Source organism: Gavia stellata, chromosome Z (assembly GCF_030936135.1).
Source record: "Gavia stellata isolate bGavSte3 chromosome Z, bGavSte3.hap2, whole genome shotgun sequence".
NCBI lineage: Eukaryota > Metazoa > Chordata > Aves > Gaviiformes > Gaviidae > Gavia > Gavia stellata.
In genome coordinates, this window is record NC_082637.1 from 78,402,545 (window position 1) to 78,544,043 (window position 141,499).

General features: G+C 44.3%; 4 protein-coding genes across 9 annotated transcripts in view; 1 reads left to right on the forward strand and 3 right to left on the reverse strand.

Annotated features, from left to right (window-relative positions):
• Positions 1 to 35,966: 35,966 nt before the first annotated feature.
• INIP (INTS3 and NABP interacting protein) lies at positions 35,967 to 48,483 on the reverse strand. 2 transcript variants are annotated; one of them, XM_059833982.1, is made up of 5 exons: positions 48,398 to 48,483; positions 47,818 to 47,904; positions 40,830 to 40,932; positions 38,144 to 38,234; positions 35,967 to 36,359 (listed from the first exon to the last, which is right to left on the reverse strand). In XM_059833982.1, exons 2-5 carry the CDS (start codon positions 47,840 to 47,842, stop codon positions 36,264 to 36,266), a joined length of 315 nt encoding a protein of 104 aa, XP_059689965.1. In that variant the 5' UTR covers positions 47,843 to 47,904; positions 48,398 to 48,483; the 3' UTR covers positions 35,967 to 36,263. The 2 variants fall into 2 exon arrangements, with proteins under 2 accessions (XP_059689965.1, XP_059689966.1); XM_059833983.1 differs by lacking the exon at positions 48,398 to 48,483 and adding an exon at positions 48,341 to 48,390.
• Positions 48,484 to 58,948: 10,465 nt separating this feature from the next.
• Positions 58,949 to 105,356, forward strand: SNX30 (sorting nexin family member 30). The gene is made up of 9 exons (XM_059833687.1): positions 58,949 to 59,110; positions 79,618 to 79,806; positions 86,049 to 86,159; positions 89,838 to 89,996; positions 92,331 to 92,526; positions 93,165 to 93,364; positions 98,145 to 98,231; positions 103,152 to 103,304; positions 105,143 to 105,356. The coding sequence occupies exons 1-9, from the start codon at positions 58,949 to 58,951 to the stop codon at positions 105,200 to 105,202; spliced, it is 1,317 nt and encodes a 438-aa protein (XP_059689670.1). The 3' UTR covers positions 105,203 to 105,356.
• Positions 105,357 to 111,879: 6,523 nt separating this feature from the next.
• Positions 111,880 to 117,277, reverse strand: SLC46A2 (solute carrier family 46 member 2). Its single transcript, XM_009821908.2, has 4 exons — positions 116,200 to 117,277; positions 114,493 to 114,576; positions 112,711 to 112,867; positions 111,880 to 111,937 (listed from the first exon to the last, which is right to left on the reverse strand). The coding sequence occupies exons 1-4, from the start codon at positions 117,260 to 117,262 to the stop codon at positions 111,880 to 111,882; spliced, it is 1,362 nt and encodes a 453-aa protein (XP_009820210.2). The 5' UTR covers positions 117,263 to 117,277.
• A 14,158-nt stretch (positions 117,278 to 131,435) lies between these two features.
• Positions 131,436 to 141,499, reverse strand: part of PALM2AKAP2 (PALM2 and AKAP2 fusion) — a 274,755-nt gene continuing 264,691 nt past the window's right edge. For all 5 annotated transcript variants that reach the window (XM_059834278.1, XM_059834276.1, XM_059834275.1 and 2 more), the window contains one exon: positions 131,436 to 135,117. In XM_059834278.1, the coding sequence (XP_059690261.1) occupies positions 135,025 to 135,117 (93 nt within the window). In that variant the 3' untranslated portion in view covers positions 131,436 to 135,024. The remainder of the gene's footprint in view (positions 135,118 to 141,499) is intronic.

Sequence of the window (141,499 nt, forward strand, 5' to 3'; positions counted from 1 at the left end):
GGGATACAGATGCGAGCACTCTGGAGGCTCGCGTCTCTCGTGCTGGAAGCACTCTCCCTCCTTCTTCTCTTCTGCTTTTTGTGAGAGAGCTTTCAAATAATGAAATGAGATGAAATTCACTCCTGTGTAGAGGACCAGGCGCACATCTGTGCACTGTTTGGCCTTCTACTGACATCCTTAAAATAGGACTGAGACGACTGGTCCAGCAGTACGTAACTCTTGGCCTCACTCCATCATGGAAATCAGTTCATCTCCCATGGTGCGGGCAACAGGGCATCACGACTCCTCTGACTCCCTGAACAACCAGAGGCAGTGCAAACGTGTGGGAAGGAGGAGAGCTTACAGGACACACAAATGTGGTTTGATTTGCCTGAAATGAGCCAATTCATGCCTCTGGGTTAGGGTAGAGAAGAACTCAGCTGTTCACTATGAAACGTGGTGGGAAGTGCGTCAGCACTTGTTAATGAGGGTTCTTTGCTAAATGTCAGTGTGAAGAGATGGCCGCTTTGCCTAAGGTGAGTTCCTGTTTGTGTTCTTCAGAGAGAGGATACATTTTCTTTTCTTTCTGTGCTTTCATGTGTATGCTGAATCTGCACTCTCAGTGCTGAGGAGGAGTGTGGAGAGAAGGCAGTCCAGCATGAAGTATGGCTATATTCCTAGCTGAAAACTTGAACTATACTTTGTGGTGATGGTCCCAATGTGCTGAGCGTGCCTTGGTGGTTGGGGACAGTACTGCATCAGCTGGTGTCTCCTGGCACATCTGTTGGCTCTGTGCAGAGCCAGCATGGGTGTCGCTGCACCGCTCTCCAAAAACTGAGAGCCCAGGGGCAGCTTGTCAAGGACGCCCTTATCAGCCAGGTGTCTGCAAGCCAAGAATGTGGAAGGCCCTAAGCACAATTAAATGATGGTGCTTTCCCCATGGACAGCGTATGATGGACGCGTGAGGCTGCGCCATATCTCCTCAAGGGTTTTGGAAAGCTAAGGGCCACCAGGGACACCACTGCTCCACCTCTTTCACAGCAGCGTAACTTCAGCCGGCGATGGAGTTGCCCTTCTAAGGACAAGTCGGGTTTCTCTGAGCCCGTGGCGAGTTGCATGGTTGCACTGCTACCAGCTCCACTCATGCCAGCCTGGTGCCAGCCCGTTCCTCCCCACTGCGCTGTCTCTGGCTGAGACCCTACAAAGCTCTGCTGAAGTTGTCCTCCAGCACCTCGACCCTTCCCAAAAACAGCAGAGAGGCATTTACAGCGGTGAAATGCTGGAAGGCTAAAAAGCCCCACAGCTTAGAGACACCTGTGAGCTTGTTGAAAAGTTTGACACTAGCCATTCACTGGAACATGTTCAAAGCAGCGGTGATATCTAAAGCTTTAATTCCTAATCTGATGGGGGAAAAAATTGTTTTGGCACACCATTTGCTCGTTACATGAACTAATGGGTTTTAACGTAGTCTCTAGAGTCTCTGTCTCAAGTGAGGAATTTACTTCCTCTGTTTTCTCACTGAATTGGTTAACTTTAGTTGGTAATGCACACAAAATTCTTTTTGTTTTATTACACAAATGCCATTAAATGAGCTGTCTGTGCATTGGAAATGGACTCACTGTTGCAAAGGGATTAGGATGCTTTTGCCTAATCTTTTATTCTTGTGCTCAGCATTCATTACACAGCAGTCACTAGTATCTGAAAAAAATAGTACCTTTTCAGATTTCAATTTGATATTTTGTAATTAATAGAAGATTCGTTCACAGTGTTTAAGAGACTGGTGAGGTAGGTGCTATCATTGAGATTCAGTGGGATAGACTTTCAGTGGGAATGAGAAGAGGTGTTTAGCTCTTTCACAGTGCTTCAGGAATTCGCCTTTGTGGTTTTTAGCTACTACTGTTTTATACAGACTGTAAGTGTCAAGAAAATAACAAAACAGCCAAGTGAGAGGAAAAGAATCATGAAAATGCAAAATGTTTTTACCAAAAATATTGTATTAATCTTACACTAGAAAACTAAACTCTTAAAATTAATTTTACAGATACTATCTTTGCCACTTCAGCTGTTATTTTTGTGAACAAAGACAACTTTCTAACAGTCCGCATGCCTAGAATTTGATCTGCTTTCTGAAGGCTGTAATCTTGCCAAGACCGTCCTCCTTACAATTATAGCGTATTCTCAGCTGGCCTAAATCACGTGTAGCCTTAAGTAGTCCCTGGTCTGCCCCACATTGCTCCTTCCCTCTGCTGTCACACATTTAATACACTCACTATATGTCAAATTTCCAGCCTGAAAACAAGCCAGTGCAGGAGACACACTTCAGCCTCTGCATCTTCAGCAGTGGATGCAAAGTATAGATGCAGAAGGCAAGGCAATAGTAAGTGACTTCGAACTGATTTTGGTAACTTTTGTGTAGGTATACAAATCTTCTAGTGACTCTGAGGCTGAAGGTGCACTGAACAATGACTGCAGTGTAAATTGCTTTGTGGAGGCCTTTGTTTTCTGCATGGTGCTTATGGTTCAGATGCTGCAAGCTTTGCCTTCTGCGGGAGCTTTCTCTGTGAGCAGCTTGCAAGACTGAGTTTGTCTGCACAAGGCTGCATGCACAGATGTGAAATGCAGGTGCAGAAGAATCCAGAGCATTCAGAGATGTGCTGACAAAACGTGACGTGAAACGTGTTAATGGAGACTGAAAGCTGTCAGGGGAAGAAATGGTGAAAACCTGATTTTCCTCCTATTTATGGCAGTGCCTGCGAGCCAGGTGGTGCTGCTGCTGGAGAGAATTTGATGCCAGTTCTGCAGAGAACTGTGAGAAATGCATGCCCGTGCTGCCTGCTTCCACCCAGCTCGGGCTGTTAACTGCACTTAGCCATAAGCACATGACTAGCCCCACTGGAACAAATGGGTCTGGTATGCAGGAAACAACATCACTTGGCCTTAGTTGCGTTGTCAGTGGTTTTTTTTGTCCACAGGGTCATCTTGAGACCTGTCAGGGTAGACCACATTATTCAAGATGGGAAGAAAAAGACACGGCAGAGTATCTAAGTGTTACGAAGATAGTGTAAAGGCAGTGGGAAAGCCTGGCAAACACAATGGAAGTTTTTGTCTTTTTTTCTAAAGAAGGCAAGCATAATCCTTATCCTTTAATATCCTACTTTGTTTTACACTGGAATTATAAAATCTTTTCCATTTGTTTTAATTATCTGCTGGCTTTAACTCTGCCTTTGAAAAGCATTTTTGCTATGACAACCCTTGGTCTCATGGTGAGCAGTGCTAGGGAGAAACAGCTAAAGCAAAGCTTTTATCTTTCCCTGCATGCAATGTTTAATCTTTCTAATCTTTTAATGTGAATGTGTTTTCTCCTATTTTGTAAATTGACAAGATTAGCACTGTTTCTCCAAAACAGCAGTTGAAAAACATATTTTGCTTAAACACAACCAAATTTCCACCTAACAATATGAATTCCCCTAAGTGACCAATTCATTCTCAGAATTAAACCTCTCTCTAAGGCTAACTTCCGTTCACTGACTCTAATGACAACTCAGCTTTTTTAAGAACAGTTTGTAAAAAAGTAGATTTTGTTAATTTTTTGGTTTTGTTTTGTAAGAAAAAGATTCACTGTCTTGCCAAATAATAATATTTCTATGCATTGTGTGATTCAGTGATGTTGCTGTTCAAGTTTTGCATGTTTTCTAGGTGTTCTGACATTTATACGTTTATGTGGTACTTGTAAAAATGCTAACCATTGCTGCTATAATCACCACTGTTGTAGGTAACTGAAAACTGTACTATGAAGCTGTGCCAGTTAGCAGGGTTTTTTTGTGTGTCATGGTAAAATTCCACATTCTGCTGTTAATTTCCTGTTTTAAGCCAGTATTTAGTGCCTTCTGTAGAAGGAATCAATATGTTGTGATAGATGGAAGGTGCCAAACTTCTAATAACTTGTTCTGCACAGATGATCACTTACCAGCTTGAAACTTAAAAAAAAATGTAAAAAGAAAAAAAAAAAATCTTGAACTCTCCGTCTTTCTTTGAAGTGTCTTCTCATTAATTTTCATTTGGAAAAAACCCCCTTTAATAGGGCTGAAAAGAAGCCATCTTCCCCAGCTAGACCTCGTGCAGCAGCAGTCTGCCAACTGTGAATGTGAGGGGTACGAGGGAATGCGTAGTACCCAAATGTTCCTGTTGGTAACTGATCCAGTGATTACCCAAGCCTGTTCAAGTCATTGTGGAGCATGCTAAAATGCCGTTTAATGAATGCAATCCTCTGATTACCATAAGAAGCTGTTAGCTCTCATAACAGTTGTGAGCCTGCTCTTGTAAACAAGTGTCAGCCTGGTCAAGTGGTGGATTCCAGTCCCTGTTCTGCCTCCGCTGAAGCCACACATTGCTGCCAAATGAGACTTGGATGAAATTCAAGCCCAAGATTTTTGGTCTCGTTCTTTCCAACTGCTTTCATGGCAGACAAGCCCTGTTTATCAAAATTCTGACACTGCATTTTCAGTTCCTTTTCCACCCTCTACTTAGAATCTGGCAGTATAGCAAATACACACACGCATATGCATTCATTTTGATTTTGATACGATTTTGACAGGCTGAAATTGTACCGTACTATAATCATACAAGAGAAACAGGCAGGAGGGAAATGCGAGGTGTTCACCTGTCTAGTACATTTCCCAGCCACCAGGCATGGTCAACTGTACCTAGGCTGGTCTTTAAAATAGTACTTTGTATGGAAAAAAATAAAGGACTACCCATCGGCTTTCCGTCTCTACTGAGAGATGAAAACCTGTTACACGTTTTGAAAAGACTTTTCAAACCAGAATACCAAGTGGCCAGAAAAACTGTGTGATTGGGAAAATAAGAGTGCATTCTATTCATCCTTACAGGTACTGATCTAAAGCCATCTCTGTTCCCCAGCAAGACAATTTACAGCCCTTGTGATGTAAAACACTTCCAAAAAAGAAGTTTATGCCGAAATTTTCAATGTAGCTGGCCCTTTTTGTGATACCCAGGACATTTACAAAAAGCAGTATTAAAGGATGCAGCCCAGAATACACTGAAAATCTTCCCATGTAGTAGGTCACAAGCCAGTCCCTCACAAATTGATGAATTTGAAAACCCCAGCTGAAGGTCTGAATCTTCCACAAGTGATTAGGATGCTTTGAAACCTTTTGCAGCACCTCAGTCCCCATCTCTTGGAGGGAATAGGGCTCTCTTCAGAGATGTTTGGCCCTTTTATTGTCCTTTAAAAACTGGTAGCTTCTTCAGGCTCCTTCTGCCAGATCAGAAGCCAGCTGAGACCAGTTGCAATGTGTTTCTCCATTGTTTTGCTTGTCTAGTTGCCATTTACACATGAACACATGCTTCCACTGGTATGAGTGAAGAGTTTTGACTCCTCAGAACTCCTGCCTATGTGGCCCTAATATTAAATATTAGGCAGTGATACATGGTCTTATATCCTGCATTTCTTCTATTTATAGCTAGATCTGAGTCTCCATGGTCCCATCAACTGCACTAATTGTCTTACCAGTTGGCCTTCCTAGATTCTTCTGGGTGTTGGCCCAACTTGCAAAAAAATGCATCAGATTTCTGCAGCACAGCAGCTGGTTTTCCCCCATCCTCTTCCATTGTGGAGGTAGATCTATCTGCATTATCTTTAGCTTAGATTTAAATCAGGAAAGCCATCAATATCTTTTATTTAGCACTTTGCACGCTGGAAATGCAGTAATGATTCTACAGGTGCAGACCTGGCACGAGGATTTAGCCTGCTGCCTGTGGCATGTCAGAGCCTCTAGTGGCATTTGTTTGCTTTTCACCATGGTTCACTGGTTTCAAGACGCAAACTGGCTGATACTAGTGGTGTGCTGGTTTAGATACCACCTTCCAATCAGTGTGATGCATTCAGTGTACATGTTGTCAGTCCTGTAATTGCTCTTGTAATTGCATTTTGTCTGAAGTGCATTACATTGCAGGACAAGCTTTTTTTTTTTTTTTAGAAAAAATCTATAGCTTAGGCTGTGCTGCTGAAAGGAGCCAGAAGAGAATTATCCATCCAAACCCCAGTGAAATTTGGGGACTTTGCTTTTTTTAGACCTCTTTGCAAGCCCCAGCTGTAATCAGCTATTTAAGGCAGAGATCTTAGTGTGAGCAGTGCTACGTATCTTCCACTCAAAATGCAGTTTTCTATACATGGAGAACCTTCTTACACAGATCTCTTGCCCATGCGTTTGGGAGATTATATATACAATGGTTTATTAGGGAGAAGTAATATTTTGATGCATTTTAATGCATTAAGCTCTGCAAATCTAGAATATCTGAGGGGAAGGGAGAGATTACTGGATAGTTTTCTGAAAATGAGAGCGAAATTGTCAACTACAGTCCCTTTTCAGATCTACCTGTTCGACCCCATTGTCCTCTAATTACTTTCTTTTCTGGAGTTGCATAGCGACCTGAGAAAAACGAGCAAAAAGGCTTCGCTGCTGTAAATGAGGAAAGATTTCATAAGCTACTTTGAGCCCCAGATCCCCAGCTGGGTTTCCAAGGCTGGTAATCTTGTTACTCATCAGCTAAGTTTTGACCTATGTGGATGCCATATTGCTATTTCTGCAGGATATTTTTAAGAAGCACACTTCATACAGGGTAAGGTCCTTCACAGGTGCAGACCAATACGGTCAACAAAGTTGTCTGCCACTTGTGTCAGTTGAGAACTGTTTTTTGTTGTGGTTTTTTTTTTCTACTGCAAGACACCCCACTCTTCTTTAATTGGGATGGAGTAAAAAACATACATTGTACTCTGTCTGCCACGCTTCAGTCAAATGTCTCCTTGAAAAATGCTTATAGCGTTTGAGTACAAAAGTGCCCTCAATAAGAAGAAAGTAAAACCAAGAAGTCTTTTTTTTTTTTTTTAATGGTGTCTGAGTTTCATCCGTTGCTCAGTTGTCAGTTAATTAGGCTTTTGAAAAGAATGGATTAAGTTGTGTGCTAATTGGAGTATGACATTCACTTTTACTGATCGGCAAATTCCAGAGAGATTCTCATCTTTATTGCACTTCAGCTCCATTTTTATTCCCTTATGATAATCTTTAAGAAGTCTGGTTCTGCTGCATTAGAGATTGATTTCACTGTCTGTACAATGTTTGCTACTATTGTAGTGTGACTTTTTTTTTTTTTTTTTTTTTTTTTTTTTTTTTTTTTTTTAAATTTGTATTGGTACAGCCTTAAACGGACAGAATTAAAGACCATTTCAAAAATAATCAAGATGATTGATAGTCATTGATGTGCGTGGTAAGTGCATGCTTTATTCACAGTATTTTGCCTGTAATTAGGTGTAGCAACCAAGTCTCATGTATGTAATAAACTGTTTTCTGCAAAGTTGACTGCTTTCTTTAATCAAGTGAAAATAATTTACTTGGCATTCTGAAGCACGTTGTATAGAAAAAGCACAGCTCTCTTTCATGCTTTTCAAGTATGAGTATGAGCATAGCTGGGAAGTTCCCATGGACCTGTGATGCATTTTGATTAGCAGAGTGCAAATGGGCTCACCAAGAAGTAGTTGCTGTCATACCCTCTTTAACTTCTGGGTTGTGTTTCAGGAAAACATTTAAACAATTGCTTAAGTCCTCCACTGCTCAGGAATGTACTTACTTACAAGTAAGCTTGACTTGAACCATGTGCTCATTTAATGGCACTTCGGTAGGACTGAAAGCCTACGTCCTGAGAGTCTTTTTGCATTAAAGACATCTTCCTGAACCTGATCTGGATACATCAATTCCAAGGCAGAGTTTGGCTTGAAATTATTTATTGTGCACTTACTTAGAATTGCAGCAGTAAGGTCTGCTCTCCGCATAGTTTTGTTTTAATGTTCATCTAGAATGAAATTAAATGTGCGTCCAAGGCTATGCATCTTTTAAGACAGTTGCTTGTCAGGTCTAAATTCTCTCTGTTCAAGAAGTTTTAAAATTAAAAGATGGGAAAACTAATGCTAACAAAGCCCCTGTAGTGTGAAAGACAAACATCCCAAGTGGAAAAATCCCTTAAGAAATCCAACAAAATTTCACCGAGTTGCTGTTCATGGGATGACAACTGTGCTGGAGAAGGTCAGAGTGTCTCACGTTCTGCCAAAGGAACATGAGAAAAAGGAAAAAGCCAAACCCCTCAGGGGACTGCCATCTAGGGAACAGCAACATCTTGGTGTTGGTGTTAGGACATCAGTGCGGGACAGTTACAGCTAGGTGACTCTGGGTGAGAGCTAGAGAAACATGATTTTCACCAGGTATTCTGGGACTGCATTTCCATCACCTGGCAAATTCTGCTAAATAAATCCCCTTCTTGCTGCTTGGTGCTAGTGGTGGGACTGTGTTTTGTTGCTCAGCACAACAGCATGTAAAAGGCATCATGTCAAAGGTCCTGCTGTGGTCCCAGTGACAAGTGGAAAGAAAAACCAGAGGCCTTCGTATGAAGAGACAGAGAAATGAGGTATGGACAGGTGATGGCCAGGGGCTACCAGGTGCTTTTGCTGTCTGCTGCAAATGCATAGTAAACCTGTTGGATTAAACTCTATAGCTTTAATTAAGCTGTCTTCATGGAGGCTGAAGTTAATGTGCTTTCCTTTGGTCTAAAAGTGAGTATGCAGGTGGTGGTTAATGGTTAACGTGGTTAACGCAGGTTCAGCTACGCAAATTGGCACAGAGTTTGGTAACACAGCTGCTTTCACTTTTCCCTTTTTACACTGATTTAACTCAGATTGCCACTTGAAGAACTGCCATGCTTCCACAGCCCGTGGGATGGCTGCGTGTCCTCTCCCCCTCCTCTGATACCCAAAGATAACCAGGACCAGCATGCACACCTTGTGTGCAGTCTTGCAGGGATCAGGCCTTCTGGGTAGCTATGAAACAGCACTGAGGAGCTTGGCTTGGGCAATCTGGAGTGCCCAGGGTGATTGCCCGGGATGATCTCACAAACAAGATGAAGTCTCCTGGTTGCAGCTGAATATATCTGAACACTGTGCTTGAGACATTGCTTAAGAATATCATGACTGCAACTGATGCAGAAGTTGCTCAGGGACATTATGGCATGTTGCCTTTTCAGATAGGCTTTGGAGATGTCGAAGTGGGGTCTGAACTCGCTGGTGGTTTATTTTGTAATATACACCAAAGACAAACGGAAATTGGCAGCTATCCCTGGAAAGAGCCACAAGATTTCTTTTTAGAGTAGCCTGATGGCTTACTATGTTACAACCTTCACTATTGAATGCATTGCTTAGTTCTCAAAGAGAATAGTAAGAAAGAAAAAAAAAAGATGGCTATGTATAAGAAAATACAGCTGTTTGTGTATGGACACTTTGTTCTAAGGGACAAATTCCTACAGGTACGTGGGAGAGAACGCACATGCAAGACTGGCAGCACATGAGACATGCTTATTGCTTCTCCTCTGAAAACTGTGGGAAAACAATACCTGGAAGAGCTTGAAGACGAAGTCCTGCGTGTAGCATGATTATTCACCTCAGAGCACCTCATGTACTTGCAATTACATTTTTAGTTATTCTTGTCCCCACAAAAAATGGCAAACAGAACAGGATTGGAGAAAAACCTGCTTTGAATGTATACCCAGGGAAAGGCAGGCAGAAGCATTGACTGTTGAGGAGATAGGATGCTGCTTGCCATGGAGCCATTAACCCTGTAATACAAGATGATGCCATTCATCTGCATTTGGAAGGAGGTTTCTGTGTGTCTGGACCTTGGTGAGGGACGCTCAGAGATGTTCTTGGAGGCTCAGGGTGGCCAGATATTCTTGTGTGCAGAGGGTTGCCTGAGGAAACTGTTGAGCAAACAAGCATTGCCCATCCTACAAAACCAGACAGCTAAGCTGTATCCTCTGCAATGCCATCTGCTATGGGGCTTGCCTTTCCACATTGTCTATGTCCTTCAGCCTCCTGGGTCTGGAGCCCCTTCTGGAAGAGGAACTGGTTACACGGTGGTAAAATGTGGTTGTCAAACTGCTCTGCAGACCAGAAATTGGTCAGGCCATGTCAGTGCTGTACCAGATGCCTGCTGCCTACAAGCCACAGGAGTGTCTCCGTACTCACCTTGTGAGAGCCGGGTGGCCACTAAACAGCATCTAAAATCCCTGCTCTTTCTGGACAACAGTGGTATCTGCCAGGAGCCTGTAATACATGTCAGCATCTTCACAGCATGGGCTAGCACAAAAATGGGTAAAGGCCAGTTAAAGATGAGTAGAATCTAGGGATTTTAGGAGCATCCAGATGTGGCAGAGATCTTTATCTTCTTTATTTAGGGTAGATTGGTGGGGGATTATTGTGTTTGCTTCCATAGAGGGAGGATGAATACAGCCCCATGGCTTTTCTGATGTAGTGTCACTGAGACAATGACTGCTAATTTGCAGTGTGAACAGCAACAGGTGCTGTGTGAGGAACTGCCTTTGCTTTAGGGGAAGAATGCAGGAATGTAAAGAGAAATCAGATCTGAGACCACACCAGTTTTGATGGCATCTTACTAGGTTGTCTGGCAACCCTCCTCCTCTTCCCTCACCAAATACACACAGAGTACAACTCCTGGCCTCAGCATGGAGCAGAGCATTAGGTGTCTAGACATTTACCATGTTCATTTCAACATAAAAGGTCTGGCATGGAGCACCTACAAACCATCAGATAATAGCACGGTTGTCTGCGTAGCTATAGGGCGTGTACATGTTTTGGCAGGCAATGACAAATATAACTGGTTTTTTCCTGTATGATGTATTATCTCAGTGACAGAAGTTTGGCAAGAGGACTTGTGCCGGTGCCGATGGCCTTTTTGTGTGGTTTTGGAGGGTTTCTGACACAAGTGTGGCATCAGGTGAACCAAACACAAAGATGACTTTTTCAAAAGAGCCATTATTACTGAGGTGTTCAAGTGCTGCATATTCACATACCTAGACCGCATCCCCTGAAATGTTGTTTGAAAATAAGCGCTCGGGTAACCTACAGAAAGGGGCAGCAAAAGGCATACTAGGGGTGAAGGAGCAGGACTCTGTGCTTGTTAGTTACTCCTGCTGTACCTACAGCAGTACTGAGTCAGGACTTGCTTTCACAGGCAGCCTGTGAGTTACACACATAAAAATGCAGCATCGTGGGACTTGATCCAGCACCTGCAAGTGTTGATGTGATGATAAGCCAGAGCACCAGTGTTTGCAAGGCCTTTCAGGAAATGGGATGTGTGTTCCTGGCCGCTTAAGGCTTTACCAAATTCTGTCTGACAGGTCACAGTGAGAACTGCAGATGACACCGAGTTGGGCGGGAGTGTTGATCTGCTCGAAGGTCGGAAGGCTCTGCAGAGGGATCTGGACAGACTGGATCGATGGGCCCAGGCCAATTGTATGAGGTTCCACAAGGCCAAGTGCCGGGTCCTGCACTTGGGTCACAACAACCCCATGCAACACTACAGGCTTGGGGACGAGTGGCTGGAAAGCTGCCCCACAGAAAAGGACCTGGGGGTGTTGGTCGACAGCCGGCTGAAGATGAGCCAGCAGTGTGCCCAGGTGGCCAAGAAGGCCAACGGCATCCTGGCTTGTATCAGAAAGAGTGTGGCCATCAGGAGTAGGGAGGTGATCGTGCCCCTGTACTCGGCGCTGGTGAGGCCGCACCTCGAATGCTGTGTTCAGTTTTGGGCCCCTCACTCCAAGAAGGACATTGAGGTGCTGGAGCGTGTCCAGAGAAGGGCGATGAAGCTGGTGAGGGGTCTGGAGCACAGGTCTGATGAGGAGCGGCTGAGGGAACTGGGGTTGTTCAGTCTGGAGAAGAGGAGGCTGAGGGGAGACCTCGTCGCTCTCTACAATTACCTGAAAGGGGGTTGCAGAGAGGTGGGTGTTGTCCTCTTTTCCCAAGTGACTAGTGACAGGACAAGAGGAAGTGGCCTCAGGTTGCGCCAGGGGAGGTTCAGGCTGGATATTAGGAAAAGTTTCTTTACTGAGAGAGTGGTGAAGTATTGGAACAGGCTGCCCAGGGAGGTGGTGGAGTCACCATCCCTGGAGGTGTTCAAAAAAATATAGATGTGGCACTGCAGGACATGGTTTAATGGGCATGGTGGTGTTGGGTTGATGGTTGGACTTGATGATCTTACAGGTCTTTTCCAACCTTAATGATTCTGTGATTCTGTGAACTACTGTCCACGCTTGGTAAGGGTGTAGGTTTTCTTATTGTCTCTTGGCAGTGTCCCAACACCTCTATCAAGTACTCCACGAGGTGTTCAGACACCATTTAAAAATCTTAGAGCATCATCTGGCTGCTGACAGGAGATGTCAGGCAAAGACCTTTGTGGTTTACTTTGCAGCTGCTGAAGTCAGCAGTGAAGGCAGGATGGGAATACCCTAATCTTTAAACAGAGCCTGTGCACTGGTGCGCTTTTGAACAAAAGTCCCAGCCTTTTCCAGGGCTCCTCCACACTGTCCAAGAATGAAAGGGATAAACTGTTTTCTCCTGGACAAAAGAAAGCTCATGCTGATAAAAAAAAGAGAAGCAAGGATGATATATTTCCTGCAGGAGTGGAAAATCATGTAATTCTTGTTCCAGCCTTCTGATGATATAACACCCTTACAGATGGTAGCTGATACATGCCTGCCATCACAACGCCATCATTTTACTTCATTTTTATTTTGTTATGTAAGACTCCTTTGCTGCAAGTAGTAGAGCTGCATGCTGCTCACAGTAGCCACCACTTTCTGCTCTGGCTGCATTTTCAAGCCCTAGAGCAACTCATGCCAATTTTTGTAGTTTATGATTTTATGAGGAGAAGGTGTCTAGTGGAAAGAAAAACAAAAAGTGATATAGACTTCAATGCATAAGGTATGAAACATCCCTGAATGGCGATCTGTGTATCCTATTCTGGTGCAGCACTTGACTCACTGTCCCAGTTCAGGAATGAAGTAGCACTAATACCAAGTTGTTACTGTTGGCGCTATGAAGTGTCAGAGCTCATCTCAAACCAGATGCCCCAGTTTTAAAAATCTGAAATTTGGAGAAACCAGGAACTATGGCTTAGTTCCCTAGCACATGATAAACCCTGCCTTTGGAAGCCAGAAGCAATCTACATCTCTGTCTTCTGTTATGGTTCCATAAATTGCCTGAGTGATACTGTGATTCAGGAAATGGCCACCATAATTTTCAAACTGAGGCCTGTCAGGAGTTAATTAATCCCTGTGGGATTAATTGCAGTATGAGAACTTCGGTGAGGCTGGTGCTGTTACATCTTCCAGAGCAACTGGCATTGTATGGTTAGGCTCTTGTTAGTAGGCTTTTTCCCAAAGTGCGCTTGGTGCTCTCAGAAGTAGTCCTTGGGTGAGCCAGCAGTGTGAGCTGGTGGCAGCTCATGGGATGGCAATTTCAGAAGCAGAGTAGCAAGCAACTTGTGGGGAAATGTGGTGTGGGGGTGAATGTTACCATGGGCCAGGCAAACAAACATCCTGGGAGGTGCGAAGCTTTATGGAAAACTGACCTTAGATCTGCGTATTGGTAGGGAGCAAACAGTGCCTGACCAGTCATTGCAAGAGGGTTGTAGCAAGTCCTGAGGACACAAGAAGGCAAATCCTTGTCAAGGGGACTGCTGGCAACTGAATATCTTGTCATTTCCATGAGCATCCCGGCCTTTCTTTAGCAGAGCTGTCTGCCTAATAAGTCACCGCGCAGAGCTCATGAAGCCACTGACCAGAGGAACTTCCACCCAAGTTCATGCCGCCTGAATTTGTCACAAGACCCCTGTTCTGCAGCACTGTCCTGGGCTTACAGGAGAGCAAGGCGGCTGTCAGGCACGATAGGCAGTGGTCATCAGCACAGACAGAGGGGGATCATTTGCCATGAGCAAGGTTTGTAAACACAGCTTAGTTTAGAACAAATACTTGCAGCCTACCTTTCAGATGGAAAGAAGTCCTATTTTTGTCCACTGACTAGTTGCAGTGTACAGAAGAAAGAGAGGGTCCCTTCAGTTTGTGAGACCTCTGCGCCTAGACAGGCTTGCGTGGCAATGAGTTTTTTTCAGATGTGCCCTCTGCGAAGCATGCTTTTTTCCAGCAATCTTTCTTGGCGTCTTCAGGAGAAGACCCTGCACAGTCAGGGGTCCGCAGACTATAAACTGAGGACGCCTGTTATAGAAGTGTCCAGAGCTCAAAGGGTCAGACAACATGCTTACATCATTAGCCTGTGCATGGTGCATTTATTCAGCTTTCCAGCTTGTTTTGCATGCAGTGGGTTCTTCAGTTGGGTTTATACAGTTCCTTTACCTTTTATATACTATATTAACAGCAAAAGCTGCAACAATAGAAACCTCTTTTTAAAATCACGTCTTCCTAGTGTGCAGTTACACCTCTGGAGCTGCAGTAATGGTCAGCTGTGGCTGCAGAATTGAAGGTTAGAAGGAGAAATCCGGTATCTCCCTCCTCTTGAGTGTACCACATCTTCCCTTTTGCTGCCGTGCTGAGATGGTCACCGTGGGGATCACTAGCTCAGTGCATGGCTGTTCAGAGCAACCTTTCACAGCTAACATGCATTGGGCTGCAAAATCCCTTAGCTTCAGCCCTGTAAAAAGTAGACTTAAAGTATAGTGGATATAATAAAATTATAGTGGTACTATAAAAATGTATTACTCTTTCATAAAGGATATTAAGTGCCTGAACATCTACTAAAAGGTTCTCCATCAATCCTCTACTTTCAGTTCCTTCCTGTGGGGCCAAGGCTGTCCTTTTAAGAAACGCACGCTGCATATCTTCACTTCACTTATGGTGTTCATCAAGATGCATCTGCCTTTGGTCCATTGAAGCAACAGGGCCTGATTCTGTTGTGCCTGATAGAGAGTAGAAAGTGGGTGTGAGTGGAAAATTTTACTTGGTTAGCATTGCCTGTCCAGCTTGCACAGACACCCATGGTGGTGTGACACACCAGCAGCACAGAGTCAGGCTGTATAGGAATAGGATGAGTTTTTCCCCTGCTCCTGAGTCGACTAACGAAGGGAAAACCTTTGCCTTGGTCATCCTCCCACTGTTTCTGCAGCAAGGTAAAAGATGCTGTGTTACTCCCTCTCTATTACTGGCTCTGCATGGCAGTACATTTTTTAGCTTTGCAGCAACCTTAGGGTGACTTCATGCTGGTGCCCCTCCTGCCACATCTGAGTTTTCAGTGCACAAACTCGTGGGAAATCATCAGAGAAGTGCTGTGTTTCATCTTTGTTTAATTCCTCACATTTTATGAAAAACACCAAGTTGCTCTTAGCCAGAAATGGTGGCAGCATGTCAATAAACAAGCTGTTTTTATCCCCTTTCTTTATTTGTTTTCTAGCATATTCAACTAAGCTCAACAAGTTTCCTGTCTTTAATTTTGATGACGACCTCAAGTACCTGTGTATCAGCGCTGTAAGCCCCAACACCACCAAGGCCACCCTCTACGTTCTCAACATGTGGAGATACTGGTGCATAACCAAAGGACTCAGAGATTACATGGACATCACTAAGGTCAGAAAACTTAACAAAATACTGTTTTTTCAGTGGTGGGAGCCAGCCCCCCTGGTCAAATGAAGTTATCATAAAGTTTGAAAAGAGATGGGATTTCAGCCTTCGTTACATGCTTGTGGTCTTGGGGACCTTCCAGGTTTCTCTTAATAAAGCTGTAACCTTTTCTAATTCACACCCTGTTGCCTTTATGGTTGAGCCAGTAGCTGGGAAACCCAGGGCGATACTAAAGATTTCCATGTACATAACACTTGTACACAACCTTGGCCTCATGCTGCCACGTGACAAGACTTCCTACTGTTACCCTAAGGACATACTGTTTGCATGATTTCCGTTCCCAGAGCTAGCTAATGAAATTCAGAGCATTTGAGGACTTTTCTCCAAAAATGAACTCCCAGCAAAATCAGTGTACACACCAAAAATAAGGACTGTGGCGAAGGGCCAAAGTACAAAAAGCCCCACTTAAATTTTTATAACTAAGTTTCTCTCTTAGGTTGATTGAAGACATTCTGAGGCTAACGCAGCCTGACTGCAATACTGACATCTCATGGCCAAAAGAAGAAGCTGCTCCTGCTTCTCCTTTTTCTCCTCCTCCTTCTCCTTCGCCTGAAAAGTTTCCATATGTACCACATTACTGCAAAAGTACAGAGTATTACACCCAAGTGGTAGGTCTCACATTTGCATGCAGTCACACCTCAGTGTGACTGAAACCTTCATTCACTTCAAAAAAGCCAGGAATTTGGCTCCTTTCTTCTGAACCTGTGTTTCTACAGCTAGTGTGAAGGTGGTGCCAGCCAGTGAAATGGATCTGGTCTGTCTGAGCATCCTTACACCATAGGGTTTCATTGCATCTCTTTTGCTTAGATAAACATGTACGCTTTTCCCAAGGCTCTAAGGCTGCTCAGAAACAAACCTCTGTGGAAGTGTGGAAACTGCTGCAGGTTTCTTCAGACAGAGCATGGAGAAGCACTAAGTGTGTCTTCCCCACCTGTGATGCTTTTCCTTCCCATAAGTACCCTGACACATCTTTCCCCTTCCTCTTGTTCCAGATCCTGGCAGTGAAGCTCAATGAACTCCTGGAGGACCTTTACATCACTTTGAAGAAAACAGATGGGTCTGACTTTCTAGCCACGTCCCTCCACTCTATCCGACGAGGCCTGGACCGGATCCTCAATATTGCTGGTTTCTCCATCACCAGCAGCACCTTCAGCTCTTCCACCAGAAAGCTCAAGGAGAAACTTAAGGTGCTGAGCAAGGCTGGGATGTCTGGTGCCCACTCTCACAACATTGTCTACTTCTCCCTTTCTGATGAGGAAGAAATGTGGAGGATGGGATGCCCGGGAGATGACATCCCCGTAGCCCTGCTGTCCATGGTGGTAAAATACAACAGCCAATACCCGAACACGCGAACCTTACAGGAACACGTGGACTTAATGTTTGGTGACATTGAATTGCTCAAAGACTCCCAGAACAGGCTGTTTTTTGCCAGAATGGCTAGCAGGGTGAGAAAACAGAAAACAGGGTGAAATAAACAGAGTGTATTACAGCCAGATCTACCATCAGCACTCAAAACGGCACAAGCTCTGCCCATACTGCCTCCTCTACAAGTACCTGTACGTACACCGGCCCCCCACGCAGATGGAGGCCAAGTCTCCCTTCTACCTGACAGCCTGGAAGGAGGTCAGTGGCGTGGGGAACATCTGGTATGAGAAGCAGAAGATGGGGCTCTTGCTCCCTCAGGGGTGTCGCCCCCAAGCTGGCAAAGAAAGTGAAGCTGGAGCACTGTCAAAATTTTATTTTTGTCTCCTTCACTCAGGCTTCCAGGAAGTTTGTACCTCTTAGCTCCTACCAGTAACTCTGTCCTCTGTCTGCTCTCACCAGCCAGCATCCCAAGAAAGTGCTTTGCCCAGTAGCTTTAGTGTGATGTGAAGAGGGTGAGCTGTTTTCAAAAGAGCAAGAGGTGGAAAGACAGAACATTAAATTCTTCCTGAGGCGGACTGCAGATGGTGCGGTCCCATTTTGGAGATGAACACAGCCTTGTTCTGAAAAGCAGGGGGACAGTGGTCTCCTTCACCACTGCCAGGTCTTCTGAGCAAAGAGTTAGTGGAGAGCTTTTTCCTCATCGGAGGCAACAATGTGTGTATCGTGTATTTTCCTCCTTAGCAAGCATCACTAGGAGGAAGGAGGCTGAGTTTTGGGGGCCGAGAACTCTTGAAGCAGAAGTGCCTATGTTTTCTTTCAGAGCTACTGTACAGAAGTTACTGTCTTGTGAACCATATTTTTTGATGGTTCACAGTTTTCTCCACTTGTTTGGTGTATTGTAAATATAGGTATTTTTCAATACCTGGTCATTTACACTGGATATGTAGGTACTGCTAGAAACTACTATTGGCTTTACCAAATAACAAACAAACAGATGAAATTAATTACAGCATCCCCAAAGGACAGCATTTTCAGTCAGTCATTTATAAATGTTGAGCATTTAACTAAAAAATCTGCAGTTTGGGGCTGGCCACGTTTTGAGACATCTTAAAGGGGGCTTACATCAGAAGTCAAATGCTCAGCATCTTTTGAAAATGAAAGCACTCTAAGGTGTCTCAAGTCTGGCATCCAAATGGTATAATTTTCAAAAATCAGTTATCGGTTATAAAAATAATTGCCTTGAACTTCTACAGCTATGGCTTTGTCCACTTTCTGTTGAAAGGAAAACTTCATTTCAGCTGGAGTTGTGGCAAGCCTTTAAGTCACAAAAAAGAAAACCTGGAGGACCTAAAACAGAGTTGGGGACATGCAATTTGGCGATGTGCAATCTTCTATTCTAATGGAAAGATATGGCTTGTTTTTTTCCAGCAGGTTGCAGGGCTGCGAGGGGATTGATGAGGTTTTACTGAGCCCAGTGAAGTACAGTCATTGATTTTCTACTATGATATAACACCTTGAAATCACAGCTTCAGTCCAATAGGTACATGATTGCAAAGATAAAATAATGACATTTAGTTGCACTTTTTTTGAAAGACATCTTCTCCCTCCCCCAAATTGTTTGAACTCTGTTTTTTTAAAATATTATTTTGATTTGTAGGATCTGTATGTTGTAAAATATAGTATTGCTCCTGTCTTTTAAATGCTTTTGCACAGCATTATTTTAATTTTAAGAAAGTAATTTGCTGGATATTGAAACACAGAGTAGCATCAACTTTAGCAGGGGAAACATCTGCTAGGAAAAGTTGCTACCTACAACCCTCACAGGCTGTGGACATTATTTCCCACTGTCAGGGTGTTTTTTTAAGAGTCTGATCCTGGAAAGCCTTGGCAGCCTTTGCTGAAGGAGACAGAGGATGTTCAGGATTTTCAGACAAGCTGATGTGATGGAAATAGGAGCTTCTGCCTGAAGAGGGTTTCACGTGTGCATTGTGGGCATTGCTCCCAGAGGAAAAATGCTATTTGTCATCATTTTCTTTTGTTTCATGGGCATTCCCTGTTAAAAAATACCATTCTGAGTCCTGCAGAACAAATCACCAGTAAAGACTGAGGAAAGCAGAAGCTGGGCTGGGATAGGGTTTATTTGTCTTTGAAAGGAGCACAAGAAGCTGTTCTAACACAAACCACTTTGAAACCTGAGTGCACCCAGAAAACCAGACTCTGTTCAGTAACTGATCGAGGCACCTGTTCTTCAGAGGTGCTGACCCGCTGCAGCTCCTCCACAGTCACTGGTACCAAACAGTGGCTGTTCCTCTAATCTCTAGAAGTTTTTTGCCCTTAATTTCTTTGCTCAGTTGATATGGCTGTATTTGGTGGGTCAGGAATGCTCTGTGGTAGGATCCAGGGTCCTGGCCCTGTGGCAGTACAGGTTGGAGAGTTTCCTAGAGAAGACCTCAGCTCCCTTCTCTGCCCATGTGTCCAGGGCAAACCTGGCCTTGCAGAAGTGGGCACTTGCCTGCGTTCAGACCTCTGCAAACCAAACAACTTGTTCCATGTATTGGCGGAGGGAACATATAGAGCAATACGACTGATTGCTTTAAGTCATGGTGATAGGGACTGCTGTGGTTTCTTTCAATGATTGCAAGCTTCTCCCTGTTCCCCCCAACAGTGTCAAGGCACTAGGAGCAGTGGCTGTAACTAAACAGCGCTCCTCTGCCCATGCACATGTTGTTTTTAAGAGTCAGTAAATAACCAAGGAAAGCATTTAGCTTATGTCCAATATCCCAAGCAGGAGAACAGTTCCTTTTCCGTGTTTTGCAAGGGACTGAGTATTCTATATATAAAAACTGAGTAAATCCCCAGGGTTGGTAGGTATCATACAATTCAGACTGACTTTGAGTTATCCTGTTTGTTGTCTTGTTCTTATTCTCCTGCAGTGGCATCTAATACCGTAGAGAAAATGCTCACAGTGCATCAGAGTACTATGAGGGGTTTTTTTAAATAGTGACATAAAGTGAGTGAAAAAGAGAGAAAAAAATACGTTACTGAGTGCTTTTGTGAAGAAGAGTTGGTCTTGATTTTTCTCACAGTATGTCTTATTCCTTTGTCTGATGTCCTTGATTTTGACAATTTGATGTCTCTTTTCTCACTTAAAAGCAGCATTTGTTCTGAAATAAAAGCGGTATCACCTTTATAAAGTGTGAAACCATTATGAACTGAACTGTTACAGAAATTACTTGGATATGGGGAAGAACATGCGGTGTTTAACTGTCAATTTTTGTCACAAATATTTGCCTATTAGCCAAACGTCTTCTTCAGTACTGATGGTCCTTTTTTTCTCGCAGCTCCTCAAACCCATGATCCCAAAACCTATGCTTTATCTAACATTATTTAACTCATTTGACTTCTTTGGCTCAGCATAAAATGATCTGTATTTCCTTAGTCGTTAATGTGCTCTAATGAGACCAGCATCATATTAGTATGTTAGTTTTATCTGAAGGAGACATTTTCCTTCATGAAGCAATTCCTACCAAAAGGCAAAAAGACAAGACCAACAGAGGTGTGATACGACTTGCCAAAGGCCACAACACAGGTCAGTAGCAGGGTATGGCTATTGTCTCAGCCACATCCTCTTGTGGCACCTCTCATCTGCAAGGTCATTATGGATAAATGCAACTCCTCTAGGCGTCCTGTAAGAGCCGGTACTCAAGAATCACCTAGTCAAAAAGAAAATCAGGATACATCAAGAGCGGCACTTACCCTTTTGCACTCTTAACAAATAATCAGATGCTGCAAAAGACAAAGAAACACCCCCTTTTCATCTCTGGCACGGCCCCATTTCCAGCCAAAGCAGGTATCGTCTCTTCTGTGCCCAGACACCCAAATTCCAGGTAGATGGGGTTTATAGCAGCCTTGGGCTTCTGTGGTGCACTGGAGAGCTAGTCCATGAGTTTTATGTTTCCAGCTGTGTCTCATACGCTGGGCTGGTCCCTGTTCTTGTTGAGAAGCTAGCTCTTACAGACTTCTAGCCAGGCATGCATTATTCAGCAGGTGTTTCTTGCACTCAAACCTTCCTTTAAAATACTTCTTATATTGCAAAATCAGAGCACTTAGCAAATCCTGATTTATTAGTTTTTGTGGGCGATGGAGATTATGCTGGCATAGCATTATTCCTTATTCTGGGTTCTAAGGTAGCTAGGATTATGGTTCATTCCGAATTTTCTTTTAATTGCAGGGATTTTATTTCGCATTCCCTTCCCACTCACCCCAGACCAAACACATCTATGATGTGAGGCATACGCTTACCCTGACAGACTACAGAATTATGCCCGAGATGATCAAAAAACTGCCTAGGTGAGTGACTAGTATGATAAGACTTCAGGGCTTATGATTTTGAGACCTTTGAGGCTTTTCTGAGTGTGTCAGTTTGAGCATCCATAATTTCTAGTTACTTTGGAAGACCTCGGCACAGCTAAGAAGGACCACCATTGGCATGGGTGAAAGGGGACACGCATACATCTCTTCTTATCAGGGCGAGGCTGTGCACTTAAGCACATTATAGCCGATAGACCTGATGTTTTAGTTTTAACATTCTTTGTCATCAGGATGGATGATGTCCTCCTACAATCTTCTGTGCTGGGGAGGGAGGCAGATGTTCCTGTTACACAGAACAGAGAGCTAAGTAGAGTCACAGTGTGTTTGTATCTTCACTTCGAAATGTGTCCTCCTGACAGTTGAACTTAGAAGGGCATGGAGCCAGCACAGCATCTGGCATGATGCATTTGGTCTACTTGGTTTCAGCTGAAATTAAGTGATGTTTCAGTTTTGCTCCAAGAAAATGTTTTCCTCAAGCCAATGTAACAAATACATTTAATTCAATTAAGTAAGACGTTCCATTCTTTGGCAGACTTTCAGTTACTCAGAATATTGATTTCAGACGTTATCTGCTCAGTACTATTTAGTAAGTCACTAGGCTTTCCTGAAAAACAAAACAAAACCAAAAATGCCACATACCGCAGTCCTGAGCCAGGCCATGCAGAATTGTACTTGCACGTAGGCAGAGTCCAAAGAACCTTGCATTTGTATCCCACTCACATGTTTCCTATGGACTCAAAGATAAATGAGAAGGGAAAATACTAACAGTTTAAGATGTATAATTTACTTTAAAAAAAAATAATCTTATGCACTGTGCTTTTTTCCACTCCATTTGTTGTCTTTTTGCCAATCTGATGACTTGGGGGGGGCAATGTAAAGGAGTTGAATGCTTTGGGTGGCAAGGCTATAGTCCATTTTGCTGAACTGGAAGTCTCTAGCTGCCATGGTGGCCCAAGGGTCATTGCCGTTTTCACTGTAGACAGGCTATTCGGTACACAGAGACTAAGAAGGAATCAATCCTGTTGAAGACAGACACTATAGCTTCCACAGGGCAGTCTGGCTCATCCCGTGACCTAGGTTGAGCACCCTTATGCAAGGGAAAGACAAAACATGAACTAACCAGAACTGCAGATCACCAGGTCAAAATTTTGGAAGCAAAAGGAGACAGAGAGCTGCAAATCCTACACTCACATCTCCGCGAAGGAGTCTGAGGCACAGGGAAATGTTACCTAGAAAAAACTTTGCTTGGAAGAACACTCAGGCCAGGAAACAGGGAAATACCTCCCAGCCTCAACCAGCAGCCCCAAGTCCAGATGTGGGATGGTCTGCAGAGCCACAATCAAATATGATATGCTAATTATTGAATATTTTTCTGCTCTGAGGGAAAACCTTGCCTTGGACTCTACACCTCCTTGAATAATTTGTTCCCTGATAGAACAAGAGCTCTTATTATTGGTGCTAATGCTAGGGTGAGAAAAGCAACTGGGCAACTGTGGAAGAAGAGGCAGGTGAACAGACAATTAATCAAGAAGTGCAGAGAGAGAACAGATGGCATTAAGAAAGAGATGTGGATGCAGGAAGCAGAGCAGAGACTCACAGACCATTCCCAGTGGTCCCATTCCCAGAGGTTCCAGGAGTAAATGGAGGGCGGTCAGAGCAGCCCTTCCGAGAGACACCAAGTGAACAGGGGATGGAGAAAGTCCTACAGCTGCAGAGAACGTCCCTGCCTGGTGGCTGAGGGCCTTTAGTCATCCTCAGGACTGCTGCAGCGTGGCCAGTCCCTGGGCAAGCCACGCATTCCTTAGGGTCCTGCCAAGACAGTACAGGACCTAGCTGAAGGGGCCTGATGTGACTTCTCTAGGTATGTATGGTGGATGAGGTTGTGTTTGCTGAGCTCGCTGGTGAGGTTTGTGGGAAAATGGAGCCTGTCTGGAGAAAAGCAGTGAGCGGAGATGTGGTCAAATAATGTTGTGCTGCAGTGAGAGAAGTGAGGCTGAGCAACAGTAGTTATTCTCAAAATAGAGCTTCTCATACCTAGTTAAAACATAATCCCAAAGGAAACCGTATCAGTCATTGATCTCTCAGGAGCTTGGAGGAATCTATCCCAGATCTGCCAGCCAAGGTCGCAGGTGTGCTGGTAGTTGGAGGACAAGCTGTTGTGCATGATCTTACTTGGAGAAGTCACACAGACAATTCTGGAGTATATTCTGTGCTTTTGGGTTCTTTTTGCCTTCTGCTGCTGCTGGTGTGGAAGGAGAGTCTAGCTGGAAACAGTCCTGCACAATGCGACTGGAGCTTTTTAATCTGAGGCTTTTGAATAGAGCTGTTGCTTTTCAAAACTTACTCCCAGTTTGTCGGTGTGTGTTGGGAGCAGCTCTGGGTGGCCTCAAGTTGCGGCAGGGGAGGTTCAGGCTGGATATTAGGAAAAATTTATTTACTGAGAGAGTGGTGAAACACTGGAATGAGCTGCCCAGGGAAGCAGTGGAGTCACCATCACTGGAGGTGTTCAGGGAACGTGTGGACGAGGCATTGTGGGACATGGTTTAATGGGCATGGTGGGGTTGGTTGATGGTTGGACTTGATGATCTTACAGGTCTTTTCCAACCATAGTGATTCTGTGATTCTGTGGGTGAGGCCCAGCTGGTTGGGTATGAGTCCATGGGGTGGATTTCTGCTCTGCTTGAAAGATTAATCCTTAACCCTGCCTTGTGAGGGTCTCTCACTTTGCTAGCAAAAACTCACCTAAGACCTCTAGCATCTTGCCGAGATCCTCCTTTCTCTGTGTAGGGAGGACAGGACCTCACCTGATTTCCTGCAGTCTGGTGTGCTGCTGCAAAGCGGTCTCTTTCCCAAAGGCGAGATAGTCACTGAGTTGGCTTGAAGCCTGCTGAGCACCCTCCTTAATAACAGCAGGGTCTCTCACTCTGCTCCAGTGCCTTCTGGTTTTTAGGGTTACCATCTGCATTGGTAGGGTGCAGCTACACCCACGAACAGGGAGAGCAGCTGTGGGGTGGGGACGAGATTTCTGGGGACGATGGTGGAGGAAGATGCTAACAGAGACTGGTGGGAACAGCATGACGTTTGAATGGCTCCACTGGTATTATACGTTGGCTATTTAAAATGTGTGCAAACGGAGGGGCCAGCTCGTGACTGCTTTTCAAAGCAGTGGCATTTTCTGGGGGGCACTTGCATGTGCTTTATGTAGTTGAAGGAGCACACCTCTGTTTTAAACACTCGCAGGTATTATAAAACAAAGCCGTGATGCCTGGGATAGTAGGATCGCTATTTATGTGAGCAGGGGGTTCATTGTGAAGTTGACCGATGCCATGTTGATTACTCTGCTGTTCAAATACAGCAGAGTGGGTGGGAGAGTGTTGCCACAGGGACAATCTATTGTTGTTTCTGGCATCATTCTGACACAACATGCAAGCTGAGTTGCGCTGGGGTCAGAATTTGGAGGAACATGCCACTCCTCCTTTTTCCTTTCCTACTTGCTCACCTCGTTTTTTTCATGAAGGATACACCTAAAGTCAGTTTCTGAGAAGTCTCACATTTGACCTATGCTCTGGAAGGTGGTGTCTTCACCTACAGCCTATTTCAGCCCTGATGGGGGCTTTAGCTGCTGTGCTTTTTTCTGAGCCTTTTTGAGCACTGGAACAATGTGGTATTTCATGATCGCTCACTGACTGAGACACTTGCAGGAGATCTGAACGTGCTCCATCCAGCTCCAAGAGCTGTATGTAAGCAGCCTATGGTCCATACGGAGAGCTTTGACATCAAAGACATTGTCCCCCAAAGCCATAGGAGCAGAGGTCTGGTCTTAGCCACCTCCTGTGATATGTGTGCCTGGTGGTATCTGCAGGGCAACAGTGAGTTAAAGACTCGGGCATTCCGGCAGGACTGGGACTTCTGCTTGTTGTCTGCTAAGGACCACACCAAAACCACAAACCTAGGGCCACACTAGGTAATAATCAAGTAAACAAATGCAAATGCAGTCCTCCTTCCCTCCACTGCTCTAGATTGGGACAACTAGTGACAGCAAAGAATACCCCACACCACGCGCTGTGCTGATGCTCCACAGCAAATCCTGAGCACTGTGTATGCAATGAAGAGAGAGAAGACCTGTACAGCTTTAAGTTTGTAAGGGTCTCGGAGGAAGCCCATTTAGATCATATGGGTACGGGATGAGGAGCAAGGAAAGCCCTGCACTTGGAGGGAAAAATGTACATTTTTGCTTTAAGCCATTTTGAATTTCAGCTGCATTGTGTGTACTTGCCTTCATGCTAACTGCCAACACTCAGAAGTGGGGTTCCTGGCCTGTTTTTGGCATGATTCAGAGCTCTGTAGGCAGGTCTGAAGAAACTACCATACATCATTACGGGACTCATCTTTCCCTGGGATAGGTCCCAATGCTTTGAATGGAAATATGCCCTACAACTCACACTGGGGATTTCATTCCCCAGTGCTGCACGAAGCAGCAATGTGGGATTGTCTCCAGGAGATGCAGCACACAGTGTCGTTGCTGCCTGTCAGTGCTGTTTGGCTCAGGGCAATTTTTCAACAGGATGTCAAAGACCAGAAGGGTAGCAGGGATAAATGCCATGAGCAGCTGAAGTGCCTCCTGCCTTGACACCCAGGCTTTGAATGATTTGACTTTGTCTTGAGGAATGGTCTGGGACCGCTCTTGGGCAAGTGAGGTTATCGCTAAGCTTGTTTGGAAACTAGTATCTCAAGTCAGGTATGAGGTGTCCAAAAGCATCGTTACTCAGAACCAAAACCACTTCAAAACAGTTTCTTGAGATATGAAAAAATATGCCATCTTTGGAGGCGTTTGCACTCTTGCTCTTCTAGCATTGTGTCCCCTACAGAAATGCGCTCAGCTGTCTTCCAGTGAAATTCCTCTGTCTACCTTTTCATCTAAGCTGTTTTTAAGTGTAGACAATTGATCCTCAGAAAGGGATATTAGAAAATATCAGGGGAAAAAAAGAAATAAATAAAAAAAAGAATAACTATAAGCTGTTTGAGGTGGTTGACCCTGCTGTTCAAATGTGCTCCAGGGCAGATTGTGATGAGAGAGCAGTGGGGAGAGAAGCTTAAAGGTCTGCAAGGAACAGCAGAGCTGTGTGTGTTAAGTGAATATATCACTACTGCCGTGACGTAAATGTGTATGTTTGTAAAGCACTGTAAGTGTTTTGCTTTACAATTAGTCTAGAAAGCATGGCTAAAGCTCATCCTGACACAGGCATTAGAGAACCTATCAACTGTAAAAACACGCATGTGTTTCTATAGTGCAAGATGGGGGGAACGTGCAGTAATGAGGATATTGGCTGGGGGGGTGTTCTTTCTTTTTGAGGTACCTTCCCACTGAGATCTGTTAGGCCCAGAGAATGGGTACAATGCTATGAGACACTGGGCATCCTCAGCCCATACAGAAAGGAAGGGGAAGGGGAAGGGGAAGGGGAAGGGGAAGGGGAAGGGGAAGGGGAAGGGGAAGGGGAAGGGGAAGGGGAAGGGGAAGGGGAAGGGGAAGGGGAAGGGGAAGGGGAAGGGGAAGGGGAAGGGAAGGCAGTTGATGGGCCATTGGTACATGGAGGTTCACGTTCTCACCTGTACTCTGCCAACGCATAACTTGATGTCCTCAGCAAGACACTTCCCCTTTCTGTGATTCAGTTTATGTTTGTGTTCAGTGAGGAAAACAACTACTGCTTCGTAATGTTCTTCACACACCTGGGGACAGAACGATGTCAAAGACCTGCTCTGCACTTGGAAAAAACACTCTCATTGCAAGGAGTGCTCTACTGCGAGATCAGACGTTCCCACCTTTCCCCTGCCATGTCAGAATAAAGCGGAGCACCATGGCATAATTGTCAATCTTCATCTGACTACTAATGAGAGCAAAATCTTTCAACTGATTTACCTGCAACTGGAATCCCTAAGTCACTAAAGGATGATTCCTCCCTCATCTGAGTTTTGAATTCTTTTCACTTCCAAATCCAGACACTGAACGCGAAAGAATTAAAGACACAATTCCCACCTGCTATGTGAAATATCAACATTCTGAGATGTGGGAAAGCTAACATTTGCTTGTAAATAATGCATTATAAGTCAGACTGGTAAAGAACCACAGCAGTGATTCAGTGTTTTGCTTTGTTCCTCATGAAAATGGTCTCAGTTTTTAAAAGCTGTCATATTTATGGGGGATTGCAAGGTGCATTTTGTAACTCACTGTAAATACTATTTACAGGGATATTTCTGAAATCAATTTAGCTGTCAGATAGAAAGCTCTGTAATTTACACTATACTGTATGTGTTAGGAAATCCCATAGGTATATTTCCTTCCGCCACTTGAAACCAATACTGCAGGAAATAGCTTATAGGAAAGAACAACAGATAGAGTCGGGGAAGGCGAAGGAGGCCAGGCATTGGCTTTCATTGCTCTAAGTATCAAAAGCAAGAAAGAGATCTATAATGACATATCTACATGGAATGCACAATGCATACTGAACACATATCGTAGAATTGCAGTGAATTGTTGTCTGATGGAGATTTGTGTCCTGAGGGCAAGGCAAAAGCCCTGTATTAATTCCATTTGGGTGTGAACTACTGAGAGGAGATGTAGCCTCCTCATCTTTTTTCAGTTTGGTATTATGCTCTTCCTGACCATGCATAAAAATACTCACTAGCATGAGATAGGCATTTTCCTGACCCACTTTTCTCAACCTCCCTCTTTAGAACTCATCCTATTTAGATAGACAATGAATATTCACTGGCTTGGAGCAAAACTGGCCTTGTTACCTTGTGGGTCAGGCTCTCACCTGGCCTGTGGAAAACCCTGGGTCAGGTCCTTGTTCCAATGATTATTACACCATTTATCCAGAGGGAAGGAGGTCCATCAGAGCAGACCAAGAGCACACTGCTTTTGCAAGTGTGAATCTGGGCACTCTCCTGGGGTATGGGGTCAGGTTCATACTGCAGGCCTGGATGGAGCAGCACGGAGACTGCTCCTGCGTGGTGAACTTTTACATCTGGGGTTTCTTGTTGCCTTCTCAGATGATCTGAGAAGGACCAGCACAGAATAAGAATATTTTTAAGTCCCAAGAGCTTTCTTGGAAAGGGAGAAGTATTCCTTGCTCAGCTCTAATCATTGTTTTGCATTTAAGGTGACATTTGCCCTTCCTGGCAGAAAGCCCGAGTTTGAAGCTGCCTCTGGGGAGCAAGCAGGGACTGAGATCTCTCCAGGGCTAAAAGGATGGAGGTGCTCCCACATGTACAATGCAAACCTGTGTTGGAAAACAGCACTGGCATCTCACCTTGCAGCCCCTAGGCCCACAGGAGAAACCTTTATCCAATCACCACTCACCCGCTTGGCCCCCTTTTTCTGACCCTTACCATCCAGAGGCAAAAAAATGTTTCTGTGAGCGTTGTGCCAATTGCCTTCCACTGGGTCAGAGCCTGGGGATGAGGCAGGCTGCCCAGACGAGGGCTGCACATGCTCTCTGTGGGTAGGGAGGCTTGCATCCCCCCGCCTTAACCTGTCCCCCAGAGAGCTCTGGACTAAGATGGCTTGATGTGAGCTTTATCAGGTGGTGTTGGTGCTTACCTAATCTGAAGTTCACCAGAATCAGGTAGCATCCCTCACTCAGGGCAGGCTTGGGCTCAGGCTGGAATCAGCCAGCATTTCTTTTGACTTGGCTTGCCAAGCTCTAGGCAATCAAATGTCACTCTCCAATAATAACAGAACTGTTTAAGTGCTGCAAAAGACAACTTCCTCATCAATGAATCTGAGTACATTAGGCTGATGCTGAGCTACTTTGCCAATAGTGTCATGAACCCTTCTGCAGCTAAACGCACTCTCAGAATTCCTGAAAGTAACTTTCTGATCCCAGTCTTGCTTGCATCTGTCAAGAAACGTAATTACATCCTGTTTAGTATTGAAATAGAACTTCTTTAAAGCACATTTGCTATGGTAAAACAAGGTAGCTGAAGTGAGGGATATTGCAAGGAAAGGAGGCTGTTGGGAAGGAAGAAGTGGAGTTGGAGGAGCAACACAACATAACTGAGAGAGATGAATGTGTGTGGCACAGGAAGAAATGGTACCACTGACGGGTGTTACCCTAGAAAGTCTTAAGAAAATGCCGAAAAGACTTCCAAAGGGCTTAAAGGGTATAATAAACAGGTCAGCTAGAATCACAGACCACATTAGCATGGAGAGGCTGAAAAGTCATAATCACAGGAACAAGACCCACCATGTTTCCCACCTGCTTTAGGGCTCAGTTGCTGTACTGAGGTGCCTTCAGCCATGTGTTGAGGCGAGCAGTTTGTGACTAAGACCTGGAGAATATCACTGAGCTGGGGTTTTGGATAAGCAATCATTTATTAGATTTGAGACTTCGCACTCTTAGATGGCTGAATATCACCTGCTACCCTTAACATATGTGAACAGACTGCATCGTCAGAGAGCTCTGCTGAGCGGTGCTGGCATCGTGCTCTCTTCTGATCTACTGCAGCACCACTGCTAAAAGCCCCATGTGGGGATCAGGACATCATACTGTCAGGTCTCTCTGAAACTCTGAGTTTATCATTGGAGTAAGATACATGGGAATATTTCCATAAATGGGAATAATTTTTTTGTGATTGCCCTAGGAATGCTCAGCTGAAAGGAAGACCAGTAACAGAGGCTGAACCAGCAGTATTTGCCACTAGAAATGACTTCCTGTGCTTAGCAACCTGTCTTATGTCAGGACTCCACTGTGCCAGGTGATGAACAAACACATCGATGAAATGTCTATCCAAAACAACACGATGATCAGGCTTGTTTGCTGACAGAGCAAACTGACTGGTTCAAGATAGTAAATGTGAAAGTGATTAGGCCTGAATCTGCCAAAAACATTCTCTGCGCATGTGTGTGTATGAGACTGGGACATATATCCAGGCTCAGCTCAGAGGGTAACTTAGCCTTTGAAAACCTCAAAGTCCAGGGAAGCAGGCTATACTCAGAATGGAGTAGCTTCAAGACAAGCCAGCACAACAGACCTTCATTTGGATGGGATAGAAACCACCTGGTTCTCAGAGGGGCTGCCAGCCTTGCTGGCACTGCAGCATACACATTAGCCAGTTATACACAGGTCAATGCATGGCCGTTTTGCTTTCCTTGGACTAACAAGCCATCTGCTAGGGCATCTGCTAGGGCAGAGTTTGAAAACGTATTACTCTTGGTGTGTCTCTTCTTGACAGGCTGTAATGATCCATGGCTGCAAACATGCAGTCCCCCTGACCCCTGCCCAGCTGTCAGCCAGCTGCACATAGCTCTTGCTGGCAGAGAAACATGGAGACTGCAGCTTTGGCTTGGGCCCACATCTGGCCATTCCCACTTCCACAAGTGGCCACACACTGACCGATGGAGAAAGTCTACAGTCATCCAGGCAGACGGAGGCTCTAATGTACTTCTACTTAGGGCATAAAATAATGGCTAAACCCCTGCATAATGGGCAAGTTTATCTGGTCGGTGTCGTGAAGAAGGAATTACACTTGCCCTTGCTTCCAAACACCAAGTATAATACTGCTGTCTTTTTATCACCATCCTCCCTACCCAAAATTTCAAACATAAAAGGCCCAAACTCTGCCTTACTTCATTGTCTTCACCATCTGAAAAAAAGAACCAAACAAACCCAAGCACTGAGCTATCCATGAAAGCAAAGACAAACCAGAAACCAAAGAGCTCAGCATCTTCTAGGAAGGGGAGATGAGACAACTGCTGGTGCGGGATGCAGAGCCATAGTCTCCAGATGATGCCTCACACCAGCTTACTAATCAGGAGGTAATCCTGACAACTCCACAGGCTTTCTGTGTACCTGCAGGCATTGCAACCCCTTTGCATTTTTCTCCATCTGCAAAACTGAAGATAACAGTAACTTAGTTTGCCTCATGTGAGGATTCAGGTAATGCACTGAAAAAGCCTCTGCAGATGTAAAAATGCTCATAAATCTACATATATTTTTTTACAATGAGACATCTTTCCCTAATGAAAGAAACTCCCGCTCTACCAACCAGTAATACACATACACTAATGGACTGTGCAACACATGTGCATAGTGAAGGTGGCACGCAAGCTTGTGATTTGCACTTTTAAATGAACCAGTACAACTCTTAGGACAAAAATAAGGTAGATTTTGAGTAACTATCAGACACAATCTACAAAACCTGCATGCCAAAAGTAGCATCCGCTGACACTGAAGTATCCAGATTAGAGGCCTTAATGAGAGCAAGTTGAGAACTGTGCCAGCACCTTTCATAATTCAATGCCTGAACGAACCTGGCAGAGCGGAGTAACTGAGAAGAGCCATTTCCTCACCAGTAGTTAAGTATCATTTTTCATCATGTCCCACTGCACTAATCAAATTTTCTCCACTTAGTGTGTTTAACCTCCTTTCTTCCTCTCTGAAACACCTGTATTCAAGGAAGGACTATAAAAATCATTTCCCCAGAGAGGTATGTCGCTCGATTCCTTCTACCAAGAGCAATGCATTGGATTTGCGAGGCAAGGTTTTGGTAGCAAGGGGGATGTACAGGTGTGGCTTCTGTGAGAAGCTGCTAGAAGCTTCCCTTATGCCTGACAGAGCCAATGCCAGTCAGCTCCAAGACGGACCTGCGGCTGGCCAAAGCTGAGCCCATCAGCGACAGTGGTAGCACCTCTGCGATAACATATTTAAGAAAGGGGAAAAAACTGCTGCTCAACAGCAGCTGAAGAGAGGAGTGAGAATATGTGAGAGAAGCAACTCTGCAGACCCCAAGGTCAGTGAAGAAGGAGGGGAGGAGGTCCTCCAGGCGCCGGAGCAGATATTCCCCTGCAGCCCCTGGTGCAGACCATGGTGAGGCAGGCTGTGCCCCTGCAGCCCAGGGAGGTCCACGGTGGAGCGGATATCCACCTGCAGACCATGGAGGACCCCACACCAGAGCAGGTGGATGCCCAAAGGAGGCTGTAACCCCACAGAGAGCCCGCACTGGAGCAGGGTCCTGGCAGGACCTGTGGACCCATGGAGAGAGGAGCCCACGCTGCACAGGTTTGCTGGCAGGACTTGTGACCCCACGGGGGACCCACGCTGGAGCAGTTCATGAAGAACTGCAGCCCGTGGGAAGGAGTCAGTTGGAGAAACGCAAGAACTGTCCCCTGTGGGAGAGACCCCACGCTGGAGCAGGGGAAGAGTGTGAGGAGGAAGGAGTGGCAGAAAGGACGTGTGATGAACTGACCGCAACCCCCATTCCCTGTCCCCCTGTGCCACTCGGGGGGAGGAGGTAGAGAAAATTTGGAGTGAAGTTGAGCCCCAGAAGAAGGAAGGGGTGGGGGGAAGGTGTTTTAAGGTTTGGTGTTATTTCTCATTACCATACTCCAATTTGATTGGCAATAAATTAATTTCCCCAAGTCGAGTCTGTCTTGCCTGTGATGTTAATTGCTGAGTGATCTCACTGTCCTTATACCAACCCATGATCCTTTTGTTGTATTTTCTCTCCCCTGTCCAGCTGAGGAGGGGAGTGATAGAGCGGCTTTGGTGGGCACCTGGTATCCAGCCAGCGTCAACCCACCACAAGCAAAAACCAGGAAACAAGGAGAAGGTGTTGTCTTTCTTGCAAAAAGTCTGGGGCAAGCTCTGTCATTCCAAAAAATGCAGGGTCGGAGCACTGATCTCTCTGCTGTGTAGCAAGGCAATAAATGACCTCCAGGGGGTCTAATAAAAGACTAGAGCCATCCAAAGTGTCTACCTCAGACAGAACTCCTCAGCATGGAGTGGTACTCAGCTGCATTCATAGGACTTGCAAATTACAGCTGGCTTGTCCTGTGCTGACTGCAATTGCAGGCAGAAGTAACATTTAGCTATTTTAACTGATTGAACACATTAACGCAACCGGGAAGTTCCTAGCAAGTGACATCAGGTGGTACAATTTCTTTCCAATAATGAGTTTCATGGGGTATGCTGTGTTCAGACGTAAAGTGCAAATATGTCAGGTACTATTGATTAGTTCAATACCAGTGCTTCTAAGAGATCAGTAGAGTGAAAATACTAAGAAAAAATGGAGAGTAAAACCCTGTAGTGGTAGGAAACCATGTGTGGTTCTACAGGTCAGGCTTCTTGTGCTAGAACTGAGCATTTTCCAGAGCTTATAATGGTGGGGAGATGGTGAGTGACTTTAGAAAATAAGGGTGTGGAGAGAAAACTTGTCTCGCGGAAGAAAAAGAGCACAGAGCTAAGAAGAAAGAAGCTGTGGTTCAGTTCTTTCAGTGCTTCTGTTCAAGATCTTTGACTTCTTTACCTCATTTGTTCTTAACAGATTATGACTCTGCCATCACTTAGAAAGTCTGACCTCACTGTGTGTTAGCCCACCTCTCATCTATCTGATCTGTTTAGTGTAAGACCTACCCAATACTGTGACCTGCTCTCACCCCACCATCCAGCTCTGATATGGACTTTACACCAACCACCTGTGTTGAGTGGAAAGGCCAATTACTACTGTAGCAACTGAAATAAAATGACTCCTGTGTGATTATGTGTGTTAAGATACTTGTAGGTACACAGGTCAGCACTAGATTACAAGCCTGCTTTTATGTGATCAAGTCAACGGTTACTGCCAGAAGCAAGACATACCAGACACTTCCTGGTTTGGGTATATTCTAACTAGTAATGGTTTGAATTTGAACATGCAATTCCAACAGGAGAAAAGATCTTGCTGAAATTACTGTACAGGGATAGATTAATGGTTTTAATACTGATTAATAGCGGAAAAGTAAGAGTGGCAAGACAAATTGATGCATCTGACACTAATTGCTAGAGTCTGTGGTTTCTAAGAGAGAAGCTTCCATATACAACATTTGTATCTTTGACAGTTAATTATATCTACATAGATCACCAAATCCCTCACGATTACACAGAATAATTTGAGGCATTATAAATTAGAATTACTACAACAGCTGTGTCAGTTTTTCCCCTCTTTCGAACACCTCCATCTTTGAGCCCAGGCCCTGGATTTCCAAAAGATCTTTTGATACCTAAGATGAAAACACCGCATCCAACAAGTTTAACTCTTTCAGTAGAGCAACTTTTCCAAATGAAAAGGATCTTTACTGTTTCATTGCCTGGATCATATGCAGTCTTTGTAGCAACACTGAGACACTCTGTAGTTCAATCTGTTAGCACAGAAGGTCTGTTTCTAGAGAACGCATACATTCTTTTGCCACTTTTCTCAAGAAAAAAAAGCTCCTTTAATGTCAAAATGCCCAGCCTACTCTTTCAAACTTCCTGCTGTATCTGCTTTACCTTCTTTGCTTTTGTATGTTTCCAAGCTTGGACTGATTCGTAACTGCCTCTTCTACACACAGAGATTGCACATCTTTTTTGTCAAAGCATCTAAGATGCTCAGCTCACACTGCAGAATAATGAGTAGTCAGGACAGTTTCATGGTGAAGTTACTCTCGGTAGGTAATTAAAAAGCTGCACAGAGCCAACCACTGAAAACAGAAATGACAGTACTCCTCTCTCCATTGCCCACAAAAAACATCATCATTCCCATGACTCACCACGAGACCCCAAAAAAAGCACACAGTATGAATAGTTCCTGTTACAACTGCACATCTTTAAGCTCTTATCAGGCCTCCTCCACAAGATTCTCCTTCTTGAAAATCTTTCAGCACGCTACAGCTTCTGCAAGGGTCTGTACTCAGTTGAGGTATACTAAAGCAGTAGCATTTTCCTCATACCTGCACTGATCTCTTGGCCCTCACTCTGTTTTCTTACTCAGGAGGAATGGAATTGTTAACAGTGCTTACAGTTCAGTAATGCTTACTGGGTTCAGGCAATCTCCTGCAGATGGAAACAGCATACCCTAAATGTCACTAAGGAAATCTGTAGAATACAACCCTGGAAACTTCATGGGACAGTTGAGTTTCTGCGAAGGACAGAGGTGCTTCAAATAGGCACCAATTTAACAGATGTTTTCTGATTTCTGGTTCTCACTTAAGTTTTCCTGTTCTTCTTGTTTCCTAAAACTTGCCTCTATAGGTAAAGCAATCAATATACTAGTATAACTGTATTAGTAAAGCCATGGAGATGGAAGAACATCTATGTAAGGACTGTTTTTCACTCTAAGTTACTTTATCCTGGTAGCATGATCACAATTCCAAAATAATTTACCTTAAAATCAACAGATTTTCTTTCAGCATGGAGCTGGAATTGGTTACCACAGATGAAAACAGCAAGAAAAGAAAGCAAATAAAAATGAAACACACTAAGTATTGAAAAAGTCATGACTAGAAAAATATGACCTTTTAAACTGAACTGTCCTTGCAGACAATACTATCCATCTGACATGTCCAGAAAAGTTAAAGACTTCTCTTATTTTGTCTGTTAAAAGACTGTTCGAAACAATTGCTTTTTCCCCACTTTAATTCATTTCACATTTCTCAAAACAAAATAAGAGGCAGGCACACTGTATCAAAGGACTTGAGACCAGATGATAACTACAACAGCAAACAGTACATTAGCCATGTTCCTGCATATAGGTTAAAAAAAAAAAAGACTGACTGATGCATGTGATAAATACATGTCTGTTTTGATGGATAAAAGTAACTTTTGTCTTTCATTAAAGTCAAATACAATACCTGCACACAATAATAAGAAACACAAACGCTGACAGAGTGTGCATCACTTGATGACTCTGGTTTGGACATTTATTTAAAGGAAGCACAGAAACAGGGAAGAGCAAGCGCTACGCACTTCACACACCAAGGAAGTCTTACATCTGACTTTGACCTGACAGAGGAACAGAAATACAGGATAAAAATCACTGTTCAACAACATTGCTTTTTCATCGTTAGAGCTCACACTCCCGAAAGGCAATCACAAAAATCCAGAAAAAAAAATAGGTTTTAAGATCAGTGAAGAAATTAAAAGGTCAGACAATTCTTGCTATGAACAAAAACCAGACCTTGCAGTTCTGAGAAACAACATTCCTCATTCTGCCTCAAGTCGAGGTAAGACAGGAAGAATAAGATTTCCAAATGCAGAGTCTTGAGTTATGAAGTATCCTGAGGAATGTGCGTGTGCGTGCTGGAAAGAGAAAAACATTTGTTAAAGCATAATTCCCTGCAGCACTGATGTAACTCAAGACTTTACAGCTTCTGCACCATTATTTATTTATTTCTCCCAGTCTGCTCCTCAACTCTGACAGTCAAATTCAAAACCAGCATTTTAGATCAGCCACATCAGAACAGGGCCCATCAAGGGAATTAACTTGGCCATTCCCTGCTGCTCCTTTTTCAACAAATCCCATGGAGGTAGGGAGAGTGGTAAATGAACTCCCGACTGCTCCTCTTTGCCTAGACACCATGCTTCCACTCCCATCTATAACCAACTTACAGGCCTTGGTATGTGACAGCTGCCACATATGACTGCCAGAAGTGTGCATCACTAGTGTCACACAACCTAAGGCTGCATGTACAAGTGACATGAGACCAGACACACTCCTGTACATGGGACACTAGCCTTCTGCTCATGTGATGTACATATGCTTGTTCACTTAAGGAGGGCAGCTGCTGCTTATGGCTCTGGACAACCTTTGTAAAATCGTATGTAGCCCTTCCCAGTTCAAAGACTGGACTCCAGTAAGCTAGACAGCCTGCATATTCCTTCCCTCCACCACCAGAGAAAAGCCCTAGTGGATATCAAATTTAGCCTAAGCCAGCAGTGTGCCCTTGCAGTGATAAAGGCTACCAGCACAGCGGGCTGCATCAGCAACAGCACAGCCAGCAGGCCAAGGGAAGCTACCCATGAGGCTGCATTTGCAATACTGCGTTCGGTTTTGAGCTCTCCAGTTTGACATACAAACTGGAGGGAGCGCAACAGAGCCCTAAAGAGACTGCTGGGGGCTGGAGCTCTCAGCGACCAAGGTGATGGTGAGAGGACTGAGATTCTTTAGTCAGAAGGAAAGGTTGAGGGGACACCTTAGGCTGTTTTCAGATACCGAGTGACAGGATATAGAGAAGACAGAGCCAGACTCAGAGCCAGGAAAGGCTGTGAGAAGTCCATCCCTAGAGAGGTTCAAAACTTGACTGGACCATGCCCTGAACAATGTGATATAGCATTGCTGTGCACTGGACTAGAAAAATCCCGAAGATCCTTCCAGCGTGCGATATTCTGAGATCAACACAGGACACCAGCCAGAGCTCACTTCGGCTTCCATTCATTTTACGAGAAGCAATCTGGGGCCTTTACCGGGTAACAGAAACACAACAAGGCATAGGATACATGAACAGCGTTGCTAGTTTGCACCTCAACATTTTTCCCATTCCTGTGCCTTCTGCCAAATCATGCTGTCTAGAGTCCCAGGAAGGCAGGTGGCCATGTACTGGCTTTCCTGCTCAATTTCCAATATCAGCACTGAAATCAACCTCACCTGACATGAGCAAAATAGCAGCAAATAGACAACTGTAAATGTACAAGTTACTTTTCCAAATATTTCACCCCTGTCACTCATAACTGCAGGGTATCTACTTGGCATCTACTCAGATTCAACCAAGGAAAGCCATGTGGCTAGTTCTCCCTACGCTTCACGAGACATTCAGAAGTACGATGAAACTGACTCTTGACTGAGATGTACAAAACAGCTATGATGATACTGAAGGCTATGTTCTTACAATCATATGGAGGGAGAACAAGCTGATAGATTTAAGCTTTCCTCATAACATAACTTCATTTGTGACAAATAGAGAAATGAAAGAAACCTAACATCTAAAAGAAGCTTTTCATTCTCCCTAGGTGCAAGACTGCTCTCTGGAGAGATGCACATCTAAAACAAGAGCCAAGCTAAACTGAACCTGACTGTATCAGCTTACCTGCAGTGCAGCCTTCTGCTGTGCTGCAATGTGCTGTTGCTCAGCATGATCACGGAAATCCTTGTTCAGCGGTGATCTTGCAAGTGCAATGCTGCAAAAAAGAACAAGATGGTATGATGCATACCCACAGAAAAAAATGTGTCCTTGCCATTCTAGCCATAGATTCCATGACTTGCACAGCTCACAATTTATTTGACTCATGGCTTGACAACTGTTAACTACTGTTTGGAATTACTATTTGCTAACATAAGAGAGAAAAGGAAAAGGGGGTAACAACAGCTGTATCATTTGACCTAGCATAAACAACTGATGCCAAACTAAGCCCAGAACGTTCACAGTCCTGAAGCGTGTTGTGGATTTTGCTCATGTGTGGAGTCTCACTGAAGACAGTGGAACCATTGGGGTGCAATGTTAGAAAATGTCAGTAATTTTTAAAACAACAGTTTTGTGTTTTCACCATTACTCAGTCACTGTCCTAAACAACTGTCATAAACAGAAGCATTAACAGCTCTGCAGCCTTCATATAAGACTGGTTCTTTGGCAGGTGGGCAGCAGATCACTGCTTATGGTAAAGGAGCTTCCTATTGACATAACTGAAATAATGATCCTCTGATGATAGCTTAGAGTACTTAAAATTGATTTTGCTTATCTATCTCAGTGCAGCATACGTTAGGTTTTAAATTAAAATTTCTAAATAAGTTTTCCTGGCTTTTATATCTTAAGACTTGTCCACCTAGTTAAGCAAAAAAGAAGAAATAAAAAGCAGACTTTTTTTTCCTCAACTCTATATACATAACATGATCAGCCATTCTCCAGACAGAAATCAGTGAGGACTGCCATTAGAACTGTATCGCAAGGCAATTCACAACTACCCCTGAAATTGGCTCTGAAGACCACTGGTGAAAGCCCAGTTCTCCTCAGTCATAGAGACAGAAATATGAAGGACAACAAGGGATCCAAGCAAACTCATCAGCTGAGTTTTCCCAGCAGCTTCAATGTCAACAGCTGATTTAGTAAATCAGTTTTTCAAAAGCAGCCATGCTCATGAAAAGACCTTTAGCCAAATCTACACCTAATTTCATAATGAAAGCTAAGTAACAATCCTCTGAAGAGATTTTATGACAAATATTAAGCTTCACTGCTGGAAAAAAGAACTTCTCAATTTATTTAAAACTTAGTATTTTCAGTTATTTTGAAGGTATTTATTTTGCATTTAATTCTGTACCCTCTAACTTTTCAATATGATTTCTGTAGATAATCTTAAGGCTACATCACAAGCTGACACTTTAAGAGAGGTCTTCTGTTCTTGGATAGAGGACTCCCATATGCCAATACCAAAGATAATTAACTCATTCACCCTTACGCTGGCCATGCCACTATCATGCTTTAGGTACACCAAGCTTTTTTCTGTCAAGTTTGCAGAATTTCTGTGGTCTCATTTCTGGCAACTCTGTGGTCCAAAACCTTTGGCACAACATCCCTGCCACAGAACCGCCAGCTTCTCAAAAATCACACATCATCCCACTATGCCAAAGCAGAGTTTGATTGCTGCTTCATAGGTTCCCCCCATCCCCACCTTCAAAATTAGTAAATTCTAATTCTGCTCACTAGTGTATATTGTTATTTTTCCTTAAAGAAAAAAAGAAAGCAAACAAGCATTCTCTGAAACTCTGCCAGACTTGCAATAAAATATGGAAATACCGTTGCCAGGAGTCAGGAGTTGTACATAACAGTATGATATTTCTATTTTCTTCTCTAATCAATAATTTTGCTTGAATAATCACAGAATCACTACGGTTGGAAAAGACCTGTAACCTGCAAGATCAATCATCAAGTCCAAAATAACTGTATACAGAGTCACTGAGAGCTAACTCAGGTGGTATCAAATATTTCTGCATGCTTTTTGACAGTATGAAGGAATTAAAGGTGACCTAAAATCTCCCTTGGAAAAAAGACACAGGCAGCAGACTGTATTCAGAGTATTTGACTCTTGTACAGATACTCCATGTAACACACTCTGTCTAGAACGTGGCACTGCACTCACTTCACACTAACCCAACAGTTCAGGTAGCTCAATTTCTCCATGTAAACCAGCATGTGATTTTCTAGTTACTGATTTATGACAAGAATCTAATCTTTTGTCTTAAATGGGAGAAGTACCAGTGACAGGTCAAACTCAGATTAGATTATTATACCTTATGGTGTAGAATCATCTTTACAACACAGCATCTTTTACAAGATCTGCGGTAACGTTAACTGGCTTTCTCTTGCATGCAGGGAGTTTCAAGGACAACTCACTCGCTGCCGTAACTGTTCTTCTCTAAACACGCGGTACCCTGAACCTAATGATCTGCTACTTCCATTCCTTAGGGCATTTTAGCTTAATAATTAAATGCTTTCTCAGTGCCTGCTCTCTGATTCTTCTTTAAGGTAGATTTTAATACAGTTGAGTAAGTATATTTGCTTCTCCCCTTCTCAAACGGAAATTATGTTAAGCCAAAATTCAGGGTCTGTAAACAATTTTAAATACTAGTATGTTCCAAGAGTGCAAGGTCTCCCTGACTGGTTATTGAGGACTGTCAAAAAACACTTCTGATAAGCGTTTCTGTAAGTTTACAGCTCACTTGCTATTTTTTTCCTTTGATATAATCAGTGATGTCCAAACAGGTCTAAGAACATAAAATACCTGGCTCCAGGGTGATTTGTGGAAGACTGGTTTTGCATAAGTAACTTTCTCTTCTCCTTGTCTAGTTCTGCCAGGATTGCAACCCTATTTTTATTCTGGAAACCTGGTGGGAATGACAGAAAAACATTAGAGAGATTTACTTGATTTCTATGGCCCAGCTCTAACCTTGTGGAATTAAAAGTCTCTGTACAATATGACATTATGATGAATACACTAATCTTCAAAGCTTTGCACCCATCTGAAAGGCTATTAATAAATAGGTTTCATTTTTCCTTTTCTCATTTGACAACATGAAATAGCTTCCTTAAGCTATCATACATATTAATAAATTTTAAAATACAGGTTTCTATCTCAATTTAGATCCTACCCCTTCCCAAGCCAGCTGTGGAGCTATAAACAAGGTACATGATCAAATACTTGTCTTTCAAAAAAAAAAAAGGAAACTTACCAGGTTCTAGATTTAAAATGCAGTCACTGAATGTACAACTCAATGATAGTAATGGAGTAATATACACCCAGGGCCTGATGTCTCATGCCAGTGAACTCAAACTGTAATACGAGTTTTACATATGTAACAGGGAAGGATGAGATGACTAAGCTTGCACACCTGCTTATACAAATCTTTACATATACACACCTTACATATACACACCACCCTTCTTCTGAGTATGACCACAATGCTGGAATAGAGAAGCAAAATTAAACCGTCTGGACACAATATGAGAACACAGCCTGTATTTGCTCTGTACATCATTCTCCCAAAAGGACCGTGTATACTAGGGAAGGTGTCAAGAAGTAGAGTGACTGAGGGAATTTAGAAAATGCCTAAAATAGCTGTTATTTGAGTATTTTCAAAGTTGCCTTCTAAATGAAAAGGCAAATGTGGCAAAACTACTATACTTACCCAGGACTCTCATATGGTGAAGGATCTCATTGCAGTCACCAAATAAACCATATACACAAGTACCTGCTGTGGCCCAGTATGCCCGTACAGCACAATTGAGGACAAAAGCTACCGAGCTGACTCTTACAGGCCTTTATGCCCCTAAGGACACTCCTCATGTCAAGAATATACACTTTTTTAATCTGTCATTTGCTGCTATTCTATAAATACCAAGCCACTACACTGTCTTAAGAAAAAAAGATATAAAAGTCTATTTATCTCCTTTATTTCCTCCATAAAAAAAGTCAAAGTCATTCCCATTGGAAACTGCTGCATGTGGTGGCCTCACCCCTGTCCTGAGCGCTGTTTTAGTAACCCCACCAAAAAATGGTAGGTCACAAGCTGTTAGGAAGGCCAGACACAGTAACTCTTAAAGGGAGTACTGGCATGTCAAGGTAAAATGATTTCAAATTTATTTTCAGTAGGTACACTCAAAGTTCATTCCCTTTGAGAGATCTTCTGTTGCTGCTCAATTACATAATCCAATACTCCTTTCACCAGCATGGCTCAATGGAGACAATTATCAGGTAAAAACCTTCAACCCTAAATAATAATTTGCAACCTTATTGCCTTGCTATCAAACCCTCACTTTTTTTCTTTTACTATACCTAACATACGCATCCCTGAGCCTTAGTGTCTCAGAGTGCTCGAAAGGAGCAGAGTCATATGATTACGTTTTACTGTGGTTTTATGCCAAGATCACCCACAATCATCTTTACATTTGTTAACAGATTTTTAAATTAAATCTAATTAATTGATATTTTCCAGTCTGTTAATCTCTCCTTCCCACATGGCATTAGTTCCACTTAAATTCTCCCTGATTTGTAAGCGTATTGATTCAGGTCTTCGATGCTTCTCTGCTCTTTAGGTATTGTACACTATCTTTTTTTGAACACCCTGCATTTGCAATGAGTTTGGAACATTAAAACACAGCTGAATGTGTGCTCTAAGAGATACAAGGGCTGACAGATCTTGCTAACAAGCTAAAATTCAACATCTCTGAGTTGCAGCTAGCCCAGACTTTATTTTTTTGTAAATTCTGGAGACAATGCTGTAACAGGATGACTGAAGTACCTCTAAGAGGGTTTGAGCTAAAGTGATCATGTCTGTATGCTCATTCTACACAGTTTTCAGCCAAAAATCTTAGTACTTGACATGTTACTCAGCAGCCTTCTGCCTGTGCTTGTTTATCCCAAACTGCATAAATCTAAATGCATGCTTGGAATTAAGACGATACAGTGATTGAGGCAAGAAGGAGACCACCTTTTAATATAAGATCTGTCAGCTAAAAAATAAAGACTAAATATGCTTAGATTTATCATAAAGCAGATAGTATGATTCAGAAAGGCTTGAGATGTGTAAGAATAAAATTTTAAATGCTGTTTTTAAACTGTGATCAGAAACTGTGCAATATTATCACTGCCTTCTATTTCAGTATGAGTCTTACTGTAATATCTTACGGCAGAAACTCTAGAGGGATTCAGAAGAAACCCAAGTATTTTTTCTTCCTTTTCTTATCCCTCTACTAAGAAAGGTTTTTCATAAAAAAAAAAAAAGGTAGTATTTTGCTCTAGAATTCAGACAGCTCCCATCAGCAACCTGCTGTACTGGAGAAGTCTTTTGTTTAAGAAAATTTGCTAATGGTAAGTAGAAAAAAGTCTAGTTGAGGAAATGGAGGAGGACATCCAACACGTACATGTTAGTGCTCCTCAGCTGAGCAATGTGAAGTTCCAACAGGTATTTTAAACTTTTTTAAAACGCAAAGTAAAACCTGTTCATTTAAAAGTTAACAATGGAGGTGGTGGGACATGAGAAATCCATTTTCGAGAGAAAATCTGGTATCCTTACAAAATAATTAATCAGATCTGGCAATTCATAAGCGAGACTTCCATTTCGATTCTTCCCTGCCCAGGACCCCAAAGTGTTTCCATAAAGACCAACTTGAAACAGCTACAGAAGTTTCCTACTTCAATTATAAAGCAAGTAATTTTTCATCTGTAGATTTGATATGTCTGTTCTGCGGACATGCAAAAAAAGCCATCCTTAGTACAGACTGGATTCTCATCTGTGAAAGGAAGTGTAGATTTTCAAACACAGCAACTTCGTAATAAAGCTTTAAGTTTAAGCTTCCTTCACTGGACTGAGCTGCACTACTATTTTGAGTTTGAGCAGTTCATGAATATTGCAGTTCATTAATATTCTCTGCTTCGCAGACACAAGAGTCCTGACACAAAATGACCTTTTCAAGGCAGCTAAGTAGAGTAATGGCAATGTCAGATGTCAAACTGAGCACCTGGATCCTCAGATTACTCTCTAAGGTAGCAGATGCAGGACATTTAAAATTTAAACCTGTTCTTTCTGACACCTCTATTTCTGACATCAAGCATTGTACTATGTGCTCTGTGCAGAAGCTGGAAGTTTACCTGCACTGAAGTACTGCATCTGAAAGACAGAAAATTAGAGAAAGTTGAAGCCTTGCTGAGTGATACTGGTAGCTTTAATAGCTCAGAGCAAGCTTTGCTCTTTAACCTAATCCTAACATCTAATCCTACCACCCTACCTCTCTGGTATCTATGTCAGTTAGTTCTACTAGCTAACTGCATGGCAAGAAACAGTATTGCCTTTATATACTTTAAAGTTCTTGCTTTTCATCTCATAGATCCCTGATTTGTTGGATGCTTCAAGTTCACAGTATGCGTCAGTTTTTTCTAATATGCACTATTTATCATTTGTCCATAGATGTGTACTGGCACGAAAGAGTCCTCCGACACTTTGTGTTCAAGATACACTTCTACTTGGAAAAATGGTTTCAAAGCTGGATGTCTACTCTACAGTCTGTACATTAAAAAACACTGTCACTGCACACTGTTCTGCCTGCTCAATGCAGAAACCATTTCACAGCAATTTCTTTATTGAAGTGCATGCTTTCATAAATGGTAGCCTTCATAATGTCAGGCAGCAACCTCTTAAAAAGCAGAATCCAAAGACCTTATTAAATACATAACGCTTGGGAAAAAGGATGGAGTAACTGTATTTTGATTTCCTCTTCTTATGACTACTGGCATCACAAATCATCATCTAGAAGTCTGCTGTACATCAACACTTTTCAGTAACAATTTACATTCAGAGATGCTTTCATATATGTTGCGTGACAATGAAACAAAAGGCCTATTAGTAATTCAGTAAATTAACTTGAATTACTAAAAGATATATATATATATATATAAATATATTTTGTCTGTTCCTCCAAAAAACAGCTACATGCATAGCTGAATGTTAGTCATTGCCTGCTTTATGGCCGCAAAGTTGTCCAGGGAAGAGATATGCTACAGCCCTCAAGTACTATGCTCGCACACAGATCAGACTCAGAGGCAGAGTTGCCAAGTTTGTAGATGATGACATAATTCAATGCAGAACTGCACAATCTTCCTTTTTAACACAGACTCGGTGAACAGAATGCCGTATCTAGCTGCTCAGACTGTGTTACATGAACGTGCTTACATACCTTTAGGCCAAAAGGACAAACAACCGCCAGGTCAGAAAGAGACCTTGTAGAACTGCTACAGCCTGAAGCTTAGAATTCTGTATGTATTTCAAGAGCTTGATTCTTCCAACATACCAGAACTATTTTCTGAAAAGTTCAGCCCTGACTGAAGGAGGACCTGTATTTCTTCCACCTGTGTGGACCTAAAGGAGAGTTCCTTCCTGAGCAGTCACATTTCTCTCATCTCAGAGGGCTTCCTCTAGGAGAGCTCACACATGGAGTCTTCAATTTAGTAACACGCAAGGCATGCTCTGGCCTTGCTGTGCACAAGCATTAAAAAAGCAGCGTTATTAACGCATGTTGTGCAAGTACTGTGAGGTATTGCTGCAGAAGCAGTGTATTACCAAGCACCTGAAAGTAATTTCTGTAATTTAGGAGCTGATTTTTCTTTTTTTCCCCCTACTAAAATGTACCACTCTGGTCTATGAGCTCATCTTCTGGACAATACACAGGATGCTAAAAGCTTTTCCATTTCTTTTAAATGCTCTAATCAGTCTCACGCAATCAGTTCCATGTGGTACCAACAGACTGAAGTAAGGCTTTCATTCAATTCTATTTGGTTTTGCTGCACTCATATGCAGTTCCTCGTTTTTGAAATTCTAATCAAAACAGTGCTTTCCTAAGAGGCCAATGAATAAAGGAAATCCAGTCCACAAAATCTTAACCTTTGTAGTCCGAGTGTGCAATTAACAGAAAACTCAATTAACACCTAGGAAAATACGCAGTACTGATTAAAGGGAAAGTAACAACTCAGTACAAAAAACTATGAACACAGTCTAACTGTGTAGAAGGCTAATGTTTAATTCACCCTTACAGTTCTGTCCAAGTAAGTGCTACCATTCATAACCCTTCCAGGGAGTGTTTCAGTTTTTGTCCAAGAAGAGGGAAAGGAGGAAATACATTCCTTGAACGGTACCAATACATGTGCCATGCAGCAAGCTGAAAATGCAGTATTTCTCTCAATCATTTCCACTACTAGAAAGATACAGAGGCCTTGAACTGTTGCTTATATTTACCTGTTCCTTTCTAATTTTCCTAGGTGTATTACTTATAGACTCATTTGGGTGATTAAACTTGGTAAGTGTTTCTTGCCTGCTTAGTGCACAGAATTTTCATATGATAATTAAACAGTTCCCTTAGTGAGTCTCTAAAGGGTATCTCAAAGCATAAAAGCAGATTCCAAGGCTCCATTAATTATAAACCTCTGGAATTTGGAGGGAAGCAAAGGCATTCTGGCACTAAAAATCCCATCCTACTTCTCAGTAAATTAATATATTTAAGAAAAAGTAGTTTTAGCTCTCTATGACAACATTCTATTCCTTGCAATGATGCTAACTTGGTACTCACAGAATAAAGCAAGATTTACCATTACATAGCAAAAGCTTCTCGGAGTTAGAATTTGCAAACAGGTAACTATCTGCAAGCTGCAGTACTCCTCTCTCAACACTTCACAAAAGTTCAATAAGCGTTCCAAAAACTACCTTCTTTTTGTCAAGTAGCAAGTAAAATCTGTCTTTTGGACCAAGGCATTTCTTCTGTATTTGTTTTGAAAGCAGAGAGCCGCTGGGGGCGGGGTGGGGGGAACCCCACAAGTGATCTGGTACCCCTTCAAAGCATCAGCACTTCAGAATTCATTACACCCAGCTTTGTGTGACTGCTTTCCCGGATAAAGACACTCACACACAAATGTGCATGAAGAAGTCTCAGGTTGCTGGGACACTAATTCTGAATTAATTTCTCATAACCAGTAAGTGAAGAGCCATACCCGAGAAGCTGCTTTCTCCTCAGCTCTTTCGTAGAAGAGACAAGCCTCAGAGCTCCACTAAGATTTCCAGAAAGCACCTCTAGAGGGCGATTTAAGACCCTCCTTCAATTTACCGTGTGACCCACCGCTGCCCCAGACCCTCAGCTCCCTCTAATGCACGTTCCGGGGCTAGATAGATGGACCATTTCCAGGTCTTGAACGACTTTACAGATGCAATTCAGATGGGTCATCATGCAAAGAAACACTTCATCGGAGTTAGCACTATGATTTTATCTGGCCATCCCTCCTACACCTGGCCACTTGCTACCTATCTTGGATAGCTATTACTGTCTGGGTCTTGCTGCTCCCATCATTACATGGGATGTATTAGACTTCTAGCTGTTCCCCGATGCTGAGCGCAAAAGCTGCAAGTCATGTTCAACGCTAAGTGTTGTTAGGTGTCTGAAATACGCTTCAGGAAATAACCACAGCACCACTGGCATGATAGGTACTTTATAACCTGAGCATGAAGGAATGCACAGTAATTCAGAGCTCCCCAGCCATCAGTGGTCTTTTTCAACCACTTAATGTGCGTGTCTGCTCCCAGAAGCCTTGCTCACATTCTGCTACCTTCAGCCCCACCTTCCTGCTTCTCTTCCCCTGTCTGCTCTTTCTGTAAAATAAACTTGCAGTTTTGGTGACTTTACTGACATTTTGCACATAGTCTTTCCCCTTGAACACTTAGATTACAACCTACCTTGTCCTGAAGGATTTGCTGCCATCCTTCAATTTTCAGCCCTAGCTTTATGCAGCTGCAGTTCAAATCTTTTAACCCCACAAATATCTGCAAAACAGGCACAATATAAGATAAATGTATTCCTTTAGAAGAAAAGCTTGGATTTCATTCTGTTACAGATTTCGTAAGTGTGGCAACTGTTACAAACGATACGCCAAATACAGCATGCGTATTGCTTAAAATATGGAATACAATTCATACTGTTCTAACTGAAATTTTTAGCTTCAAGAGTCGTGATATTCTTTTTCAGATTCTAGTAACTTCAGAATAACCTTTAGAGTGATTCTGGAGTCACACACACTTTTTCCTAACAGAATTTCTTCCTGACAAAGTACATCTGACTACACTTAAGAATCATGTTAAACCATTATACTCCTTAAATGCTGAAGTCCCGAAAGACCTCAGTTTAGGCTCTAACTCAAGAAAACTGAATATTTGCGGAAAGACAATTTAAATGCTAGCTCCAGGGCCTGCTGAAGGTTACCATCCTCACAGCTGTGGCAAAACGAAAAGGAATGCCCGCTCCTCAGCCATACTTCACCTCGGGCCACCCCCAACTTCTGTTTCCATTAAGGTGCCAGGCTGTGAAGTGCAGCGGCGGAGGGCTCCAGCTCAGCCGGCTGGAGGGGAGGGAGCACCGAATCCTGCGGGAAACGAGAATCAGAAGTGTCAGTCAGATTCCAGCAGGAAACCAGGAAACAGTTACACCCCGGAACTGCGGGTCCCTGAGCGGCAACGCTAGCGCAACCACAAAGTAATTCAACGACGGTGTTAGTTAAGAGCAGGGGCACCGGTCAGACTGTGTTTCCCCACGAGGAATGGCCTGACCTGCGCCGCGGCAGCGGGCCCGGGAGAAGCGCCCGGGGAAGCCGGGAACGGCCGTCCCCGCTGCGGCCCGCCCGCAGGCCGAGCCCGCCCGGCTGCCGACAGACTGGTACCACGCGGAGAGTCCCGCGGCGGGGCGGCGCTCGGGCCGGGGCTGTTCCCCGGGCTGGGAAGCGGGGAGCCGCCGCGGCGGGAAGGCGGGGGCTCCGCGGGGCCGGGAAGCGAAGGGACGGGACTGCCGCAGGAGCGGGCTCGCGCGTCGTGGCCTGCCCCCCGCCCGCGGGAATGGACTCTCCCACCCACCTTCCCCGCCCCCGTGCGTGTGGACTCTCCCGCTCACCCTCCTCCCCCCGCCTACAAGGGACGGACTCTGCCACTCACGCTCTCTCGCCCTCCCCGGGCCGCCAAAGCTGCGCCGCGCCGCGCCGTCCCGCCCGGCCCCTGCCCTCCCACAACCCACCCGTTCGCCGGCTCCCGCTCCTGCTCCTGCTCCGCTCCTCTCCTTTCCTTTCTCCCCCGCCCGCCCCTAGCCGCAGCTCAGCGGCCTCACGGCCATCCCGCCCCACCCCCTTCCCAACTTGGCTCTCCCCGCCCGCCCCCACCGCAGCCAATCAGCTCGCGGCACATGCTCATGACGTACAGACTGCGCCACGACGCCCCCCCCACCCGTGCCGTCTAGCTCCTTCCCGGGCGGCGGAGAAGCGCGTCACGGCGTGTAGCTTGATAGACAGGCCGGAGTGGCCAGTCCGCTTCAAGCGGGGTGAGGCGGACTCGCCCCCGCCTCGCTCTGGGGCCGCCCCTGGTCTCTAGGCAACGGGCCGGGTCGGCGGGCGGGGCCGGCATGGCGGCCCGGCGGGGCGCCGCTCTGAGGCAGGCGTTTCCGCAGGCCGCCTCTGCCTGCGTGCTCTGCCGTGCGGGGCGGAGTCTGGCTGAAGGGGTCGGGGCCAGGGGACTCGGCCTTGGGCGTGGTGAGGCTTGGTCAGGCCGCAGGCAGTGTTCGGGTCGGGCTTCGGGCGGTGGTGCTCCTTCATGGCTCCTGCAAGGGGCATCAGCCCCTTCGGGATGGGTTCAGGAGCGAGTGTGAGGATCACCCTTGGATCACACTAAGGGGACTTCAGGCATCAGCATAGTTAAATGGAAAAAAAAAAGGAAAGTGGAAGGGAAGAGTTGTTTAATTTTTGTATCGCAGCCACGGAGTTTGAGTTTGACCACAGCGGGAATGATTATTTGTCATGAATTCCAGAAAGGGTTGTGCATTCATGTTACTAATGCATTGTTTGTTTTTGAAATACCAAGTAACAACTTTATAAATGAGAGTATCTTTCTTAAGTGATCAAGTCTGTCCTGGCGGATAAGCCTTAGTCTGTGACTTTTTATTTTACATCCTTGTGGTTAAAATACTTCAGTTTGACTCAAACCAAGCCGAGCAGTGATTTGAACTGTGGCCCTTAACAGTTGTACCTGTGATAATACAGGAGTAAAATAAATTCTTAAGAACTGCAATAAATAAATAATGTAACAGGCTGCATACAGATGGGGCCAACACAGACCTCTGGCTAGCCAAGAAATCAGCCACATTGCCTACTTAAGTTTTATACACAGGGGGTTTTTTAAGGCAGTAAACAATTTTCATGAAATAAAGACCCTTTTTTTAGAATCAAATTTAAAGATAAGTACAGAAAATATGTTACTTTTTTTAGTAAGTCTTAGTTCAAGGTGTCTCTAGTTAGATATGCTTTTATTGCAGGATATTAAACTTTTTCATACCGAGATTTTGATGGTGTATATAACAGGCATTTCAGAGCAAATGACACTTACTTATGGCAAGGGGGATCTTGGATCTAGTAGTCAGATCTTCTGTACACTGCATGCCACTTAATTTCATCTGCTTCCTCTTCTATTAAGTGGTAGAAGTCCTTAACCTCATCACTTTACAGGCTTAAAGTGGAAAAAGGGCTTATTAAAAACTGTTGTTTTAGTTACGATGGAATTATTTATATTGGTAAGAACATACCCAGGGTGTACACAGTGCTGAATTCCACACTAGTCCGTTAGCTTGGACAACCAAATATATACATACTTGTTGAAAGCCATTAACAATTTTTTAAGATGTGCTGCAGCTAGGTATACTAAGTGATGTAGAAATAAATTACATTTTTGAGAGGGTACAGAATGTACTTGATGATCTTACGGGTCTTTTCCAACCTTAACGATTCTATAAAAATCCTACCAGCATCTATAACAGTTGATTCATTTGATTTAAAATAGTGTGCATTAGTAGTATGCATACAAATTCTGTGAGATCGGGAATGTTCTGCTAACCAAATATGCTGTCTGTCAATGCATTTATACTTACTTTTCAAAGCCTCACTAAGTGTGAAAATTGTAAACATGAACAAATTTATGTCTAGAGACTTGTAATGTCCAGATGTAGAATTTGGTTACCTGGATTCTTTGCCTGGTAAAACCACTCTCTGGGTGTTTGTGTGCATTAATGAAAACCCAAACCAGCACTGAAGCAACCAGCCAACATCTGACAATCTCAGGGAGTTTTCTGTTTGCTTTAAAGCTGTGTTAATTAATACTGTGGAAGGCAAACATTGCAGCCTTTCCCACATACGGGCATTATTTTCAACTCCTCTTTGCCTGAACAGCTGATTGAGCGCCTTTCCTCCTCATGACATTTTGTTTTGGGTTTTTTTCCATTTTTATAATTTCTTATTGTGCCTTGAGAACTGTCATATGTGCTTTTTTCTTTTTCCTTTTAATTATTCTCTCTTGGATGATCTGCAGTCCATTTTACCCAGACATCTCGCTTGTAATCCTTAACTGCTGAGAAGCATTGTGAATGAACACCAGCGCAGTGCCCAAGCTAACATCCTACCTGGTGCATTTCTCTGCATTGTCATGCCAGGACTGAGAATGTAAGTGATTCTGAAAAGCTGCAGTTTGGGACAGACAGGCTTAGCTGCTAGGCTCCTCTTTGACACAGCTAACGCTAGTAAAAAGAATTAAGTAGTGGACAGTGGTCCTTGGCTCGGGATGAAGGAAGGAAGGTAGAAAAGGGAGAGGTAGCAGGACAAGGAGGAGGAGTCATCAGCAAGGAAACTCAGCTGCAGAAATGTTGGGACTTACTAATTCTGCAGGTCTGTACAGGTGTGATGAAAACTGATCATAGTAGTAACTTTGAGCATCTCTACAAAAACATTGCCCTGCCTCAAGTGAAATGATCCTTTGGCTTTGGGAGGAGTTTCATGTCGGTAAATTAATTTCCTCCTTGGGCTGTAGAAACAGGAAGGAATGTAGCCCTTGAAATGAATGGGTTCTAATCGCTCATGTGTCAGAATACTTTCATTTTCCCTGAAATGCCTATTCTTGTTTGCCATAATCAAATAAAAAATTATACAGCATTTATAGTGTGTCTATCGGAAAGTCATTACAAAATCTTCAGTTTAAAAAAAGGCTCTTCTTGAATATTGCCTCACAAATCTGGCCATGCTGCTTCTTGAGCCAATAAAATGCTGGTTTTCAGGCTGACTGTTCTCATCATCTCAGTGTAGAGGGAGCTGTGTATCTCATTAAATAAACAAAAGCTGAGTTAAATTGGATGTGATACTGAATGATCATGAACTGCAGTATTTCAGAATTGCCATGGGCAGTTCTATTCACTACAGGCTACTTGTAGTTGACAAAGCTGAGGTAAAACAGTAATTTACTCTTTTTTTTTCTTTTTTTTTTTTCCCTAATTAAAAATGGGCTGTGCGGGATGTCTCCTTGGCTTGAGTCAAGATCTTCCAGAACGGTGCTGTTACTTCCAACTGGCAGTGCTCCTCGTACAGATCCATTCTAAACTCTTCCTTTTATTTCTGTATTTGTTGTGCATGTCACAACACACACCCCCCCCCAAACAAAAAAACAAACAAATTAGAAGGTTTTGAAGAGTCTTTAAACATTTTAGTTACATTACTTTTCTTATATCCAACTGCCTCAAGATACTGTCTCCATAGTTGTAGTCCTCCACAGTTGGACTTCCGATTTTTCATTTGATAGTCATTTAGCACAGACTTCCACTTTTTATCACAAGTGCCCTCTCTTCCCACAATCCTGTTTATTGCTTCCCCATCAAACTTGACAGCTTTGGAGGCTTTTGATGCAGCAAAAGCTTACACATTAGTTTAAATGTGTGCATTAATAGTGCTGGTGTCTTGAAACTGATCCCATCTCTGTACAGAGTCAACAAGCAGGTGCATGAGATTTAACTCGGTTGGGTCAAAAGCCTGCTCTCTTCCATCTCTGCAGCACAAGACATGGGCTGTAGTAGCACAGGGAAGGAAGGACCTTTTTTCAAAAGATAGCCAGATTTTAATTTTTTTATATCCTCTACAATGGTCTTGTTTCATACTAGTTTCTTATGTGCAGACAGACACAAACATTATCCTTTCCAGGTATAGCACAGGGGGGAAAAGATAAAGCGGTCAAGGAGAGGCTGTCGACAGTGGGGAAAAAAGCTTCTACAGTCTGGCAAACCAGCCAAGCCTGACAGTCTAGCTGGTGTGGCCTCCAGCCTACCTTATTGTTTGTTGTCAGTACTGTCTGGAGTGTGCTATGGAGAAGAATCCAGTGATTTAGGCTTTAAATAGAATATTTGATGAAAAGCAGGTGGGTTTTACATGTCTGGTCTACTAATAAATTCAACCTGAAGTTAGCTTCCTGCTATTTGCTGTAAACCCTATTGCCATTTTAGGTCTCATTATCTGAACAAGAAGATGAAGATGCATTACAAAAAGAATGTTACAAAACAACTGAGAGTCCTTTTCAGGCTCAGATTGAGCACTTACAAAGCCATCTGCCATTATAAAAACATCCTGAGTGGTATTATTGGAGTACCTGGCACTCCAGAACAGCAGTAAACCATTCATGCTGCCTATCTTTAAATTTGTAAATAGCTTTTCCTACAGGTGACTCTCTGTTATTATTAAGGAGTTGCTCCAATTCTTGCTTTGAAGAAAAGCACTTTGCCACCTAATACTGTATTGCTGCCATGTGGTATATTTGCTGCTGTCTGTAACATCTGTCAACTTACTTTAAAATAAGAATTTGTATTAAATGAGAGAATGCTCTTTTTTAGAGGATTTAGACAGGCAATAGAGAAAGCATCCGGATCTCAGAACCCACCACTGAACTGCTTCTATACCAACAACTGTAGGTATGTTGTACATAATGCAACTCAATAGCACGGCATAGAATCTCTTCAAAATTCCTGTTCTTTCTTATGCTGGCCTGTGTCCCACCCTTAGTAAAAATGACAGGAGAGTAACATACACAGAATGATCTCCAGTTGGTGCCAGAGATGCTTAACTGTAATACGTATCAGCCCTGGTTGAGAAGATACAGCTAAACAGCAGAAGTAATGCAAATACTTACTTCCTGGACTAACACTGCCTTAATGGAGGTGCAAGAGTATCATTGAAAAGGCAGGATGAGAAGGCAACCTGTAGATCCTTCCTCTCTCTATTATCCTAGTAACAATCCAAAGAGGTAGCCTGTAGGACTTTCATTTCAGCGATACAGAGGCAGAACTGTTTTCTTCAGAAAAAGACACGAGAAACTGGTGACCTTTGTCTTGAATTGGTGAGATTCTTGATCCCCAAATTGACCATGTCTTCTTGCCCAGTTAGTATTATACTCGTACCTATTCTGTTTTATCTTGTTTCTCAGCTGAAATGATGTAAACAGCTAGGATTTTGCTAGAAGAGCATGCCAGTTTTTTCAGGTTAACTTGGGTTAAGAGGTGGGCATTGAATAGCAGTCTTTCTTCAGCCAGTCACTGATTTTGATTCTCATTGTGTATTTTATTCTGCTGGTTGCATGTTTCATGTGCTGATTGTTTTTAGCTTGGTCAATGTTTTAACAAAAAGAGAACTATCAATAAAAATGTTAAGGAAAATATTACAGTCATAAAATTATACCACCACAGTTGGTGGTATGGATAGGAACTGGAGAATGGAACACTACCATGTTTTCAATCACTCATAATTTCTTAGCAGAATTAAGACCTTTCTTTATTTCAGTGCTGCTACTATTAGAAAAATAGACACTTTCCTTCCTCAGTTTTTGGCTGTACATTCTTGTGCCTGCTGCTGGAGCCAAGTGACCCACATGCTGATGCATTTAGAGGTTTTCTATTTGTTTTCTATTGGAAAAAAATTTCTACAACAAGTCAGCTACATATCATACCTTTTTTCTGTTTTGTTTCATGCACAAAAGATTTGGAATTGTTTATGGCCCCTGTTGATAATGTGTGACTAGTTCTAACCAAGGTACAAGAATTTGCTCCTGATTCTAATTTTTTCAAATGCAAGACTTAAAACGTTTTATCTTCTGTCTTTTTGAAGTTCCAGCTCTTGAAATCAAGTACATAAGACTGTCATCTTCCATGTTAAAAAAAATAAAAAATTGGTTTCTCTTATGGCTAAAGACGAAGCTAAAAACTTGCCTCAGTCTGTGATATGAACTTGCAGAAAAGACTTAAAGAAAAGGCCAGCCAGTTGTACAGATTTTTCAGATTATAAATTTAAAGTAAGTTTCATATATTTTGAGATATGATTTATGATTTTTGAACTCTTCTGGTTCTCAGTATGATAGTTTGCATCTGCTGCTGAAGGTATTTATCATTGTTAAAACTAGATTGCTGCCTATAAAGGTATTTACAGACTTAGTCCTCACTGAAATCAGAGGGAGAAAAGTCACCTGTCTTTAGTCCTTAAGAGATTTTCAGATACCCTAACCTGTCCATTTGGTTTCACAAAATGCATGTTATTATCAGAAATAACTTGTAGTGAACATTTACAGTGAAATGACCTAGGTGTCAATATAGGAAAGAGACTTGCTCAACAGTTAACCATCTTGACTTTATAGCATGCTATGGTGTTGGAATTCTGAAATTTAAACATAACCATCATAGTCAGGATTTAGGAGTATTACCATAATAATCACCAGGTTTGTCTTTTTTGCTGGATAAAAGTCCCTTTATTAATGTCTTCTGAACTTTTTCCAACTAGACTTCAGCTTGCTTGTATTCACAGGTGTACAAATATTCCTATACTTTGCATATACTGATCCATTTAGTTACTTGAAAATGTTTCTAAGTAGTTTGTGTCAGATGAAAAGACTAAGGATGACATGTTTCAACTCCAAGCAGAAACCATCTAGGTAACACAGATAAATGTGATTGGTAAACAAAGAGGCATATATTGCCTGTACATACAGTATTCACAGGGAGCTAGACCAGTAAGTGAATCACTGGAGCTTGGAACTTCATCCTTATATACAGGAAAATGGAGAGGTCACCTCACATCGCTTCGGCAACTAGACATATGATTTCCATAGCAACAAACATTATCTGAATCACTGAATCATTCAGGCTGGAAGGGACCTAGGGAGGTCTCTGGTCCAATCTCCTGCTTAAAGGAGGGTCAGACATGAGATCAGACCAGATTGTCTTGAAAATCTCCAAGGCTGGAGACTGCACAACCTGCTCCACTGCTTGGCTGTCCTCAGGGGGAAAAAGTTCTTCCTAACACCCATCAGGAATTTCCTGTTTCAGTTTATGTCCTTTGTCTCTTGTTCTCCTGCTGTGCACCACTCTGAAGAGCCCAGCTCCATCTCTTCCATCCGACCCTAACAGGGTACTGGGGGCAGCAATTAAGTGCCTTTGAAGCCATGTGTGCTGCAGGCTGAAAAAGCTTTGGCCATGCAGCTTCTGCTTGCAGCGTAAGTGCTCCAGTCACCAACCATCTCAGTGCCCTCCTCTGAACTTCCTCCAGTTTGTCAGTGTCTTTCTTGTACTAAGGGGCCCAGAATCAGACACAGTATTTTTTATAAGGTCTAACGAGTGCCAGGTAGAGTGACAAACCCTACCCTCGATCTGCTGCCTGTGCTGCTTGCTGTTTAGGCAGACAGGATACCATTGGTCTTTGCTGCAAGGATGTAGCAGGCTTATGCTCAGCTCGCTGCCCACCAAGCCAACAGGTGTAATGAGTAGAAGGTTGGTTGTACCTGCACAGAGCTAGAATGCCCCCAGGTTTCCAAGTTTTGACAGTGCTGGCGTAAGCATCCCTGATGGGCTTCCTTTGAAGAAGGGTCTCAGTTGGAAACACAGCTGGGTGAGGATGCTTAAGGGAAAAGATAGGCAGAGCTCTTGGTAAGTCGTAAGCCTTTGAGATACGGGCTTTCACAAAACTGTAGGGAACTGTGTCCTGAGCAGTGTAGCAGACAGACAAACCTGCCTGCTGCTTTATCACAATGGTTTCCACTTAAGATTTGGATAGTCTAGAAGAAAGCTGGGGCTAACTTGTAGTCCTTTTCCTGATAAATAGGTTGTTGTTTCTTAAGTGTAATAAACAAGGCATATTTCACAGCCTCTTTCACACTGGGGCCTGGGACTTGGTTGGGGCTTTTAATTGTTACCAGAGTTCAAATATTACGTAATATTAAGTAGTTATTTATAGTAAGGATTGGTTTTTTTCATAGTTTTTTCCTGTGATAAATAGCATTTCTTTTTGCAATGCAAGTCCACAGCATTGCGTTCCCACGTTTGTCCTGCTGTGTAGCACCTGGCATTGACACCTGTAAAACCTGCCAGCTTAGCTTTAGGTAGCAGTGCTGCCCTTTTGATTTCAATGGGCTGTACTCCCCCGGGAGAAGTTAAACACAAGCAGAAACGTTTACAGCATCCAAGTCCTCTTTGGTCACATATCTGTATGTGTATCTTTATGTATCTATATATAGTCAGAAGGGATTATGGTAGTCTCACAGTGATCCGTCTCTTCCCCCAGTAGCATGTTACTCTAGTATATCTAATTAGTGCTAAGCAAATTATTTGCAATGAATAATCTATCAGACAAATGCAGCTGCTTTATCTGCTCACAGAATATCTTAAACCAGACTATGATTCTTCTCCTATTTATTAATTATTCAGCTGTCATCAACACTTTTTTCACATTGTTAACTGTGGATCGATCACTGAATTTTTGTAACTGATACGTGCTCTTAGACAAATTCGCATGGATCATTTCTACAGGACTCGATATAATCTTTCAGCTCATTTTAGGAAATCGTAAGACAGCCTGAATTGAAGGTTGCCTGAAAAAATACAAAAATTCTTTCCACACAGGGTCAGAGTAAAACTTTTCAGTGCATCTTCTTCAATTTTTTTTCAAATATAAAAAGAATTCTCTGCAATGCATTCCAAGCAGCTTCAGTATGAAACGTTACTCTACAAAAATGTGAAATCTCTCGAGTGCGGTGAAAGCGAACACATGACCGCCGCTGAAAGCGTATTTCTGTAGTTTGCTGGCCTTACGCGCGAAGACATCTCTCTGCTTGTCTACTAGCAGTGTACACCCAGCCCATGGAAAATACGAGGTCCCCGAGGACGAGCCTTGTCCCTAAGCCCGGCTTGGGGGGTCGGTCTTCCCGGCGGGACTGGAGGAGGCACCTCCCGAGCCCTACTGCCATTTTAGCCACCCTCATGCCCGTACCGCGACCGACATGGGCTCTCCTCCTGCGCGGAGACCCGCCGTTTTGGCAGCGTCCCTTCACCCGTGTGGATAGTTTGAAGTCGGCGAACCGAGCCTGGAAAAGCCGAGGAGCCGCTCTGCTCTTCTGGCCTCTAGTGGCTGTTCGACCCCGGCGTTAGCGCTGCGGCCCGGGGTCACCGCCGGGGCCAGCCGGTGGCAAGGCTGCGGCTCACGGCAGGGCGCCGGCGGCAGCGCCGGGCCGGCCCCCCCGGGGGCTTCGCGGGACCCCGCCGCCTCCCCCGCCCGGCTGCCGGCGAGCGGCCCGCCCGCGCGGCGGCTGGCACCGGCCCGGCCGGCGGCACCCCCCCGCCCCGCCCCGCCGGGGCCTGCCGGGGGCGGGCCCTGCGCCCGCCGCAGCCCCGCCCGCTGCCGCCGGCTGGGGCGGCCCCGCGCCTTCCGCTGGTGGCCCGGGGCAGGGGGCGGTGGGGCCGGGCAGCTCGGCGGCCGCCGCCGCGCGGCGCGGGGCGGGGGAGGCAGGTGGCGCGGATGGTGCTTTGTAAAGGGGCGGGCGGCGGCGGCGGCGCGGGCAGGCGCTGCTCTCGCTCCTCCTCCTCCGCCTCCTCCTCCTCCTGCTCGTAGCAGCGCGGTGGCGGCGGGCAGGCTCCGGCCGCGGCCCCGCAGCTCCCCGCCGAGGCGGCGCGGCCTCCGCTCCCTCCTCCCCTCGGTCGCTGCCCGGCCCCGGCGCGATGTCGGGCGGCGCGGCGGGCGCCCCCAAGCCTCTTCCGTCCTCCGGGCCCAAGTCGCTGCGGGAGATGCCGCATCCCCTGGCCACGTCCAGCAGCGAGGAGATGGGGCCGGCGCTCACCCCCAGCCCCGACCTGCTCCTGCCCCGCAGCATCGCCGACAAGGTACGGCCCGGGGAAGGGTGGCTGCGGCATCGGGGGGTGTGTGTGTGTGTGTCTCCGCTTCTGAAGGGGAGCGTGGAGAGGAGGGAGGAGGGCTGTGTCTGTGTTTCCCCGCCACATCCCCTTCCCCGGCTGCATCCCTGACTCCCCGCGGGGAAGTGAAGCCCTGGGTGCTGCTGACATCTATTGCAAGAGGCCGGGGCTGCCCGGGAGGGGAAAGGCGCACGCTGTGGGGGCTGCAGGCATCGCTTCCCTCTCTGCGAGGGACTGGCTGGGACACCGGCGCTCCCACTCTCACCGGAGTGGGTGCGAGAGGCAAGATTTTGCTGATAGTATCTTCCTGTGGCTCGTACCCTCTACAGATGGGTCTGAATGTTTCAGGAATTGCTGCAGCTCTCTTGCCATCTCCTTCCTGTAGCCCTCACGGGGAAGGCTTGGAGCTGCTGTTGTTTCCTTACCACTGAGCTTGCCATCAAAGTGTCTGCGATTGTCTTCTCCAGGGCTGAGCTCCTGCTCGCTTCTTCACAGCAGTGTAACATGGAAAGGATGTTATTGCAGGAGTATCTGTGCCTGCTTTCCCTTCCCTAGCTTGGCACATGTATGCAGGACACTGTCGGGCTTTGCAAAGTGCCTTGCCTGTGTGTGGGCCTTGGATGTGATAATTCCTGAATGTGAAAGGAGCAGCAGCAGCACAGCACTGCTGATACGTTAACTACTCTTGCAAGGACTTAGTATCTCTCTGGACAGACTTCCTGAAAAGTGTTAAGGCAGGATTTCCTGGGAGCAAGGGTTGCAAGGGGTGAGATCAGTTTGAAGCTTTATTATAAACATTTCTGGGCCAGCTGGTATGCGTACAAGGTGTTGCAGAGCTGCTGGTGGCAAGAGGTGCTTCCTAGGCTGTTGTCCCGGGGAGCGTGGAGCTGCTTCTGGGCAAGACAGATCTGCTAGCCTCCAAAAGTCTTGGGGCTGCCAGCAGTATCTGGTTCCATACACTCCCATGCTTTAGGGGAATGAGTCAAGGTAGTCTGGCCTCTTCCATGTGTCACCTTCTGCTGCCCTGTAACTGTGCTGTACAGATTCAGCACTTGTTCCTGCCCATGTAAGGCGCCCTCTCCTTGAACATTTGCCCACTGTTGCTCAAGTGAGAAGCCAGGCTTATCTTCCCTCTGGGAACATACGCCTTTGCCGAAGAAACTTGTCAAAGAGTTGATGGCCCTTTGAGAGAGGGGGGTGTAAGAGTAAGGTGGGAGTAGGAACTATGGAGTTTTTTTGTCTATGATAGGTTGGATTTACTCATGTAACTGGGTTGCTGTCTGACCAACCTGTAGCAATAGGAGTTGGCAGCTGCCTCCATGGGTCTTCTCACAGTTCAGGAGCGCAGTGGTGGTACTGTACGCACCCTGTTGGCACCATCCATCCACACAGCTGTGTAGCTGGTGAGAAGCTCTGTTCTGAGGAGTAGCTTACACCCTAAACTTCTTTCTTCAGCTGTGTTAAAGATCTTTTTTGCTTTTGGAATACAAGCAAGCCCTTTTCTGCTTTACTGTTTTGAGGTGTCTGAGAAGTGTATCAGCATCCCTGATAACCTAGGAGCAGAAATACCTCTCTAGCCTCATGTTGTGGTCAGCTAACTTCTCATCAGTAGGGAAGGTTCTTGCCCAGTTTTACCACCAGCAACACAGATGAAGCTTATCTTCTAGTACTGTATATAGTACTGTCCTGTTCTAGGTACTTGGCAGCACAGAAGTACTGTGAAGGGGAGAGCCAAAAAGGGCTGAGGTAAGTGATGTTTAGACTCAAGAGCAGTTCTGTGGCTGACCTGGAAGCGTACTAGGGTAATGAGCCTTGCAGAATAAAAGGACTTCCAGTAGGAAGAGAGCAGCATTCCCTTCTTTTTCCTTCTAGCTGAATTAGCAGAAAAAGCCAAACGTCTGATCCTCCTGATGGAAGGAGTCCAACAGCTCTGCTATGTGAGGGATGTCCCTTCCTCCGCTTAATACCTGACATGCTGGCAAGAAAAACATGAGTTGACTTTTTTCCCACCTCAGGAAAAACTTCAGTGAACAGACAGGTATTCCTAACTTTAAGGCATTAGTAAACTTCAACTGCTTGCACTGCGTATTGAGTAGTCTAGAGAGCAAGTGTGGTAAGTGGGGGTAAATAGGTAAAACTGCCTTTTAGGTGGTTAGTATGTCTCTTGGTCTTAATCTCTGGTGGTGGGTCATTAATCTCTTGAAAGGCTGGCTCACTAATTGACTAACAATGTGTGGATAGCTCCAATAGTTGTGTAACAGGGAGGTCAGTATTCAAGTCTGACTGGGGCTTAAAAGCTCTGCAGCTGTTCTTTATTGATTCTTGACTAGGAGCTGTGCTCGTTTGCTCTCTTGGCCTTTCTGGAGAGTCTGGTGGAGATTGACACTGCAGGAGAAGTTTAGGTTGAAGTCTCCTCCTTCGAAGTGGCTCCGAGTCAGTAAGTTTCTGTAAGGACCACTGTCCATAACCAGGCTTGTACTGTAACATCTCTGGTGGATGGATAGTGGCTGACCCATCACCATGAACTGGATAACTTGCATTTTCTGGATTCTTCTTACGTGCTCTGAGCGAAAACTTCCTAAACACTGCTGGATGATGAAAGTACCTAAGACTGTAATTCTCTGAGGGGAGAAAGTGCAGAAATAAGGGATGTTCTCTGCCCATAAGGCAGTGCTTCAATTTTCACTGCCACAGATGTGCAGCCTGAAGTGGTTGAACCTCTGCCATCACTGCTTCACATTCTTTAAAGCATGCTTTCCTAACTTTTTTGGAGCTGCTGAGTAAGAACACCACTTTATCCTGAGTCAGAGGAACCTGGAGGACAGGAACACTGCCTGCATGTCTTCTGTGGTTTTTGATTCAAACATGGGAATAATCTAGTAGCCCAAACCCTGTCTAACTTCGATGTCTCATAAACCTTTTGTTGCTGTTTAAGAACAGTGGCTAATGCTACTCGAGCAGTAGGTCATGGGAAAGGGAAAGAAAACCTTCTGCGCTGTTTTCTGTGGTTCTGAGACCCTCGAAGTAGACTAGTCTCAGGTTTTCTGAATCTTATGAAGAGGGTTGCAGAGCTTTCATTGTCTGAAATAGCATCTTCATCCTGACTTGTAGGAGAGAGCTGTTTTAGGAGCCAGGAAACCTTGACTTCTGAGCAGCATCTAACCTCTTAAATGAAATGGACATTTCTGGCTAAATACTTGGCTTTCACAGTGATTCTGCAGCAAACATGAAACACTTGAGTTGTAGATTCTTGTCTCTGAAGCGTTTCTGTATTGGCCAGATCCTTCTATAAAGGTCTTTCTGTTTCCCTCAAGTCTAATTGCATAAAACATTGTTTGTCCTGATACCTGACCACCATCAGATTTTTCAAGCTTATTCTCCCTTTACCCTTGCTAGCCTCCAAATAAGGAGACAGCTAAAGCTGAAATTAAGCAGCACTGACACCACCCCCCCCTCCTTTTTTTTTTTGTGACATCGGGTGAGAGGGAAACATGCAGGAGGAAACAATCCCTGAGGATGCATGGCAGGGTCCATTGCAGAGTTAGCTGTAAAACTAAGTTCTTGCTCTCTTACAGACCTTTTGGAAGGCATGCAAGCTAATTGATATCTGCTTTTCAGAGCAGATTCTCTGCAGAGGAAGGTAAGACAAATAGGGAAGTGTCAGTGTGGATTTCTCTCCTTTCTTTCCTTAAAAAAAAAAAAGGAAGTTCTGCTTGCATGTGACTACTTGACTCCAGTTCACTAGTTTGTCACTTTCGATAGCGAATCTGCTTTGTGCACTAGGACAAACACTTTGACACTGAGGACAAAAAGCATTGTTAATGGGTTCGGAGCAGAGGTGAGGTGTTTTGCTGTGTGATTGTACCCAAGTGGTTGTAGGAGTATGATAAGATGCAGGATGCAGCCCCACTGAGGCTGTGCAGATCTAATAGCATGCAGCTAACTGTTGGAAGTGCCAGGCTGTGCAGAATTAGAAAGTGTTCCGCATGGTGTACTCCCCCTGTCCTCTAGCAGTGGTCCTTGTAGTCCCTCTGGACTTGTGTTGTGAGAGTATCTTCCTAACAGGGTGATGTTGGCTGTTCTTGCTACGGTCTGCCTTGAGACTGGCAGCTATCTGATAGGGTCCTGACTCCCAGTACTGGTTTCTTGCCTATCTCTCCGAAAGCTTTAATATCCCATCTGTTCTAGGGCTCAGACTCCCTTGTCCTCTTCAGACATCTCTGACTACCTGATACTTGTACTTGAGGCCAGCTACGTATAACCTGTTCAGCTTTTCTTTGAAGATGCCCATGCCTTGTATTCAGCTCTGTTAACACTAGACAGCTGAAGTGAGCTTCAGAGGCTATTTTACAGTAGTCTATCAAGCAGAGCTGATGTGGAATACCCGGCTTGCAATGAATGCATAGCTTGAATTTGCTAATTCATGGAGTTAGGCATTAAAAACCCTACTGCAAACTTCTGGTTACTAACTGAAAACTATTGCTGGCATGTGACCCCTTGCTTATCTGCTTCCAAGCTACCACCCTGGTGAACCCCTAGCCTGTATTAGCACCTGGTCAAGTATAAAAACTTGGTGTGTTTGCTGGAGTGCTGTTACTTAGCACTCATATTCTGGAAGGGAGCCTGGCAGCTCTCCAACAAAAAATATACTGAGAGTCTGGAGTTCTACTTCCAGCCTCCTTGGTTGCTAGTTTAATTATTGCTCTTAACTTCATCCACCCACAGATGAAACCAGTTTGCAGTATAATCTGAAAGCTTAAAATAGATCTGCCTGAGCTTCTACAAACCTCTTCCTTCTCTGACTAAATGAGAACTGCTAGACCAGTACCATGTATTGTTCTTAAAGCAAGCTGCAGGTAAATTCCCCATCTTGGGAGAGACTGAGGACTGCAGAAAGTCAGGAACTGAAGTTGGTGAACTTGTGAAAAAATGTCAGTATAGATGAGTTGATCTCAATTCCAACCTACATGAACACAAGACTGACAATCACAAAGTAGTTGAGGCTGGAAGGCACCTCTGGATATTTTCTAGTCCAACCCCTTGGCTCAGAGCAGGGTGAGCTAGAGCAGGCTGCCCAGGATGCTGTGAAGTTGCTTTTTGAATATCTTTCTGGGCAACCTGTTCCTGCATCCAGTCACCGTTGAAGTAAAATTTCTTTCTCATGTTTAAGTGAAACTTCCAATATTTCCATTTGTGCCCATTGTCTCTTGTTCTGTTGTTGGATCCACTGAAAAGAGTCTGTCACCACTTTCTGTACACCCTCCCAACAGGTATTTATCCATATTGGTAAGATCCCTGAGCTTTCTCCTCTCCAGGCTGTTGGCTTTCTTTGCCGCGAGGCATGTTGTTGGCTCATGGTCAACTTTTCCGCCAGGATCTGTTGTGTGTGCTGTTTTTTTATTTCCTCTGCCAAGCTGCTTTTCAACCACTCAGGCCCCAGCACATACTGCTACATGGTGTTGCTCCTGCCAGGTGCAGGACTTTGCATTACCTCATGTTGAATTTCATGGGGTACCTGTCAGCCCATCTCTCCAGCCTGTTGAGGTCCCTCTGAATGGCAGCACAACCATCTGATATATCAAGCATTCCACCCAGTTCTGTACCCTCAACGCACTTGCTGAGGATGTACCCTGTCCCATCATTTAGGTCATTAATGAAGGTGTTAAACAGTAGTGGCCCTGTTACTGTCCGCTGGTGTACTCCACTAATGACTGCCCTCCAGTTGGAGTTTGTGGGATCACAACTCTTTAAGCCCAGCAGTGCAGCCAGTTTTCAGTCCACTTTGCTGTACGTTTGCCTAGCTTGTATCATCAGCTTCTCTAGGAGGATGTTATGGGAGACAGTGTTGAAAGCCCTCTTAAAGTTGAGATAAACCACATTAGAGCTCTCCTCTTGTACACCAGGCCAGTCTTATCTTCATAGGAGGTGTTGGGTTGGTTAAGCATGACTTCCCTTAAGTCCATGCTGACTTCTCATCCATGTCTTTTGTGTGTCTGGAAATGGTTTCCAATATTTGCTCGATCACCTTTCCAGGGATTGAAGTGAGGCTGACTGGCCTGTAGTTTCCTGTATCTGCTTTCTTAAAGATAGGAGTGACACTTGGTTTCTTCCGGTCCGCAGGAACCTCCTCTCATCACCATAGTAAGGATAAAATGATTGAAAGTGACATTGCAGTGGCATCATCCATCTCCCTCTGCACTTTTGGGTCCATCTCATTGTGGCTTACATCTGTCCAGTTTGTTGAAATGCTCCTTAAGCTGGTCCTCCCCCACTGATGGTGAGTTTGCCTTATTCCGTACTTTCCCACTGGGCTCCAGGGGCCTGGGATTCCTGCAGGCTGGTCATCTCAATAAAGACTGAGGCAAAGAAAGCACTGAGTACCTTGGCCTTATCTGTGTCCTTTGTCATCAGATCCTCTGCCCCATCAGGACTGCATTTTCCTTGGTTTTTGTTTTGCTGGTGATGTACCTGTAGAAGCCTTTCTTGTTGCTGTTCTTGTCCTTTGCCACATTCGGCTCCATCCCACTAAACACATCCCTGCATGCTCAGACAGTGTCCCTGTGTTCCTCCTGGGTAAACTGTGCCTGCTGCTGCCTTTTTTTTTATGCTTCCTTTTTATATTTGAGTTTAGTTAGGAGCTCCATGTTTGTGCATGCAGATCTCCAGCCACCTTTGCTTGATTTCCTGCTCATTGGGATAGACCAATTTCGGGGCTGGCGAGGTGTTTCTTGAAAATCAGCTAGTTCTCCTGGATGCCTCTCCAGGGCCATGTGCCGCCTTCATAGCAGATCCCTGAAGAGGCCAAAGTCTGCTCCCTGGAAGTCTGGGGTTGTGATCCTGCTCTTTGCTTTGCTCCCTCCTCTTGGGATCCCAACTCCACCAGCTTATGGCTACTGTGGCCAAGGCAGCCCCCTACCTCCACATCTCTGACCAATTCTTCCTTCTTTGTGAGACTAAAGCTCATCAAAGCACCTCACCTCGTCAGCTTATCAATCATCTGTGTCACCAATATACTTCAGAAACTTTCTAGATTGATGTCACCTCTGCTGTGTTGTCCCTCCAACAAATATTGTGATTCAAGTTACCCATAAGCACCTGTGCACGTGAGGCTTCTTCCAGTAAATTCCTGTCCTTGTCTGCAGAAGTGGTGCTTGAAGGACGCAGGAATGTTGTTTTCCACCTAGGACAGTAGGATTGCTGGTTTGGTTGAACTGTCTCCTAACTGTTTCAGAATTCACCTATTTATGAAGCTGTTCTCCTGGCTTTTGGGAAATCCTGTGGTTCTCTTCCCTCAGTCGCTGCACTGAATGGGGAGGTTATGTTGCACAGCAGATGTGTGTTGAATTGCTGAACCATGGTTCTTAGGCCAGGAAGCTTTTAGGTACAAGCACTTGTCTGCCACGTGCTTCGTGAGTGGGACATCAGCTCTCAAAGGCAGAGCTTAGTCGTCGTCTTTGAACTCCAGTTTTGGATGGCCGTTTAAAGGATGTTGCGCTGTGTGTGTGCACGTGTGTGCCATCAGGCAACTCTTTTCTAGTCTCCCAGTTAAAATAACTGACTTACACCTGGCATGGCTTTCAGCTTGCCATCAGGGCTCTGCCCACAGCCAAGCTGCTGGCTGAGTCCGGTTTCCCGTCTTTCATAATGATGCTAACTAGAACTGCTTTCTCTAGCTATTTCATCTCTCAAACTCATGATACCGCTTGGATAGGTTAAAACCACAGTATCTTACTAAAAAGATAGCGTGTTTGTCTCCTTCTTGCTTGTAGCCAGTCTGGGGTTTGATGGTGTAGAAGCACATACAACACCACAGTTGCCTTCACTTATAGAAACAGGATTTTATTGGTAAGGGTCCTTTAATGGTATCTTACAATGTAGGTGCTCAAGTACTGTCACAAAACTGTACTTGGTGGTCTCTTTATGATCCACAGCTTCCCAGTACAGTGTGTCTTTCTGTTACTGGCAATTCCCATGTCTCTGAACAAGGTGAAGGGTAGCTAACACTTAACTTGGGACAAACACTTGCATCAACATAACTGTCTTAATACCATTACTTTTTAATCTTTCCATCTGGTAAAACTGAACAGAGCTTCTACTGTATAACAGTATTATTACTTTGTGGTTCTTATTTCAACTTAATGGAGGGAGGGATATACTTTGAGGTTGAATTTGGTGGTGTGCAGCTTTCATGATCTTTTCAACAGGATTGCTTCATTCTTAATGAGATAGAGTATTGAAAACAGATAGTCAAAACATACGTAGAGGAACTTGGTTCTTCAGCCGGGTTTCAGAAGGGTGAGTCTTGGCAATAACTTGTCAGCCATGGTGGAAAAAAGTTACGCTTGGCGGTCGGAAAGAATCCTCTGGGCTGCCTGTGCTGGAATGCCTTTAACCTACCCGAGTTGCTGGATGCTCTCTGAGCTCCTTCATGGGCAGAAAGGGATAACCAGATTGATTAAGAAGCGCTCTCTTTTTCCAGCAGCGTGGGCACATCATGCTCCTGTTGGTGCCTCAGGCAGCATGTCCCTGTAATTAATGATGGGAGGGGCAGAGGATAAAGACTGAAGCTTTCCTATTGACACACTGTGATCTGGGAGGTACCAGTTCCTAGACTAACCTGCAACTATTGTCCTGGTGTCTTCTAGCATTGTGGACTACTCTCGTGGTATCTGAAACAGATCGTCTGGCTATCACTCTCCTCCTTATATGAGTGGAGAGGCTGGTGTCTGTAAAGTAGGTCAGGAGACGAGACAGGAGCTGTTACGGTGCAGTGAGACTTAACTCAGTACTGCTGCGTGGAAAACCTACTTGCAACACCTAAACTGCATTCTTTGAGATTGTACCTTGCGTATGCTTTCGGTCTGCAGAAGACAATACACCAATGAAAAATGGCACTTGATCTTGTGTATTTCTCGGAAGTAACCTCACTGAGGCTTGTTCTCTGCCGACCTTGAGCAAGATCTCAGATGCTGAGATGTGGCTGACTTGCCTGCCCGAGCCCAGGTTGCAGTGCAGCTGAGACCCCAAGCTCTTGTGGCTGGGGAAAACTACTCCCATCGTGAGGGTGAAATGGGGTAGAAAGCCCCAAACTCCACCTTGGGGGTGGTGGCAGCTGCAGCCCTGAGGTAAAAGCTAAGTGAATTTACTCTTAGTAAATTATCGAAAAACTGGGGGGAACCCGTTCCTCTCCCAGTTACTGAGGGCAATAACTGACAGCAGTACTGCAATGAACAGCTGAAGATGGAAAACAAATCCAGTGAGCTGCAACTCTTTTAATGAGTTAGCATTCCCAATGCCAGTCCAGCTTAAATGGTTTATTGGCAGATGAATTTCTGGGACATGTTTTGTTGTCTAAACTGGGATGGACAGGGGATGGAAAGAGGTGTTGCCTTCAGCTGTAGGTGATGTTATAATACCAAAACTGTTGATTCTCAAGCAGGTGTTTCACAGAAATCATGAAGTATCTGTCTGAATAAGCATGTAGGTGACATGGATTAGTGGAACTAGCTGGAATTGTTCTGAAAATAGAGGCAATAATCCAAAATTCGTACGACGGGCAAGGGAGGAGCTCAGCCAAGAGCTGTATTTAGAGTAGTCCTCAAAGCATAAATTCCTTTGGAGAACATCACGTTCAGAGCTTCTACACTGCTTTTTCTGTGAAGCAATAAACAGTAGGTGAGAAGTTACTCTGGAAGTGAAAGTGGTGGGTGTCTCTAACCCCTAAAGATGGGCTTCTGCTGGACTCAGGTTTGTGGTTTTACATATTGTAGGTTGAAGAGAACTACACTAGCGTGTGGGAGCAAAGACGTCTCAAAAATGTGTAGTACTCTGCACTCCAGGAAGATGAACAAAATGTAAATGGCAACTGGCTTTACTTGCTTCTAGATGATACCCTCAAATTAAGGAGTGCAGACCCTACTGTGAGGATGACAACCTCTCTGTCTGTCTTGGAAAATAATAGTTTCAGTGGTCTGCAGTGTTATTAGTGATGGGGTGGCCTACAGCACTGAAGGACATGCTTTAATCCTTATTCTTAGTCTGTGCTCTAAACTCAAGCTGAACTTAAGTCTGAAAAAACAAGCTCTTTTAAACCACCCTAAAGCTGCATATCTGATGAAAGTAGCTAGTAGCCTCTCCAAGCTAAAATACTAGCAAGGGGTGAAGCTTCTTTGTCACATCTACCAGGAAAGCTGTTACTGGTTCAATGCCCTGTCCTTGTGGGAACGTATTGCCTTACACTGCTTGAGTTGAACTTGCTGTATCCTTCTGAATGGCCTCTTAGGGTATAAAAAAACCCCTTATCTTAAAGTCTGTCTGCATAGTTGGCCTCACTTTTCCAGTGAGCTTGAATGACGTGATGTGTTCCTTGAAAGGAATATGCTGCAGTGCAGGTGATGCTGAAGGGCAGAGAAGCCTCTTCCCCCTCAGGGCTGCAGATGGTGTTAGCAACAGCTACTTTTGACTAGCTCAGTGGTGAAAGCGCTGACACGTGGGAATGGTAAGTGATAGACTACCCCAGACAATACTCAAACCCATGCTTATCTGGGTTGGAATGGCACCTTTGCTGTAGCTTTTTAAATGCTAGTATAAGGCAAATTGTAAGTGAAAATCTTGGATACTGCCAAGATGAAGCTGTGTTTTGGATTGTCGGCAAGACAATCCCTGGAAAATTTTAATCAATACTGTTTATTGCCAGTGATCGGCTTGGCCTCTTCAGGATTTGTATGCTGACTTCCAGCTTGCTGACTAGCTCGCTCCTGGATCAGTATACTTCACTTGAAGCCATGTGTGCCAAACACCTGTATGTGACACAGTGGCTGTCAGGAGCCTAGGCTGTATAAATAAAGGGTGTTTCTATAGATGAATGAGTCTGTAGATCTCATGCCTTGTTTCTTCTCTTCATCAATCTCTATAGATAGTTTTCATCCTGTGAGAAAATACTGCATGACTGCTTTTCGTCACTTGGCCTCCTTAAAGCAGGGAGTGAAGCGGTCATACTGTATGGTTTTTGGTGTGGTGGTTTTTTTTTACCAGCAGATATGCACTTTGTTTATTTTACCCTTCTTGGAGCAAATGCCTTTCTGCTGGAAAATGTCTTGTTGATCAGCAAAAGTGATGGAGGGCTATGCCTTAAATTGCACCTGCATTAACTAACTCTGAGAGCTCCTCCAAGAGCGCACTCCTCCAGCTCTCCCAGGGTTTGAGATGAAAATATGAGTTCTTTCCTTTGAATATCTCCGCCTCCTTTACTTGCACAGTGGTGTCTTGTCAGTCTGACTTGCTGTCATGAAACCTCCACTGATCTGGCGTGGCAAAATGGTAGTGCAACTCATCTAAAACAGTAAGCATGAGGGAAACCCACATCATAGTGCAATATGGAAGTGTATTCTTGCTTGTTTAAAGAAAGTGTTCACCAGGATACTACGGTACTTTCCAGCCCTCTATCATCTCTTTCCTTCCTGTTTCTTCTCTCTGCTTCTCCCCAATCCTTTGCATCTGTTCACATTTAAAAAATATTACTGTTTGCTCTCAAAAACATCTCTGCCAAATTGGCACTTTGGTGACTCTCATTACCTAGATAACTGACGGCAGCTAAACCTGCTTCTAGGGTGTGAACAGGAAAAAACCTGCTGCATGGTATGTCTGCAGAGCTTTAACGCAAAGCTGTATGTCTCTAGGAGAAAGCAGTTTAATTTGGACAAGCTTAGCAAACTGTTCTATCTGCAATCAGATATAAATCTGGCTTCTTGGATTGGGCATGACTCCTAGTCATATGCTGGATTCAAGTTTCCGGCTCATGGTCTGAATCCTGGCTGCTGCTTTGCTAGTTAGAAGGTCAGAGCTCAGGTTCTGAAAATGAAACTTTAAACAAACACTGGGTGTGTTAGGCTTGTTCATTAATAAGGTGCTCTTTAGCATGTTAGAATGGGTTAAGATGTTCCTGTGCATACAGCTGCAGAACCCTTCTGATAATAATTTAACTCTTATAAAAATCAATATTCTTGAAACAAACTCCTTGCAGATGGAACTTAATAGAGCTAGAGGAGAGTAACTGGAGGCTTGACTCAAAAGGTCTGCATTTTTCTAAATCTTTCTGAAGACATCTAGCTTCTGCCATTTGTGGAGATCTTTGAGCTCTGAATACAGAGTGCAATCGGTGCCTGTTGCCTTCTACTGAGAACTGTAGAAGCAAGAAAGAACCTTTAGCTCTGCTAAAGGCTGCAAATCCAAGTCTGCTCAAATGTTAAACTCTCTTGCTTTCCTTCAGGTCACAAGCACTTTTCCACTACTTTCTGCAGCTTAAACATAACAGCACTAATCTTGCTGGACAGTTGCCAGACTGGCTTTATGCTTAGGAAGATAGATAGCTTTCTGCGAGGACTCTAGTGCTTTGTAAACAGATGTAGAAGCTAACCTTGGATCAGAGACTCTTTCTTCCAAGAGAACAGCTCACCCCGTGGATGTATCAGAATACCTCTTTGCATTTAAAATACCTTGTCACAGTAAGGGAGCTATAAGATGTGGCAAGCATCCAGTTGCTCCTTGCACTTCCCTTCCTGTTCAAAGGATATGGGGAAGTACATGTCGGGTTAGTGAGAGTTAATAAGGCAAAAGTATGTCTTATCCCTTTTCATTTTGCCTAATTAATGTCTGCTCCAAATAACAACCCATTTCATCTGCCAAATGCCTGGCCCACAAAGCCTTTTGACCTGTTGTGCACAAAGTAACACGGTAGCATGGTTTATTACTGATATTGAAGGGCTTGTCTTAACTGCTGTGAAACATCTGTGAGATGCCACTCATGATCCTCATTTTTAGAGTGTAACCTGAACCACATTTAGCTTTAGTGTGATATTGCACAGTTCCCCTTCCAGACTACAAAAAGAGGCCACTCTCTTAAGGACTCTGTGACAAGACAGATGTATAGCCAGACTGTATGAACAGATGGTCTGATGTGGTACTTGACACCTTCTTGTGACACCCTGCTTTACCCCCATGCACAAGAAGACTGAAACTGAGCCGTATTGTAGCTGGGTCCCTGAAGACTTTAGCAACAGAGGTAGGAGATGGCTTATTGCTCCTGCTGAAAATCCTGTTTGCAGGAAATGCTTCTATGCCCGCATTCTTGCTCTGGTTGACTTAACTGTGATGACTTATGGGAAAGCAAACCACGAAGTAAAATAGTCCATCCTATAAAACTTTGCTGTTAGCCTCAGGAAGGAGGTGGGAATCCCATGACCTGTGTGAGAAGGCTTGGAAGGTGCTTGTGTCAATCAGGTAGTGTCTCTGTGAAGCTTGTTGCAGTGTTTCTCTGTTCAGTCTATTCCAAGTATGTTACCTTTATAAGTAAGAATGCTCCTAGGTCTTGAGTGGTATCAAATGGCATGCTGTTACGATCAGCTGCTGCATTTGAAATTCTTGTTTTTTTCAGGGATACTGAGGAGTCTGTCTCCAGGCAACTCTGACCTACAGAGCAGAAACACTAGTTTGAGTGAGGAACTCCAGAACAAAGTCATTAGACTCATGACTTGGCAGCATGCTGTACTCTGATACCTATTTACAATACACTGAGAGCAAATTCATCTAGCTTTTATCTAGTGGCTTTTTGGTTAGGTGGGCAGAATACCAGTGGTACTGCTGGAACTGTAGAGGTGAGGCTTAGACCAGGTGTGGTGTGCATGCCCCATTAGAGTTAGGGGCTTTCTGCCCAACACTGCAGGGACCACAGACTTGCTGCATAATACCTTCCAGGGCTAGGAAGTGAAAATCTGGACTTGTGTCCTCAATGCCCAGCACTGTCCCTCCTCCGCTGACACATTTCCAGGTAAGAGCAAGAAGAATTGCTTCTGATTTGAGCTTAGTCTTTATTGCTCTTAAAATAGCCTCAACCTCGCAGTCTGATTCGAGATGATTAATATAGTGGAAAACACTGACCTCTTCTGAGGGTATAATCTTGTTCTTTGTGAGTACACCCACACATACTGTACTCTCCTTCCCATTACTGGAGAAGGATGTCAAGAGCTGGGGTACATGCAACCACTTACCCTTTCCCAGGAGGGTAGGTCCAGCCTTAGACGGTGATTCTCACAGCTCTTGTCAAACTACAATTTAGCACTGTCTTGTTTGTGGATCAGTGTAGAAATGCGGTCCTTCCTCCTGGGAATGAATAGGATTTTTGGAGTTTGTTAACTGTGGGGTTTTGTTTGCTTTTTTTAAACGTTGTAGGTCAAGACTGCCTTCTTATCCTGCCTTCTCTATTGTGTCCAGAGCATACTCCCTTCTCTGCAGTCTGGATCCCCACTTCAGTCACTTTTGCCTTAAAGACAAGTGCAAGAGGAGGGGTCATGCAGTATCTCATATCTACCTCAGATATGTGTGGGGAAACAAAGGTGACCTGTAGTGAATGAAGTATGATGCTGGTAGAGAAGGAAACTGAACATATGTAAAGGGGAAGCAAATGCCTTTTCTTCCCTTGTTCTCTATCTGAAAAGAAGTTTAGGTATTTGTCTGCATCTCGTATTGGATAATAGTCTTGTGCAGACTGAGATATCGCTCAGTGAGATCTTCTAATAGGATACTATGCTGTCAGTGACAGATGAACTGACCTAGTCGGACTGGAGGATGGAACGGTGCTTTCTTTTTCTATGCAGAGCTGACCTGTACAGGCCAGGGGCAAAGAACGCTGTAAACAAAAAATACCTGCCTTCAAAACTTGCTGGGATGAGACAGGTAGTGCTACGAACAGGTCTGTGAAAGCCAAGTTAATGCAAGCTTTTATAGTGTTCTTGGGAATATGTACATCTAAACCATTTTAGTCTTCCAGTCACCAGCAGCAATTCTGCTATGGCTTATTGCCGTGTACTGAAGGTACAAAGGTAAGACTGTTCCAGAAATCAGCTGCAATCATTGTGTGGAATCATTGTCCCCTCAACATGACCGTATCTGTCATTGTGTCTCTCTGGGTAATGGATGGCAAAAAGCAATGGAACACCTTGAAACACGAGAAAGGTACAGCACTCTGAGTTTCAGAAGCGAAGCAGTGAGGCTCTAGAAGTAGTACGGTACTAGCTGTAAGGTCCCTGAGTTAGGCAGGGATATTTGGGGTTAAGTGTACCCCTTGCCCCTAAACAGCGACATTTCTAAATGTCTCTTACTGTCATCTAACACTTGTTGAAGGAGAGCAACGTGCTTGCAACATTAGGTGGTTTCAGGCTAACCCTTTCCAAAGATGAGCTTGTCTGTGTTTGGGAGACTTAGCTGAACCACCTCTTCCACTTCCTTCAAGGACTGAAGATGAGCCAGCAGTGTGCCCAGGTGGCCAAGAAGGCCAACGGCATCCTGGCTTGTATCAGAAAGAGTGTGGCCAGCGGGAGCAGGGAAGTGGTTGTACGTTTGTACTTGGTGCTGGTGAGGCCGCACCTCGAATCCTGTGTTCAGTTTTGGGCCCCTCACTCCAAGAAGGACATTGCGGTGCTGGAGCGTGTCCAGAGAAGGGCGACGAAGCTGGTGAGGGGTCTGGAGCACAGGTCTGATGAGGAGCGGCTGAGGGAACTGGGGTTGTTCAGTCTGGAGAAGAGGAGGCTGAGGGGAGACCTCATCGCTCTCTACAATTACCTGAAAGGGGGTTGCAGAGAGGTGGGTGTTGGTCTCTTCTCCCAAGTGACTAGTGACAGGACAAGAGGAAATGGCCTCAAGTTGTGCCAGGGGAGGTTTAGGCTGGATATCAGGAAAAATGTCTTTACTGAGAGAGTGGTGAGACACTGGAATAAACTGCCCAGGGAGGTGGTGGAGTCACCATCCCTGGAGGTGTTCAAAAAACATGTAGATGTGGCACTGCAGGACATTGTTTAATGGGCATGGTGGTGTTAGTTGATGGTTGAACTTGATGATCTTACAGGTCTTTTCCAACCTTAATGATTCTGTGATTCTGTGACTACTGCTTAGATAGCAAAGCTGTCTGGTTAAGCTGTACGCTTGCTAAGGTAGCATAGGTGAAAACTAACATGCAGTTTGTAGAAGCTGCAGTACTGACTAGCTGCACTTAACTCAGCAGGAGACTGCATGATCTTCACTTGACAATAAGCCAACACCTACAGAATTTTAGAATTTTCGACCCTTTTTTAGCCTTCAAGAGTTGAATCCTGAATGCTTTCTCTGGTGTGTACTACTCCATTGGGGGAGGCTGCCATCTACAAGACTGAATACCAAGCTCCTGAGGTTTTATTTTATGGGGATACAAGCTGCTCTGTAAATCCAGAGTCTTGGAAAATCTCCTGGGAGAATGAAGGAGGGAGAAAATGACATCAGGTGGAAGCTGCCCAGCTCATTTTGCATCTCATATGCAGTCTTCAAGTTTACAAAATTCAGCTGAATTTTAAACCTGCACGAAGTGAACTTCGTGATAGATTTAGTATCTTCCTTTTGGGCAGGCTAACTAGTCAAGCTGTTTGGACTGCATAATACAGCAAAAGAATGTGAGGCTGCTTCCTTACCAGATAGCAGCCCGCATAGTTGCCAGGGCTCATGCATTTCCAACCCAGGCAGTTAGTTCCTACTTGCCGCCACTGTAGGAAACCGAATGTGTGCTGTTAGTCATCTAATCTCACATAACCATAAATTTGGGTGTCTTGAGGAATCCTACAAACTCCATAGGAATGCATGAAGAGTCTGCCTGTAGGTGGTTGTACAACTGTGCACAAAAGCCTAGTAGTTACCAATAGGTCATGAACGTGAAGGTCTGAATGTTGTACTATTTCTGCTATAGGTTGTGATCCAGACCTTACTAACCTTCACCTGACCTGCTTCAGCAGGTGACAAAGGTATGAGACTGGCCTGAGGAGGTGAGGGACAGAGGCTAAGGATCTTTTGCTCTTTACTTTAGAAAAAGCTTTGAAACTTAAGGAATTCCTCATGGATACTCTCTAAGACTTGAAGAATGTCTTGACAGAATCTGTCCTCCATTCCATCTGCCTGGCTGCCAGAAGCAGCCTCCCCTCCTCCCTGCTCTGGGGCTGCTTAGATTCATGCAGGCTGACTGTACCGTGAGTAGCAGGTGCTGTGATGAAAAGGCCTTTTTTCTGTGAAGAGATTTGTGAGTAGTAGGTACCTGCTGGGACATGGACTGTGCTGATCTCTGATAATGCAGATACGTACTTAAAACAGTGGATGAGCAGCTACTGGGTGCACTAAAGGTGAAGCTGATGCATGAGTCCCTGGCACTGAAGCCAGACTCTGTTGTTGTATAAAACAGTTAATACTGGTCAGTATTTCAAATGCTTGTGGGTATGACAACTACACCGAAATGCAGAAGGCTGCAGATCTCCTTTCCTGCTAGGCTCTGCAGGATATACTCCTCTTCCTGTGGTAAAAGCAGACTAGAACAGATGCGGTCTTGCTTCCCCAATTGCAAAAAATCCCCCGAGTCCCACAGAACAAAGCCAGTGCCAGTTAACATGACGAGGAGGTGCTCTGCTGAAAGGATTACAGCCTGAAGCAACTTGATTGCTAGGCTTTGAAATGTCATAGCAGATGGCCTACCTCTTTCTAGCAATAGTGTAAGACTTCAGCAAACTGATCCTGCCTACTGTTAAATGAAGGTTCAGCAGTCATAAGCATTGCTCCTTGGGCAGCTAGCTAGGAGGCTCCACCCATTAAGAAGGACAAATAGTTAGCTTCTAACTTGGCTTTCAGCTGCTGAAAACTAGCCAAGAAGCAGGGCATGATGCCAGCTGTTATTGCCAGGGGAGGGTTCGGCCATCACAGCTGAGGCAGTATAGCACAGTAGTACTTTCAATGTAGACATCCTCTTTCCTTCCCCCCCTCCCCTACAGCTAGCAGCCCTCCTGCTCCTAACCAGAGTTGGTCTAGAAGCTTTACTTGACCTAGATCTGGGGTGTTTCATCCAAGGCTGCGATCAGGTAAAACTATTAGAGCCTTTATTTTAAGACCTGAGACATTCCACAGGACCCATGACTGCAAGAACACACTCAAGTAGATTGAAGTGGATTCCAGCCTTCACAAACCTCTGCTTTGCTTAAAAAGTGCAAGACATGCTAGTATGATATTGTTATGTCCCAACAGAATCGGTGAGGAAAGTTGTTAACTTCATGCAAGTGGCTGCAAGCTCCATCTTTGGTCCTTCCTCCAGTTGTTCTGACACCTTAATGCAGAGTTCTCATGTTTTAAGTGGATTCCATCATATTCTTTAAGCTCCCTTCTGGAAGGGTTTTGTTACAAGCTTTTGAGATCTCCTGTGCAACCAGGCTTAAGCTGTTTCCGCAAGTTAATTCATTTCCATACTGGAAGCTTAGAATTTGACTGGCTGCAGTTCTGGCACAACTTGTTTTATACTAATGCTTATTGCACATGGGTAATGAAGAGCTGTCTTTTCCTTTTTGGAAACAGGAACAAATTTGTCTACAGCTACTGCGGTGTCCCAGGGTTTGCTTTACCCTGCTCAGCCAAATTCTCCTGTCTAGCTGAACTGCAGATTTTCTGAAGCCATCTCCTGTTGCTAATCTTATCCTGTCTTCTGCTTATTCTGTTTGTGTAACTCCAACAGAACTCCTTATCTGCTGAGTTATTGTAGCATTGCTGCTTCCTGTTGTACACACTCCTGCTATGTTGAGCCTGAGCCAGGCGCTTGTTTAGTTCAAGCTGTCTACCTCATGTATGAGCTGGCAAGCTGTGCCATGCTCATCCTGCTCTTTTGCCCTCTTAAGAGAACGTTTGAGTGCCTACCTTTCAATTCTTGCTCACTTACCAGTTAAATCTGAAATCTGTCATCTGTTGGCAACCACTTCTGAGCATTATCTGGGAGAATGCGTCTAATCTCTCTGTTAGTAGACAATAGTTTAGATCACCCCTTTCCCAAAATGTCTAGGCTAAAGCATTAGCATGTCTCCCTACTTCATAAGGCAGTCCTCAAGGTGAAAAGCAATACTACCACAGTTCTGCAGGATTGCAACAGGCAGAGGGCTGTCTCTGTAAAATCCCAGTACCTCCGTGATGGGTTTGTGACAAAGACTGGTAGGAATTTAGCCCTGTTCTTAGCCACTGTCAAAGGCGGACCTTTGTAAGTAGTTTTAACTTGAAGCTCTCACCTGTAATTCTGAACCCTTGAACAAAGGAGGACTTCTTTTAAAGACAGGGGCTACCCTTGTCCAGCTGGAACATAAACCACACTTGCATAAGGAATACTGATGGACAAAGAGGATCTTACCCAAACAGGATTGCTTTACTAAGATTACACGTTTCATTTAGCCACTTAAAGACTGTGTGAAGCTGGGGCTAAGCACTAATTCTAAAAAAACTAAACCACTTCTAGTTAATGTGCTGCTTAGCTGTAGCGATGTTTCTCTGTCGAGCAACCTGAGGAACCTTTCTTACAAGGGAAACACTGTGGATAAATCTATTCTTGTGCTACTAGTTAAAACAAAAAAAACCCTCTTCTCTGCAGAGAAGAGCCATGGATCTTTGGGATTTTCTAATACTGTTGTCAGATACTCCTACATATTGTACAACCTGTCACGGGGTGTCAGCTCCCTCTGCTACAAAACCAGAGCACAGAACACAGGTGAAGCTGCTGTGATATTTATGGAAATATCTGTATGGAGTAGTTGGTCTATATCAAAGTGTGAGACTCAAAGGTGTGGCTATGTGCTAAGTTGGCTATAAAGTTTTGTGGTTTTTTTCTCTCTGCTGCTGAGTCAGTTTCAAGGAATTACAGACTTCCCAAACCCTTGTGCATATCTTCCTGAAATAGCCACTAGCTGGTTCTTTTAGTCTCTGTCTTCCCTAGGCACTTGATGATACTCTTGAGTTGGGAGAATGGGAACAAGGACCTCTCCAAGCAAAACAGTGTTTTCATTGGCCTTAGGACTCCAAAAGGGAGGTGTGCGTAGACACCGGTGCCAGGGTGTATGATCTGTGACTGTCCTGTAGTGCAGCGATGGCAATTCAGTCAACTGCTGTCAACATGTTTGGAAGTTAAGGGACTGAATGGGAAGCCTCTGATACAAGTTTGCCCTCCTTCCTCTTTGCTATAGGAGTCTCCAGAGGTAAAGGCTGACTGCATTCCAGTCAACTGTTGCCACTTTGCCTGAAGCCTGTCTTATAAGTAGGTCTCTTGATTTGCCTAGCTGTTTTGTTTTCAGAGTCTGAGTTGGTTTAGTTTCACCAGGAACTGTTGGTTCAGCAATACTTCTTCCTCATGAATAGAAACCAGGTTGCGCCATACTAAGGGGAGGTGTGGTGGTATTGTGCTTTCTCGTCAGCTTGTGGAGCATCCTAATGCTCAAAGCCGAGACCTTAGGGGATTGCCCAGGTGCCCTGGAAGAGGGTGACCCTTGGAGCTGCTGAAATAAATAGCCCTTGTAATATATCAGTGAAGCTTGTCAGTGGCATCTTTGAGAATACTGTGCTTTACAGTGAATCTATTCACTTATTAAAAACTTGTTTTCTCCTCACCAATACAGGATCTCAGTCTACCCAATGGCACACCTGTGGACACTTCCAGCCCAGCCTCCTCCTCATCTCTGCTCAACAGACTGCAGCTGGATGATGACCTGGATGGGGAAACTAGAGACCTCTTTGTTACTGTCGATGATCCCAAAAAACACGTGTGCACAATGGAGACGTATATCACGTACAGGGTTACAACAAAGGTACAAAGCAACATTTTCCTTTCTTAGTTCTTTTCTCTTTGGGAATTTTTTTATGGCATGTTCTGGACCTCTGTGCCTTGCATTCTATTTTCTTATCTTAAGGAGAAGAACTTAGTGTCTTTCAGTACCTTATGAATGTGTTGAAGGTGTGACTTCTCTTAGCAGAACTGTTACTACTTCATTATATGAAACTATGCAAAACTTTTAACATGTCAGCTTAGATTTTTGTCTCTGACTTTTAAATAGAACTGTTCGTAAACTTGCAAGGCCAGTTTCTTTCACTAACTTGGAAGTTTGTTCATGTAAAGTAATCTGACACCCATTTGGTTTGAGTTACCTCCCCTGAAGGAGAATGTGCCTTGTTGTTGATCCACTGTTAATCATATCACATTTTGAATCTATCCTTTTCTGAAATGCTTTAAGCTTGTTGCTTTAAGTGTTTACCACACTTCCTCTATCAGCCACTATCAGATCATCATAATCTTGATCCTCATCTGTAAACTAGCTTCCATGCAGCTGTTGGTACAGAAGGCTGTATAGCTGCTGCTAAAGCTAAGTAGCCTAAGAATGAGATTTTTTTTCAGCATGTGTTGTAGTTCAATCATTAATGCAATCTAACGACACTGATAGGAAAACTGATCTGAAAAGTCTACTGCACTCACAACTGGAATGTTGATTTCTGTTAACTACCTCATTCTCAGTTGCATCAGCTCCTAGGTGATGTTGACATCTGTTTTGGGCACTTGTAGTTACCTAAGGCAGAAAGTGTTCACTAACTTCACTAGGAATATACTTGATCCACTTGTCTGAAAAGATTAACATTCCTCTGGCCTACTTAGATGGCACTATATACTGGAGAGAATATTTTTCTTTGAGATAAGGAAGCCTTTACAGGCCACAGATAACTTTTACTCAAAATGTCTATTCCAAAGTTCCACTTTCAGGCTGCACAGGAGAAAATGTGGTTTCTCTAAAATAGTAGCTACCTCTTACTGCACGCTTAATGTAGGCCTGTCATTCTTTGTTGCTCTAAGAGTCTTAATCTTGCAATAAATGCTGTATCTTAACTACTAGAAAATGCTAAGAAGTATTGTAGGAAACTTTTTTTCTACTTGGAGCAACTTAGCCTTCAGCTGTTACGTGGTCAGAAGGAACAAGAAGCACAAAATGCGACGCAACTTTCCACAGGCAAATGGCTAAAATTGGCCAAAGTTGTTTCTCCCTTAAACCAAGACCCGACTATTCTGTCAAGATAAAACATCTCTATGCAGTGGCACCCTAATAATGTTCCTCTGCTTGGAACCTGTGTTCATACAAGGGTTCCTTTCCTTCTTAAAGCAGAACTCTGGAACGTGGGTAATGTATTTACCATATTTAGATCAGGTGTATTACCCAGGAGTGTCTTTTTTAAATTTAAAAAACTCATCCTGTACTTCTGATTTTGTGTATCTGCCTACCTGTCTGTTAATACTTGTTTTATTTGGGATCTCACTGTAGCACATAAATCTGCTATATCATGCCATTACAATACTATTGTGAAACAGTGCATAATTTGTTCTTATCAATCACCATGAAAGCCTCACCTCTTCATGTTTATTATTCTTGTAAACTTCTGGCTAACCTCTAGGATCAGCACCTCCAGCACTCTCTACCATTGTTTAAAAAAAGACTGTTTGGAAGAGTAGCAGTATTAATGGTCTGACTCATTCTTGCCATACAAACAGGGCCTCTCTGATGCCAAGCTAATTGCCCAATCAGCCATTGTAGCTGAAAGCAGTAATTAAGCATTGGTAGAAAAGCTGCACGGGAATAATCCCTAGACAGTGATGAGGATGAGTGTTGATGTTTGCACCTCCAGGTTGTAGGTCAAAGTTCTACAGCAGACCTTGCTCCTGTCATCAGTGTAAGGCCATACCTTCCCACCACCTCCCTTGCACGCTTGCATGAGAGGGGTTTGAGACCTGTAAAGGACTGAACGGGTCTCTATGATGGCTCTGAATGAGGAGGCAGGGATGGCTGCTTTTTTCTTTCTCCACTGAAGAATGGTACTGGAACCTCGAAGGTTTGGATAAACATAGGTCCTAGAATGAGTTATGCTGAAGACTTCCTTGCTGTGAAAACCATCATCACTAGGTGAAAGAGGGGAATGTAGTTGCTAGTGCTGTAATGTGCGCTTGTGGCTGTGATGGGGCACCGCTGTAGGGAAGATTGTAACCTGACCACAGTCTTGCTTTTGTGTTGTGTGTTTTTTTCTTTCTTTTGAAAGGTCCTTCATTGTAAGAGCAAAAAAGAGAAGTCTTGCAGTATGCCCCAGACTTCTCATCTACTGATACCTTTGTCAGCAGGTGGTGGTGGCAGCTGAGGAAGGGTCCACAATATTTGGTCCCAAACAATGGCTTGCAGGGAAGCTGAGAAGAAAGCTTAGAGCTTGCCTATGCCCCTGATTTCCCAGCTTCCTAATAAGAGCCAGGTAGCATTCCCCAGCCTGTCTTCTGGATGAATGCATTTAAAGAACATAATGGGAATCCCCAAAATAATGGGGACAGTGATTCAGACATGGCTCTCTTGAGTCTTTCATTCCCTGTTTTCTTCCTGCTAACAGCAGCTTTCTTATACAGGGAGGCTAGTGAAACCAAGAAGACAGGTGAAACTTGTGCTGGAACTTAATTGGTATTGGCTGTGATGATTGAAGTGTCTTGGGTGTTTTGATGATATACCTTTGTGCTCTTCAGATAGACTGATGTGCACTCTGGAGGGATTTTATCAAGCAGCTCTTCCTGAGGAGGGAGGGGGAAAACAAAGTTTACCCTTATGTTAGGTAATCATCTTTCCAGAGGGAAACCTAAGTAAGTGTGCTTCTAATTTCACTTTTGTTGTGCTTTCTAGGACAGCAAGGCCTTCTTCTGTGCCATTTCTCATGGAGGTCTGAACAGCTGTGTGCCATTCCTCAGTCATGCAGTTGCTCTGCAGGCTTCAAGGGGGATGCTTTCAAATCAGTCAATACTGAAATGGAGGTCTTGTTTTCTTTTTCGTGTCCTTTTCATCCTGCTTCCAGTGCATGTATCGGGTAGATTACCTGAGCATATGAAACAGCTTGATCCCTAGAGAGGAGCAGGTATAAGTGCTATGATCTCTTTTTCAAACAGGAAACTATGAACTGCTAAGAACACCAACCTTGCTCCCTTCCCCGCCTCTGCCATTCTCCTCTTTTTCTAGTTGAAGATTTTGCCCCAAACGTAAGTAGTAACATGGAGGAGAATCCACAGTCAGGTGTACCAGGTAAGAGACTAAAACTAGGGTACAAAAATACTTCCACACATTCATCACAGGCTAGCTTTAGGTTTGGCTGCTAACTCCTTTCAAGAAAGACAAGAATCTTACACAAGACAAAGACTTCATGATTGCCTTAGTATTGCCTCAAGTCAAAACTATTCCAACAACTGAGGTAAAAGTGTCTGTAACCCTGCCTGCTTTCCAGCAAGTAAAACTGAGCCCAGAATACTGCAGTGCTGACTTAGTGGAACTCTGCTGGAGCCTTCAATAAATCCCTGGAAATGTCTTGCCCATTACTTTTCGGGAGGTTGAGATCTGCCACATAAGTTTCTCAGCTTCCTTTGGGAGAGACACGTGTCCTTGCAAGATGAGATTTTTGGATCCTACTAAGAAAGCAGGAGGAATTCAACTGTGTCAAAAACACAGACATTTCACTTCCTGTCCCTGGACCATGGCAAGATGGTCTTCTCTTTTGTGTGCAGTCTGGAAAAAATAACTTCTGCTAAGCTAATGAATAGTTTGATCTGAGATCCAAATTCTTTAAGTGTTAGTGAGGTGTGGATAAAACCTTGAAGGACCCTTATGTTCTGTCCAAATAGTCTTTGAAAAGCTTATTTGCTGTCTAGATTTGACAGCCCATACAGCAAACACCGAAATGCTGATGTTTATGATGTATTTTCATCTGCCTGCCTCTGAGGGATGGAACCTGATATATGGAAAACTTTGAAAGTCTGCTTGTGATGTAAAGGCACCAGGAGCAGTTTGCTAGGAAAGAATGGTAACTAATGTAAAGTTTGTGCACTAGGGCTTATCCTGCTTTCCTACTTCGAGACTAAATAGTACCTACACAGTTTTCCTTAACTTTTAGCAGAATACTCGTTAATAAGGTTCTCAGCACTAACAGATGGGAGACTTCACCTTCACCCTCATACTACAGGCTAAGACGCTGTTGTGTGTATAAATCGTGATTACTCTCATTCACTCACTGTCTGATGTCTTTTAAGAGGCCTTTTCCCAGTGAAAGCCAGTTCACAAAAGCTCTCTCTACTACTAAAACATTACTTTTTTTTTAATTTCAGGTCATCTCCTGCAAGGCTGAGGTATAACTGCCCTATTAACAGAACAAAGTGGTCGGCACCACTGGTTGATGAGGGCTGTCTACATGTGCATGAATTATCTTGTTCTAGCATAACACTGTTCAGTCTCTTACTCAAAACAAGTGAAAATGGTTCATTTGAAGTCTCAGAAGTTTAATTTATAGAATAGCACGCTAACATGTTAAATAAGCTGGTGTTACTCTGACGTGTAGCTGAGTAAAGCCCAAATCTGCAATGAGTATCTAGGTCTTGGTAGTGCCTCATCTACAAACACAACTGCTCCATTGGTGAGCATTCATTACAGTACTCCATGAACTAATGTGTATAACTCTTACTATAGCTAGCAGGTCAAAGGGAGGAGGAGATGAGTTTGATTTCTTCCTGTCTCTCTGTGCCTTCCTTTTCTAGAAAACCACACACTTTCCTAGGTAATATCATATCAGCATGCTGTTTATAGTATACTAGAGCTACTGTTCTGTTGATAGTATGTTAAGGCTGTTGGATTCCCCCTAGAAAGAGATTTCTGGCATACAACTTTCACAGGATCCCCAGTGGGGATTGGTGGGAGTAACGTGCAGTAACTGAATAGTTGGAGTCATCCAGAGAGCAAGTGAAGAGGTGGATTGCATTTAAGGGCAGCTACTTGGTTCTCTCCAAATATGTAGCAGTTGCTCTCAGTCTGGAAGTAAATACAAAATCTCTGCTGGAATTTGGCAGGTGGTTGTAGTGGCTAGCAGTAGCAAAGCAACCTAGTGCTGGACTCAGTGTCGGTTCAAAGCTAGGCGAGCTGGTGCGTTCCCCAGAATGCAGTGATTTTGTCTAGCTGCAGACACGTCGTGTGCTGGCACTGGAGCATCACCTTCATTGCAAGATGGTCTTGATGCTGCAAATAACTAAGTATAGCTCTCTAGGCTTCTCTGTGAGCTGTGCTTTTGAGTGGGACATAATGATAAGGGCTGTCTACCTTCCAATCAGGGCTACTGCAATACCAGGCTCTTCAGCAGAGACTTCTAGTTGGTACACAGTTTCATTACTGCTTATAGACAGCTGCAGTATGTGCTGTGCAAGCAGCCCCATGCAGTCAGCTTTCCAGGCTATAGACTGTTTGAGGACTGGATAAAACATTTGCCAGCAGTTTCTCTGCATGCTTCCTTCTGTGTCAAACTTGTAATGGCAAGTTTAACTCCTTTCCCTAAAGAATGAAAACTTTGAAGATTTAACTTAATGTACTGATATCTCTGATCAGGCGTACACGAACTTAATGTAAACAAACTTGTTTCTTCCTCTCAGAAATCAAGAAAAACAGTCCTTTAGCAAACCTAGCAATGGCTTATGTTCTAATCTTTTTAGCCTTGAAGGAGTGTAATGAGCCTCTCACTTCTGGAATATGGGGCAGCGGTGAAACATTTTTTCACTCATGGTTAATGCACCACATAGAATAAACAAGTCATTAAATATCTTTGCTTTTAATTCTCGATGGCTAAAATAGTCTTGTCCTTGGAATGAAGATTTCGTACAGCATTCCCCACAAACTTGTAACTGCCAAGAGATTAACATGGTGCACAGTACTGTCCTCTCCACAGACTCCTCCCATAAAGTTTATCTGAGCAGAACATATAATGAAGTACGAACAGATCTTAAGAGCACATCAGCTCCAAGTAATCATTTCTCTTATTGCTGGCTTTCTCACTGCTTGAAAGGCCAGAAGATCCTTCTCTCATGCTGGCTGCAAACACCATTTTGGGTATGGAGTCCCTGTGCAAGGCTTGTCTGGCCTCACTCTTGCCAGTGATGGCTGTACTTCATTTGCTGCTAAGCTCTGAAGTGAGAGGTTTCGGTGCACACTAAGCATATCCTGTTCTTCTTTTCCAGACCACGCGAGCAGAGTTTGATTTGCCAGAGTATTCTGTCCGCCGGCGGTACCAAGACTTCGACTGGTTGAAAAACAAGCTGGAAGAGTCTCAGCCAACGCATCTCATTCCCGTAGGTAGTATGCAAGAATCTGCTATGAAGGATGGTTCTGTATCTGTCTTCCAAGAGTGATATTTTGGTGATGTGTCTCTTTAGATTTAAATACAGTACTTAATTCTCTTCTAGTGGAGTGGGAAGAGCTTCCCATTCTTGACTGCTTATGAAGCTCAGACTTGTCTTGGGTGGCACACCTGAGACATGAGCTTTGGCAGCCTCCTGTAGGGCAATATGCACGGTGACTACATTCGTTGTGGCTTCATCTGTTTGCTCGATTATTACATCTAGATTTCCAAGTATCTGAGACTTACGAAAAGCCACACAGGTACTTCAAGTCATAGTCTCAGTCAGTTTTCAAGACAGCCTTTTGAGCTGGTTTTAAAGACAGTATTTTAAAACTATTTGTGCTAACATTTAATAGCACAGACTTACAAATTTTGGCCTCTGTCTTGGTAGCTCTTGCATACCTTCAGTAAGCAGAAGTTTAGCTAATGAGATTAGCTAAACTACTGCACCCCTTCTTGTTGTTGAAGCTGGGAGTCTGACCACCTTACGTGATATAAAAAAGTTGATACTGATCTTCAGCAGTCTGTTCTTCATGCTGCAGAAGATGTGAAAAGGTAGGGAGCCTGTGAGATCACCACCATCAGCTCTTTTGAACAAAGAAATTCAGGAAGGCCTACAGGAGGTGAATTGTCAGGGAATAGCAACACTGCTTGCATATCAGCTTGTCCATCTGGGGTGGGGGGGAAGTTTCTCTGCTGTCCCTCCCTCAGCAAGGACTAGGCTATGTGAGAAGCATTGTTAGGCTGCCCCATGGTAGTGAGCTATTTAAGTCCTTAATTTCTCTGGGACTTGCCTCTAAGTGGAATAATAGCTCAGTCTCTCAAAGATAAGAAATACTTCACAAAATCATGTGACACCACTAACTGGCAGGAAATATGTTTACTGAGAGGTAGGGAGAAGAGAGAGAGTGAGCTTGCTGGCCTAAGGTGGAGATATGAGATTAATGTGTTAGCTGCCCAGACCCTCTTTTCTCCCTCCCTGTTCTCTCAACTGCTGGAACTATCGAGGTTAAGTTTCTACAGATTCTTGAGTGTACTAACAGGCTGCCAGTCCTGCCTGAAGGCTGCAAGGCAATAAATAATAGTCCAGTAGCAGAAGGTGAGTCACAGCCAGGGAATCAAGCTGCTTTGCTGTGACCTGGAATTCGTTGCACACAGAATGGCATATTTGGCACAAGTAGCTCTAATACTGGACATGAAACCAGCTGCAGAACAAGGCAATCTCTTAAATGCCTCTCTTCCAGAAAATCTGGAAGCATAAGGATGCACTGCCCTCTTTTATCTGTCTGTGCCCAAGTTAGCAGTTACGGAATTTCCTATTAATCTCCTCCATGCAGTGGTATTGCAGGGAGCTTGCTGAATGCTTTGTGTTTATTGCCTAGAAGCAGATGGGGAATAGAACCTAAAGGCGGCTTCAGGTGCACTGTGACTCTACTATATTCTGAAAGGATGTTTCAAGCCAATCTAAGAGTATCTGTTTTTGTCACTGGAGATACTGCAATCCCTGGAGGCCTTCTGTCTAACAAAATACCAAAAGGGGGTTGTCTTCCTAATCTCGGTATAGTGACTCTGCCTAAAATCTTCCTGTAACAAATGATGTGTTTTCTTGGTGCAGCGAGTCATGATAGCCTACACTTAAGAGCACAAACTAAACTGAATATGGGTTCCTTTTCACCTCTCTGGTTACTGATTTTTACTTTTTTAAAGTGATGTGAGACATTTTAATCTGTTCTTTCAAACAACAGTAAAAATGCTCTCAGATCTGCCTCTAGAATAGAAAGACAAGCCTAACATGGCCAAGGATCTTGTCTTTGGATGGTGATGTTTGGATACTTGAAGCCATTTCTGGCTGCAGTGAACTCTGCTTACATATCACAGCAGGGAAAAGTAGACTATTAAGATGGAAGACTATACTGTAGATAAGTAACACACAGTTAAAGCAGGGTATCAGTTGCTAGCTGTGTGTACTGACTACTTGGGATGCACCTCCAAAGGCCTAAAATGTAAAGGACTATAACTCCTGCTATAGCTAAAACCTGGTTAAATGGCAGAAGTCTCTGTAATAGAGGTGTATCCTTCTGAGAGTCTCAAATGCTCAAACTTTAGTGATTATTCAGTGCCGGTTTGCATCTGTTTGATTGAACTAGGGTTCTTTAAACTAGTGTTCCAGCTTGTCCTTTTCCTCCTGCGTATGGTGCTGAGGTAGGGACTTCCTAAAGTATAGAGTCCCAGCTAAAGTTTACAAAACAAGGGAAAAGAGTTTCATCCTCCCTGAAGACTACTGTACTATGCATTATTCTTCTGAAGAAGTCTCTAATTAGAGTGTACTTTACAGTGGTTTAACTAGAATGACTGATCTGAATGCTAAGCATAATAAGTCTTAAATTACAAGAACTAAATGTAGTGGTCAAAATGTAGCTGTGTTGCAGCTAAGTCACGCTGGCTGGTCTTTTTTAGGAGGTACAATCTTCATGTACATCCCCCATCAGCTAGGGTATGGTGGGAAGGGCGTATGCACACACAATTTTTTTTTCTTTGAATTACTTCTGTCGCAGATTTCAGATAACAAAGACTCTTTGCAGAGGAGAATCCAGATTCCTGAATTGGATGAAAATGGCTGTCATTGCTAGCCTAAGAGTAAGCAGACTATCTGTCTGGGTGGACTATTCTGGACACAATAAAATGTAAAGCACAATTTAAAGACTGCTATTAATCTTAGAGTCCATGCTGTCCTGAGAGAAGAAAAGCAGATGTAGTGGTACAGCTGAGACTAACCATGCTGAAGCTTAAAGAGTTGTCTTCCATCTGAAGCGGTACTTTGAAGTCTGGAGTCTAAGTGTAATAGGAGGGACGGCAGAACTAGCAAGTCTGGAGGCAGACTTGGGTTTATGTGTTAAGCTGAACTGTAGACATGAACTGGTGGAGTTGAAATAGGAGTACGATGAAAGAGTAGGTATGTTGGCAGACCTTTGTCACTTACACAAACATGCTCAGGAGTGATAGGTATGATAGATGACTGAGTGTGCAAGTGCTTCAGGAAGGCTTCAGCCTTGACTACTTGACCATTTGCTGTGTCAAGCCTGCTCATGTGTCTTTGCTTAGTGTGGTGGTATCACTAATACTATCCGCCTTTCCACAGAAGGGCCCTGTCCAGGAGCCCTAAATTGTTCAGAATGGGGAAGGAAAGAGTAAGTAGAATTGTTAAATTTTCTGAGTTTCCTTGTACTGAGCAGCCTTGCTTCAACATCGGGGTGTGTGTGTATGTGCATTGCTATAGTGAATAGTGTGCAGTTCTGCTGGCATCTTCTTTAGAGTTGGAGCTTGAACATGGGTAGCAGTAGGGGGAACACCCTAAGCTATGCTAGAAGTACTTAGTTTGAGTACTGTCTGGGCTTTACTGGTGTGGCTTTCAGCTGAAGCCACTCGGTAGAATTGCTAGCATGAGGCCAGACCGGCTAAAGGGTAATTCAGAGCAGGGCTTGCATCCCATCTGATGTATGGTTCCTGTTAGCAAGCATAACACTTCAGTTCCTGTTAAGACTGGAGTTTGATTGCTTTTTATGTTTCCAAAGAGCAGAAGCAAGTTTTTGGTCTTTTGAATCTTGTGCATTTTGTTTTTCTATGACAGCCTCTTCCTGAGAAATTTGTGGTGAAGGGCGTTGTTGATCGCTTTTCTGAAGAGTTTGTGGAGACAAGGAGGAAGGCATTAGACAAGTTCTTGAAGAGAATAACTGATCACCCGGTGCTTTCTTTTAATGAGCACTTCAACGTGTTTCTCACAGCCAAGGTAAGCCAGTAATTTCCAAAGTCAAGTCATTCACAGGGACAACAGAATAGGCACATTTGCAGTCTCTTTTGAAATGAAGGTAAAAAGGCATTAATAAAACTACATGTGCAGGTCAGAACTTCCCCTAAAATAGGAGGGAGTTGTTGGGGACCCTGAATGTTGTGTGGGACAGACCCCTGTGTGTGATGACCATAGGGGTTCCCTTTGCTTGAAGGGAGGGGTAGTCTGCAGATTTACAAATTCAGTTCTCCAGACCTGCTTGTTTTGTATCCATGTGTCTAGAAGATACTCCTCTGATGCAAGAGAGGTTCAGAATTTAGAAAATTGTAGACTTTGTAAAATCCTCTTCTGGGGAGGAGGGAAGTGGGGGAGGAGGAGAGATCTCTCTTGCACAAAAGCTTGCAAATTTCTTGACTTTTTTCTTGTCTGTGCCTTCTATACTGCTTGCACTTGTTGCCCTCAAAACTAAGCATGAAGACCTCATTCTTGTTTGTTCTCAGTCAACAACTTCATGCTGATCTTCTATGTGACTTATACAGCAATGGTGCAATTTTCTTTGGCTGTCTTTTGAACTGCATTTTAAATAAGACTGGAAGGACCTACAGTCATGCTTGGGTTTGACCTGATCAGTGAGGAAAGCTGTAAAAGTATGTCTTTCCAATGTCACATCACACTAGCTCACTCAAATGTGACACAATTTGAGCTCACTTCAGGCTCGTGCTCTGCTTGCTGGTAATGTGAGACTCAATCTCCAGTTCCCTTTTATTTCCCCTCCATGGTGAACTTAACTGCTGAAACAAGCCAGAAATGCAGAATTTGTTTGGCACCTTGATAGGTGCTTGTTCTGCTTTTCAGTTGTCAAAGCATGATGCAACTTTCTTAGCTGCTTTGTCGTCATCTTCCACCCCTGTAAAAAGAATGGTAAGGTCTTTATCCTCAGCCCAGGGCAGGGCTTGCATTGAGAATACAGAGCATCCAGGGAGACTGAGGGAGGAGGAGACATGTTCTTCTGGCTGTCTGTAGTGTTGGAGCTTGCTGTATTGCAGCAGTGAGGTGTCACTACAGTGTGCTAGGACTTCAGAACTTAGTTACTGCAGGAAGTCATGAGACTACCTCATGGTTGAAAAAGAGAAACGAACCTTTCTTCAAGTTCCCTGTTTGGACCAGTGACACACCAGGATGTTTGAGAGAGTGCGTGAATAATTTTGAGTTAAAGGGTCTTTTTCTGATGCCTGCTTGCAGGTTGTGCTTCGGACAGGTGGAAGGCAAGAGTCAAGGTACTGCTGCATTTGAACGCAAACATAATTAAAAAGTATAGTAGCTGCTAAGATGTCAGGTTCCCTTAATCAGACTTGCGTTTGACTTACACATAAGTACTTGGAAAAAATGCCATAGTACATGTTTTGAAGATGGCTGTTGTGTTTTTTGAAAGAACACTAAGCTTTTAGTCTAGTCTGTAATACCACGTCTTGATTCTTGACCTTTACAGCTCTGCTTGGTTTGGAAACACCTCTTCCTCAGGCTGCATAGGATAACCTAGTTATAGCTGTTAAGCTTGTTTTGAGGTGTTGCATAGTGACCCCTGCTGGAAGGAGTAAAATGCTAAATGGGTGGTGTTTTGCCTAACTAAAACCGTTTTTTTCTGATGTGCTGTCAAGGTGAAATCCTCTGAAGATTGTAGGTAAACAACCTTGTAACATAGGTTGTCTGAATGTTGATTTATGCAAACGTGTAAAGCGCTGACAAGGAAGTTTAAGCTTTCTGTGCAGGCAACACAGCTACATCTGACCCAGCCTGAGCTGCAGTCTGTCTTGCAGAGAAGCTGTGCTAGTCTCCCCATGCTGTGCTTTTTCTGTGTAGAGTCTTCCCCTGCTTCCTATCTGACCAAACAACTGGTGTGAGGAGGCTGCTGACCAAATAGGCATGCAATATGTAGCTCTAGGTCATTAGAGCCAGCTAGTGCCTTCGCATAATACTGGTATTGTGGGCTATGACTTAAAAGTATGTGTGGATGAATGGCATGAACAGGATTGGTGGAAACAGGGCTGTGGTGACAGTACAGGAGCATGGGAAAGTCTGGCCATGTGCAAAGGTGCACCACTTACTCATTTGTAGTGTACTTCATACCATTCTCCTGGATAGCTTGTCTCCATCTAGAGGAGGTCTTGAAACTGTGCTCAGCTGTACAACTTGTATGAAGTAAGGTTTTGTCCAAAGCTGCACGTCGCATGTAGCCTTTACAAGATTTGATCCTGACTGGAAAGTATCCTTCGTTGTATTAATTTTCCAACATGCAAGTGAAATATTTCTAAACTGTTTTTTTTAACTTTCTAGGATCTTAATGCCTACAAAAAGCAAGGAATGGCATTGCTGTCAAAGATGGGGGAGTCTGTCAAATATGTCACAGGAGGCTACAAATTAAGAAGTCGGCCACTGGAGTTTGCAGCCATTGGGGAGTATCTAGACACATTCTCTCTAAAGCTTGGTACCATTGACAGAATAGCACAACGGATTATCAAGGAACAGTTGGGTAAGGACACAAGGTGCTCTATCATAATACTTCAGTCTGAGTGCTCTGTATCTTGTTCTGGTTGATGGCATGACCAAGACAGCTTGCATCAATGATTCTGGCCTGTAATGAGCCACCCACAGAGCGAAATCTAATGCCTTTGCAGATTTAATACGGGCCCAAAGCCTAACACAGTATCTTATCTTAGCTTAACTCTCCAAACATCTTTTTAAAGTCATTCTTCTTGTTATACCAACCAACTTTTGGAATGACTTTTGGGTGAGGGAGAAACCTGTAGATTCCATCTGGAGGAGTAGAGGTGGAATTCCTAGATGAAGATAACCTTTACAGACCTGTCTTAGCAAGTCTCCAAGTTTTACGTATGTTTAAAAAAAAATTACCTCTACTACTGCACAGATGCAAGTGTCTTTGTATGGGAAGCTTGTAGTAACGGTCAGTTAAGCAGGAAGCAACTTGGACCTGTCACCTGTGCAGCCATAGAGCTCTGTCTGAAGATGCTAATGCAACATAAGACTTGATTCCTGGGGGAGTTAATGTTTGCCAAGCTTGGTGCATAGTTTCTCCTGTTTGTGAGTGTTTGCAGATCCTTGTGTCTCGCTCTTGTTCTGTTAATCTACCTTTCCATCTGCCTCTTGTAGAATACTTGGTGGAACTACGAGAATATGGACCTGTTTATTCAACCTGGGGAGGGCTGGAGGTTGAGCTGTCAGGGCCACTGGAAGGGGCGTCTGCCTGTATTGGGAACTGCTGCACAGCTCTTGAAGAACTCAGTGAAGACATGACAGAAGACTTCCTGCCTGTGCTTAGGGAATATATATTGTACTCAGAGTCAATGAAGGTAAGGAGAGCCCTGTGGCAGAAGATGCTGTCATTGTGTTTGCATGGAAGGGTATATCAGCAAGTTCATTCTTTTTAACAGCGAGAAGGGTTGGTGGTGGGAAGAGTGGGAAAGTAAATAATACATTAAGTAGGAGGATGTTTTCATAATCAAAATGAAACTAGTTATGTTTAATAGCAGGGTATTGCATGGGTAGCATTATCTGTCTGCTCTGCTATTCGGTCAGGCTAAGGCCAGTAATGCGAGGGTGCACACAAAGTCTTGAAGAGTTGCTTCTTCATCGGAGTAGCAGGTGGTACTCTATAGGAGACATCCTGTGGCTGCCTAGAGTCTTCTCTTTGAATTGTTAGAAAGTCAGTCATGGCTCAGCTCTCCACTACTGGGTCAGTGTCTGGCCCTGCAGAAAAGGTAGCATTAGCAGCTTCTATCACTTGCATGTGGCAGGATTTGGTGGCTCCTTTTAGAACCACGTGTCCAAATGACAGACACTGCTTCCTCTCTCAGCCCCATACCCTTGGCAGGATGTGTCTGTTGTAAAGTTCTGTGAAGTTCTTCATACCAAGTAACTGCTGAAAGATGTTGTTCTGTGACTCTTAATCTAAGAACTTGATATTTTACTGCTTATGTGGAAGTAATAAAAGCTACTTCAATGCAGTTTTTATTCTCTTGAAGTTAAGGAGCATTGGTGGTCAGTCCCTTGGATGGGGAAAAGAATTACTGAGTTAACTGCACTGAAAAATGAAACCAAGGACTCTAGTTCATCTGTGAGGGCTTTTCACTACATGCTTACCACATGCCCCTGGTACAGTATGTAATAGCAGTCCCTCTATAGGGCACTAACAGACAAATTCCTTCTGAGTACTTTCCACTTGGAACAACCGTTACAAGGCTATGATATGCAGTCCTTTAAAGATCTAATAGCCTGTTGTAAACCTACGGTCTGAACATGGTAGTCCTTCTCCACCTTAATCTTAGTCATCCTGTACTTCTCAAACAGAATTGAAACACTTACTTGCAGATTTCTTTTCCCAGCTTCAAATAGCTGGTTGTATGGCTCCTGTCTTGCCTGGCTGAAGTATGCTTGCAGAAGGCTTTACACTAATTCTCAGAGTATACTCTTAGCTTTCGTAGTCATGGTATTGACCCCAGCATAAATGAACTGCATTTTCTTTACAGGACTATTAACACCCAAGTATTGCTGGAACACCCTGAGCATTAGCTGGAAGTCTTGACTCAGGGTGTTCAGACTTATCCTTATTCTGTAGGAAGGGGTTGGGTGTGGGGTTGTGTGTGTACTTACAAATAAAAAGAGCATGAGGCTAATGGTTAAAGCTTTTAGCCCAGAACATCTGGCTTTTGATGCTACAAATGCCATGAAGATGACACCTGAAGTGGCAAGCTGAGTTGGGAGAGGCGCTTTTCACAAATGTAGCGGGGAAAAATTTTTAAGCTAAAAAGCAAGGGTTTCTTCAGCTGAAGAGGTACTTCAGGCAGTTAGACACCACTTACCACAGGGAGAGAGGCATTAAAGACTTGCAGACAGACTACCTGTTAGCTTGGAAACAGCCCCATTCTAAAAGGGATTTTGTCAGATGATGGCAAAGACGCTAAGTGCAGTCTCCACTTTCTGGTCTTTGAGAGCACAGCTTTTTGGACAGGGTACTTGATGGAAGGTCAGCCTTTAGGTACTAGAAGTTCATTGCAACCTTGATAGCTTTCTGTTGCGCACTGTAGCCCAGGTATAGGTATGGGACCTTGATTCATAGAGCAATGTCTAGCTAGGTGAATGTCCCTCAGTAAGAACTGCCAGGTTATCTTCACTGTTTTAGAGATAAATGTTCACCTTAGCGTCTTCAGGAGCACTGTTATACCTTGGGGCGGGGAGAGCCTAAGGAACTGCACGTCTGGAGGCAAAGCCCAGCAGTTCTGGTTGAAACAAATACTGGCTGACTCCAGGGAAGCCCCATCTCGGGGTTTGTTTGAAAGATTTACAGAAGAGGGGAGCGGCTGGCATTGTGGGCATGAGTTAAAATGTGTGCTGGTAGTGTCTGAGAGAGACCTTTCTAAAACACAGGCCATGTACGAGATAGCCAGATGATGTCTGCAGCTCTGGTGTGGTGAGGCCCTTGTCAGCAAACGCGTGGTACCGCATTTTTTGCGGTACGCTGGTGTTCCCGGGGAGGCAAGTGCAGAGGACAAACTCCACTCTACATAATTCAGTGCTGATATTAAAATGTTATATGAACTCCCTATGTGTAACACTGCCAGAAGGGCTTATCAGATGATGCGATCCCCAGCTGTGTGCTTGGACATTACTTTTAATGCATGTTTAAAGCAAGCACTACATGAATAGCTAACTGTTTCTATAAAGGCGAGCAGTAAATAAGGATCCTTTTGTGAGGCCTAGTCATAGTAGGAAGCTATGTGGTGTACAAATGGCATAGGGTTGCAGTTTGAGAATGGAGGCTGGTGGCAAACTCCTGAAGCTCCTTCTGAGATACGGGCCAAGGTGAGATGTTTCAACTAAATACAAAATGGAGAAGGACCTGCCTCACTGAAAGCAAGCAAAGTCTTGCTTGTACAGGGACCAGTGGTGTAGTTCTGTCCCCAGATAACTGAAATGTGGTGTGTGGTTTTGTTTGGTGTTGGTTTCTTCCAACTTTTTAAATTTTTTTTTTAATTTTTTTTTATTTCTTAATTTTTTTTCCTCTAAGTGAGGCTTTAGCTAGTGGAAGTATTGCATGGGCTGTGGTAAGTCTGGGAATACTTGGTACAGAGCTTTTTGGAGGAGCTGCTGAAGCATTAATGCGTTGATCTACAACTGAGAAGAGATTGCCAGGAGGTGCCAGAGGAACCACTTCCTTTCACATATGGGGCAAGTTGAAAGGGAAGGCAATATTTTTCTCATCACTTACAGGTCAGCCATTAATGGGTACTTAAAGCTGTGTTCAGAAGCATATTGTTAATGGTCCACAGTGGATGGACCCAAGCACTTAAGGAGAAATAAGACACCTGCCCTTTGAATCTAGTCTGCCGATACCTGTTAGTCATTGGTTGCTCCTGGTGCAGATCCAGCTTACTGCGCTAACTCCAGGCTCCTAAAGGCTGAATGCAGTTCCTGGAGGCGGTTGTTTTTTCTGAGAAGAAACTTCAGTTGGCTCAGGTTCAAGAGCCAATACAAAGTAGAAATACCCGTTAAATCTCTCAGGCTTTTGTTGCATTGGTAACCTCAATCACTAAGGGCTATTCCACATAGCTGCTTAGGTTCCAAAAAGAATGGGAATGTTGTGGTTTTTCAAGCAAACGTGACCAATGGCATGCTTGCTTGCATTCCTTTGGGGGGAAAAAAGGGAGGGTAAACTGTTGAAGGTGAATTTCTCAGTTTTGCCCTCTTTTTTGGCCTAAACCAATAGCAACTTTGTGGATGGGGTGCCATTCCTATTTATCATGCACTGAGGTTTGTAAGAACATCGATTGCAATGTCTCCTATCTCTACTCTAGGGCAACTGCACTGGTGACCTTCCCTTGGCTTAAGAGGGATGAGGGGGAAGATGATGGTTAGTAGATACAGGGTTTATACATCTTTAATTAGGAAACAGATCTTGGCTAGACTGGCTTTTAGAGCTCCAAGAACTAATCTTTTAAACAGGTATTTATGTAGGCAGCAGTGCACATGACTAGTCCTGCTTTACTAGCCTTGTCTGAAACTGTTAAAATGACTCGTTACCCCCTTTTGACGTAATGGGGCAATTCATTCTGGGTGGCAGAAGGGAAGACTCGAAGCATGAGCTGGCCAAGTTTGCTTCAAGAGAAGTTCAGATTTACAGGTGCCTCAGCAGTGAGTGTTGGCCAACTTCCCTCTGAGCATTTTTAATAATAACTTTTGCATCAGCTGAGTTACAAAAAATTGCTAGTTGTTTCCTTGTGAAGACTGAAGAACTAAGTTGCCTGCTCTTGCACATACATAAGTACTGCTTATTTTTCAGTAGCATATTCTTAAAAAGACTAATTTCTGTGGTTGTTTTTGAACTGTAAGACCGTAGTATAACCTTAGTGGAGATCTTGGTTTGTGGATATAGTGCAAGATACAGATAGCATCTTTTGCTCTCTATTCTGACAATAATCTGTCAATAAAATGCTTACTGCTTGTGAAACTCACTCAGGTAGTTCAGTGTTTTTCCATGTAAATTGTGCTTTCCATAATTTTAATTTTTTTAATTAAACCAACAACCACACCCCCCAAACTGATCTAAAAGCAAAGCTTACTTTGTTACGTTTTTGTGTTAGAACAAGCTTGCTATAAAGGACTTTGAGGAGTCTTTGCAAGTGGAAAGGGAGATGTAATACCTTCTGTGGTGGCCTTCCTGTCTCTTAGCCCATGCTGTTTTCTGTCCGTTGTTTGAGAATATCAAAAGCTTTGCACTAGTCCTTGACAGACTTGATGCCTTTGTTTTATACCCTTTTCATGCTAATAATAGGTCAACTGATGAATTGAATTTACTTAGGGTTATATTCATGGTTACATGACAGCTTCTATCTTGCATGCCTCCAGCTTGTCCAAAAGTTGTATTTTATCTGACCCTGCCAGCTGCTGGAGAGCAAGTACTCTTTGTTTTTAAAGGCTACTCCCTAAATACTGTAAAATAGGACAAAGTAAGTCTGAAAGTCTGACTTCGGACTGAATTAGCACTTAAGCTGTACCACTTTGCAGTTTTTTGCAGGCTGGGGAGGGAAGGAACAAGAGGATCCCTCTCACAACTGTCTTTTCTCTTGCCCATAGAATGTGTTGAAGAAGAGAGACCAAGTTCAAGCGGAGTATGAAGCAAAACTGGAAGCAGTAGCCTTGAAAAAAGAAGACCGTCCAAAGGTTAGCACTTAAAACTACTCTACAAAAACAGCTTGGACTTACATTACATCCTGAGAAGAATGGAGAAGCAGCTTGCTTTGTCTGGGTCTGGTGGCTTCTTTGCAGTATAAGCAATTTCTGGCAGAAGAGAAGTTTGTTGTTGGCAAGCTGGTGTGAAATGAAGACCTAGGTACAAACACATATAACCTGTCTAGCAGCTTCTGTACTGCTGATACACCCCTTTCAGAGCAGGATGGCTCTGACCTGTGTAACACTTGAACAACATCCAGCAATCAGTTGGAGTGTTTAGTGACAAGGACTGAAGCAGTGGTAGAACAGTCCCTGGTGATGAGTGGTATGTCAGCTAGCTGAGTTAAGGTCCTAGCCCTGGCACTGCTGAACTGTATTGTAGGACGCCTGTTTTGACTGTGGAAGGCTCCATATTTTGCCCCTTCTGATAGGGAGCTCTTCTGTGTGACGCTGAACAGATGCAGCAGGTGTCACTGGGTAGCAGGTTTTGGCTGGGCTGCATGCACAAGCAAAGCTGTAAACTGGCGCGTGTCTGCTGCCACCTGCTTTCTGCATGAAGCAATGTGCAAGAGCCCTGTCTTAAATCACTGCCACTTCAACCAACAATGACAACAGGTTTTGTTCCCTTCCTCTGCGTGGGGTTTTTTGGTTCCTCTTCATCTTTGTGTTAATAGCTATTGGATGACTTTCCAGTATTAGGACTTACAGGAGGTTCACATAATGTCTTTTAATCTGAGAAGCTGAAGAGGACAGAGTGTAGAAACGCAAACCAGTATTTTTCTGGTCTTGTGTCTGTCACAGACTCTACAAATAGTGGTGTCTTGGGTATCTTGTGGTGCTCTTGTGTTTTGGTCTTTTGCCTGACCCACTGCTGGCTGGTGTGGTATGTACTCTTACTTCCGCAGTGTGACTTTGTATGAGCAGGTATTCTAGCAAGTTGTATGTGGGATGGAGGGAGCTAAGTCTAGCATATCCAGCAAGCCAGCTGAGGTTTCTAGACTTTTGACTTTATCAACATCTTGATGGAATGGAACTGCGGAACTTTGCTAATCTCTCACCTACTAAAAGGCTTTTGCATCTTGCCTCTCAGTGGGCTTATTGTGTAAAGCATAGCACTTAAATAGCTGTCCAAGAATTTTTTGAATACTTACACCTCTTCTCCAGAGTATAAGCATATCTTTTGGCAACTCCTTGTACCTTTTTTCCTAACATAAGTCTTTTGTGTCGTTAACAAGATGAAGTTGAAAGAATTAATAGAACTCCTTGCATGTTCATAAAATATTAGCTTGCGGTTTTCAGATCCTTTCCACCTGGACGGAATGTCCTCATCTGTAAGAGCTGGTAGCTCAGAGCTGTGGCTAACAGCACATCTTACAGTCACTGAGGTCTCCTGGCTGTGACTTGCTGGAAACTAAAAGCAGACAAGAGGGTCATGAACCGGCTTATGCAGTGAACAGCATTTGTGTTCCTTTTGGCACATTTAGCTGATTTGGCAGAAACTATGTTAATAAAAAAAAGAAACCCAAACCTTAAGGGGAAAAAAGGCCTACTTTTGAATCATGAAATGAGGGCCTATCATTACTGGTTAATGTCTTCCACTGGAGTGCATTCTGGTACTTGCTGTACACATAATCAGATTGGCTTCACAAGCTCCATCGGTGTCATTAGGTCGTTCTCACATTGGGGTGATCAGCTTAGAACTTGGTGGCCTATAAATGCAGAAGGCTCGTAGGGCTACTGTAAATGTCTGTCAGCAAATACCGCTCACAATGGTGAAGTTTACACCAAAAGCGTAGCGTGTGTGGTGTTTTTTAACAGTAGTGTAACAGTATTAGTGCGGAGTCTGCAGCCTTTCTGTTTCTAACAAGTACAGTGGTGGAGTGCTTCTTGCCATTTCTGAGCCACACTGGAGCTGGTTTTGCAGTAACCCAAACCACGTAGTGAAGTGCACGCATTGTTTCCTTTTGGTGAGATGAAGTCCACCTCTGATCAATTTTATTCTGTCTGCCTCAAGGCTTTGCAGTGTGGTGATCTATGGGAACAGTAAATATGGCAGTGCAGAACTGAAGTAGCAGGTGACCATATGTATTTACAGGGGAAAAAAAAGGCTTGTAACATATGTTTCCAGAGAGCTAGGAAGGTAGAAATAATCATGTACAGAGATTACTTTAAATGCTGGATTTGTTGTGCTTCAGGACCATTTGTTACTGTGTAGTGATGCTGTAGAGGAGTTTTAAAAAAGCGGACATGCTAAAAAAGCGGACACGCTTATGCTGCAAGTGATGCCATTTGCACTTGACCTCGCTAAATTCTAGATGGGAGGCATACTTACGCTCTGGTCTCTTCAAGAATTATGTGAAGAACAACAGATGTAGATGCAGAACTTCGTATCATATCATGAGGTGACCAAACTCCTGAATATACAGTTTTATGCTCAGTTCTTGCCTGCATATACGTATCTTCTTAGTTTCAATTGACTCAGCTAAAATAGTGATGGGCCCTTCTAGAGTGTATTGGAGTTTAAGCCAGTTGTCACTTGGTTTTGGGGTTGAGTTTTTTGAGCTATCCAAGTAGCTGAGAGCAGCCATCAGTAAGAAAGTAGCAACTTCCCCCAAAGTCTCATCATCTTTCTTCTCAGTTCCTAGTTGCTAGCTAATATTTAGTATCTCCACTAGTAAAAGAAGATAAAAGCATCAGTGTTGATGTTTCAACTTATGTCCAAATTTGATGTTAGAACTAGAATGTCTCTTCATTACCTTTTCAGTAGATATAAAGTGCTTAAAAGCTGTTAACTAACTTAAAATTTTGTTTCAGCTACTGAGTTGCAACTTCTGTTCTGGGAAGCTGCAGTTTTGGAAGGAAAGGTATTTACACTCCTGAACAGGACCGGTGCATGTGCAGACACTGCTTTCATGATGCCTGTGGAGACTTAGCTGGAGTTCATTGCAGTTATTCCTTAGTTAGAGCATACGTGACCCATTTGCTGACTGCTGGCTTGTCCCTAAACTCATACAGTCCTCTCAGCCTGGCCTGCAGGAGAACTGGCTGTGAGAAAGAACAGATTTTTTTCTTTTACGGCTTCATTGTGGTTTCTGATCCTGGCAGAAGAAGCAGGAAGCTGGTGAGTGCTTAGAAACTAACTTAACTGGATTGGGAAATCTTACGTGGTTTTGCTTCCAGACTTTGTGACTCTTTCTCTTGATAGCCTAGCCTTTCCCACTGAGATAGCAGAGTACTTATAAATATGATGCAAGGCATACTTGCCTTGAGGGGAGCATCTTCTAAACCTTCCAGCTACTGGCTTGGTAGTTCTTGTCTGAAGCCTAGAAGGGAACTTCACATCTGAAGTTGTAGCAGAGTGGATTCTGTGGCCAGAAGTATAGCTCTCAGAGAGGGTGGGGGAAGTGTGCAGCCACTGAACCCCCAAGTTGCCTGTAGTGTAAATCCGGTTCTGTGAATAAAGGGGTACTCAAATCCCGTGACTATGAAGGAGGTGTTTCCTGTGTCTCAGACAGCGTTATTGGAGAACAGATGTAGGACCGTCTCTGAGTATTAGTTGATGTAATACTTCAGTGATCGGCCCTAACCCACATCCTGGAGAAGAACCAGAGTTGATACTTTTCTGCCTAAATCGTGTACCTTGCCAGACTGCAAGGAAGTAGCACACCTCTAACTTCCTATATTGTTACCCATGAAAAGCTTCTCACGTAGTCTGTTCATCCTCTTCCTTCACATCCCTCAAAGAAAAAGGGAAATTCCTGAAAGTATCAAGTATGAGAGGAGCTACAACTCCACAGTTGTAGTTTGTAGCTACACTACAAACTTCTGCAAATGTTCTTCATTCCACCTTTTGCCTTTGCAAGTCGCAGCTTCCAGAGTGGAAGCTGACTTCTCGCATTGGTGCTAGAGCTCAGGGGTTTCCTCTTCTGAGGTCATAGGCTTAGTCTGCGTGGCCTTACAGGCTTCCCATCCGTGTGGACCGTGCAGCACAAGGAGAAGGGAGAGAAAAGTGTTTGTGGCTTTCATGCTTGAAGAGACAGTTGTAAATTGTTCCTGTAGTTGCCTGGTGGTATATGTGATGTTAGTTAAAACATAAGCAAAGAACACCAACTTCTTTGGCCTAAAGTGCATCTACCTGGGGCCAGTGACTACTGTCATAATCCATTTACATCTCTACCTAGGCTAGGCTGTCCTTCAAGATTTCTCCCATTGCTTATGTGTGATTACATGTCCAGTGTTGAGCCCAAAGGCCCATGAGCCAATCCAGTGATGATTGTCAGTGCTTCGCACTTACATTTTTTTTTTTCTGGCAGCCTGTAAGGTTAAAAGTGGAAGCTAGAAACTAGAGGCGTAGGGATTTTATTCTGCAGCCATAGCTGATCACTGCTGTTTATATACTATGGTCAAGAGAGAACACTGAGGTCTCTTATCCAGCTCTTAGGACAAACCTAAATGTTTGTTGTTTCATACACACTAGTGTAAATCGGGGAAATGCCTAGTGCGGCTGTAAATGGGAAGGAGGAGAGAAAGCTTCCTCTGGAGCGGTAGTCAGGCTGCTCAGTTTGAGAACTAGGAACTGAGCCTAGGCACCCAGCACTTACACCAAATGTGTTTTCCTCCTCATGTGCCTCTAGCAAGCTCTTCCTTCAGTCTGCCTCCATATCTGGCATGGAGATGGACAAGCACAAGTGCCCACCACTTCAAACAGCAGAGAACAAATTAAGCAATCCCATCTCCTCGCTGATACAGAATTGGGGCTTTTCTCCCTGCAGCCATAACTGCATTTCTTCAGGGTAACTACTGGACTGTTAACTTACCCTTTCCTCTGTAGCTTTGCTCAGTGAGGTTTGAGCTACATCAGCAGTCTAGCATTCTCAGTGACAGTTTCAGTCTTCGTTTCCTTTGCTGCAGGTACCCACAGATGTTGAGAAATGTCAAGACCGAGTAGAGTGTTTCAATGCTGACCTGAAAGCAGATATGGAGAGATGGCAGAACAACAAAAGACAAGACTTCAGGCAGCTACTCATGGGGATGGCAGATAAAAACATCCAGTACTACGAGAAGGTATGTGGCACTGCTGGAGCATTGGCAGGAGTAATAGTAGTTAATTTTCCTCTGAGGTGGTGATAATTCTTCAGGAAATCTTCACGCTGACTTGAAGAAAAGAATCTTGGACATCTAACTCAGTTCTCTAGTGCTGTGGCAGCTGCTTTTTGTCAGCAGCTTAGTGTAATCTATTAAGTTGCTGGTCATGCTTAAGTGATCTGCATGATACTAGCAGTCCTTTGCAAGGCAGCCCTGTAACAACATTTCATCCTGGATGTTTGTGTGTCTTACATTCTTGAATTGAACAAATTACTGAGCAGCCGTAGTGGTGATGAAAAAGACCAAAATTGCATGTTCTAGTAATACTACCAGACTAGAAAAATCCCTTGGTTCTGCCTTTTATGAACCAAACCACATGGGTTAACGTACATCCATGGATCCATATATAGATTACTCTTAGTATGCATAAAGTATTCTAATCTCTGTCCCCTTGTGCATGGTTCTGTCCCTTGTATACTAGTCCTGGAAATACCTAGCCAGGTGCCTCTGCCCTTATTCAGTGGTGCATGTGTACCTGAGAAAGGGCCTTGACATTTAACTGCATACACTGCCAATCTGTTTTTCATTCATGCTAGTACAATGCTGCCCAATGCAGTGGTTGATATATTAAACGCTGCTAGGCTTATGCATGGTGACATACTTCATCTTCTTGCTTATTGTTTTTTTCCACACCTACTTTACAAACTTCTTGCTGTCCTAGGTTACCTCTCCATGTAATATTAATATGCACTTCCTTTGCCTTTTCCAATGTCTGTCTTGTCAGTAATTCATAACTAGGCACACAGCACTTCCTTCACCCTGGTCTCTTCTCTCTTCTGAGACTGCTGTGGACAGGGGTATTAAAGACTCCACTGAACATCCAGCAATGCCTCTGCAATTGACAGTTAAACCTGTACCTCTTAGTTTTGCTCTTAGCTGCAGCAAGGAGGCTTTTTGGTAGGAAAGCGTCTAATCGCTTCAGCATACACTACTAGAAATGCTCTATTCACCTGCAGTACAGTCAGCAAGATTAGAAGGGAGGTGCTTGACAGTGACTTGTGGATATAAGAGCTGGTGATGAGTTTTCCCATTCTCAGTGTTTAATAATATGTATTCCACAGTCTATATTTGTCCAGTTTGACTTCTGGGTTGTACATGGTTGAAAGACAGTAATGATACTCAGCACAAGGACTGGAGTAAGTATATGTGTCTGGGGAAATAACTCCAAAGCATGGAGTGACTTTCTAAGAACCCAGAAGTTAGACTCCACTTTTATTTTACTATACCGGGTACTACTATTTCATCATGTGGTGGAGTCAAGTCCCAGAGAGGTACCGGAGTACACTGTGCCTCTGAACTACTTCCCTAAATGCGTGGGTTTTTCAAAGAAGTTTGCTGGAGGTGGTCTATAATAGCTGCCATTGTGTCCAAATCAGACCTCTCCCACAGTCACAACACAAAGATGTGAATTTCTACTAGCAACAGTTTGTCTGCCTAGCTGAAACCTGTGGTGTTCTTCAGTTTAGAAGAATCTAGCTTGATATTTGGAAATCCTGGGTATTATGATGACTTTTAATGGCTTGGGCCAGCTGATGACTTTGGAAATGTTTAATTTGTTTTCAGTGTTTGGAAACAGCAGCTATTCTTTCTGAACACTTTCTTGCTGTTTGAGATTCTGGGTTTTTTCCCCCCTTCTGTAATAATCTATAAAGACAAGGCTAGCCTTTCTTGAACTTGCATTCTGTTGGTCTGGAAGAGTTGGTCAAAAGTTACAACAACTGATGTACAATCCATTTTTTAAACCTTTCTTTCTTCAGTGCCTTACGGCGTGGGAGTCGATTATACCACTATTGCAAGACAAGCCAGAGACCAAATGAGAAGTACCTTCATGGACAGTCTAGCACTTCTGTGCTCAGTACTGCTAGACATACTGGAACTGTATGAAGGACTCCTTTTGTCAAGTTAACTGAAATGCCAGCTGCGCTTAGGCTGGAACAGACGCTCTGAAAACGATTTGAATTTTTTTCCTCACTTTCTGTGTTTAAACTGGGTATGTTTCATCTTTTTGAGTTATCTTGAATGGTTCCTTCTTCATCCTATGGAGTGATTGGGGGTTCATAGTGAAAGTGCACGGGGATCTTGATAAAAATTACCTCTAGTCTGGAAGGAACTGATGAGTGAAACACTAAAAAGATGAAAATAAAACTCTACTGCAAGGTGCCAAATGACATCTTTATTACCATTCTGTTTTGTTTGCTTAAAAAAAAAGATAATTATTCCTATGATACAGTACTCCCTAACCAATCCTTATTGCTTTTTTTGGATGGACAGGGAAGGGCTGGAAATGAATATTTTCTGTTTTGCTACTGCCCATATGCTTCCTCTGGATAAAATGGTTTCTGGAGACTTTTCTGTGTGGGAGTTGGGCTGGTCCTAGACAGAAAATACCAACACCACATGCAGATAGCCTGTGATGCAAGCATGAAATGTGGTTTTTGTGAGTGTGGCATGCTGTTGGTTCATACTGAGTATCTTTGTTTACCTTGGTGATTATGAAGTAATGTCAGTTGGCTGAAGTGTACTTGTGACTGACTTGGGGATCAAAATCAGCCTAGCTGCGGGAATGAGTTGTACAGTGGCTTTTCAAGGCTTATGGGAATGGTGGAAGCAAGTATTGAGTCTTTAGTGTATTTTCTCTAAAGCTAGCTCTGGAAGTTGCGTGGTAGAAGTCTCTTGGTCCATGCTTTAAAAGGGGTTTTTTTTTCTGAACTAGAGCCACTTTGGACTTGGTCACTTAAGGTGCCTGCTGTAGTAAAGGCAGAACACTGCTTTCTCTCCCCATGTTTTTTTTTGCAGCAGCCAAAAGCCAAAAAGTGTCAAATGCTTGCTTACACCAAGCATCATTGTGTGTGAAACTTGCCTTAAACAGGTCGGTGGGGGTAGATGGATACCTATTAGGTACACATAGTGTTCATACCTGTCTCTACTGAACCACACAGCAAGTCTTTTAAGAGTACTTTTGGTACAGATCTATTTTCTTAGTAGTTTTTATTGGTCTTTAGAAATATATCTGCTTCTGCAAGTCCCTTTTTTCCCCTTTCTCTTGCAGTCCAACCTCAAGTAAATGCCTGCTTGGTGTTAATGACCTGAGGAATGCTGCCATGATTCCCAGGGTCCCAGAGTCTTGGTTTAGCAGCATGCGGATAAATCCTTTTTAACCATCCTAAGTAAGGGGGTTTGGGACTAATATCTCGTAATATTGGGATTTGGGGGAATAAACAACTCTGAGCACTTACTGCTAAACTTGGATCTCTGGCAACAGTCTTGTGAAGAATCTGAGCAGTAATTGAATATGTGCAACTTCTGTGATGACCTACTGGGTACCGGTCTGGTTTGGACTTTATCCCTTCATAAACACCAAGTATACCTGAAGCCGTCCTACTCAGACTGGTGGCTTTATGGCACCTGTCAAGATGAGTTATTGCAGCAATGTGGTAGCTGTCAGGCTAATGAGATGATGCTCTCTGGGTGCAAAAGTCAGGTTTAACATGTTTTCAGAGGTCTTCCTTTTTGACTCAGCCTCCATTGACAGCTCTGTGGCACTAAACAAACTATGCTTTTTGTTTTAGTCTCACAATTTATCAATATACATTTATTTGGTGTAAACAAGAACTCTACTTTAAGTTGCTGTTAGGTCCAGAACAACAAACTACTCTTGTTGTGCAATGGAAGTGCTTAAGGGGATCATGTTGAAGCAGTAACCAAGTGTTTTCACTCAATCTTTCCCTTCTAAAATAAGCACATGCATAACATCTAACAGTCTGACCTTCAGTGTTACAGTCTTCCCTATTTCCCACAAACAGAGATCAACATGTTTTTTTTGAGCTGGTTCCTGTGTGGGAAGTGGAATTTTGTAGTTGACTCTGCAACATCACTGGGAGTCAAACAAAATGTAATTTGAACTAACATTTGGACGGTCTTCTCTTTCACCTTATCAAAAACTAGTGCAAGTTGAGTAGAAAGGGTGGTGGTTTTTTTCCTACAGGTGGGTAGGTTTTGTCTGATGCTTTACAACACTGAGGTCGTGTTCCTTCTTAGTTTTATGTCAAACTGAAGTGGGTGTTGATTCTGGGGAATTTAGCAATTGATGTCATAGCTGTTCATAAGAAGCATAATGGACAGTGGGGAGTACCAAGTGAAGTTCAAATCAACATGTAACTGTTGAGGCTGGAGCTGTTGAAGATGGCTTAAATTTTCTTTAATCTGATGCCACTGATTCTGCAGCATGGTTTTTAAACTAGTCCTCATCCAAAGCATGTTTCGGTTTCGGGTAAATCCCTTTCTGGTTAAGCTTTTGAAAGGCAGGCACCCTTTGCATTTCCCTGGTGGAGTGTATGGCTCTGTGGCATCTGCAAGTTGATTTGAAGGAGAGGTTGGAACATGTGCCTCAGACTCTGGCCACTGATAGGATTTCTTACGTGATCTGGAATACCAAAACCTCTTAAGCCCCTACAAGGGAAGCAAAACTTAACATTCAAAAGAGGAGTCCTCTGCAAGAATTCCTGCAGTGTAAGAAGGGTGTGTAGTGGTGGGTCTCTCAGCTCCTATGGGCTGTGGAGGAGTCTCTTTATAAAAAAGAGCTGTTGTAAATCACTAAGTAACTGTGGGAGAGGCTGAGAGGTGTGGGGAGGATCCTGACTGAGACGTTTGGGGCAGCAGTGCCCAACAAGAGCACTACAAAATGGCAGGAAACTCCTGTAAGATGTCACTGTAAAATGACACTTGTAAAGAGTGCACTTACTTAACTGCTGTTAGTGAGAGGTTGGGGTCGGAACTGTTAGTGAAACTGTGACATGTTATCTTGTAAGCCTTACAGGATAGGAGTCTCTCTGTCGGATGGCCCAAACCTTAAGTGTGAAAAGTAAAAAGTGTCAGTAAAGGGAAGCACGAGTAGTGCAGGAGGTACATCTTTGAGTAACTTCTTGAGTGTTAAGTCACTTAAGGTTGCCCTCTGCACATGCACTAAAAGGACATCAAAAGTGATTGCACCCTTTCTATGAGCCTGTGCAACATGTGGGTCCTTCAACAGTCCTTAAATTAGCCCAGTTTTCCTTGTAATCCATAGCCAGACCAAGTTCCCTCTCAACGGATGCATAATTCACTGCTATCCTGGTTACGTCTGTGTAATTTCTGGGATGTTTGTTTCTTCTCTTAACTGGCACCAGCACAATAAAGCAAGCACTGAGATCTTCTTTTCATGCTCGGTAATGAAGCACGCATTGTTCATATGTATCCTTACCAGGTTCTGACTCTTGCAATAAACATAGATGTTGAAACATCGTGGCTTTTTCAGGTATCCATTGAAAAATGAAAAGGTAATAGGTGTGGCCCTAAAGACATGAACCCTCCTCATGTGAGTTGTGTCAAAGAATAAACTATGGATTCTTCACTGAAGTCTGCTTGGATTTTTGTCACACTGACGCTTGTGCTAAGGATAGAGTAGAGGGATAAGTGGTAGAAAGAAACATCTGCAAAGCATGAGTGGCAGAGATGGTCCTGTGGAGGTCCTGAGAGGTGGCCTTGCAGCAGTGGCTCTGCATAGCCTGTTCGTGATGTGTATTGTTTCAGGTGTCGGTCCTGCAGATGCCAAGGTACAGAAGAATTCCCTCCCAGCCCACCAGGGATTGTTCAGTGTTTTAACAGGAGCCATGCTTTTTTAAAAACTTGCACAATTTAACTGAGTATGATTAATGTTGCAGACTGTTTAAAATCATGGTGCTGATAACCACTGAGCAAAATTGCATAGACTAAACTAGCTCATTAGATGTTCAGCCTTCTTAAATTCTGAAGGTAGAACAGTCTTTCCCTTGGTGTATTAACTTCTACAACAACCAATAAATAGGCAAAATGGGGTCTTTTTTTTAAGGTAGGGAACTTGCTACTACTTGCCAGTTTGTGGGTGTTTTTGTGAAGTAAAACTGGGGATCACAAGAATAAACTTGCCTTCTGGCAGTGTGAATGTTGTATTTTAAACTTTCTGGGAGTGCTGTTTAACCAATTTTACGGAATAAAATGGCAATGCTTAATTCTATGCTTCGCACTTTGGACTCTTTCCAGGGTATCTGACTTGTACAAGTACTCAGTAATGAACTGGGCTAATTTTAAGGTTGCATGGTTAAGGCACAGTACTTGTGCAGAAAATAATGCACTTTCCAAAAAGGTGTAAGTAGATCACCGTTATGTAAGCGGCATGCTGAAACGTTAAAGGCTAGTCACTGTTCTAGACTACTTGGACAGTCTTGGTACTCTATGCTTTGCAGCTACACCATTTCCTTAACTCTGCTGCTGGGACGTGTATCCATAACTTCAGATCAAGCAGCAGGGTTGGGGCCAATGCCACTTTCCCCACTGTACAGGGAGACAGATTGCAGAGGGACAGTCTTAAAATAGCAAACAGTCAAAGGGCTTTTGTCTTTAGTATATGAAAATAAAGCAGCACTGTCCTTGATCTCTTTTCCTCTGTGCCTGCATCCCTCTGTCCCTCCTTAAGGTTTGGAGAGTTGGGCCATGCAGGTGAAGACAAGCTGGCTGTGAGTGGAGGTGGATCTCATCCCCCTCCTTGTTGAAGGTGTCAGTACTGGGGACCAAAATGGTGCCGGTTCATTGCCCAGACTCTTCTGCTTTCAACCTCTGTAAACCCACTCCCTGGAACTAGAGTCACCGTTCATACCATTAAAAACCAAAATGAAAGCTGTGAAAAGACTTGTCTTTGTGAATTAGCTAGTAAACGATGTAAAAATGGGAAGGAGGCTTTTGTTTTCTGCACTCGACCAAATCTGGCAACCGTGCTCTTGTTCAGACTCACAGGCTTTGAAATGTTGTCTTGCCTTCTGGTGCTGGCATGTTTCTATACCCTTTCATATATCTCTGTATAAAAATACTTTGTGCATTGTTTACTATGGAACTAGTATTGATGGAGAAAAACACTTTGAGGTAAAACTGTTTGTAATTCTCTATTAGTGTGTACATTTTTTTAAAATGCACCGTTTGTTTACCTCAATTAATTTAATGGAATGGACCAATAAATGTATTAAAAGATGACTCCTTTACCTAGAATACAAAGTTTCATTTTTTGCAGCCTTTGCCATTGAAATGATGTGTGCACTTATTTTGCTGGGCAGCTCACTATCTTACTGCAGACATATCCTTCCCTTAAAATCTTCTTCCACTGCTCATTTAACTAAAAGTCATCTGTCTGTTGCAGTAGTACATCTGATATTACTTGAAAGTGAAGCCTGGAGCTGAGGAAAGTTGGCAAGAGTGTGTGTGTGTGTGTGGGGGGGAACAGCGGTGGCAGCAACTTCCTCAGAATAAGGGGTTGCGTAGTGAGTAATCAACTTCTGCTTGCTGCATCCCTGGCTCGAATGGAAGCTACCTCATTTGCCTCCAGATTATTTCAGTTACTGAAGGGCTTTTAACTTGCCTTTACTTAGTCCAGGAGCTTGGAAGCCACTTAATCCTTGTTAACTCAATTAGTATGTAAGGAGACACATAATTTAAGCCCTGATCCCTCTGGGGCATGCCAGTCTTTTGAATCATGTTTGGATTTAGCTGACATCTCATGTCATTTGATACATTTATTGTATGAGGTTCCTTTTTGTAGGAGCTTCAACCCAGCGTAAAGCTGGGCTAACAAGGTGACTATTACCTGGCATCAGTGTCCCTACAGCTCTGTAAAGCCTGTAGGAGTAGTGTGCTGCACTTACCTGTTCTTAACCTATTACAAGAGTAGTACCTCCTGGTGGTGTGAGTTGAAATGCTGGTACTGGCTCTTGAGTCATAGGTGTCCTCCCATGAGCTCCCAAATACTGTCTGGGGACAGTGGGACCATCTCCCAGAAGACAGAGGCGTGAACACCTGTTCAGGAGTGTTTTATTGTAGGGATTACTGAAAGTGTCTTAATCTTACATTTTTTTATGGTGTTATTTCTGTATTTAGTGGTCTCTACATAACATTGATCAGCTGGGCAGACCCATCTTCTGTAGCACGTGGAGAGCAGGTGTGTCCTGCTGACGACCGTGCACACGGAGCACGCGGCTTGCAGACCCCTGCTTCATCGGCCAAAGTCACAGAACTGCCCTGACGTTTCTGAATGAACGGACAAGGAGCTAGTGCAAAACTGATCCTCTGCTTTCCCCTTCTACATTGAATGACATGTCTAGAAATGCCCTTTTCATTTCTACCCTGTTCTTGTCACTCTGCTCTATTGCTAATCAGCCTAGAAGGAAAGCAAAATGCTCTGAAGACTGCTGGTGTGCAATAGCCAATCCACATACTCTACACGATGATGTGCTGCAGCAGTAACAAGGCAAACTTCTTTGTTCTGGGTGAGCTCAGGGGCTGAGAGGCTGTGGCATGCTGTGAAGTGGAAACATAAATGAGATGCTTCCTGTAATGATGGTAACTGTGGGGAGTAACGCTTGGGAAACCTTCCACTTCGGTAGCTCAGAGAGTTGATGAAGACCAAAAGATGCTTTAGCTGGTACAGTCTCTGTCACTCGGTCAGAATCTGAAGGGAGCCAGTGGTAGAACGTTGTTTGATGGCCACGATGCTGTAAAGAGCAACAAAAATGCAGGTTGCAAAAGAGCTAGGAAGCTACTTTCTCAAACTACAGTTTGCCTTTTTCCCATCAATTCTTTAGTTTAAACTTTGCTGGGGTATCTGGAGCTTCCCTGAGTGCTTATGTGATTCCTTTAAAGGATCTGCCAGCCTGTCTTGTGTACAAGCAATGAAATTGGCACCATTTGTCATCTTTCAGACTTTAAGTCCTAATCCCTGTGTTGTACTGATAATGGTGCTAACTTCTATTTGGAGAGCATGCGTATAAGAAAAGTAACCATTTCCTTCACTATGTGGTAATGGCTTCTCTTTGAAAGAAACACCTGAGGGAGACTCAGGTTATTCTGTTCTATCACAATGAGTAAGTAACCTGTAATGGGTTTTTAAAAAACTGTTTTACTTTGTGCAGGATTATTCTACTTACTGCTGTTTTCGTAATATCAAGCACTACATTTGTGTGAAGGCTCTGTCCCCTGGGATTATCAGCTCTTAAACTCTGCCAAATATTCCTCCTACAGCAACTCATGTTACATTAAACAAAAAGAAGATTAAAAACTTTGGCTAGATCACTTGCAATTTTCATTCATTGAATCTCCTCGATATTTGTCATTTCTGCAAGATTTTTGTTTTTCCAATTTTTTTTTCTTTTTAAATTCCAAATATTTTTTATTTTTCCCATCTGTATTACACACTTCAGAACTAGTATCAGGAAGCATGGAGAGAATACAGCATGTCCTTTTGGACAAAATCCTCCTTCTTCCTTACCTTAAAGGGAGGAGACTCAGGCAGCCAACTAGAAAAGACAAAATGAAACAGAAGCCGCTGTACCAGTTCAGTGTGTTTTGATAGATCTTGTTGTACACTGTAGATGTCACTACTCCCGTGGTGACTAAAGACAACTGCAACAGGACAAACACTTTACCTGTAAAACAAGAACATAGTTTGTTATGGGGGAGAAAAACCCAGCTCTGGTACCGCCCTGCAGGATCCCTGCTGTGTGGAAGAGCGATGTGGTCATTGCTTCACAAGCACCAGATAGCATGAGCTTGTATCTGCTGCTGTTCTGGACCAGAATTAAATGACTTTTCCTTCTTTTAGGCGTAGGACAAAAGATCCAACTAGAAAACTGTCTTTGTAAAGAGTCTAGATGTAGAGGGAGCTGCTTGGAAGAACAGCAATAAACTGGGCAATAAGTGCTCCTTTCCCTAGGAGGTAGAAAAGTATTCTTGGGCTAACGTCTTCAGGACAGGAGAGATTTTAGTCAGGGTCTGCTTCTGCCCTAGGCCAGAAGAGTGGTCCACTGGGTTAAAATGGTAATAATGCCTGAGATGGGGAGGTGCGTGTGATTTGTATGATGTTTAGGGAGGAGGAAAGGCAGAAACTGAACCCTTGTGGGAACAACTTTTTTTTTTTGCTGAAGTGCACCCTTCTGTTTCTGCCGTGGTAAATGGGGGAAGGGGAAGTAACCCGGCCCTGCTGGGATGTGCAGACTGGGAGCAAGGTCAGGGCTGTGTGCTGAGCCCTCTCCAGCTGCACAGCACCTGCGGCCACCACCTCGGGAGACAAGCGCTGCTCTGCTACATGGTCCTGCTCGAGAGCTGGTCTGCCGCTGTAATCAGGTGCAGCCTGTATGGCTCATGGTGGAGGTTAAAAACAACATTATGATTAATAATAATGATTAATTTGGGGTGTGAGCTGCGCTATTTGTGGCAGGTAGGTGAGTTTGTTACGGAGCATGTTGAGGAGCACAAGCAGTAGGGATGAACTGGTGACAGAGCAGTATAGTGTTTATATGGCAGAAGGGAAAAGGGTGCAAAGGATGGCTGTGGGAACATGTTTGCAGGAGGCACAAGCAGGTACTATTTGAATGCATGGCCAGTCCTGTCTGTTGTATCTAAATCCAGCTCATTGGGGTAGAAATGACAGCCTTCAATATGGTGTTGTAAAATGCATATATTTTACTATTTTCTTATTACTTTTTTAACAGAAAAGAATTTCTGCTGCTATTTACCAAAAAGGGCCCATTTTTATGCAAAGGTTATCCTTTGTTAGTTAAATCATGGTCTTTCAGGAACAAATTGCCTGTAATACTTGGAGATGTATTTAGAGAGCATAACTGAAAAAAAGATGAAAGAATTCCATCCTTCCCAAAACCGGAAGTAAAAGAAGCCAAATATAAATGCTGCGAGTATCACAGTGCTTCAACCCAACATCTTGCTTCTCTTGGTTTTCTCTGGAGCACTGCATTTTTGAGCAGCATCTCAGGTATTTTCCCTGCCTTTGAGCTGCACACTGATAGTAATCTTTTGAAGCATGTGCTGAAAATTTTGTGGATAAATAATGACACAGCCAAGGACGAGAAATTTGGATGTGACAATCTTGTCCTGCAAGTTTCTCTGCTCCTCCCTTCCCGTTTGTGGTACTGACTGTTCTGGGTTTATTACGCAAAGCACAGATTGCAGCAGTAACTTACCTTTCTCTTTGTACCTTAGGCTGAATGGAGGGATTTGAGGGTTTTTTGATCGGTAAGGTAACCAAAGTACTTACCATAGGATGATCCTTCGACATGCTTGGATAACATGGACCTGATGGTTGGTAATGGGATGAGGGCAAAGAGCATCACTGCCCGTGCTGCAATGCAATGAATATATAGTTATCATCAGTACCTCCTTGTCTCCCAACACAACCACCACTGCTTTTGAAGACTACCTGCCTCTGGCTTGGGCAGGGCCTTTGCTTCACTTTTTCTTGTCCCTTGAGTACCAGAAAGAAGTACAAATCTGGGTAGGAGTGAAGGTCCTCACTTCATCCAAGCAGTGGTGGATAAGCCACCTATTGCTCCCACTTGCAGAGGTACTTCACCCAAACCAGCCGTGGTCTCTTCGTCTCAGCCTGAAATCCCAGTGTAGATGGAATATAGCATTGTCCTTTGAGATAGTGAGGCCAATGATTCAAGTCTAACCAGCAGAGAGAGCACCCCATGCTACATGGCCTTCACAGGAATAGTACCTTTCTAACACTATAGCTGTTTTCTATCTTTCTGCTTCTCACTTGCAGTATTTTAGGCTTTCTCTAGTGTGGAAACTTTTAGGGAGCTGGAATTATCTTCCTGTCAGCAGAACCAACCTCAGTGAAGACTTGGTCCACGTCTAGTGCACCTAGGTGTTCCTGCAATGCAGGGAATAAGCATCCTGCATGCTGTGTAGCAACATGCGTTCATGATGGACTTAAACAAGCATTTTTTTATTTTTGTTTTTTATCTTTTGTTCCCTGGCCTGGTTGCCTAAACAAACAAAGTATTTTAACAATTTCACTTGATGTTTGGCTTAGTACACAAATATAATATCCTACTGTCTTTCCCTTTAGAATAACCTTGTTTGATTTTCAATTTCTCATTCCCTGTAGGGGCAGACAGAAAATGTGCTTCAGGCCATTTTTCTTAGATCTTTTTCTCACTTTCAGAAGCAAAACCTCAGAGCCATGCAACACACGATACTCTGTTTGTCAGATATGAATCATCCATCTCACTGCCACTACGGATGCAGTTCTTGGTTTTTGTTTTCTGTGCTCCTGCAGAGGCTACCTTCCAACAATAAACTTGCCTTTCCTTCATCACGAGATGCTTCCCCATCTATTGTTACCTGTCCCTTTGTCATTTATACATAGTGTAAGATTTGTACACTACATTATCATGATATTTTAGTTGCTAAAGCAGCTCCAATGTTTCACAATTAAGTTTCCCATGGGCCATAAATGCCTTAGTGTAACAAAAATAAATCACATCTTAAGATGTTAGCTTAATAGGAAACCTTTGCCAATTTCTTTCTGTTGTAGCCTTAAGCCTTACCTCCCAAGAAGCAAGTGCTTCCCATTAACGCAGCAGTGTGGTCTGACTAGTACAGGTAGCCAGCAACAATTCCCACTCTCCCCCACGGAGTGAGCATTGTTCCCCTGCTCAGATCTGGACTATGACCAAGTGATGAATTATAAGTCAACCAGCTTTAAACTAAGTCTTGGCAGGAGTGTGTGTCTCCTCTGGATATTGCAGGGCGCTGAGTGTAAGAGTACAAAAGGAGATGTGGGGAGAGGTAAATGATCATGAAGCCCTCTTGGGAATTGTTCATGTGATGGTCTGCCAAGCTCCCTGCTCTGAAACTCGCAGTGAAGCAGAGCAAAAGCCCTTCTCCTGACACCAAAATACCCCTGCCCCTTTCTCAGGGTGCACTCGCTCGTGTGAGTGGCGATTTGACTCACCGATGTAGAACAGGAATGTCCACCGCACAAAGGCCATGATGAGGATGCCAGCGCTGAAGGATGCCACTCCAATCATGATCATGGTAATGTCCCTCAGGTATTTGGAGAACACGAATACTCCTAGGAAGCTGGTGATGAAGATCATGTACCCAGCAGCATTACCGTGGCCGATCTCCACAGCGTTCCAACTTAGAGGCTCCCTCAGCAAGAAGAGCGGGAGTACGTTCATTGCACCAACCACAGCAAGGTCATAGAGGATTGCTGCCACAAACAGCATGATGATGATGAGTTTCGAGGGGGACACTGGAGTGGAGCTGCTGCTCTCCAAAGTCTGGGAACTCCCTGCTGCTTCTTTGCGGGCTGGTAGCTGGCTGCCCACCTCCTCTGCACTCTTGGCTTTGCCTGAGCAGGAAGCTGCTGACTTGGGGACTGTCAGGACAAAAATGCTGTAGAGGAGGCAGAAAGCATAGCAAGCGATGCTGCAGCTCACCAGCACAGTGCCTTCTCGATAGCGGTCACTGAAGCCAACGAAGAGGTAGCCAGATGCCATGCTTCCCAGAAAGCCAGCGAGGCCGTACACCAGCTCAATAATGATAAGCCGCAGAGACCTCCTGCTCTCGGAGGAGCCCAGGGATCCCAGAGCCATGACGCCTGCCCAGAGCGTGGTGAAACCGCCCGTCAGCCCATTGAAGGCAGCAGCCCCATACATCACCTCGATTGGCCAGCCCAGCAGGAGCAGGAGGAGCAGGACAGTTTTGGAGCCCAAGTAGCCAAGAAGAGGGAAGCAGATGGGGATCTTCCGATGCATCCTGTCCCCCAGCTTGGACAAGATGTAGGCTGACACCAACGGGCTCAGGCCCAGGACTAGGTTGTAGATGATATAAAAATTAGAGACAGCTTTCTGCTGGGCGTCTTCCAGTGCATGGGAGGGAGCGGTGGCGTTGGTCTGGTTGTAGTAGTTCTTCACCACCAGCAGCAGCGCCGTGTCGTAGAAGGCACTGGCCACTTGGGAACCCGCGACCACTGGCTCAATCCACGTCCTCATCGCCGTCACCCCCACCATGCTGCTGGCAATGACCTCTTCTTGGGGAGAGCTGTTTTCAGGGAGGTTAGTGGGAGGAAACGTCTCTTCAGAAGCTCTGCTCTGGAGGCATGCTTGGAGAGGAGCAGCGGAGTAAAAAACAAAAGGTCTGCTGGGCTGCACAGAGTCAGAGAGTTGTGCAAGTGATGATCTGGCTGGGAGGATATTTGCACCTCGCCTTGCTATGTATACGCATGCACGGACATCCCTGCGCTGCTCTAATCTCCCACTCACGTACGAGAGGCTTTTGTACAGCCAGAGAACGCCCTGCACTCGCCGACTGCCGCTGCTCTTCTTCCTGGTGTAGTTTCAACAGAGGTCAGATGACCTGGGGGAATTTCTCTCTCCCAGTTTAGGAAGTGAAAATGCCCTGATCAAGTAATTGCTGCAATTTGGGGTGGTGGTTTGTTTTTTGTTTTTTTTTCCCCTTTTGGCATCCTTCATGTGTCAGAGGACTCTTAGCATGGCTGTGGGGGCAGGGGATGGCTGTGTGCATTTTTGTTAGCTAATTTGTGAATTCCCCTTACCACCAGCCCTTTTCCCGTTCTTCTACACAAATATGTTGTTGGCTCTTTTGCTCTTACCTGCTCCCGTCTGCCCTGTTGCTGCATCGCGCCCCTTATGACATTGTTGTTTCAATAACGCAGTCAGGAAATTACGCCAAAAAGAAATTAAAAGGGAAAAAGCCTATTTTTGGTAACCTGCCTCCCACGGCTGCCACTCTGCCTGCTGCGTCCTTTGGCCTTACAATGTGGGAATTTCCAAGAGGAGGAGAAAAGTCCCAATTTATCCAAAAACATCAACAACCGCTGCGCCCCAGCAATCAGCCAGCTGAGCTGGAGGCTGGGGTGGGTGCGAGCCCACCTCCAGGGAAGCGTTTTCCAGTCCCACCTCCTCAGGACAGTGGCTGTGTCTCGTCGCAGGTGCTGATGCTACATGGCAGCTTTGCAGCTTGAAGTCAGCCTCCGATTTTGCTGCTGCCCGAGGGGGTCAAGCGAAGCGACCTGCCCCAAGCAGCTCGGGGTCCCTGCGGGGACGATGGTGTGGCTGGCCAGAGGCACAAGAAGGTCTTGGAGCAGGATATGGCGCAAGCAGACTGCCAGCTCCAAGGAAGATGCTTGCGGTCCCAGCTGCAGGAAATACTTGGAGGATATTTGGCAGCCTCAGAAATGCTAACTTAAATGATAATGATCTCATTCTTCCTTGGTTTAGTGAATCATAACAGGCAGAATAACAATCTGTTCTGGGAAGATTTATGATGACTACTTTAAAAAATAAATTAATGATTAATTTGCAAGAATAATGTTAAAACCTCCATCTGTTGCACTCTCTATTGATTCAGGTGACATTTACTCAATGCCTGTGTACTCATGTCTCAAGAGTTTCATTTTTTTCACTCTTAGTTCGGTTGTGCAATAATTGTTGTGTTATATTTCGATTCAAGGGGAAAAAGTCCCAAGCACTAACAGGGAAAGGAGCGGGGAACTGTCTGCTAGAATGATTTGCTGCTAGACAATTTCAGTTTCACCAGAGGATTTGTTTTTTTGTCAGGCCAAAAGACTCCTAGCCAGCTGTAAAATACAATGTGGGTTGTTCCAACAGTTGGCTTTTTTTTGTCCCAGATTTTCTGCAAAAGTTGACTAGTTCTTCAGTTTTTATTCAGAAGTGGGACAAATCTTTTTCTCCAAACCCTGGAATACTTCCAGAGGATGGAAATTCCAGACAGCCTTACTGAAAACCCCAAAGCATCAGCCTGTGACCAGTTTAAGCAACAAACGCAACCAGAGGAATCGCCACGTTTTGCTTCACCCAGGGAGCCCTGTCTCTTCCACCAGACATTAGAGGGAGAGATAAATGACTTTGTCTCATTCAAGCTTCAGTCTGGGACATAAGTTATCTTGGAGTGCAGAGGTATATTACAGGCACTGCACCTAAGAGACTGCAATTCTGCTCAACTCTTAAAAAAGGGATATTTTTCCTTCACACTTTGTTGCATGTACAGGCTGCCTGCCTGGCTTATTTGTCTGACGCTCTTGACATTTAGGTGATGCTATGTTATGGTTAATGCTATGCAGGCCTAGAGAGCTAATGAACTGTGCTAAATGCCATTAGTGATCTCATGAATTACATATATATTTCCAGGATATTCTGAGTGTTCATTCACATTAAATGTACTTTTAAGAACTAGTTCTCGTGGAAGGATATAATTTCACGTCAGTAATTGCAGAACAGTGAGTGCTAAAGTAAGATTTTAACGCAGGGTCCAGAACTTCCCACTGCAAAATACTTTTCATGAATACCATACTAATTTGATGCCACAAGGACTTCAAAATTGCTATTCTCTAGCATCAGCCTTTCCATGGGGCCCAGTTCTCATATCACTAATATTTATGGGGATATTTGCATCCACTTTAAAATACGTTCGTGCGGCACAAACACTGTGGAGCCTTAAGAGAGTGGCCCTTGACATTTAAGAAAAATGCACCTACAGAATCACCAAGGCTAGTCTAAAAGCAAAAATACACTGGTGTAACTTGCTGGAAAAGAAACACATTGTTTTAGAGCATCCCTCTCTAGAGTCATCTTGTCTGGAGACCCACTAGAGCCCAGGTCAGCACCATGTTGCACCAACTCTTGGACATTTGTCAGTCTGGCCAAATAAAGGTTTTTAATGTCTCCCTGTGGTGATGTTATACATTCCTATGCATTTTTTTCTTTTTTAAAACCATTTGTGACAGTTATATCACTTTTTCTTTCTGAACAGGGTTGCTGTAGGGATTTCAGTGTGCTGGGGCAGCCGGGCTTGGCAGGTATCAGCATTTTGGAGCTTGGTTTTCAGCACTCCTCATCTGAAAAGGTCCTTTTGACATCTAGGACTGCAATCCAACATAGGCGTGTAAGCCCTCTTCATCTCCCTTGCCTAAGCCTGCTGATGCGATCTGTGATTTACAGTCTCTGACTGGCAAGACATTTCATCTCCAAGGTGGTAAATCAGCTCTGTAACTCCTCCTCCTCGGTACATGCGGATCAGCCTGATGCACACTGGCAGTGGCAAGGTGGGGAAACACAGCTGGGGACCGGGAAGAGCTAGGATGGAGCTGTGATCGTGTTACAGCACCGGAGAGAGGGAGAGCTGGTTGAAAACACTGGAGAGAAGCAGCTATTTCGGTGATGGCCTGTTTTCCTTCGGAAAATAAGTCTTCATCATAAATGACCACAGACTGTAATGCCAAGCCATGCTTTTTCTCTCTGTGGTTTGGGAAGTTTGCTTCCTCACTGGCTGGCATTTAATTATATATTGCCCCTGTCCTCACAAGGCGTGTTGGGGAGATGAAGGGGGAGCGGAGGCTGTGCGGAAAGCTGGGTGCACAGGGTGGGGGGAGCAACCCCTGGCAGCTGCTGCATCGCCACAGGGATGTGGCATCCTGGTCCAGGGCAGTTGTCTTGTGGGATCCAGAGCTGCCAATAGCAGACGCTAATGCCTGGATGTAAAAGGCCGCCCCATCAGCCATGTTTCAGCGGGTCTAGAAAATTACATCCAGGCTGTTTGGAAACTCACAATGCTGGTGCTAGCATGTCTGTAGCACAACAGCTGGTAAGTCCACCATTGCCGTAATAAAAAGCAGGATCATGCCCTTACAGGTGCACCTTGAGGTGTCTCAGATACCGAGACCCCTAGGCCAGCAGTCTGGCATTGAGGAGGCAGAGCACCACCTGACGTGTTGAGATCACCTCTGGGGACATCTGCTCTCCTCTGCTGCTCATAGGAGGAAGAGGAAGGCAGTGCGAGCACATAGAATCACAGAATAGTTTGAGTTGGAAGGGACCTTTAAAGGTCATCTAGTCCAACCCCCCTGCAATAAGCAGGGCTATCTTCAACTAGATCAGGTTGCTCAGAGCCCCGTCCAACCTGACCTTGAATGTTTCCAGGGACGGGGCATCTGCCATCTCTCTGGGCAACCTGTTCCAGTGTTTCACCACCCTCATTGTAAAAAATTTCTTCCTTGTATCTAGTCTAAATCTACCCTCTTTTAGTTTAAAACCATTACACTTTGTCCTGTCGCAACAGGCCTTGCTAAAAAGTTTGTCCCCATCTTTCTTATAAGACCCCTGGAAATACTGGAAGGCTGCTACAAGGTCTCCCCGAAGCCTTCTCTTCTCCAGGCTGAACAACCCCAACCCTCTCAGCCTGTCCTCATAGGAGAGGTGTTCCAGCCCTCTGATCATTTTTGTGGCCCTCCTCTGGACTCACTCCAACAGGTCCATGTCTTCCCTGTGCTGAGGACTCCAGAGCTGGACACAGCACTCCCGGTGGGGTCTCATGAGAGTGGAGTAGAAGGGTAGAATCGCCTCCCTCAGCCTGCTGGCCACGCTTCTTTTGATGCAGCCCAGGATACTGTTGGCTTTCTGAGCTGCGAGCACACATTGCCGGCTCATGTCCAGCTTTTAATCCCCCATGTCCTTCTCGTCAGGGCTGCTCTCAATCCCTTCATCCCTCAGCCTTATGGATACCAGGGGTTGCCCCAGCCCAGGTGCAGGACCTTGCCCTTGGCCTTGTTGAACCTCATGAGGTTCACATGGGCCCACTTCTCGAGCTTGTCCAGGTCCCTCTGGATGGCATCCTGTCCCTCAGGTGTGTCAACTGCATCACTCAGCTTGGTGACATCTGCAAATTTGCTGAGGGTGCACTCAATCCCACTATGTCCCTGTTGAAGACATTAAACAGTACTGTTCCCCATACGGACCCCTGAGGGACACCACTTGTCACCAATCTCCATCTGGTCACTGAGCTGTTGACCACTACCCTCTGGATGCAACCATCCAGCCAATTCCTCATCCACCAAACAATGGTGCCTCTCATCCACATACTGCCTTGTTCCCCATGCCTTCAGGCCTCACCTATTGCCCCACGTGAGCAAAGCCCAGGGCAATGTGCAGGCTGCAAAAAAGCTGGAGAATAGATTTGCTCCACAGAGAGACCTCATGGGGTGCACTGACGCGAAGGACGGTGAGGAGGAGTGACCCTGTGCCAGGGAAGGGGAAGTCCACCAGCCTTCCCTTGGAAGAAGCTGGCACTCCCCGCTGCTTTGAGAACAGCGTGGGAGAGCAGCGAGGAGCTAGAAGCAGCAGCACTGTCCAGTTTCCTTTGGCACGGACGCTGGCTGAACAAGCAGCACCAGAAACCTGCGTTGTCTTGCCTTCACCCCCAGATGCCATGCACTTGTCTATTTTTCCCATTTCAGAGTTTCCTGCCTACCTGGTTGGAGTCTCCTGTGGGCCTCGCCCTGTGCTGGGAAGACAAAACACAGCATCCTCGACACACACTTTTTGCTAAATTGGCTTCTTTTTTTCTTTAGCTTGAGGTATTTAGGCGATTAATAGTGCTGACAGCAAACTGTATGCCTTAACATTAATCCTTTCCATGGAAGCAGGAAAAAAAGCTTCTGGTGGTATCTGGTGTCTGCCTCATCAGCTGGACCACAGAACAAATCCTGCTGTAGTTCTTAGATAAGCCCAAGATAATCCTGGTGCTAAATGATTTTTTTTGTGTGCACATCCTCCTTTTCATTAATATTCATGTCTTTTTTAAATTGTTGTCAGCTTATATGGATTTGGCATGGAAGCATTGCAAAGTTCAAGAGTGTGCAGGCAGCAATGGCCTTGAGAAATGGGATGAAACAAACTATCCTAGAGCTACAGCTTAAGCAATCCTATGTTGAATAAAGTAAAAGTGGACAGTCTGCAAAAATGAAATAACCATTGCGAAAACATGACTATTGAAAAATTTCACTACTGAGTGAACTGCAGTCAGTAATCTGTAAAAACTTGGTTCAAAACCAAAAACTGCCCTCCCCTTCCCAAATGTTCTCCAAAGCTATTTAGAAATAACTTTGTTTATCTGTGTCACATTTTCATTTCTTATGTAGGTCTAGAAATTTCTATGGCAATGGTGACTGGGTACCGAAAAGCCTATAAACACATTTAAATAATAATAAGTTTGAGAAAAGGCATTAAGGGAGAGTATAAGAAAGCTCAGTAGAAGAAAGAGTGTGTGAGCAAATTTGACTTGGGATTTATGAGATTGAAGAGGAACTGTGTGTAAGTGTGGATGTGAATTAGAGGAAGACTATACACAGAACATACTGGAAAGGTTAATGTGGCAGAATAAAGGAAGAGAAAGAAATAGTAAGCCACCCATCCTTGTGGAGTGAGAGGGGAAAGAAGAAAAGAAGAGCAAGGGAAGGAGGAGTACCTTTGCTATGTAACTCAGCCCTAGCCAGGTACAATTAGAGGGAACGAGTATCTCTCCATAAGCCTGTGGCTCCTTGGAGGTAAGAACAGCAGCAGACAGAGGACATCAGGACAGTGGAGAGAAAAGGGACGAATCCATTTTCCAGGGTGAGAGGTAGAAACAATCAAAAGCATCACAAATTCTTAAAGACACAGGCTCTGCCTTGTGCTTTGTGTAAGGCACAGTGCTTTTTGAGGAGAGGAGGGAAGGTAAAGTATTTCTTTAAATCTTAGTTCTTCTGGAGACACCCTTGCCTGGTAATCCAGCTGTTTTCACCCGACAGATCTCAGGTTAGCCCTCTGCATGGCTGAATTTACGTTTTGAAGGCAGATAAAGCAAGCGCTGAAGCCATCACCTGCAGCAAGCCCTCAGCGATATCCACACCGGACATTCAGAGCAGGCAGATGGTAACTCACTCCTCACAGCCTCTCTGTGTTTGCTTTGCTGGGCTAGGTGCTGAACACAGAAATAGGCAAGAATGATTCACTATGGTTTTAGTCACTTAGGTGTTTAAATTTTCCAGGCTATTTTATGCACGCTATCCTGTCAAACATATTCACATTGTTTGTTTAAAAAACCCCAAGAATCCGCATACACAACCCAAAAGCTGCAGATGCTGCAGCACATTCTGGTGATACGTATGAGCCACACCACCACCTTTTTCCATGTGGCAGGTCTTCCACTGGGGCGTGTTTACTGAAACTGCAGTTCAGAAATAAACAAACACAAGAAACTCAATAACAAGCTCTCAAACCCTTTCCTGGATTACAGAGCACCACCTGCTCAGTGCCCCGCAGGTCCTCCACGGACCACTTGCAAGTCCCTCAGCACAGCTGGTGGTGGCTGCTGAGCCCAGCCCAAGGTGGTTTCAGGGTATGAGGTTGCACAGCAGTGTCTATCACTGTTTGTCACACTGCAAACACTCCCCAGCCTTGGCTGAGGACTTCCAGGCAACCTGGCATCACGAGGCACTGCAGGGGAGGGATAAGCCTGTTTTTTAACGTGTGCCACAGCCACGCCTGGCTAATTATCCAGCTTGCAGCCTGAGGATGGGGGCACTTGTTTTGGGCTCTTAGGGTGGAGAGGTCCCTGGGATAGCAGGGAAAGCCACCAGCATCCTCCATGAGGGTGGCTGGGAGGTTTTGAGGGACCATGTCTATATCTCACAGAATCACAGACTCACAGAATCATTAAGGTTGGAAAAGACCTGTAAGATCATCAAGTCCAACCATGAACCCAACACCACCATGCTCATTAAACCATGTCCCACAATGCCACGTCCACATGTTCCTTGAATACCTCCAGGGAGGGTGACTCCACTACCTCCCTGGGCAGCCTATTCCAGTGTTTTACCACTCTCTCAGTAAAGAAATTTTTCCTAATATCCAGTCTGAATCTCCCCTGGTGCAACTTGAGGCCATTTCCTCTAGTCCTGTCACTCATCACTTGGGAGAAGAGACCAACACCCACCTCTCTGCAACCCCCTTTCAGGTAATTGTAGAGAGCGATGAGGTCTCCCCTCAGCCTCCTCTTCTCCAGACTGAACAACCCCAGTTCCCTCAGCCGCTCCTCATCAGACTTGTGCTCCAGACCCCTCACCAGCTTCGTCGCCCTTCTCTGGACATGCTCCAGCACCTCAATGTCCTTCTTGTAGTGAGGGACCCAAAACTGAACACAGTATTCGAGGTGCAGCCTCACCAGCGCCGAGTACAGGGGCACGATCACCTCCCTACTCCTGCTGGCCACACATTTTGCTGAAGGGCAGTAGTGGAAAATGGCACCAATGGCGTATTCTTCTTCAGACGAGAGAGCAGAGGTATGCCTGGGTGGGCAAGCTGCAGCCCCGATGCTGGAGGAGCCCTCTCTGGAAAGCTGCAAGGGATGGTGAGGCTCTGCAACCCCATGCAGAGGTTTCACCTCCACTCAACACAGAGGGCAGATGTGTCTGGGGTTCCCCAGGCTCACAACTCTGCATCAGACAAGGTGCTCCAGGAGAAGCGCGAGGCTTTGGAGAAAGCTCCTGTAGCTAGGGTAATGCGGGTCTCTTTGCATGCTACTTAGGAGAATTTTAGCTAGCACGGTCCCAGGCAGATTTTTTGTATCTTTAGGACACCAGTATGTGTGCAAAAACCACATTAATGGGACTAAAACATTATGCCTCTTCTCCTTTCTCTGAAGTGTCCCACTGTATCTGCAGGAAATTTTGGAGTTCAAGACGGGTATTGGGTAAAAAGTACCAGGGAAACAAGAAAGTCAGGGCAGCTTTCCAGCAATATTGTTGCTGCTAACTTTTTCCAGGCTGCATGAATAAATATATATACAAATGTAAATTTTAAGCTGTGTGGCAAGACAGCTTCTGTAACGGGTGTTTGCGATTCCCTTGCCCCTTCATTTCAGCACTCTGAGATATTCAAAGCTTTGCTGAACTCAGACTTTGCTTTTACGCCTTGTTCTGTAGCTGCTGAACTACTGGTGGAGAGCAGCACGGCTTCTTCCCGAGACAACCTCTGCATTTCCTGGCAAGTTCCTCCAAGTGGTTTCACACCTCCTGCTAACTGCACATGGGCAGTGGGGAGATATCTCCCGACTGCTTTACCTGTTTCAGCATGGCTTTGCCCATGGTGCACCTCAGTCACCAGCTCAGTGCCAGTGATGCCCTTGAAAGGAGGACTGCCAGCTGCAGTCACCTCCTGAAGGACTACTAACACCCGATGAGCTTCCTAATTGCTGCACAACCTGGAGACTCTTGTTTGCTGAAAATCAAGAAGAGATGGCTAAGGGCCATGTCAAGTGCATGCTCTCCCCTCCAGAAAAACCCTGCTTTTCTTGCTCTGCTGTAGAGGAGTTGCTTTGCTGCTGCAGGGCTTGGACCACACGTAGGTGGTGTGGGCTCATGCCTCTCATTGCTGCGTGTCATGCACTTCCACACCACCACCTTCCAAGGGTCAGTAGCTATCCCAGTTCAACACCTTCAGGGATTTTGTGTTGGATGTCACCTCCAAGATGCCAGTGGGAGCTGTTACCAGCTAACAGGTCATGTCTAGCCATAAGCTTTCAGGCACCCTCTTCAAGGACACATAGCCAGGGTAGCCTAGGGCAAAGCAGGCAGATGCCTACAAAGTAAACCCAGAGAGTGACTTCCCTGACATTTAAAAACACACTAATTTAATACTTCTATACAGGAAGGGAACAAGACATTAAGGAAGATGTGAAAAATAAAGCTCTTTAGGGCACTGAAATGCTGTTTTGATCCTCTAGTGCTGGGGCATCTTGGTAATAAATTCCTTGGAAACATCCTGCAAAGATTAGACAGACTATATTGACTTATCTTTTAATTTATAAACTTAAAGAGTCTGCATGTCAATAAATTATGGGCCTCATGAGCAATGATATCATTCAGCTATTTCCTGACTATCTTCTGCTGAAGACTGACTCAGCAAACAGTGGCCAAGAACGACAGCTGAGCTGAATCCTGTCCTGCACTGCCATAGTCTGGACCTGGCAGTGTGTGAGACCCATGCTGTAACTGGCTGAGTTTTCTGTCTGGTTTCCAGAGAGCTTGGGTAAATATGCTTTTTGCCATATAGCTTCCATCTCTGCTCAAACATTGTCTGAGCGTGCTTTCAGCTGGCTTCGGAAATGGCTCCCTGCATGAAAAATTCCAATCAGCAAGATTTTCCCCTATTTATCTTTCTGTTTTCCACTGTTTATACCACTCCCCTCTGACCTGCTTTACTTACCCCCTCTCCCTCTTCTCCTGCCAGAAATTTTTCACTTTCTTATACATGAAGTCCCACAACTTCCAATTGATTTTCCCTTTAAAAACAATCCTCTCCACCTCATACAAGCTCAGTTTGCCTTCTCTGCAGCACTCCATGGCTGGAGCTTGGCTCAGTTGTTTTCCTTGAACACAGCATTAAAGAAAAGCTGTAATCATGCCCCTTTTTTCATGAGTAATGCAACGAAGATAAGGTTTTTGTTTCACCTGGCTGTCCCCCAAAACCCCTTCAAGTCAACCCTACTAACATACCTGCATCACTTTATAGTGCATTGAGACAAGCCCAATCCATGGGCTTCCAGCTGAGTTCAGTGCTGTGTAGCCCTTAAAGAACAAGGTCCTTAGAGGTATTTAGGTATCTAAGTGCTTTGGTACATTTGGATCTGGTCCGCTTAAAGTTTGTCTCATGGGTCTCAGTTTATCTATCTTCCATGAGGTGTTTTGGCAAAGAAGTGTAAATCCAGTTAAAGACCTGTGGCGAGGAAACCAGCCTGGGAGGGAGCCTGACTGGAGGCTGATGGGGCTTTGCAGTGGTGGTCAGTCAGGAACTTGTGGTTGGGGACTTGGTCTGATCAAGGGTCTTCTCCGTCCTGTGAGGTTCAGTGGAAGCAGCGTGAGATACCGGTGCTGATGGGAGTCATCTAGTCTTGCTGCCCCGAAACAGCCAAGTTTTGGGTGTGGGTAGCATCATATAGAAACCAGAGGGAACAGCTGAAGGCAAGGAGATGGCAGGGAGCAGGAAAGGGTAATTCTGTGAAAGTCTGGGTCCACCTTGGGCTCGTGCTGTACCCCAAAGCCGCACTTACAGAAGCAAACTAGCCTGACTAGGGAGTGAGCAAGTGTCCTACTTTAGCACCTTCCTTCTTTCACTCCAATTAAGTAGGGCTGAATACTTTCTGCCTCCTCCATGCAATGCGGGGGTGAGAAAGCTGCCCGGCAAGTCAATTCCCATTGTGTATCAGGAAACTCCACCTTTCTCCATGCAGATGACGCTTTGCAGAGACTTGAGATCTTCCCTTCTAATGTCTGGTTATTTGATTGCAACACTTTTGAAGCCTTGTCTGAGTGCTGCAAAGTGCTGCTTCACCAGGCTTATGTCATTATCCATGTGTTTTTGCTAGCATTTTCCTGGCTTCTTGTGTTTCAGTTGCAGCTTAAGGACTTGATGCTGATTTTAAGGTAAGGCCAAGAGTGTTCAGCTTTCTCAGATGCTACAAGAAGAGGAAGTGCTCGTTGGGGCCATTTGTACATAAGCATCCTGCCTCAATCTGAGCCACAGCCTCTTGTTGTCAGTGACACCGCAATCACAGAATCACACAGAATCACAGAATCACTAAGGTTGGAAAAGAGGGGGAGTGCATCCCTCGGGTCTGTCTGCTGCAGCCCAACATGAAACCCTGCTGTCTTCGTAGAGCTGTTTCCAGCCTCCTACTCTCCCCCCCTGCCCTGCATACACCTTCCCAGCCAGCAACAGTCCCCGCAGCAAGAGTTCAGTGCAGCACAGCCCCTTGCAAAGTGTTTTGTATGCCCAGCCACAGCCCTGCACCAAGCCGCCTGCTGAGGCAATACAGTTTGCAATCGCTCCCAGCAAGGGCTCTCCAGAAGCTCGTATGGGGGGAGGGCATTGGGTGCACACATTAAGCACAGCAGCATTTTCTGAGGTCCCTATCCCAACTACCTCCCCTTGGGAAGCTCATGAGATGTGCCATAGCTCTCTTTCTGAGCCTTTGCTGATCCCAAGAGGGCTTGCTGCGTTACTAACACAGGTGCGATCGTAGTGGGCTTGGCACGGATAGGGCCCTGAGACTAATGCCAAAGCATCAGTCAGCATGTCTGTCCTGGGTATCAGCTGCTCCCAGAATCTGGCTTCCAGGGTACATCCTTGGAAATGAAGGTCTTCCCATGGTCAGTGCAATCCACCCTCCAGATGTCACTGCTGCTGCACAAATCCCTGCCACGCAATCCTCCCTGTGCACTTTGCAGTAACAGAGAACATGATAAAGTAGCTTTGCACACTCTTTTCTTCCTTCATTGATTTTTCTTGCTGCTACTGCCACACTCTAGATTGGAACAAAGGCCCGAAATATTTCCAGCTCCTGGTCGGACACTGCCCTGAATTCACTGCAGAGATGATACATGCCTGGAACTGAGCAGGAGCTTTCACAATGATACCACATTTAGTGCTTACTGTAAAAGCTTTCTTCCTGGACACCCCATTGATAAAGCAGTGGGTTAGGTTGCCAATTAACCAGGGCTCAGCCAGAGCTAGCAGCAGACATTGAGATCTGGATGTAATTTGGGTTTTTTTTCTGTTGTTGTTTGGTTTTTTATGTTTGGTTTTTTGTTTTTTAATTCCCCCCCCCGTGCTATTGCTGATGTGACAGGATAGCCCCTGCCCCTTGGTCTTGCACCACGTGAAACACTGGGATATTGCTTAACCTTTAACTTGGGAGGAGTGCAGGGCTGGACCCACACCCTGCTAGGAGTTTCCTGGATTGCCCATCTTAGTCAATTAAATAACTAGGACATAATTGAAAGTCATATTTAGTGCTAATGCCCATGCTAATATTTGTAGCTCTGGTCCTGCCTAGTCCTGTCCCTCCCCTGCTGCAGCCTGTGGTGCTCTGACTTGGCTTTCTTACACTATAGAGCCCATTTGTGTTTTTTTTTAATCTCCTGTTCCCACTCACAACTGAAAACACTGTACCAAGTGCTCTCCCTCCTTCTAAAGCAGTTTAATCAAACCCACCTCTGCAGAGGACATCCTTTGCCTCTCTATTTGCTTTCCCATTGTGATGAGGCCTCTTGAAGCCACCTACAACTATTAGAGGCACAATATCTTCACCTTATATAGGACTGCACCAGAAATGATGGCTCTTTTATAGTTTTTAATTGCTTACTTATATGGGATAAGTAGTGGGATAAGTATATGGGATAAACTGTCTCTTTTACAGTCCTTGCCCTTATATGGGACTATGCCAGAAATGATGGATAAAATGTCTCTTCTATAGTCCTTCACTACTTTGCAGAAGTACTTCAAAGCTTGGTGCATGCCATTTTGTCTACGCAATGGGGTGACAGGGCTTTTAGATGTCCTAAGTGTGTGTTATTAAACAAATGCCAACACCTGGTAACAGCTGAAGGCATTGCAAAAATTCCTGAGCTGCTGCCACCCACTGGCATCACTGCGTTAGTTTTGCAATGTCTAAATGCTACCCTGCAAATGTCCAATTTCTGCTTTTAATTCTCATAAAACCCAAAGGAGACGTCTAGAAGGAGTTCCCTTTCCCACTGTGTGCCAGTCAGTCCAATACGCTATGCCTCTTACAGAGAGCAAGGAAAGGCAGAGGAAGACAGAAAGCCACTTCCATGCTGAAAAGACAAAACCCTCTTTTTCTTCATAGACAGAGACCCGAATTGGTGGATAAATTATCAGGCTTGTTTTCTAATCCATTTTCTGACCTCCAGCAGTATTTACTAACTGGAAAGGAAATCTACATGTGACTTTTCTCCATAGGCATTTCTGATATTGTGTGCACAAGGGAGAGGAGGGCTTGTCTTATGGAGGGCATGGACTGAATTGCTGTGCATGACCCTAGCCAAGGGTAAAACGTGACGGCAGCTTCCTAGCAGGGGTGAGGGATGGGGTCTAGCTGACCATGAAAGGGGGGCGAGGGGCTGCGGCAACGGGCAAGCGGTGGGTTGCTGCAGCTGTGCATGTGAGAAATGGATGACTGGCTGAAACGACGTGCTTAGCCATGTGGGACGCAGGGGTCCTGTAGGTGTGAAGGAAGCAAGGTAAGATAGCTTGGGCAATCCTTCATGAAGCAGATCTGGCCTCAGCAACCCTCCAGAAGCATGTTAATGTGAAGGAAATACTCAGGGATGCTCTTGTATCTGCAGCTGACACCAGTGAGTGGAGAAAAAGAGATCTCTCTTGCCCGTAGACAAAAAGACAGAAGCAGAGTCAAGGAGAGGAGACCAGCTGCCTTCGGAGGTGGGAGATAAGCCACTCTCCTCCATCCGCATGCTGCTTTTGGGGGTACACCTTCCTGCAAGAATGTGAAGAAACAGGCAGCTTTATAGAAACACAACACAGGTTTCTGTTTTAATGAGAAAATAATTATATACTTGCATTGTAGGCCTCACAGTCACTATAAAACAGAAGCAGGATAACATTTAAGTGGTTAACATACAGAAAGCCAGGTATTGTTGAAACTGGTTGATAAGTCATGACAAGGATGCCGCCTTTTGGTTGCCAAACACGTCAATGCTACTGTATTTTCCTTCAGATAATGTCAGTATGGAGCAAGATGAAGCCCAAACTGGCAGCTTTTAAAATGAATTTTTCAGAAAATCTGCACTGTAACCCCAAACTGGTTATAATCACAAATGCTAATGCTTAACTATTTCTCAATACACAGTTTCATTAAAACCAGTCTTTGCCACAGGAAAGGATCTGAGCATTTCTTTTGTGAAGACAAAGTTAACTCTGCAATAGTGCTCTTTTGTTGCATTTGATATAGTTATATATAGATAGATATGTATTACTGGCGTATACTTATTAACACCTAAGCTTGGTAGCATGCAAATGAAATAACAGAGGCAAGTAAACTGCATCGCACTCATGTTTCCACAGCACTGAATGTGTGCTGCTGGCTACGAGTGTCCATAATTTCTGGAAGAGAAAAACTCTGCTGGGTGAAAAGTTTGGCTGTCCTGCACTGATACATGCAAACACTTTTGTCGCGGGCTGAGAGCGAATGCTGCTAGAGCAGAGGACTCCCGCCTGGCCTCTCTCCACCATCACATCCCCCTTCTAGGGGAACAATTTATTTTTCACTTCAAAGACTGAGGGCCGATTGTGGCAGTAGGGGAGGATGTGGCAAAGCATGAAGAGATGTCTCATGATGGGTGATCAGTATCACTGGCTTCCAGTGAAAGAGCAGGAAGAAAAAACAGGCCTCCAGGTTAAAGAAAATAAAGATGCAGGTTCCTGGGAAGGCAGCCCAGGGCTGTCCCCGTTTCAGGGAGCAAATATTGGGGGGAACTCTGAGGAGCACCATTTGGTGCAAGACCACCTCACTCTAAGTACAAGGGCCATCTCCTCTGCTCAGGAAACCCCTTTTTCCCAGCCTCCCCAAGGGTGGAGGGAGCCAGGACTCCTCTTGGTACAGATGCACAGCGCTCACGGATTCGGCTACATCACGTATGGTCTCACTAGAGTGCTGCATGGGTGGTGGTGCTTTTGCCACAGTCTTACGGTAACGACCTGCCTGAATCACAGTTCACTGTGGATTGCCATGTCTGAAGAACAGGTCCACTTCCTTAGGTAGGTAATTCCTTCATAGGCATGGTGCCTCCCCATGCACCTGGGTTTGGAGAGCATCCTTGAGATAAGCTTGATGCCCTTATCACAGTGAACACTCAGTTCAGCAGGGTTTTCTTCCGTTCAATAGCACTTAGGGAGACAATTGACAGAACTGAGTTAACAGGTGTATATATAATTGCATTTGCTACAATTCCCTGAAAAAATAAGCCTCAAAATGATAGTGTCCATGGACAGAAATCACATGCTGGAGGAACTGAAGCGGGGGGTGGGGTGGGGAATCATTTGGTTGCAAGCTCTGTGTTTGTTTAAGAAAAGCACCAGAAGTATGTTCACAGTATCGGTAGTCATTTTAAATGAGCTCACTGTTTCAGTATAAAACAGCACAGCAGGTCATGAAACCAAGGAAAGGCTTAAGGGAGGACCAGTATCCTTGCTGATAATTTTTTAAAAAGATGTCAAAATAATAATTGTTTGTTTATAAAAAAGACAGAATATTCTATATAGAAAAAAGCTCAGTGTCTTTTTTTCGGCCACCTCCCAAACTTTTTGGTTTCTAGTCCAGAAATTATGGTTCCCAGTTGTAAAATATTCCTATTGTATTGCTTGCGTGAAAAGAAAGAGTAAACCCGCAGCCTCTATACTACTTACAAATACAAAGCACAAGAATAAATACCACATTTCTTTTCCTAATTGTCAGCTTACAAAACTGGTCAATACTTTGCAATTGTGACTCATGCAAATACCATGTTGGGTCAAATTTTAATATCACAAATACTGCATTAACTCAGTGCCTTGTTTTTATATCCCCTTTCAGAAAAAAAAAAAAGAAATTAGCACTCACCCCTATAGCTGGTAAACAGCTTTGGAGAAAATAATCAGTACACACACTGCCATACACTTTCTGGTATGCCAGCCTCATGCACACGCCCGCACACACACGTGCACACACGCCCGCACACACTTCCCCACACGCACACACAGATCCACACTAATCCTTCACTGCTGATCCCAAGCCTAAGCAGTAACTAAAGGCTCTATGGTTTGCTTGTAGCACTGAAACCACTGGCTGAATGGCAAAAATAATGTTTTCTTCCCTTGTCTGCTCTTCCCTGCTCACTTCTTCCAACTCATTATGCCCTTTAGCTTTTTTTCTTGCCTGGAAACGTGAAGACTTCCACAAAGCACTCTACTTCAAAGGCTTTTTATGTTGTATAAATATAGTTGAAGACGTAACTATCTTTCTTCTTTATTTCATACCTCTTTCTAGGCCAGAGTCTGGCTTAGTTCAATTATTGCCTCATTTAAAAATTATATGTCCTTTATTTGTATCCCTTCCCACTGCCTTTCTACTTCAAATTATCCATCTTCATAGATTTTACACATACGCCATTCCTTTCCCTCCCCACCATCAAAAAATAGTTGTCATCCGCTAAATACAGATTTTCTATTTAGAAACTTTGTTACGTAAATATGCTCTGAGAACCTGGAGCTCAGGTGATATTGCAAGCATATAGGATCCTAAAGCTAAGGTAATCCATTTGGCTTAGCTCTCATCCCCATCTATTCCACTCCTAAATTGTGATGGCTTGTGTTTGCAACACAAGGACTGTTTTACTGAGACTACTGGATTGTACATTTGCAATAACTGCCTCCCTGTTTGGTTTGTTGGTTTTTTTTCCTTTTAAACAGATAAATTACTAGAAAGGGGAGCAGAACCCACCCCCCCAAAAAAAACCCCAAACCCAACCCTTCAGTCCCCTCAAAGAAATTGCAACAGAGGGCAATATCGTTGTGTGTTGTGGCTGGATAGAGTACGTTGAAGTAATGCTGACGGTCTCGGTGCAGTGGCTGTGGGAGGCGAAGTTACTGCAGGAGGGTCCGACAGGAGTTGCTGGGGGGGACGGTGATCCCGGGGACAAGGCAGGGCTGTCAATTTGGTCAGCATGAAGCAGGAGCCCTGGCTGCAGGCTCCTCCATGCCAACCTCCCGCCACGCGCCCGCAGGCTCTCCTGTCTGTGGGGACAACTGCCCTTTGCCCCCCGCGCCTCTTCCAAGGGCTCCCACCCCCTGCACCCTCCCCATTGCATTATTTCAGAGGGGGGATGGAGGGAAGGAGAAGGGGGTATTTTCTAGGTGGGTTTTTCCTGTTGCTTTAGGATTGCCAGGAGCTGGATCATTTCTGTGTCTGTGATGTGCATCATTGAGTCTGTTGTGTATTCAATAAATATTGGACTAAAATGCTGCTGCTTTCATGGTGGTTTTTGTGTTTGTTTTTTTTTTTTCTTCCTTTCTCTCTTTTTGGTTTCGGCCCGCCTGGTCGCTGTCTTTGCGCTGCAGCGTGGTTATTCGTCCTCCTCCCGGTTGGCATAAATGCCAGCTTCCCAACGCAGTGCCAGCGCACTCTTTCTGCGGTTCACCCTGGTCGCCTCGAGGACCTGGTCAGGAGAGAAAGGGAAAACACAGCACGTCACTCAGCTGCCCGTGGCCCCCGTGCCGGGGTGCCCCGCACCGCACGCCCGGGCAGGCAGGGACCAGCCTGGCCAGCCCTTCCCGCAGGGCTCCCAGTGCCACACTTCGTGCAAACTGGGAGGACTCATGCGATGAAGCACTTGCTGATGTGAAGGTGTGGGGGATGGCACACAAGAGCAAAGCCACGCCACGGGAGGACAGAAGTGGTAGGAGTTGTTTGCCAGCACCCAGCTCGCTTCAGGGGAGCCCCAGCTGCCCCTTACCAGCCCAGCTGCACATTGCCCTGTCCCTGCCTGGGGAAGGCAGGGGACGGGGTCTTGGTCCTTTCCTCAGAGGCAGCTGCACACCTTCGGTACCAGGAGCCAGCAAAAACCTGGCGGCTTTGTCCAGAGGCTGCTTTGGAGCTGCATGGGCAGCCTGGAAAGCAGTCTGCTGCTTATTTCAGCGCGTCATTCCTGCAGGCAGCCCCCCCCGCATCTTCTCGTGGTCTTTGGCTTGCAGCTACGCCAACAGGAAAGCCTATGCACTGTGATCAAAGTGCTCTTGGAGTGAAAAATCACTCCATGCATATGGGAAAAGAGATTTACACAAGGAGGACCTGCACACCCTGCAGAGTCTGGTACAAAATGGGCCCTGATACATTCATGTATTTTTCATACGCGTACAAAGTCACACATACATACATGCACACATATAAAAACATACACACTGTGTATGTTTTATACATATGCACACACGTGCACACACAGAAACAGTTAACTAAAAAAGTAAGCAAGTTTTTATATGTGTTTTAACAAGGCTAAAAAAAAATCAGACGAAACCAAAAGGTGTTATTGTGATGTGCATCTGATATACTCCTTGGCAAACAATGCATGGCACTGCGTGTTTTCCTCCCAGGAGAGTGAGACATAAAGGGGTCTGGAGCGTTTTTACAGAGACACATGGCAATGTTATTTTCTGACCGACACTGAATAATATCTCCATGATCAAACTACAAAGCTGCCAACGTCCACTGCCCTCAATGTGCTTTAAAACAGCCATCCCAGAGAAGTAAACTTGAAATGTTTAAACGGTCAGTTAAAAAAAAAAACCCTGTAAACCCCCCCCCAACAAATACGTGACTGTTCACTGAACCACTGCCTGCTAGCCCTGGTCCCTAATGCTTTCTGCAAGCAGCTCTGCACGCTCCTTGACTGCAGAAGAGTAGTTGGCCTTTTGAGAAAGGACGATGCTATTTTATTCTTCTGCGTAGGAAATCAGATGCAGTGAGGACTTAAGTCTTGACTGGAACAAAAATAAATAATTTAAGACTAAAGAAAATCTTCTTTCCGCTTGTGACAAGCTGTGGTTGGAAAGCACACAGGTACTAGGGGTTCCTGTACAGGCGATAGCAGGAAATCAGCTCTGAACTGTCAGCTGAAATTAGAGGCCGTAACTTTGCTTACGGGAACGAGAACACACTTCTGCACTTATACCCTAAGACCCAGACCTCCATTCAGGAGCTGGAGGTATGGTGGAGTTTGGCCAGCTTTATTATTTCTTTGCCCTCCTAGTTTCTTTTGACTATGACTATGAACAAGCCAGAGAACTAAAGGCAAAATCCAGCCAGCAGAGACGATTTTGAGCTAAAGCTCCATCTGCTTCCAGGCACTGACCAGGGCTATAAAGCTGGTCCAGGTCCACTGGAGGGATTTTTTGCTGAAATTTTGCCTCAAATCATGCCTCCTCTTTTTGCAGAGCAACCACTGGAAAGGGGGAGCAGGGCTGAGTAGTTTCTATTTTACCCCGTAGAGGGCAAATGTGCTCACAAACCTAAGAATTCATCAAAAAAACCGCCAAAAAATGTGTAGATGTGGCACTTCGGGACATGGTTTAGTGGGCATTGTGGTGTTGGGTTGATGGTTGGACTCGATGATCTTACAGGTCTGTTCCAACCTCAGTGATTCTGTGATTCTGAGACATCAGCCTGTAAGCAGCGCACTGGAGCTACTCCTGCTGCAGGGATGAGGACCAGCAGTTTAAACGACATGTTTGGGATTCCAAGTGCCGGAACCAAGGAAAGACAACTCAAACTGGGACTGGGTATCAGGGCATCAGCTTATTATCTTCTCAGAATAAGAAAAGACAGTGGCTGCTCCAGGGTTAGCAACTAAGGGGGGGAAAAAAAAAAACCAGTAATTTTTTTTTTGATGGTAACAGACAAATACTGCTAGACAGGAGACTATCAATACCAGTTGGGATAATGATTACATAAACCACAGAAAATTACTGTTCTCCCCACTGGATATTGGAATTTACATAAAAAACGCAAATTCAAGCATAAATTTCAAACCAAACCTGCCACTGTTATACAGAAGTGGTATATTTAAATGAGGTCTGCTGAATTTGACCTGTAGGTTTATGCCAGCTGAAAATAAAACAGATTTTACATAATCTACAACAGTTTCCAGTCAGTGGCTTCCTTGCTGGAAATCACAATGTTGTGATGGTCTCTGGTGATGGCTTGCAACACTCAGGACCCTTAAAGTTTGAAGGTTTCTGCTTTGGATTAGTCAGCTCGTCTTTGTCTTAGAACATGGCAACAGGGTTTCTTCCATTTATACCCTGTCTGCAAACCTGCCCAGAAGCTTGTCTACTTCTGCAAACTTTGCTGGTTGCTCCAAGGAAAACTGTTTCCGGAATTATATCAGCGATACCATGAGGGCATTGAATGTGGACTTAGCCTTTGCAGGAAAACAAGTACTGATGTCTCATTTAGTATTAGTAAACAAGCCCTCTAAATAGAGCAGATACTAATAAGCTAAAGTTCCTTTTGAATAGTTACTCCAGGATTTTCTTCTAATCTACTGAAAAGAGTGTTTGACCTAAAATAACCCTCATTTTTACTAGGCTGTGTCAGTTTTACACCCGTCAGAGGAAACAATGGGGTAATTATAGCATGCAACTGGAATGACTGAGTGGAGAATTGGGACTCCTCAATGGAGCATTGAATTCACAACCCAGGAAGCCGCTTGCCTAAAATAGCAAACAATCTCCATTTTAAAATATTCTTGGCAGATACCAAGGCTGTCTGTAGACCCATCATGAGTCCAGCACCCAGAGGCTCTCCATAGCAGGTCAAAGGAAGGAAAGCCTTTTGCTTGTGTTGTTGCGGCTGTTTTGGGGGTGTGTAACACCCCGCGTTTTGGCCACGTTACAAAATGCTACCTCAATGCTTCGTAAGTGTCCTCCCTGATGATGCCCCACGTCAGCTCAGCAGGTGCAGGCAGGGGGACCCAGGCAGGGCCAGGCTTGGGTGGTCAGGGTGTCACCAGGCTCGTAACTGCATGCAGAAGGCGTATACCAAACATCAGAAAGATCCTGAAGCAGGACGTTCACTCAAGCTTAGTCTGAAGAACTGAGCTGGCTATGTCCTAATGGTAAGGCCACGTCAGTGAAAAAAGCAATTTTATATAAGACGTCTTATTTGGGAGAGGTGATTTGACTCCTAGCTGCAATAGAAGAGGAAGAATTTGGAGAGCAGAAGTAGGTGTAAGGGAAAGACAAATGTACCAAAATACACAGAGCTGTAAAAACTGCTCTTCACCTCTATTTGCAAAAAATTGCTGTGTGGATCTTGTTGTTGAAGCTCTGGGATCTCACTAAGAATTGCAGAGGGCTCTTTCCTGACAGATTTTGCTTATTTTTGAGGATTTGGAAAAAAAAAAAAAAAAAGATTTAAACAGCTACCACTGTAAGGTGTAACATTAATGTATCTATACATCCTAGAGATGGAGACTAACCTGTCCTGAGTTTCCCTCCCACAGATGTAACAATAATTGCTCTCTTACTGGCAACAAGAGAATAAAAAGCAAAATACAGATACACTTTAGTCCAAAGCATATTTATTGCCGCCACTGAAACTGACTACTACACAGCAGAGGCTAATTTTTATTGAACAGTAGCAGCAAAACTGGTGTGGAAGCAAAATTATTTTTCCGGAGCTTAATATTTTACTGATTCTTCCCATCTGGACCTGGAAGAACCAAAAGCAAGAAAAACAGAAAATGCAAAGGTCTGGGTGTCTAAAATCTACCAGTACCATGCGGGAAAGTCACTGGACAACACACCTCCATGGAGCACACCGTGCAGGAAGAGGCAGAAGCACAGAGGCAGGGAACAAGCTGCCCACTCCTGCAAATGCGAGCGTTCCCACTCAGGAGCGATAAACTAAATGCTTTAACATAAGGCTGGAACTACTGAGGGACAAAGAACATCTATTTCTTCAGTAAAAAGGTACTTTCTTTACTGTACCTACTTAATGCTATTCACTGAATACACCAGACCTCTAGGGAGCAGAGTGAGGAGCTGGGTATCTGAGACAAAAGTGTGTTTATCTGAAACAAGACAGTAACAGTATTATACTGCTGCTGATCAGTATTAAAACATAAACTGGGCCCTCTGCCATAAAATCTAGTATGTTGGTTTTCTGTTTTTTAACATAAAAATTTTCAGCAGTAGCGTTTAATGTTGCATAAATGCCACCTTACTGCAATATCTCCTATAGCATGACTGATACTAAGCAAACTCAGGATAATGTCCTGTAAATTTCAAGATATGTATAGTTCTAAGGACAAAAGCAGAAGATCTCAAGGATAAAACCAACCTGTATATGTGCAGGCACATAGTTACCTGTTCTCTTTAAAACAGCAGATGGATGCGCTTTTAACACAGGCTGCAGGAATTTGGAGGTGATAAAATTGCATCAACCTAAGGAAGCAGGCTGTGGTTTTGCTGCATATAGCTTAACTTCAGCAGCTACTGTACCTTGTTGGGGGTTTGCTGCTCACCAGAGCAGAGCCACCAAGCTGGTTGCCTGCAAGCCCCTCTTCCCAGCCGGCGCAAGCACAGCTGGGGCAGCTCCAGCACTGCTGACAACGATTAAAATTGAGCCACTTGCCTGCACCGGAGCGGATTATGGGAGGCTCTGGTGAAGAGGAGCCACAGCTGGGGGTCAGTAGAAAGTAGGGGGGGCATCATGCCTTGAGTTGTGCTGTTCATTCCGGAACAACTGCCCAGCTGCAGCTAAAGATTTCCAGTTTCTTCCATCCGAGACTTAACACTGGTGGCATACTTTCACCTGCATACAAGAATCGCTGTGTCCTACAGCCTTTTTTATCTCTACCCCCTTTCCCATCCACGTGTATTCATTTCCAGCTTGTTATTCCTTGCGTCATTATCATTTTACAAGGTGGATACACAACCCTTCCTAGCAGAAGGCCAAGGGCTGGGCACGTAAAATCTACACCTGAGCTTCTGCCTCTCACACAACATCAAATCCTCTGATCACTTCGCACCGTTCATGAATCGTAACTCAGATTATTGTGCAGATATTATGGGGGAGAAGCAGTCCAACCTGTGTTTAAAACCAGGTCTCTGAAAGCATACTGCTCTTATACTGATTAATTCTCTATAAATACTCTACACAAAGATCAATCACTGGCTTGTATCAGTGAGATAAAAGCCACACTAAATTATTTCATGAATAGGAAATGGCATAGACTTGACTTTGCTTCACTCTCCAGGATAGAAAATGTTCATATATTTGTCTTGAGATAGCTCATGTGGCCAAATACATTACGGAATAGGGAAATAGGGGAAGGTCCATGTTTATAAAAAAAAGCTGATGCTGGATGAATGAATGTCAGCCATTACCACAATCTGTTTGTGTCTCTTACAGAAGTCCAGATGTACACACATGTCTGCGCAGAAAATTACAGGCGATTGAAATGTCCATGTAATTGAGCACCTCGTTGCTACAAACATTGCAAAAGTGTAGTTGGTATCAACTCCCTGCTCTTAAAATTGTTGCATTTGGCAGAGTCCAGCTTTGTAGGGATAAGGACGGTGCACGTTAATTGCCTTGCTAAAATACCAACTGTCATTGTAAATACCCTTTCTTTAGCAGGTCTGGGTTTGTTCTACTCTGAGACCAACACTGATGCTAAACTGTGGACTGCGATCAGTCATCACATTACAACACACAGGGACAAGGACAGGTTCACAAAATTCACCAGGCTGAGGCCGTGCACTTGGATCTGACTCTTCTTCCACAGATGAAAGGTTGGTGTGTGGATTCTTTACAGAATACTGGAGGTTTTGATAGTGCTAAATACACTGTAATCAGAGACAAAGGAAAGGCACAGCAGTTTCACTCAACATCTGAGGATGCTTGGATCCCAGGTTTAGCTTTGCCAGCTAAACGGCAACAGGGATTAAGGAGAAGTTCTCATTTCACACCTCAGGAATGCTCCAGTCCTGGGCAACAGCTCCCATCCCTTTAATTACAACCCCTCCCATGCCAGAAAT

What these genes read in the sequence shown, in the direction of transcription:
- INIP (XM_059833982.1), bottom strand. Translation starts at nt 47,842, where the DNA reads ATGGCAGCAAATCCTTCAGGACAAG. An exon ending in AGCAAATCCTTCAGGACAAG is followed by an intron (nt 40,933 to 47,817) that starts GTAGGTTGTAAT and finishes CATTCCCACCAG; the next exon opens with GTTTCCAGAATAAAAATAGG. An exon ending in ACAAATCACCCTGGAGCCAG is followed by an intron (nt 38,235 to 40,829) that starts GTATTTTATGTT and finishes TCTTTTTTGCAG; the next exon opens with CATTGCACTTGCAAGATCAC.
- SNX30 (XM_059833687.1), top strand. Translation starts at nt 58,949, where the DNA reads ATGTCGGGCGGCGCGGCGGGCGCCCCCAAGCCTCTTCCGTCCTCCGGG. An exon ending in CGTACAGGGTTACAACAAAG is followed by an intron (nt 79,807 to 86,048) that starts GTACAAAGCAAC and finishes CTTCTTTTCCAG; the next exon opens with ACCACGCGAGCAGAGTTTGA. An exon ending in AGCCAACGCATCTCATTCCC is followed by an intron (nt 86,160 to 89,837) that starts GTAGGTAGTATG and finishes TTTCTATGACAG; the next exon opens with CCTCTTCCTGAGAAATTTGT.
- SLC46A2 (XM_009821908.2), bottom strand. Translation starts at nt 117,262, where the DNA reads ATGGTGGGGGTGACGGCGATGAGGACGTGGATTGAGCCAGTGGTCGCG. An exon ending in TGTCGAAGGATCATCCTATG is followed by an intron (nt 112,868 to 114,492) that starts GTAAGTACTTTG and finishes CTTGTTTTACAG; the next exon opens with GTAAAGTGTTTGTCCTGTTG. An exon ending in CTGAGTCTCCTCCCTTTAAG is followed by an intron (nt 111,938 to 112,710) that starts GTAAGGAAGAAG and finishes TGCTCTTTACAG; the next exon opens with CATCGTGGCCATCAAACAAC.